The following is a 124,461-nucleotide window of genomic DNA, read 5'->3' on the forward strand; positions in this document are numbered from 1 at the left end:
AACAAACTGAGATGGCAGCTTGTCCACATTTGGAGTAGTTGACTAGAGGCTCCCAGGGAGATGTCTCCTACAGGAATAAAGTAACTATTTGATTACTTCATGTGTTTAAATGGAGTAAAACGAGTTTTACAGCTTTAGTGAAATATATGGGAATGAATTATTGATAGATACATAGAAAACTAAGCAAATGATACAGGAAGTCAATTAACAATTCCAAGGAAAAGTTGCAAAAGAAAAAAAATGAAGTTGTAGAACACTATGTCTCAGCTGCAAATAATATTGACAAAGTCAAGATGAACAAAAATAGTGGCTTAGCTATATTGAGAGACAGAAGGAGAGACATTAAGACATTAAGGAAGTGTATAAAAGGAGTTATTTCAGAGAACAAAATCATCATCCTTTTATTTTACATAGTTAGCTAAACAGCAAAGAAAAGCAGCTAAGAGTTGAAAGTGGTTCCCTGCCAGAGACAGAATCAGGATGAGCAGGCATGAGACAAGGGACTACTGATTTGTGTAAACTAAGTTAATTAAGATACCAGTAGCAGGAAACTGGACTAACGGTGGCTTACTACGTGAGGATACTTATTGTGTACTTTTTTAAAAAATGTACAGAAATAGATGGACTTGGAAGCTCAGTGACATCACTGAGGACTCATTGCTTTCCAGCTTTGTGCTCCACCATCCTCAGTGTGTTGCTTTTCGACCTTGTTCACTCAGGGCTGCAAGGTGGCTGCCACAGCTGCAAACATTGTGTTCACAGGCAGATCATGGGAGAAAGATTGCCCATGACTGAGCAAGAAAGTTGTCTTCATGTAACTCTTCCCTCTCATTAGTGTATCAGTTAGGATTAATTTTGGCAATGAGTGATAGGGACCCAAAATTAGAATATCTAGAGCAAGGCAAAATCTTGTTCTCACCACTCTAGAGGAGGTAGGTAGTCCAGGGTTGGTATGAGGTTTACTTACTTTGTGATCCCTTCCAAAAACAATGCTCCTTCTCTCTTGTCATTCTACTAGTCACAGCTTCCTTTCTCAAGGTGACTTCATGGTTCCAGAAGGTTACAGCAGCTCCAGCCATCACGTCAACATTACAGCCAGCAGGATGGAGGAAGGAGGAATAAAAAGGACACATGAGAGCTTTCTTTTGATGAAATTTCCTGAAAGCTGCCACGAAACACTTTTGCTTATATCCTACTGGCCAGGATTTAGTGACAAAGCCACAACTAGCTAGAAAAGACACTGGAGAATGCAGTATTTATTCCTAGTAGCCATATGCACAGCTAAAACTTAAAAGTTCTAAAAAAAAAAAAAAAAGGGAAAAACAAAATAACAGATACCCGGCAGTCTTCACCACAATTAGAAAGGAAAATATCTTTCCTGGAAGACCCTGAGTAGAGTCCCCCTTACATCTCATTAGCCAGAACTGGGTCACATGGCCACCCCTGCTTGTGAGAGAGGCTGGTGAAGGGAGAATCTGGATTTCCATCCTCTACAGTAGAAAGCAAGCAACAGAGAAAGGGGTTGAGAACGGCTGCAAATAGCCAAACAAGTGCCTGCCTCACAAATCTTGTAGCACAATTTGACCTTAAAGCTATATACACATATTACTTTTATGTTTTAATGTCTATAAATTTTAAAATGTATATAAATAACAAATAAGTAAATTTGTTTTTATGGGAAAACTTGTCAAGATCTGCTGCCACACTCCCTCCATCTCTTAGTGAATAAATAAAACAAAAAAGTTATAAAGTCAAAATACATACACACAAATAATAGCAATGGCTATTCATATAGTCTGTTTATGTCATGCTTTGCCACATTGATTCTGTCATTTATTTAACAAACATTTATTGAATGCTTGCTATGTACAAAGGTATATGGACATGACTGATCCTCAGTTCATGCCTTCAAAAAGGTCACAGGTTTGAAGGAGAGAGACACGAAGCCCATTTTTTACAAAATGGCATGATAAGCACTAGGTTGGAGGATTGCAGGGGATGACAATTGCAACAACCCAGAGAAGGGCCATTGAAGTTGGCCCAGCAGACAGGGAAGGCTTCCCTGAGGAGGTAATTTTTGAGCTGTTTTGAAAGATAGGCAGAAATGTGCCAGGAGATGAAAAGGGCATGGAAAGGACATCAAGCCACAGAAGAATGAACACAAAGGCATGCATCACATTATAGCTAGGAAGAATGAGCTACATTCTTACTCTGTCTATCATAGATATGAACAGGTAGGCATGCAATTTACATTTAATAAACATTTGGTAGACTGAATCAAGAGGAATAGCAACTCTCTTAATCTACTTCAGCTTAACTACTACTGTAGATCAGGAGTTGGCAAACTATGGCCCTGAGGCCAAATCCCATCTGCTGCCTGTTTTTGGAAACAAAGTTTTATTGGGATATAACTACACTCATTCACTTACACATTGTCTATGGCTGCTTTTGTGCTGTGATGGAAGAGTGGAGTAGTTGGCCATAGAAACTGTAGAGTCTTGCAAAGCCTAAAACATGTACTATGTGGTCCTTTATGGAAAAAGTTTGCTAACCCCTATTCTAGATGAGCTGACATCCTTCATCCCCTTTAAAACATACAGCACTCTGAGCTCAAAGCTAACAAGTAATAAATAATAATAAATCCTTGCATCCCACCAATTTAGTTATATTCTTTCCAAGAGTAAATTGTTTGTTCCCAAATGTGTTTTGTCAGTTTCATGTATGGATGTAAATATCTAATTCAATAAAATATTGTGTATATTAATAAAATGAGTGTGAAAAGGGAGAATGTTTCTATTTTAAAAATTAAGCAGAATACATTGAAAAATATCCATCACACCACGCTAATAAAAACTATCAGTGAGTCAGATGTGAATGAGACAACTATAATCATAAAATATTAAGATTTTACCTTGCAAGTGTCTATAACTTTCACTCCATTTTTTAAAAACCTAAAATTAGAAATCACAGATGATGCATTTAGGGGAGATGTTTATACAAGAAGACAACACAAAATTATAATTAGCAATACATCCTTAAAAAGGAGTCTTGGCTCTACATAAACAGACAGGAGTTCCCCTAAAAAATCCAATTAAAATTAAACTAAATATTTTAAGTAAGTAAGTGAGTGAGTAAGCAAATAGTATGTAGATAAATATTAATGTATATTTGTTGGATTCTCTTTAAAATAATTCCATGACTTAACCAACTCTTTACTATAAGGAGAGGAAAAGACAAAGTAACTGTGTTTGTGTGAACAGACACATAAGATTTCAGCTCCCTAAATTTTCGGGGGCCCATCTTGTTCTGCAAGACTCATCTCTCAACCAACCACTGCCTTGACCCCAAAAGCGGTCCAGCCTATGGGCACCCATTTCTGCCCAGTGCCAGCTCCTGAGAAAGTCAGACAAACAGGACTCTGACCTCACACTCCTGGCTCCAGATCAGAAAGAAAGAATGAGTTGACAGTGGCCCCAATCTGAGCAGAAATTAATTACCAGGTTAGCCTGTGAAAATGTCAACTCATTAAATCCCCAAAGTGCGACATCTAAGCTCTGACAAGCAATCTAGGAAATAAAATGAAATAAAATAAAACAGCCCCTCTTCCTTACAAGTCACACAAATTCAAAGTTCAGAAAACTTTTTATTTGGTGTCTTTGCCCATCACCTCATAGAACCTTGGATCCACCTTTAATCTGGAGCTTCAAGCAAATCCCTGCTTCCTTAGGATTCAAAAATAATTGTGTTCCTTGTGGTACATTAACTCTTTCCAAAAGAATAGCCAATTAGCTCATAAAACAGCTGGTTATTTCCTCAAGATCCTTGATTAAACATTGTTTTTTCAGAGGAGCCTATTTGGTTTTTTTCTAGCTAATTTCCCCTCTGCCCCCAAAGGCTATCCCTTCCAGAGAAAGAAAAATGCTTCTTATTCAGTTTTCCATCCTGGAATCACAGTGGCGAGCAAAGTGACATCTGATATGGCATTAAGGAATCTTGAGCCCCCCAGGAAGCTCCCTAAAGAAGGGCCATGTTGTCCAGAGTTACCCTGGGCTCTCGGCCTCTCCACCGCCAAGGACAGAGCTACGCAGGCAGGAGATGCCCCAAAAACACACACTGAAGATGAGGAACAAACAATGATGAAAAATCCAGGACCCAGACTCCACATAAACCTGCCCTCCAACTAAGTCAGTTTCCAAATACATCATTCTTCCTCTTTCTAAGCCTCTGCCCACATTGTTTGCCCCCATCTCCACCCCCACAATTTCCAACGCAGGTTGCATTTCACCTTTTCTTCAAAATCTTTCCTCAGTACTAGGTGCGGCCCTCTGACATTCTCCCTGACTCACCCATTTATCACTATTTGGTATGAACATTTATTGTGATCATTGGCTTAAATTCAATCTAGCACTATTTTCTATTCTGTCTTCTAGATTCCAACTTACCCATGTCACATCTGAGAGCAAAGCCATGCCTTATTCCTCCTTTTTCTCTTCCATTGTATTCAGCAAAACAAAGTATTTTGTAAAACATGTTTTCTTTTCCTTCTCACTTACCTACAGTCTTTTCACAGCCCCCAAATAGCAACCAGTGTCCCTCGAGTGGAAGCCCTACTTGGGTTCCTTAAGTATAGGAACCATATGAATACAAAGCTTCCAAAATGCTTTGTACTAGGAGTCCATGAATTAACAACCCCAGAATCACATACTCTATGCCATAACATAATTATGTTTGCTTATGAATAGAAAGAACAAAATTGCCCTCTCAAACTCAGGTGTAGTGGGCAGTCTGTATGGTGGTGTTCACCTTACAGACTGGTATTCATGCCCTTGTACAATTTCCTCACTTTGTATATGACCTGTACCTACCAACTTACTTCTAATTAATAGAGTGTGGCAGAGCCATGGAATGTCACTTTCGAGATTAGGTTACAAAAAGACTATGCCTCTGTATTAGTCTCTCTTTCTGTCTCCCCACACCTTGCCTTTTCTTTTCCCCAATCTATCCCCCTCTCTTCTCTCTCTGTCTCTGTCTCTGTCTGTCTGTCTGTCTGTCTGTCTCTCTGTCTCTCTCTGTCTCTGTCCCTCTCTCAGCCTTTTCTCTAAGGGAATCAAGTTGCTATGTTGTGAGTAATAGCTCTGTGGAGAGGTCCACAGAGCAAGGAAATGAGGTCTCCAGTCAATATCCAGAGAAGACTTGAGGCCTGACACACAAGTGAGCTTGGAAACAGATCCTCCCCCAGTCAAACTTTGAGATGACTTCAGTCCCAGCTGACACATTGATTGCAATCTTATGAGAAACCGTGAGCCAGTGGCATCTAACTAAACATTCAGTTTTGTTTTGTTTTGTGACAGGATTTTTGGGGGTTTTTTGTGACAGGATTTTACTCTGTCACCCAGGTTGGAATGCAGTGGGGCAATATCAGCTCACTGCAATCTCTGCCTTCCAGGCTCAAGTGATCCTCCCACCTCAGCCTCCCTAGTAGCTGGGACTACAGGCACATGTCACCACCCCTGGCTGATTTTTTTTTTTTTTTTTTTTTGGTGGATATGAGGTTTCACCATGTAGCCCAGGCTGGTCTCGAACTCCTGAGCTCGAACGATCCACCCACCTCAGCCTCCCAAAGTCCTACGATTACAGGGTTTGGTATTTCAGACACCAGATTTTGGGGTACATAGCAATAAATAACCTATACACCAAGTTTTCCACCAACATTAGATTTTTTTTCTGCCAAATTAAATCTAATGTAGGCCTCCTCCTCTCTATGCCAGATTGGCAAGAAATTATCTTATTCAATCCTGTAACTCTATATGCACATCTATATCTCCCAGAATACTATCAAAGTCTCAGGGTATTTGGGACAGGGTATTTGAGGAAGGGCCTTCAGTCCTTGGTTTGTACTGGTTACCACTACTAGGCTCATTGCCCAGCTGTGCATGGCCCTTGGAGTTAGCGGGTGAGGAAGCTCCATACATTCCCTGCCAAGCCTCTGCTCTACCACTGGGACTTTTGCTGAGGCTAGAGCCCAGCACCCAAGGCCAGCCTACACTCTGCAGTTCTCAGTTGCCAATCAGGGATAGGGGCACCGGCCCCTCATAGCCCTGCATCCCTTCCCAGGCTTCTCAGAATCTCCTTTCTGTCAGTTCCAACTCTTTTCTTCACATCTCTCCACCCCTGCATGTACATACACATGCCCTTAGCACAATTTCAAAGAGTTTAGAGTTTTGAGAAAAGACTGAAGGATAGATTATCTTCAAGCTGCTACTGTAACAAGAACACAATGGCCTTCTCAGAATTCAGGAAAATTAAAAAAAAAATCGTTCTCATTCTTTCTGATGCTTCCATGCCCTCAACACAAAATACAAATTAAGGTTTCAATAAATAATCGCACTGCACTTATTTTCCCCACATATTCAAGAAGAGATTTATGCTCCAAGAAGTGTTGCCATGTTTACCCTAAGGTTTGGAATACCTTCTAGCACTCTGCAGTGAACCACCACCTACCACCTCCCAACACACACCACCACACACACAGCACTGTAAGAAGCTCAATAATGGTGGAATGAGAGACTTCCTAGTAGGAACCTACTTCTTCCAAATCTCCCCTCACTCTATTAAAGAATAGCCCAAGCAACCAGCCACAAGGCAGGCATCACGCAGGCATAACTGGAATAAGCTTCTACTTATTGTGTGTGATTTAAGTTGAACCAGGGAAGTCTCTCAGACCCAAAATATCTTCCTAGTGGCCTGTAACAATCACTAAACTTCATTTTTAGAGCCTGGCTCATTTGGGTTTAAAGAATTGTTACTCCAAAGTTAAATTATCTATTATGCTGCTTTTAGCCAGGAGCACCTTCTTGGAATTTAGCTTACCAGTTCTTTTCTAAGAGTCAGCTTATTGAAAAAAGAGTGGGTTCTGCTATAAGTGGAGGAAGAGGAATAAAGAGGTTTTGAACAGAGCAGTGAAGGCATCTTGACTGCTCAAGGCAGTCATTGGGAGTGGGATGAGTAGAAAAACGCTCCTCATTACTGTAAATGTGACATAACTATTGGGGTTATAATACATTATATTCTGTTATGGTTACTCCATGAAGACTGATTTTTCTATGAAGGCCACCCCTGGAACTAGATATGGCCTCATGAAGGATCATTGTTAATGTTCAGTAATAAAGGTATAGGCTAATCTATGAGAAGAAACCAGAAATGAAAGATCTAGACATCAGAGTCTAGATGTCTGGGTGGATATCCACAGGTGGTATGTACAAAGATAATGTCCTCCCCATAAAGACAGACCAGGAACTTGAAATGGAAGGGGCCAAGCTGGGTCTCTTCCCAAAGATACCTGAAGAATATGGTAGGAACTGTCAAAAAAGATCTATTTATAAAGAAAATTTCATAGTGTTCTTCGTATGTTAGTTACTTGACGCTCAGCTTGTGAGAGACCAAATCAGTTGAGCAACTGCCTGAAATGTCCCTCCTGAAGGGGCTACAACACTTCCAGAAATTCAGCAAGGAGTAAATTGTATTTACTGAAGCTCCTCTAAAAGAAAAAGCATACTGATTGAAAATAATTTGGGAGGGAAAGATTGAGAGAGACCCTGAGGGTAAGGTCTTCCAAAAATGGTAAAACTGGTTAATCACTGGACTTTCGATTTTCTGAATTGGGTATGAAGATGTGGGTTAGTGGTTAAATTACTCAGGGATCATCAAGGAAAGGCTAAGTGCTACTATCATGAGTATTTCTCTCTGCTCCCCAAATACATCACTCGCAAAGACGTATCAGATGGAAGAGCATCGCACTACTATCCTGCTTGTGGGGTTAGGTCTACCTGTCTTACTCATGAGAAAATCTAGTCTTTGTTCAGCTGGACTGCTGAGAATCAAGGGAAAGGAAACTTGTATCTCGCTTGGATCAGTGTACTCGTGAGGTCACTTGTGTTGGTCTCATCCAAGAAACAAACCGCAAAAACAAGATGAATCTATGAGCAGTCCAATCCCTGAAGCCCTACCCCACAAGAGATTCTCCTCCATATAGGGCCAACTTCAGAAAAGATAGAGTTTGCTGCTATTAACTAGGAAGCTATCATTTCCTTCCAGGGTGGCACTGAGAATGCATGATGAAAGAGATCACAAGAAGAGGTAAGAGAATTCTGAAGATGGATAAAGACTACCTTGTTCACAGTTCAGAGGACCATCCCTGCACATAAACTTATTGGTTAGAACATGCTGTCATAATAAACATTCATAAAATAATAAAGGACAAATATTCCAGATATTCTTTTCTTTACAGGTGAGGTTTTCTATGCAGCAGAAATAGAATGAGGAGGAAAGCTGAAGAATGGCTCATATTGTCCATTTCTCCTCACCAATTGCATTCACTCCCACTTTCTACTTTCTCCACTGGTCCCACCATCAAAAAGCACTGGATTTCAGATTCATGGATAGCTCTTCTCCTTTTGTCCCAAAGTAGAGAGTATGTACATAAAATGTCCAGGGCATAAACACTATATTTGGGCTTCCAAAGTAGCCTGCCTCGTGTAAATTTTTTATTCTATGATGGCTATCTCTCTTGTTCCTAAGCTCATCCCCGGACTAAAAATCATGACACTGTTAGAGCTTAAAGGGTCTTTAAAGAACATCTGACTTGCCAAAGAAAACCAAGTCTAGAAAGGAACAGTGATTTGTCCAAGATTCCACAGTTGTTTGTGGAAAAGACACAGGCCTTTCTGTGTATTTACACAGGAGGACTGCTGCCTCTAAGGCTGGCTTCCACTGTTTTTAGCTTGATTTCACTCAATTTCAATTTATTTAGCTGTGGCCTCGAGCCACCTTCTCTGAAAGGCTTACTCAAGGTCACGCTCCCCAGAATCACCTCAAAATTCTGCTGCTGAGAGCCAACATGATTCACGAATCACTTACAAATTTCCTATGTTATTCTCTCTAAAGTATTACCAAAATTAATTTTTCTTTTCCAGGCCAGCTCAAGGAAGAATAATAGCCCCTTCTGTAGCCTGAGGTCCCCACTGAAACACGGTATTAGGATGAGTGAGGTGTGGAAGTCAGCCTGGGCAGGAGACTTCCACAGAGCAGTTCTCAGGCCTCTGAATCTATAGTTTCACAGCAAATGAGATTGGAAATTTCACCTTCCATGCTTGATCTTTAGGTTTAAGACTTTTGTCCTCGTGAAAATGCAAATATCGGCTGGGTGCAGTGGCTCATGCCTGTAATCCTAGCACTTTGGGAGGCCGAGGCGGGAAGATCACCCTAGATCAGGAGTTAAAGACCGGCCTGGCCAACACGGCAAAAACTTGTCTCTACTAAAAATACAAAAAAAAAAAAAAAAAGCCGGCCGTGGTGGTGGGTCCCTGTAACCCCAGCTACTCAAGAGGCTGAGGCAAGAGAATCGTTTGAAACCAGCAGTCGGAGGTTGCAGTGAGCCGAGATCATACCACTGCACTCCAGCCAGGGCGACAGAGTGGGACTCCGTCTCAAAAAAAAAAAAAAGGAAAAGAAAAGAAAAGGAAAAGAAAATGCAAATATCCCTGTCAATGGGTGGATCATTATAGAGCATCAACAAATGATCAGAATGCATAGGTGATAGGAAGGGAAGAGAGAGCAAATAGCAAAAGGCCAATGTGGGGGAAGGCAAAGATGAGAAGAAGAAAAATAAGGAAAGAGGTCCTCCAAGGGCTGAGAGGTTAGAAGACAAAGCAGAGAACCCTAGGGAAGCATTTTGGCCCACCCCATCCCTCACCACTGCACTTAGCTTTTAAATAGTAGCTTTCCCTGTTTTCTTGGCTATTTACAGTTACCTTATTAACGAGGTGGATCCTGTGATTCCCATTGCATCTCCATTTGCAAAAAAAAGAGATGCCCAATTAGCTCCACCTTGAGAAGAGATTTGGAATTATTTCACCATCACCACCACGTTCAGCCATTCAGGATTCCAACATTTTTTATCCTAAATACCTAGAGGTTGTGGGCTATGTCCCCTGCCTAGAAAAATAAGGGCGCTTTCTCAAAAGTTTTATGCCTTAAGTTCAACAGAGGAAACACAGACAAAAAAAAACAAAAACAAAAACAAACAAACAAAAAAACCCTCCAGTCTTTTCCCAGCTTTGTTGTAGGAGAAATAGGGTTAAAAAATTACCTTGAGTTATCTGGGTTTTATGATTTGACAAAAATATTTTTTGTCTTCTTATTATTTCTATTTCCTGTTTCTTGATAGACTACTACAACGAGTTAGAGAAAAGGCAGTCTTTGGATACAGTCCCCACAAGACTGCTGTCACTTCAGACATCGGTTGCAAGTTCAGAGGTCCCCAGGGCCACCCACACTTCAGACTAGATGGCTACAAAATTGGGGATTCCCACAATCACCCTTAGGTTCAACAATTTCCTAGAATGGCTCACAGAATTCAGGAAAATATCACACTTTGGATTACAGTTTTATTATAGCAAAAGGATACAAGTTGGAGCTAGCCAAAGAAACAGTGAAGCACAGAGTGAGATCTGGGAGACTTCCAAACACAAAGCTTCCACTATCCTCAGGGACTTGTTACCCTCCTAGCACTGATGTGTGACAATTCACCCAGAGTATTCCCAACCAGGGTAGTGCATCCAAGCTTCAGTGTCCTGAGTATTTGGGTTTTTTGCTTGTTTGTTTCATGATACAAGCACAATTGATTAAATCAGCGCCCTCCCGAATGAACTCAATCTCCAGCCTCCCTCTCCTCCCAAAAGGAAAGGCTGATACCACGTGGCTGAAAGCCCAAACCCTCTAATCACATGCCTGGCATTTCTAGCATGGACAGCCTCCCCCCGAGTCATCTCACTGGCATACACTATCAGGTCAGGTGCAGTCTGAGGAATCCGCTATGAATAGCAAAGACACTCCTATCACTCTGGAAAGTCCAAGCGTTAGAGATTATCTTCCAGGGGCAGGGACAAAGGTCAGACCTCTCATTGTGTAAATTTAATTCTTCACTATATAAAAAAAGCCCTAAAATATATATATAAAACATATTTAAAAGCTATAAATCACTCATAGTGGATAGTAGGCTCTATTATAATACACAGCACAATATACGATTTTAATAAATGTCAAACATCTAATGAAGTAAGTGATTGACTCCATTGCTTAAGTAGGACTCTATGAGGTAAAAATGACCTGCTTAGGCTAACTATAAACTGGGCTTTTTAAACAGAGTCAAACCTAATCCTTCCGCATTGACCTCCCAGATTAGTTAGAATGAATGAGGGTGGTAGAAGAAACAAGCATGTATTGTTACCTTGAAACCAAATGGTTGGAGGTGATAAAACTCTCCAAAAATATCCAAGGACTCTCCTTTTTTCTGGCAAAAAAAAAAGTACAAAACATAAAAAATCAAATTATGTGTCCCTTGTGTTAACAGGAGAAATTCCAAATGTTCCCTGCTGGTTCTTGAAAAGTGCAGTTTCATAGCCTTGCCCTGTGCCAAGGCTAGGGTGAGGCTCCCTGGACCATCCATCACAGCCTCTCCTTCATGGCCCTTTCCCATGAGCCCACAGAAGGGATGTAAAATTCTTGTGATAGCAGATGTTCAAATTAGACTTAGAATGCTTTTGTGAAAAATTGCAGCACTCGGAGACATGTTCCTCTAAAGATTTCAAAGAGCATATTCTTTCCATGTGCTTGTTTTTAAAGAAAAGTAATGAGCCTTCAGGCTTGCTTTCCTAGATGCATTTCCTCTCCTCAAGTTTTCCAAAATTTCAATCCAATTAGATTAATATAATGTGCCTAAAACTCTGCAAAGAATAGTAGGGAGTCATAGAAAAAGGAGAAGTGATCTCCACCCTCAGTTTATAATCCATCTCAGGAAATAATACTAGCATATTTAGATCCTTTAAATAAGAAAACAATGTGACATTTAAGTCAGTATCTCAAACTCTTGGGATCAGGCAATCCTCCTGCCTCAGCCTCCCAAAATGCTGGGATTAGAGGTGCAGGCACAGTGCCCAGCCATTCAAGTCAGTTTCAAGAAAAAATAATTAACATAATGAATATCTTAAGAATTCAAGGTGAAGAAAAATTGAGGCTTGACTAAATATGAAGAAAGGCTTCTCAAAGGATGTGAAAGTTAAGTTAGGCTTTGAGAAAGAATAGGAATTTTAGCCCACAGCAAATGGGGAAGAGAGAGACATTCCAGAAAGAAAAGCTAGCATATGAGAAGGTACAGACATAGGAGAGAGAAAAATATTTACTTATCTAGGGAAGTTTTTTTTTTGGGGGGGCGGGGGTGGGGCAGGTAAGGGATAACCTCATAGAGAAGTAAAAAGCATCCATGCCCCTGCCCCTGAGAACTTTGAAGTCTATAGTTTTTTAGAAATATTCAGATTAGAGATAGAGGATTTATAACTAGTTGTCTTATTACTAAAATGGACCTGCAAATGCTTACATGACAGAAGAACTATGAACAAATATTGGAATGGGCATTTGAATAGGACTACAGCCTCCATTCTATTACAGAGGAAAATTATTTCTTAGAGAACTATATTCCTTAATTATGTGTTAGCTCAAAAGATACTTTTCTAACCCCAAGTTCCTACTGTGAAATATAATACTGGGTGAAATTCAAGCACATAAACAGGTATTCACAAGCCAAACAGCATCAGAGGAAAACAACTTAGAAGGAGAATTCTATTTTAACAAATGTCCTTCGAAGTTCCAGCCACACTGGGCACAGGCCAATAACTCAAACTAACATTATTTTATTGTCACAAGTCTGAGAAGGCAGGATAATGCACTGAGTAGTAGAATTGGGATCCAGTGTAAAACGTGACATTACATGATGGTTCAAGCCCAACCAGATGCATTTCAACAGGAATAAACTCAATGCTCAAGTGTCCAATGTAGAAAATATGTCCTGATATCATAGATTAAAAAAGAAAAACCTAAAAGTCATAAATATAATACGGTTGTACCTAGAGAGCAAAAAGCAAACTTGGGCTGTGTTAAAAGCAGGTAAGTGTCCAGAGGCACGGAGGACATTGTCTGATCTGTTCTGCACAGGTAGCATCATCTGGGCTCACCACACACTTTAAATAGGGGCACAGAGATCCAGAGGTAAGTAAAGAGCAATCTATGAGCTTTCACCTGGAAAAAAAAAAAAAATCAACCTAGGGAAAAAGGAACAAAATTGTTGACTTCAATATCTGTGCTAAGCAGGCGAGATTAGATTGGTTCTCTACTGTGCAGTTCCCAAACTTTCCAAACCAAAAATCAAGACACAAATAGTTTTTGTGCCACTTCTAAGTGTAAGAGTTAATCTAGGATATATGGTTTGATTATGGAGAGCGGGAAGTTCCAGGACGACCCTGTGATAGCTTATTAAATAGTAAGTATTTGAAATCAGATATTATGTTCTAGAAAATCTGGGGCTTACAGTCACAGAATACAATTAAAATGAATTAGAAGAAATTCTAAGATAATAAATTCCAGCTCAGTATAAGGGAAAATATTCTAACAGAAAGAGTAATCCAAAAATCAAATGCTCTACCTCAGGGGGTAGAGATTTTTGCAATAAATATTTATTGTGAGCTTGCTAACAACGATTATCCTGCCCTAAAGTCATTCAGGGTCTAGGGTAGAAGCTAAGCAAGGGAATAGACAACTACAATGCTCAAGATTAAAAAACAAAAAAAGAAAAGTGTAATAGAGGAAGAAAAAATGTAGAACAGGAGCCTGCATAGTGAAGGGTGGGGAAAATGATCCTTGAATTTAATCTCAAGGTTTGGTTGCAATATAAAAATGTATTATATTGGAGTCACCCAGGAATCAGAGATATAAGTGGAGAGGGCATTGTCATAATGCAGGAATGATACAGCAATGGCCTGAGCTAGGGCAGAGCTAGGGTTGTTAAAGAGCAATTAATATTAAAGAACCATTAAAGAAGCAGAATAAACAGGACTTCAATTAGGCTATGAGTATGAATGGTGTCAATGATAGCTGGGTTTCCTTGAAAGATGGTAGTTCCATTCAGCCGGATAATAGACAACAAGGACTTTCGCCAAATATGAATTTAGTCCTGGACAGGTTGAATTAGAAAAGTCTGGAAAAACGACCTCGTGCAGATGTGCAAACAGTTGAATATGTGGGTCTAGCATTCAAATAAAGCAAAAGAAAGAATTAAAAGACAAAGTTGAGGATATCTCATCGGAGGTAAATCAAAAAGACATATCGATAAAAACTAGGAGATCTAAGCAGTCAAACATTCAAAACGAGGAATTCTTAATAAGTAGAGAAAATACAGGATGGTTGAGGGAATTGTCAAAGAAAAATATATAAGAGTATTTCTGAAGGAAACAAATTTCCAGATTAAGAAGTCCAAAGGCCCAACATAATGATGAAAAAGAAATTCACAGCACGACATGACTATGAATTTTAAGAATCCTGAGTATAAAGTAAAGATTCTAAGAAGAAAAAACAAATGACATACAAAGAACTAGAAATAAGAATGGCATCAGACTTCTCAACAGCAACACTGAAAATTAGAAGACAGTGAGGTATGTCTTCAAAGTAATCTGAGAAAAAAATGCCTAACTTACAATTCTATACCCAGCCAAACTGTGAATCAAGAGTGAAAATAGAGTTATTTCCTTATATGCAAGGTCTCAAAAAATATACTTCTTATGCATTCTTTCTCAGGAAACTTCTAGAGGATAAGTTCCTATAAAACAAAATATTTACTGCCAAAAAGAAAGAGGAAGATATGGGAGCCACACAACAGTGGGCACAGGATAAAGGAGGTCAATAGAATTCCCACTATAATAAGAAAGCAAATCCCATGACTACAGCTGGGCAGCCATTTTATAGAGCAGCCAGTCCAGATTAAAGCAGAAAAGAAAAAGGCTCTGAGAGACAGGTTTCCAGAAGAAGATAAAAGTGATAGATTTTATGATAGGCTTATAGTGTGGAAGATTGGATTGAGAATAATTTTATAGTTATTGAAGGATATAGGAAGACTTAGCAAGAGCCTGGAAGAAAGGTAAGTAAATTTAATAACAAAACAAAAAGAACCAAAAGTTGAGTCATTCATAACATAGCTCTGGGCTCAGCATTGAGCAATGTTAACACAGTGGTTATGTTGACAATTATTAATTATGAAAATAATGAATATAGATGTGATCAAATGCATTATAAAATTATATTAGGAATATACAAGGTGATGAAATATGCATGAGCAATGAATAATATCAGAAATCTATTTCTGGGTAATAAATCATCCCAAAACTTAGTTAAAACAACTGAAGTCTGCTTATGAATCTGTAGCTTAGCAATTTGGACTGGGCTCGGACAGTTCCTCACTCCCATGGCTGTTATCTGGGGGACTCCAGATGACCTCACACTCATGTTTTGGGACTGGTGCTGGCTGTCTACTGGTAGGCCTAAGAGCCTCAGCTAGGACACCTTGTCTGTGTTTCAAGTATCTTATCACCCTTCAGTCAGATCGGGTTTGTTTACATGACAGCCTCAGAGCACTGTTCCAAGAGCAGAGGTGAAAGGGCTCTTGAAGTATAGGTTTAGAGGTCCCACAGGGTCATTGCCAGAACATTCTTTTGGTCAAAGGAAATCATATGGCCAGTCTAAGATTGTATGGGTAGAAAAACAGATCCTACCTCTTGATAGGAGGAGCTACAAAGGCACTTTGGAAAGGGGTATGCATATAGGGATGGGAGAATTTGTTGTAGCCACTTTTTCAAAGACTCCACCATAATGATACGTAAGAAGTAAGTCTTTATCTTCTATAATGGGAAATGAGTATAATGGCCAATGTAGGAAAATCAACAAATCCATATGAAATTTGTAAATATGGTAAACAGAACAAACAGCTGAAGAGTTTAAAGTGGGTGACTTTGAAGAAGCGGTCTGGGTGAAGAGAGGCAAGACAGGTGACTGCTGTTCTTTGTTATAAGCCCTCTGTAACTTTTTGACTTTCAAAACTATGAAATTTGATTACTTTGAAACGCAAAACAAAAGTAAAATGTTTGGCTGTACTAGCAATTCCATTTCTGAATATATACCCCAAAGAACTAAAAGCAGAGACTCAAACAGATATAGCAATGTTCATAGCAGCATTATGCATACCAGCCAAAGGAGGAAACAACCTAAATGTCCATCAACAGATGAACAGATGAACAAAATGTGATATGTACATATAATGGAATATTACTAAACCTTAAAAAAGAAGGAAATTCTGACACATGCTCTAACATGGGTGAACCCTGAAGATGTTATGCTAAGTGAAATAAGCCAGACACACAAAAAAATAACTATTATATTATACCACTTGCATCAGGAACCTAGAGTAGCGAGAGTTAGTCAGAGGCATAGAGATAGAAAGTAGAATGGTGGTTGCCAGGGACTGGTGGGGAAGGGAGAACGGTGAGTTATTATTTTTTTATTTTATTTTTTATTTTTTGAAACAGAATCTCATTCTGTGGCCCAGGCTGTAGTGCAGTGGCACGATCTAGGCTCACTGCAACCTCTGCCTCCTGGATTCAAGCAATTCTTCTGCCTCAGCCTCCTGAGTAGCTGGGATTACAGACGCGCACCACGCCCTGCTAATTTTTTTTTTTTTTTTTTTTTTAGTAGAGATGGGGTTTTACCATATTGGCCAGGCTGGTCTCGAACTCCCGACCTCGTGATCCACCCATCTCAGCCTCCCAAAGTGCTGGGATTACAGGTGTGAGCCATGGCACCCAGCCAGAGTTTCATGAAAGAGTTCTGAAAATAGTGGTGATGATTGCACAACAATGTAAATATACACAACAACACTGAACTATCCACTTAAAAATGATTAAATGGTAAATTTATTTTATGTATATTTTACCTCAATAAAAAATAAACAAGTGCTGCAGGAAAAAACAAACAAACAAAAAAAAAACTTTGGCTACCAAGGGAAAGAAAGGTAGTAAGTGGTTAATAAGAGAGGCATGATGTTAAGGACTGGATTTTGTTTGCTTTTCCCTCTTTCTTTTTTTCTTTTCTTCTTTTTTTAAGAATACAGAAGTCTTGAGTGTTTTATGCGCTAAGTGAAAAGAACCAATATAAAGCTGAGGTTTGACACAGCTGATGGGGGGATAACTGGTAGAGAGAAGCATCTGCTAAAGGAGTATCTGGGCAATTGAGGCTTGCCTACACTGGCGTGTGCTAAAGATTGTTTGAGTAAGCCCTTGGTGAGCTGTCACAGACTGGAGCAATGACTCCCTTCCACTCCTGAGAGCTTTGCAAAATCATACATGCCTCACAAAATCCTATGGAGTAAAATATGTCACCTGACAGGAGCATTCACCAATCTCTTACCATGTATGCATTTATCACTCAGTCTGCTTGCTGAACTAGTTGGAAGAAAGAGTATTTTTTATAGATTGTATGGTCAAAATATTGGTCATCTGTTTTAATAGGAAACTTAACTACATTCATTGTTACTGTTTTTCTAAAGAGTGGATTGTAACTACTTCCCTTATTTTCTAGGGTGATTTAAGGAGCAAACTCTCTGGCCATCATGGGAAAAGGATGGATTTTGAACGGTTTTGAGCTTTTGGCTTCTGGGGTCATCAGAGTCCATTGCAAATAATAACAGGAGAATCAGTATGGGGGCTGAGGAGGTGAAACAAGAAAAGAGGAGTGTCTCTGAGATAAACCAAAAGAAAGATGAGATTTTTTCCAAACTAAAAAGAGGTCACAGGTCTTAGTGAATCTTGCTCAGTCCTCACCTAACTAGCCCATTGCCTTCACCTCTATCCATAACAGTACCTAATCTCTAAGAGTGATATGACCTTTGGTACCATATGGAGCTGTGAAGAGAAAGGAAAACTGAGTGTTCTAGAGACCTGGTCTGAGACAGAAGTGACACCATATTACCTAGCTTGAAATACTGGGCTTATATGAAACAATCTCGATAAAATTTGATATACTTTGCAAAGTGTGATGTTACTGATTTAGGAGAAGAAAGTTGATGATGGCATACATAAAATCATCAAACATTTTTATTCTATTGAAAAAGCAATTCTTTGCACCAGGTTTGATATGAGAGGGTTGGCAAAATATTTTCAAACTGCGACCCTTCCTCAGAGACATAAACCATATCACTTTACAAATAAAGAATAATAAGAAAATACTGCAATTATGCTTATTTTTCAGTCACACTGACAGCCACATTCATCTATATTCTTAACAGCAAATGTAATTATGAAGAGTGCGAAACAAAGAAACAACTATTTAGATGCCACTTTTCCTAGCTTTTATCTGTGGGCACCAACTTATACTTCAAATGACCTTATATTTCCTGGTTTCCCTTATCCAGAAATTCTAGGGACAGCCTTGGCCTCTGACTCAATGAGGGTCTGATCCTAGATCAGAGTGGCAGGACTCAAGGTCTTGCAATCTGTGTGTTTCCATGACAACCAGGCACCATTATAGAGTCTGCCTCTTCAAGAGACATTTTACAGCCTTTTTTCTGGAGAAAAAGGAAAGAGGAAAAGAAAAGAAAGGAGAAGGAGAAAGATAGGCAGGTGGGGAAAATAAAAGGGAAAAGAAGTAAGAAAAGAGAGAACATGATACTAGAGAGAAGATGAAAAGCCATTAAATATGGAGATAGCACATCAAACAGCCCAAAACGTACATACACTTTATTCGCAGTCAGAAAGACTTCAGGGAACTTTCAACAATATTTTTTTTCTTTCTCTATTTCTCACTTTTTTCATCCTGAAGTTCCAAGCACCCTGGCTTTTCTCAATGTTTTATCTGCATGAAAGTTCCTCTTGGAATTTCAATCAACCAGTACTGTCGAGTTTTTCCCTTTCCTTTTTACATTTACTATATAAAAATGAGCAGGGGCTCAACTGCAACTGAAGGAAATCACTAATCATTACAATACTCAAATTGCAGCCCCCTGGTGTATGAAAAATTGCTTTTTACTGCAGCCAAACGTGCGCTGGGTTCATCCAGAACTTTACCATGAAAGGGAGCACAGATAGTCGTCCTACTACAATCTTGCCAGCAATTGTAGAAAACTCATGAGACTAGAATGGATCTTCAAGATGCTTCAGAAACAACAACAATAACCACACACACACACACACAGAGAGAGAGAGAGAGACAGAGAGAGTTTGTTCTCTGAGCAGTTTCCCTTCTGTCACCTAACAATACCCACTCTCCCTCCCTTTTGATTTATTAAAAGTGGCACTGAATTGCTCCTAAGTTCTTTAGTTCTTCCTTTCCACTTACAAGCAATTACTTTGAAAACTGTACAAAAATTGCAATAAAATATTACTCAATTCTTGAAAATATTTTACATCCCTTCTAGGAGAAGGACAGAGAACAGGAGAGTGAAAAGTCATACCAGTATTTTTTTTCCAGAAAATCTGTGAGCAGAAAAATACATTTCATAACAGTTAATATTCTCTTCAACTGCATCCCTTTAAATTTCCAAAGGAACAGTGATACAGTTTTCAGCCTACTTATGTTTGGATTTCACAAAGAAATCTGAGGACATCTAATTTAATGATAAAAGAAAACAATTTAGGACCAAATTAACTGGTTATTTTATGCTCTACCCCTCTGCTTCTCTCAGTCATACAAAAATGCTACAAGAAATGTGAGAAAGACAAAGAAGAGTGTTGAGTGAATTCGCCCCCACACACAGCTTGCACACAGCAGGCTGGAGAAAGTGCTGCATCCTACAGGGAAAATATGCGAGGCAGTAGAAAATGAGGGTGAAGAAGAGAGGAAAGCAGGTCCAAGGAGAGTCTGACGAGGGTGGGAAATTGAAATATGTGGAGAGAAGGTGAGAGAGAGATGGTGAAGGCAGAGGAAGGTGGAGAAGAAAAAGAACAGGATTTTTTTTTAAGAGAGAAAGTGGAGAAGCAGAGAGGAGAAAGAAAAGGACCAAAGTATAAATGACGCAAGACAACAAGTAATACTGCCGTATAGAAACAGAAAGAATTGGTCAAAGGAGAAACGGTAGTATTGAGAGGATGACACATCCATGCCTGCCAGGAAGACCTTGCTCATCTAAAATGGCGGCCATCGAAGTCTTCCTGCTCTGGGTTCCTTTGAATTCTTGAGTCGGTGCCCCTGAGGATGATCTGATTAATGAATTGTGGCAGGACCTCACTGCATCTTAACGATTTAGGATTTTCCTTTCACTTCCTGCCTGTGGTTATGGATCTTTTATCTGCTTTATCTGTGAAGCCTAATGAATTCCTGTTAAGTCTTTATAGCACTTGTCCTTTCCACTTAAATCTTCCCCCATCCTATTTACCAAGTTTACAGTTCAGAGTGTTGTGTGCTAAATTGCTTGTGTTTTTACAACCATCACTAAATACTGACTCTAGAAAGCGGTTACGTTGCCAAGAGGAGAATCCTTGGGCAAGGAATAAGTACAGCCTTATAGGTAGTGCTTCCTTCCTTCTTCCGTCTGCTGTGTCTGCTGTCGTGGGTGCAGAGATTCAGTATGCACTGAGGGATCCTCCTAGGACCTCTGCTTTCCTAAGGTCTGAAAGGAGGGAGGTTAAGTGAAATGGATTAGCAGTCAGTAGGCCGAAATTCTGTCCCAGACTTGCCATGACAAACCAGGTGAGCTAGTCCAAGTTGCTTAAGCTCTCTAAGCTGCAGTCTTCTCATCTGTAAATTGGGATCAGTATACCTCCCTCTTCTACAGCAAAGCTGGGAGAGAAACATGGTACAATTAAGGAATAACAAAAAAGGTGGTGTGATGGCTACAGTCGGTGATACTAAGGGACTGAAGATAAAAAGGAACAGGTATGGTGGAGCCAGATAAAAGATGCCTTGAATCTCTCTATGCTTCTCAGTTCCCCACCTGTAAAGTGAGTAGAAATTATGCCATAATTTTTTTATAAAGACATTGGGAGAATGTTTTAGCCCTTTGGACATATAAAAAGTGCTAAGGAATCCAAAAGGGCTGTGTCCCTGCTCTAATCACCAACACCGTCCTGCAACCCCAGTCCTTCGATGTCTTGTCTCCTGAATTCCCCTAGCTCTGCATATAGGCCTATCTCTGTTATGGCTAAAGCAGTACCAAGAAAATCACTGGCTGCTCACAGTGCCTCTCAGCACAGGATACTCAGAATCATTTTATCATGAGGTCCAGGATCCTTAGAGAAGTATGCCAAATGTACCTCCGTCAAATAGTTTCACTACAAAAACAGAGGCCTGTTAAGACAAAACAGCAACATTTGGAAAGACTATGATGTTTAGTGTGCTGCCACTTATTTCCAACCCAGTGCCAAGTCTTACTCATTGTCTCTCTTGCATTACTTTCTTCTCCTTCTGTCCTTGCCTTCAGAGATAATAAAGTTCTCAAGTTAGGAATTCTGTCAATAGTGAAATTTTCAAACAGGAAAGATACCCTAATACTGTGAGGTATAATGTACTACTAAAACAACTCAAATATCCTTCTAGGTCTGTGTGCTTGGATTCAAACTACTAGGTAAAATTTAAGTAACATCTGACCCCAAATATTTTGTTATTTAATTTTTAATTGTTAAAGCTAACACAGTCTCTGAAATACACAGAGGCCCACAAAAAAATCCATTAATATGGAATAAAGAAATTAATGATTGAGCTAATTAACTAAACTAAAATGCAAATACCCCAAAGAATGGTAACTCATTAAGCATCTTTATTAGTCTTTAAACCTTTTTCTGAATGCTACTTTTTTAGGGGAAAAAATTGAGAGGAAATAAACAACAATCACTGAGTGTGGAATACATGCTTAGTGCTTTCTAGACACGTTACATAACTACTTATGTAGGATTCATATGTTTAATCCTCACACCAACCCAGGAGATACTGACATCATGCTTATTTTACATCTGGGGAGATGAGGCTGAGAGAGTTTATGTGACTTGCCTTGGGTCAGAAAGTTGGTAGAAATGGGGAGAGTAGGAGGGTCCTAGGTGCTTAAAGTAAAGAATGGCAAGGAAACATTGTGAAAAAGGATAACGGGCCCAGCAAGGAGCACCTAGATATCCAAAGATAAATTTTGTTGACTTAATAAATTTGGAAGACTGCCCTAGAACTCAATCTCCTACTTAGTTCATGCCATTTCCTCATTCATTGATTCATACTACAAATATTTACTGAATTCCTACTACATGCAAGGCAGCGTGCCCACTATTGCAGGATGATATCAAGATGGAAAATATGGGACTCTGTTCTCTATGGGCTTACAGCCTAGCAGGGGAGAATATATATGCATAGAATCATGGTATTTTTAATGCAAGTAGATAATTATGTCTGCTAAGAAGAGCAGAGATAAAGCCCTATGACCATTTGGAAGAAAAAGAGACAGCTTTTAAATAGTGAGGGTTAAGGAACGCTTCCTAAAATAGATTGCCCAGAAGGATGGCCAGATTTTATATATGTAGAGAAAGGAAGGAAGGGCATTCTAAGTGGGGAAACAGAACCAACAAAAGCACAAAGCAGGAGAACATAGAACATGTGTGAAGAGAGAGTGGTTTCATTTCACATCTTTATTTATAGTCCAGAATTCTTTCACAAGCACTAGATTGATTTTCTAACTGCATACAAGATATCTCTTCTTAAAGTTTCCAGGACAATCTCAGATTTGGTACAACCAACACAGAAGTCACGTGTTCTCTATGTTTGCTAATGATGCTATCTTCTTGCCAGTCACCAACCTTGAAACCTTATTGTCACCTTTGACCGCTTCTCCTTTGTCCTTATTTCCAACCCAGTGCCAAGTCTTACTCATTGTGTCTCTTGCATTACTTTCTTTACCCAGGCCCCTCACCACAGTCTCCTGTAGCATCTAGTCTTACTGCCTCCTGCCTCCACTGCCATCAATTAAGTACTTTAGAGGCATAGTCCTGATCACGAGTGTCCTCGTTAACACACTCTATTCAGAGTGTACCACAAACGTTCATTTAACACTTTTCATGTGCCAGACACCATGCTAGCTGCTTTGTGTGTATTACCTCATCTAATGTTTGTATCAGCAGGAGAGGTGGGATTTTATCAGCACCATTTTATGTAGGAACCCGGGAAGTAGCTTAATCTGCTCTTTCCACTGTGGTACAGGTATACCTGGGCATATCTGGAGGATCTGGGCCCAATCTACATTTTCAACCTCATATTCTGCTTTTTTCCTTTGTAGAGGAGGAAAATGATTTTCTTCTTCTGCCCATTGTAGGTTCATTGCCTAGAGCCCTTGTAACAAAAGACAGATTAACAAAAGAAAAACATACTAATTTATTTAACATACATCTATGTGACACAGGAGCTTTTATTAGAAAATGAAGACCTGAAGAAGTGGTTAAAACTGAGTGTTTTTATAGTAGGTTTGATGAAGAGTGGAAAGCTGTGAAGAAATGAAATAGGACAAAGGGAGTATGAGCTAAGTGTAATAAACTGGAGGAAACAGAGAGGTTTGTTTTATCAGATTTCTCTTAGCATCCGTGTGTTGTCTTCAGGGATAAGTGTGCTTCTTTCCTCCATGTATAGGGAGGGCACCTCTCACATGAGGATCACAGGAGAGGGCAGTATTCAGTCCAAAAGAACAAAGTATTTCAAGAAGGAAGCGGGTAGTGAGCAGGACAAAATGATCAAGGAGAAGTGGCTTGAGCAGAGGACTTCATTGATCTCTTCAAGAGCACATCTGGTGAGGAGTTAAAGAATGAAGAGTAAATGAAGTGTATATGTGCCACATTTTCTTAATCCAGTCTATCATTGATGGACATTTGAGTTGGTTCCAAGTCTTTGCTATGAAGTAAGATGGAATGAAAACAGCAGGAACAAGCTACTCTTTTGAGAGGTCTGGCAGTAAGAGGGAAGGAAAAAAAGAGAAACCCTTTGTCAAGGGAGGGATGTTAGGATGCTGGAATCACCTGAGCACCTTCCCAGGCAGAAAGGGAAGAGGCAGGAAAAGGAACACTGACGGCATAAGAAATAGGAACCCCTCGCAGCTCTTTCCAAAAGATTCACCAGACAATGAAGTTAAGGGAAGAACTACCCTACACCATTTAAAGTAAGATTTAACTTGAAAACATTTCCTTTTTTGGAAAATATATATTTCTTAGAACAGCGTATGCCATCACTAAGAGGTTTGATGTCTTAGCAGGTGACTGAATGGCAATATGGCAAAAAATTAGACAATATACTTCTTCCAAGAGCCCTCATGACCTGCCAGGATCTGCCATGTCATGTATAAGTTGATATTAAGTGCTTAATTTCAGTATAACTATAAGCTAACAAAGAATGACTCATGATAAGCTGCTTCAAAGGAGTCTTCATTTGAAACATTTCTATAAGGTCTTGCTAGAATGTGTAAAAATCCATGGGACCATCAGAGAAGGGACAAGAGTTGTTGAATGAAACTACTAATATCTGAGTAAGAAAACTGAAAAGTGTTTATTGAGGAATCAGACTTGGAAATCCCTACTCCCCATTCTTATTTAGAGAGACAAAGACAAAACATACACATGTTCCTGTTTAAATATTGCCAATAACTTAATCACTTTAATCTTATTTTGGTACCACAAATGATTATCTTAAATATTTGGGGCTCCGGCTTTCATTAATTTAAATCCAGTATTTTTTTGTGTGGACATTTACTTTTAATCAGCCTCTACAAATGAGCCTGATTACTGTAAGTACTAATAATAATAATAAACTTCTTAATGACGTCTTTTCCCTCTTAAGTTACAGGATTAAGCACCACCATTTATTCATACTCATTAGCATTTTCTTGACTGGAGAAACTAAATCAAATGCAAATGCAAGCTTATTTTCTATGCACAGCACACAAACTTGTCAACAAATTTTTCCATTCTTTTCTTGTTTTCCCACTTTTATGTGCATGCCAGAAAGCCATTCACTTTCATTTATGTCAGATAATCATCAGGGGAGAGTGAGGGGCCAGATCACTTGTACCACCATCATCATTAGTTACAGCAACAGCTGCTATTGAACACTCATAGGCCAGGCACTGTTTTTGAACCCCATGTACATCTTGAATAAAACCTGTGAGGTAGATACTCATAGGATGTCCATTTTGCAGATAAGGAAACTGAGATGTAGAGGAGGTTAAATAGAAAATGGCAGGGTTCCTGTCTCTTGGTTTCCAAAGTTGGTAGTCTCAGTCACTGGACTGCCAACTCACCCATAAAATACTCACATTACTTTGCAAGACCCCTAGCTGTACATCCTTCAGAAAGTAAATGACCCAGGCCAAGACGAGTCTGAGATGAAATTAAGCTAAGAAAGTGGATGCCATTTTAAATCCACCCATAGTCATGCTGGGCGTGAGGTAAAAGGACCAATTCCTGGGACCTAGAGGGGTCTGATAATCAATAGTCTGGGGCCTCGGAGGAAGGAGCCTCTAACTTCCCAGTCATTGACTGAGCCACAAACCAACCCAGTAGCCAAAGACAGATGTAGGGAATATGCATGGACTGATAAAGCCACAGTTGCTGCGAGCAGATATTGAGACAAGTCCAGTGTTACCCTAGAGAAGAGACTGGGGTGACAATATATTAAAAGCCTGACAGAGACAATCAATCCCAGGTGAGTGGTATAAAAGCTCTAAAACAATATGGTTCCAGATTTTCTTTTTCAGACTTTATCAAGTGTCTCCTGTTCCATTCTGCCCATTCTTCCCTCCACTCTGGCCCCTGCCCAAGGCATAGCTTTACACACCTGTGACTCCTAGTCATATTCAGACCATTTATAATTTCCCAGCTCCAACACCTTTCACTATATACCAGATCTAGCTCTGCTACCTCTACTCCTGATCCCTTAGACAAGATGACCATTCATTTTGTTGCCCCTAAAGAATACATAGTTGTCAGATCCCAGTTTCTCCTTGGAGTAAATCCCAGGATTAAGTTTGGCAAGATATTTATACATTCTTACCTTTAGGCTAAGTCTAATTCAAAATCAAAACCTCAAAAAGCAACAGAAGACAGCAACCAGGCTTTTTCAACTTTTCATGGGCTTAGCAAATCCCAAAGGCTTGAAAGCAAGAAAGGAGTCCCAAAGTTGGTTTAACATACCAAAGTCAATCGATGTAATACACCATATTAATATGATAAAGTATAAAACCAAATGATCATCTCAATAGATGCAAAAAAAGTATTTGACAATATCCAACACCATTAATGGTAAAATAATTTTAAAATGAAGTAATCAAGACAGTGTAGTACTTACATAAGGACAGGCATATGGGTCAATGGAATAAAACTGAGAGTCTAGAAATAAACAAACACATTTATGAGCAAATGATTTTAGAAATGCATGCCAAGACAATTCACTGGAGGGAAAGATGGTCTTTCAAGAAATGGTGCTAAGACAACTGGATAAAAAACTGGACTCCTACCTCATACCATCCACAAAAGCTAACTCAAAATAAACCTAAATATAGGAACTACAATTGTAAAGCTACCAGAAGAAAACGCAGGAGTAAATCTCTGTAACTTTCAGAGCTGGGCACGGTAGCATGCACTTGTGGTCCTAGCTACCCAGGAGGCTGTGACCAGAGGATCACTCGAGTCTAGGAGCTGGAGGCTGCAGTCAGTTATGACCATGCCACTGCACTCCAGCCTGGGTGACAGAGCAAGACCCTGTCTCTAGAAAAAAAATAAGAAATTTTTGTAACTTTGGGTTAGGCAATGGTTTCTCAAATATGACACCAAAAGTACAAGCAACAAAAGAAAATATAGATAAATTGGACTTCAGCAAAATTAAAAACTTTTGTGCACCAAATGGTATAATCAAGAAAGTGGAAAGACAACTTATAGCATGGGAAAAAAATATTTGCAGATTATGTATCTGACAAGATACTTGTACCTAGAATACATAAAGAACACTTACAACTCCCCAATAAACAGAAAAACAATTCAATTAAAAATGGACAAAGGGGGGCCGGGCGCAGTGGCTCACGCCTGTAATCCCAGCACTTTGGGAGGCTGAGGCGGGTGGATCACGAAGTCAGGAGATCGAGACTATCCTGGCTAACACGGAGAAACCCCGTCTCCACTAAAAATACAAAAAAAAAAAAAAAATTAGCTGGGCATGGTGGCAGGCGCCTGTAGTCCCAGCTACTCGGGGAGGCTGAGGCAGGAGAATGGCATGAACCCGGGAGGCACAGCTTGCAGTGAGCTGAGACTGCACCACTGCACCGCAGCCTGGGCGACAGAGTGAGACTCCGTCTCAAAAAAAAAAAAAAAAAATGGGCAAAGGGGGCCAGGCACCGGGGTTCTCACCTATAATTCCAGACTTTGGGAAGCTGAGGTGGATGGCTTGAACTTAGGAGTTTGAGGAGGCCAGCCTGGGCAACATAGTGAAACCCCATGTCTACAAAAATAATTTAAAACATCAACTGGGCATGGTGGCGTAAGCCTGTGTTCCCGGCTACTTGGTAGGCTGAGGTGGGGAGGACCACTTGAGCCTGAAAGGTTGAGGCTGCAGTGAGCCATGATTACACCATTGCACTCCAGCCTGGGTGGCAGAGTGAGACCCTGTCTCAAAGAAAAGAAAAAAATGGGCAAAGGATTTCAATAGAAATTTCTCCAAAGAAGACATATAAATGGCCAATAAGCACATAAAAAGATGTTCAACATTATTAATCATTAGTGAAAGGCAAATCAAAACCACAATGAGATGCCACTTCACACCCAATAGGATGGTTATAATCAAAAGGAGAGCCAACAAGAAGTGTTGCTGAAGATGTGGAGAAATTGGAACCTTCATAAATGACTGGTGGACTGTAAAATGGTACAACCATATTGGAAAACAGTTGGACAGTTCCTCAAACAGTTAAGACTAGAGTTACCGTAGCAATTCCACTCCTAGATATACACTCAAGAGAAATAAAAACTTACATTCACTTAAAAATTTGTATACAAATGTTCATAGCAGCGTTACTTCTAATAGTCAAAAAGTGGAAACAACCCAAATGTCAACTGAATGATGAATGGATAAACAAAATAAGGTATATCCATTAAACATAATATAATCTGGCAATACAAAAGATTAAGTACTGCCACTTGCTATGACATGGAGGAAACTTGAAAATAGTATGCTATTGAAGAAAAGCCAGACACACACAAAAATACACATACTGTATGATTCCATTTATATGAATGTCCAGAATAAGCAAATCCATAAAAACAGAAAGTAGTATAGTGCCTGGGGATGGATCAGGAGAGTGAAAGAAAGGAGCAAGAAGAAAGAGTAAGTGCTAACGTACACAGTTTCTTCTAGAGCTTCTTAAAATTGTTCTAAAATTAGATTGTGATGATAGTTTTTCCTTGAGTTTTTAATTTAGAACAAAAAAAACACAAAGAAAAGTAGTTGATGGCATGCCCAAGTTCAGGTCTCTCCACCTCATTGAAGAGCAGGAACCTGGTAGAAGATGTAAAAATAAGTCCACTCTTTTCATTTATGTTCCGTATAAACTTATATGGATCTACTCTACACAGTCATATGCTTTCAAAAATTTACAGGATAACAAACAAATGGTGTCCATCAGAAATCTGGAATGTAATCCCCATCTCTATCAGTAGCTTGCTGTAGGACTGGTTTACATCAAAACCTGTACATTATTTCCTCATTAATAACGTATCCCTGTTCTGTGTGCCTGCACAAGTGTCAAATAAGCAACAAAAAAAAAAATGGAAACCTTTCACATGTTCAGAATACCCATGGATAAATCCATTTGAATGTATCTGAAGAGCTGGTAAAAGAGCCGCCAGGCTGTGCCGAGAGCAGTAATGTGCTGGAGAAGGCTCATTCCACTTCTCAAGAGCCAACCATGCTCCTTTCATCCACACTCTATGTTCAATGACATCACATGAGTAGCTTGAGATCAGCCATAGTTTTAGAATGACATCCACTTTCTCTGCTTAATTTAGTCCAAGGTGTCTCACGGCTTGAGCAATTTCATTTCTGAAGACCTTTCAGTAAGGGAACTTATGAACTAATGTGTCTTATGAGCAGTCCAGTGATTAAAAGCATCTGCTTTGGAGTCCAAAAGACAGAGGCTCTAGTCCTGTCTGGCTCTGCCATTTCCTAGTTACTTAACCTCTTTTCCAGAGAGCTGGTTTACCAGCACAGCACTGGCAGCTTCCAAGGAAGCCTCTCATTTTAATAGCATCATGGCTCACAGCTTGACTTAAAGACCACGGGTTAGGACCTAAGAGAAAGACCATTTTGAAGACAAAACAGTGTCTGTCACTCAAAATTGTCCTCCAGCAGAGAGTGAGTCCTAGATAACAAGGGGCTATAATGAGGAGCAGATGCTTCTTAAGGATTCCTGCACCATAGGGAACAAGAGCCCAGGGTATCCCTGAGGTTTCTTTACCGGCAGGCAGCTAGCAGAAGCTAGGGCAAGTTGTGGAGCACTCTGCAGAATCAAGTGGACCCTGCCCAAGCTGGATTTCGACTAGCTCACATTTGGAATAAATGGAAAGGAAAATGAGACAGTCACTTGTGGACTTGTGAATTAGTTTGCACACACACACACACATTATTTACTAACATGAACAACCTGCTTCAAGGGTCTGATGGCTCATTCTTATTCTTTGTGATCCCTGCTGACTCTTCTCCAAAGCCCAAGAGACTTAAACTCTTAGGTCAGATGGATGGCTCTTTTATTTATTTACTTATTTTTTTAGATACCCAGTTCTCTTTTATTGAGGCCTCTCTGGGGTAGGTCAAAGGTCCTCACTGGAAGGCTTATTTATTGGTGCTGCTTCCTGAGTCCTGGGGATTCATCACATCAGGCAGCATTGGCGGGCTGAAGAAGGGCTTGATGTGCCGGGCCTCAAAGGTGTCTCTGACCCGACCCAGAAAGCCAGCCCCACTGCAGCTGTGGCCTGTGGCTGGGGAAGCCAAACTCATTCATCGTCTTGCCATCACCAGGAGCTGGTCACCCTTGTACAGCCGTTGCTAATCAGGCAGCCATTTCAGGATGCCTTCAGTAACATGGTGCTGGACTCCTTGATGTCAGTGAAGATGGTGGTCATGGCCCCAGCCCAGCCCTACTCTTTTTTAATAACAGCTTTATTGAGACCTAATTCACACATCATACAATTCACCCTTTTAAAATGTATAATTTGGTGTGTTTTAGTGTATTCACAGAGTTCTACGACCATTACCAATATGTAATTTTAGAACATTTTCATCACCCTAAAAAGAAACCCCACACACATAGGCAGTCACTACCCATTTCTCCCTCCCCCAGCCCCTGACAACTACTAACCTACTTTTTGTCTCTATGGATTTGCCTATTCTGAACATTTCACAAAAATATAAAAATTCAACATATGTCCTTTTGCAACTAGCTTTTCTCATTTAGCATAATGTTTTAAAGGTTCATCTATGCCGGAGCATGTATCAGTACTTCATTCCTTTTTATTGAAAAATGATGTTCCATTACATGAATATACTACATACTGTTCATCCATTTGTCAGCTGATAGACATTTGGGTTGTTTCTGCTTTTGGCTATTACAAATAATGCTCCTGTGAACATTCATGTACAAGTTGGTGCCCAACTCTTTAGACATTTGAATCTTTCCTGGCTGTGCTCCTGGGCAATTAAATGGACCTGCAATAACACGTCTCTTTTAGGCTCCCCTAGCACTTTTCTTCTCCATTCTGTACTTTTTCAAGGAAACAGGTTCATGCTCTTTGCTGGTCTCCCTGCCTCTAAGCTCTCTCCAAGTCTAGTTCTCCACACATTTTGACATCAGGTATATTTTTATTGGAATTGATCTTTATGGCATCAATTCCATGCTCAAGAGCTTTGGCTAACACTCAAAGCCTAGAAGCCCCTGTCTCTTCACACCACTAATCCCTATCTTCATTCAATCTCTGTTTATCAGAAGTCACCTTGCAAATCTCTTTGCTGTCTTATGCCCACCTCATCATTTATCCAGCAAACACTACTGAATTCCTAGGCATGGTGCTGGGCACTGGAGGCATCAAGAGATGACTAGAAAAGATCCCTAGCCTTGAATTCATTTTCTGGATCTGAGTGGAGTAGGGAGGGTGGGTGGTATTGGAAAGGGTGAGTAGACATGTTAACGGAGAACAAATAAGGAATATGCAGAAATGGACTATTGGTCTGGTCCTGTTGGTGACTCATCCAACCCTCTTAGAATCTTTTTCTAACTCCAGATGAAGTTTTTGATAAAACTTTCTTGGCACAGGATTTTTATAACTGAAATTTTGTGAACCCTTTTTTATTTTATTTGCACAAGAATACAAAAAAAAAAAAAAAAATAAAAAAATAGAGTAAGCAAGTAAGCAAGCCCCATTTGCCCCAAGCAATGCTGAGGCTAGAAAGTGGGAGGCATTCTCAGATTGCCCTGAACAGTCACATCTGCATGTTGTCAGGATTATCAAAATTGCCATGACAATGACCCAAAGGTTCTTCCTCAGATAAACCCTGCAAATACTCAGCAGATTTCAGCCAGACTCAACTGCATGCCCTTGAGGTTTGCAGTTTGCATGCTGTAAAAAAGCTGGAAGTGGGGGTGGGAGGGTGGAAGGAGGAGGTAGGATGTGAAGCAAAGGGGAAGAGGCCAGCTGAGGCTGCACAACCTTGGAATAATGTTTAGCTCAAATATGAAGAGAGCTCACTTGACATCCTGACTTTGTCTTTCTTTAGAAATGCTGAGGTAGAGCTGTAAGCAGCTTCAGGTCAAACTGTTAAGTGTCTAAAAGTCTCAGAACACTTCCCCATCTATTGACCAGAGGAGGATGGATCTGTGAAGAGGGAAGGTATGTATAGTGTTTTGTTCCCCAGAGAGTCTTCCTCAGACCCTATACCTAGGGCTTGGCCCCTTGACAAACTGTGATATCATTACATTTAGTCTTCAGAGTCCTGGCCTCCAGTTTCTTGACTCTCCTAGCCTCATTTTCAGACCTGATTCAAATGGAGACCAGTTCCTCTCACTGGATGAACACACTTAGGCCCAGAACATGAAGAGAATAGATACTCTTCAGTTGGGGATGCTGTAGATGAAATACTTTCATCAAAAGAAGGTTGGATAAAATGATCCCTAATTTTACTCCAATCAAAGGTTCTACAATTCTAAGATTTACCCAAAGGGACCCAGCTATTTTGAGGCAAAGTTTGGACCAGATCCCAGGTCTCTCCCCTCCCAACCCAGAAGCCACTGGAGAATGAGCCCCAGTACATCTTTGATGATGACCTTATCACCAATTTGGATTTTTAGCTCAGATCTTAAACATCTGTTAAGTACCACATAGACATTATCTTCACAATTTTCATGAAAAGGAAGGGTGCATGGAGGGGTAAAAGGGGAACAGAGCAAGAAGACATGGAGAACTCCCTTTTTACAACTGATATTTGCCTTAAAAGCTGAAAACACAATCACATTCTGCAAACCAAATTCCATTTTCAAATGAAAGTTCAACTGCCCTATAAATGGATATTACTGTGAATTTTTATAAAGGGGGCAATCCCATCATTGTAAAGCAAATGACCACTCCTTAATGTATTAATGTAGGATATTTAGATGTTTGTGTTTGGTTTTGATTAAAGCTCTGCCCATATTCTTGTAGTCATTTTACTTAAAACTAAGACAGTAAAACCAAACTCCAAAAAGACGTCATGTCTTGTCCAATAACGACCTAAGACTAACTCCACACTATCATGACTCAAATCCCTTCCCTAGTCACCCAGTTTCACAGCCTAGATCTCTAAGGAACTAAGGGACTTGATCTGATCTCTTCACTTTGCCTACATCAGATCCGAGAGCTCCAAGTTGGGCATACCTCGAGATTTTTTTTAAGCAAGGCTTTCAAACAACCTTGTGCTGGAAACTGGCGTGGAAGCAGAGGCTCATGTCCCTGACACACAAAGTCACTCTGAGTTCCCCTAATTCCACAGCAATTCTCTGCCTGCTGGGTCTTATTGCTTAACAGGAACATAAGCTCCTCTGACATTGACCTGGACAAGTGCTGTATATTTGGGAAAACAGGGGAAAAGGCGAGCACAAAACATATTTGAGCACATTACCCACCTGCTTGATTTCTGCAAGCTGTTCCAATGGCCTGACTCCCTACTCTGGATGGGGGACTCTTGAGACCACAGGCTCACAAAGCATGGGCTCCCTGGGAAGTGGTGAGCTGCAGAAACAAACTGCTCCTTTCCTTGAAACAATCAGCCGGTGGCTCAGCCTGTAATCCCAGCACTTTGGGAGGCCGAGGCGGGCGGATCACGCGGTCAGGAGATTGAGACCATTCTGGCTAACACGGTGAAACCTCGTCTCTATTAAAACACACAAAAATTATCCGGGCGTGGTGGCGGGCGCCTGTAGTCCCAACTACTCGGGAGGCTGAGGCAGGAGAATGGCGTGAACCCGGGAGGCGGAGCTTGCAGTGAGTCGAGATCGTGCCACTGCACTACAGCCTGGGCGACAGAGCGAGACTCCATCTCAAAAATAAAAAATAAAAAAATAAAAAAATTAAAAAAATTCAGCCCTGCAAACTCACTCTTAGTAAAACAAAAGACATTAAATTCTTATTGTTTTTCTTTTTTTCTCTCAATTCCCTTTAATATGATAGCAGCTGAACTCACGGCTCATTGACCAGGCCATTCATTTACCAATTAGGTACAGGTAGTAGCTCGCTTTTTTTGTTTGTTTGTTTTTCTTTTTTTCTTTCGTTTTTTTTTGTTTGTTTGTTTGTTTTTTGTTTTTTGTTTTTTGTTTTTTTTTGAGACAGAGTCTCGCTTTGTCCCTCAGGCTGAAGTGCAGTGGCACGATCTCAGCTCACTGCAACCTCCGCCTCCCGAGTTCACGCCATTCTCCTGCCTCAGCCTCCCGAGTAGCTGGGACTATAGGCGCCCGCAGGTGGCAGCTCTTAAGTTGTTATCAGACCCTGATGGATTAACCCTTGTAAGAAATTAACCTCCTCCTACCTATTTGAATATTCTGTCTCCAAGTAGGCTACGTGTTCTCAGAAGACTGAGGCAGGGCCATTTAAGTCTTTGCTTTACCCACAGAAAGTCTTGCTAATGTTCGGAGTAGAGCTGGCACTTAGTAAACTCATTAATCTACAGATGATAATTTTTAAGTGCCTACAACCATTATGAATCTCAGTCTACAAACTGGGATATGCCAAAACAATTCTCCTTCTTTATTTTTATTAAATCAAATTAATTTCCATTTTGAGTTCACATGCTCCTAGACTTGCAGGAATTTCAATGTCAGGCATTTACAGGAGACTTCTTTCTCCTCAAGGTCTCCCTAGAATCCAGGGGGCTTCCATGGTGCTCAGAAAATTAGGGTTAGGGCCTCTATCTTCTTGTCCATCATAGTCATTGCTGCCCATGATGAACCCTGGTATCTCTCTGCTGATTAAAAAAATATATATATACCATTGGGAACACAGGGACCTAAGGTCAGGCCTCCCTAGGTTCACAATTCGCCTCCTCTCTGAAATCTTGCTAGGTTAACTAAACACATTAAAGAGGGGACATAGCATCCTCCCACACCAAAAAAGAACACAGTACTATTACCAAATAAAGAGGATACTGGGTAGGCAAAACAACCAATGCCTATCACAACCAGAAGAGAGCATTCCAGGTAACAAGTTGCCAGGAGGAGAGCAAAACATCCTCAGCAATATTAATTATACTTGATGCTTAAAATGAACTTGGAGCATTTGCAGACACAAATGCCAATAACTGACTGAAGAAAAGTGATATAAGCATTAATATAAAGAAATGACCAACCCCACAGAAGACTGTGTGGGAAGAGAAAAGAATGAGCCATATCCCATATAACGAAGATAAATGGGAAAGAAAACTGTGGAACAGATGAGAAAGAGGACTGTTTTCTTAGGAATCAAGATTTTCTCAGTTATCTTGAAAGGAGAAACTTGAGATTTATTCAAGAATTCCACTTCAAAACCATATGTCATTGCTGTATAGAAGTATGTCTAGGCTAACAATGTAGTAAAATCTACATACTTCTCATAATAATGTGTGGGTTTAATTATCGTTGACTATTTTTTATGGTCTTCAAAGTCCCTGGTTAAAGAATTCTTCCTATTATTAAATATGGATACCTTAACTAGATATAATTCCAGGAAAGATTCTTAGCACAAAAGTAGGCAAAAACCAGGTAAGCTGTGCTGATTAGAGATGATGTCTCAAGATTTATTTCTCTATGTGTGTGTGTATACTGCACATGGATTAAGTCTGAAATGCAGAGTTTTAAAAACAAAATAGCTATGTCAGGGCACCATTTCCCAAACTGGTATCCCACAAATTAGCTCTTTAATATTCTGTTTGAGGGAAAAGAAAAGTGGAATGAAGTTTTATAAGTTAAGGGGGGTAGAAATTAGAGACAGAAGTCTCCTATTAGAAGACCACTGAGGTAGTTCACTGGCCAGTTATTAAGGACTGTGATAAGGAAAATTGATTGTGGGGGCAGGGGAAGGAACAGCTAAGTGAGGCATCCATCCAAGAAGTAAAATCATCAAAAGAGTGTCTAGCAATGACCCAAAAACCTAGGAGTCATAACCCTTTGTTCTTAACCATCAGCTTATCTTTCCTCAAGAATAAGTAGTTCAGCAATGACATAGATAAATCTTAAAATAATTATGCTGAGTGAAAGAAGCCAGAAAAAAAAGTGCATAATGTATGATTCAAATTATATGAAATTCTAGACTGTGCAAACTAATCTCAAGTGAGAGAAAGCAAATCAGTGGTTGATTGGGGCTGGGAAGCTGAGATGGGCGGCCCAAGGAAGGCAGAATTACAAAAGGGCAGGAGGAATCTTTTGGGAGTGATGGAAAGATTCATTTTTCTTGATTATAGTGATGGTTTTACATGTAGAGATGTCAAAAATCATCAAACTGTACACTTTAAGTATGTACAGGTCATTGTATATCAATTACACCTTTATATCTGATACAGCTGTTGAAAGAAAGAAAAAAGGAAAGGAAAGGAAAGAAGGGAAAGGAAAGGAAAGGAAAGGAAAGAAGGGAAAGGAAAGGAAAGGAAAGGAAGAAGGAAGAGGGAAGAGGGAAAGAAGGAAAGAAGGAAAGAAGGAAGGAAGGAAGGAAGGAAGGAAGGAAGGAAGGGAGAAGAATATGTACTTCATTGAATTTTATCTATAGCAGAACTTCTCAACCACAGCACTACTGACATTTTAGACCAGATAATTCTTTGTTGTGGGAAGTGAGCTGTCCTATGCATCTTAGGATGTTTGGCAGCATCCCTGACTCTACCCACTACATGCCAGTAGCACTATGCACCAGCAGTGATGACCAAAGATGACTCCAGACACTGCCAAATATCCCCTTGTCAGTAGAAAAGGAGAGAGAAATGCCCCCAATTGAGAACAATGTGTCTGCAGGGATTTAGCAGGTTACTAGGAGGTTAAGGAAGAGAGTAACCTGAGTACATGTAAGCCAGGATATCCATTCAAACCTAAAAATTAATGCTGAGGATGGAACAGAGCCGCAAGCTAGATGCAGAGGGAGGGTGCTGGAGGACTGTGTGGCTTCTGACAGAATGCCATGCCATTCCTCTTCTCCAGCAAAGCCAGTGCTGTAGAAAAGGAGGATGAAACTGCGGCAAAGCAAAACTCAAAGGAAAAGAGAAGTATTTAAATAATAACTTGAATTTGTTTATATTTCCCAGAGTACTGTTAGTCATATTATCTTACGGGGTTTTTACACAGTCCATGTGAGGAGGAGGGGGTAGATATTGCTCTCCTCATTTTTCAGATGTGGAAACTAAAACCTACAAGGCGTATCCATCAGCCTCTGAGTTACTAGGTGTCTGAGCACACTGTTAGACTTCTGAGTCTCACCAGTAAAGGAAGGTCAGATAATCCCTCACCATGTTAGATCTTCCAGATAAAAGTTCTGAAGGGATGTGATTAAGAATTCTTAATCTCTGATGGCAATCCAACAAGAAACAAGCTTTAACATTGCAAGTGAGGAATTTAGGAAGTTTGGCTTAAAGAAGTATTTCTGGGGTGAGTTTTGTCAGAAAAAAGAATGTATGATTGAGGGATATTGAAGAACATCCTCTTCTAGTGCTTAAACATAGGAGACACTTACTTCATTGGAATGATTTAAAGTCACTGATGGAGGGCAGGAGGGTCAACAGAAGACCATGCCCAGCCCGGTAATTCCTTGCACCAATAAAAGGAAGGGAGATAATTCAGAAGTGAGGGATGGAAGATCATTTGAATTGGGAATCTAGATTCAACTTTGGCATGAGTAAGAAGGGGCTACATTTCAAGTGTACCCAGCCTCTCCTTCCTGCACCCTTTGTCCTTCACAGACATTAAAACTCTCCATTTAGAAAGACATAATCATTTACATGTAGTGAGAAGATCACGATGCCTCTCCTCAAACAAAGAAAAGCATTGCTCCCCGAAAAAAGAATCTCAGGCCTGTGAAGGAGGTAGAGAAAGATTTGGCAAAGGGGCCTTCATGAACCACACCAATATTCCAGTTGGAAGCTAGTTAGTTATCAGAATGTAGTGACTATCTGTGTGTGCGTGTATGTGTGTGTGTGTGTGTGTACAATGCAATGATATTTTGATGGCCATGCTTGCATTTAGGAGTGTCTTTCTTCTAGATGAGCTCAAAGAAAGTTCCATATGGGCTTTTAAATTTTGTAATTATATATTTTAACAACTTTATAGTGAACTATAAACAGAATAAATGAAAAAGAAAAAAATCCAGCCCTCCTTAACAAAAACCTAAATGAGAATCAAGATACAATGGTCCTCCTTGCCTTAATATTGTAAGATATAAATTTTTCATAATTGCAATAAAATGCCCCTATTATTTTAAGGTTCTATTTCACTCAATATCACATAATCTATATTTTTTCATGTCCCTACTTCATTCACATATTTTTAAAAAGCAATGTGATCTTCAAATTGTTAACACCCAGATTATTTAACCAACTTGCTACAGTTTGATCATTCACATTGATTTTCACTGAAAGAAAAAAAGTCTCAATGGAAGTATGATAGTTCTCTTCCATTATTTTGCTCATTCATTCATTCCTTCATGGAACATGATAGAATGAAAAGATGGAAGCATCTTGAATCCTTGGCGGTATCTTATTGCCATTATATCACTGCTAGACTGCCAACCTCCTAGACCTCTACTTATTTAAGCCACAATAGTCAATTTCCTGCTTCATGCAGCTAAGAGATATCCTGATACACCACGGAGGCATCTTTAGGTCTGCATCTCATTTCTCCTATGTTTGAAGGAGAGATGGCCCTCCTGCTTTTTGAACTAGCTCTCCGCATGCATTCGTGATCCCATTTCCTCTTCTGCCTCCTCTTAGGCCATGTTCTTACAATCGTGTCCTTTCTTGTTTGCATATTCAATCTTTCCCTCCATTCTGGCTCTTTTTTATGTCCACTAACAAAACTGTTAGGAACTTCTTAGCCTAAAAAAAAAAAAAAGACCCTTTCCTTTGAAATATGTTTCAAAGTACCAAGCACACCCCTAAGTTAATGCTGTCTTCCTTGTTTTCCCTTTACTACCAGACTTCTTGGCAGACTGGTCTATACCTACTTACTCTTTTATATCTACTCAGTCTCTTTCAAGCTGGCTTTCACCCCATAACAGTGGAATCAGCAACAAGTTCACCAATAACCAACCTCCTAATTAGCAAGTCACATAAGCTTTCTCAGCCTCCATCTTCCCCCCACTTTCTGCCTGACACTTCTGATCACCTTCTCCTCTTTTAAACTTTTTTAAAAAGTATAAACATATTACAGAAATGTTGGAGGAAAATTATTTTAAATAAAATAATTTATTTAAGTAGTTATTAAACATTTAATTTATCTAGTAAATGAATTAATTAATTTAAATATTTATTAAATATTTTAATTTATTTTGAAAACTAATGAACGTTGAAATGTAACCATTTATTTCCTTTCCTTTCCTAAACACCACTAAAATATTTTTCTTTAAAGATATACCCTCCCCCACAAAAAAGGAACACACCCAAAAGATAAAGGGAGAAAAAAACAATCTTTGGTTGCCATGAGACTACTATCTATGGGATATGGATATGGATACTATCTATGGGATATTGATAGGGATATGCGCCTATCTATGGGAGTGGAATTGACCAAGGATCACCACTGCTGGGCTCTGAAATCCTGCTACATCCACAGCTGATCGTGACCCAAGCCATGCTTCCCCAGGGCAGCTCCCAGCTAATCATTACTCAATGAGTATGCTAGGGAAATTGAGGCAGGTCCATTCCCAGGGTCCAACAGCCAGCTTTGACTCAAATACTCTTGTCAGCCTTGTTGAACTTTCCTTAGACTGCACTGTGGTCTAGGACATTTCCACTCAGCATTCCTTTCTTCTCTCCTTCATTCTCATTTCAATCCGATGCTTTCCAAGTCTTTTCTGGCTCCCCCCACACCAACATTTTCTCTCACACAGGCAGTTCCCTAACAAAATCCTTGTACATTTAATATCATCTTGGTATCTGCCTCTTGAAGGACATGAATTAATGCACAGCTGTAGGTGAAAGATCTTAACAAATATTTCGAAGGCACGCAGATGAAGGAGCAGTAGTCAACGTAGCAGGATGCCCTGAAAGCCCTACAGAAAGAATTTGTAGGATCTGATAAGCATTGAACTGGATTAGCAGAAAGTCTCAGGTCTTGGAGACTCAAGTTATTGCAATAAGGTAGGGGTATAGTGTGGATCTAAAAACAGATCTATTAATTGAAAGTCTGTATACAGAGAGGTTAAACCACCAGATCCTTGCCCAACCTCCACCAGCTAAGCTTCACCAAACTTCTGATCTACAGAAACTGTGCAGGCAAGTATTATATTTTTCACAATTAGCTTTTTTTTTTTAAGACAGGGTCTCACTCTGTCACCCAGGCTGGAATGCAGTGGCATGATCATGGTTCACTACAGCTTTGATCTCCCCAGCTCAGATGACCCTCCCACCTCAGTCTCCCAGGTAGTTGGGACCACAAGCTTATGCCACCAGGCCCAGCTAATTTTTTAATGTTTTATAGAGATGTGGTGTCCCTGTGTTGCCCAGGCTGGTCTCAAACTCCTGGGCTCAAGCAATCCTCCTGCCTCAGCCTCTCAAAGTGCTGGGATTACAGGTGTGAGCCACCACACCTGACAATATTAGCTTTTAAAAGCCATTTGGCTAGTTTTAGCATGAACGTTGCTTTGATGTAATTTTTCATAAGTAAAAACTTAAACACAAGTACTTTTATTACAGGGTTGTTAGAGTGGGCTTCAACAGCTGAGATTGTCTGAAACGGGGAGAGCTGGTCCAAGCAATCTGAGAAGGAGGTAAAAGGAGTGTGAAAGAACAGATGCTAGTATAAAGTACAGAGTCATAGGCAGCATCCTAAACCAGACAAAGAGAGAAGAGTTGGAAAGAAGAGTTGGAAACCAAATCAATAAGGAGAGGATGGGATTTAGGATATTTACACAGCTATTTGGCCATCTGAGCACCTTATAACCACCAAGAATACCAGTTGGTATCCATGGCTTGCTTTATAGGCTACCAGGTAAATGGTACATATACTTAACTGACTTAAAGGTACAAAATTGGGACAGAAAATTACTTTCCTTTTTTTCTCAAAAAACATACTTACATTATCGTATTTACAATATAAGTTTTACTTTGTATTATAAGTTTTTCAATATACAACTTTTTCTATATCTCTAAATTAGCCAAATTGTCATTTTACATTATTGCATACTTCATTAAGTGAATCATAATGTCTTTATATCACCGTAATGTTGCTGAGTATTCAGGGTATCTCAAATTTGTCATATAGATACTGCTATAATGAACATTTTCATTCTTATGGCTTATTTACTGTGTTCAGTTATTTTCTTTGGAAAGTTCTCAGTGCTAGAATCACTGGATTGTGGGATATACACATATGCCTGGCTCTAGATGGGAATTACCATATTGCTTTCCAAAAGGCTTAAATCATTTTAAATGCATGAGTGTACGTTTTATAATTATTTCTCTGCCATTTGGTGCTTCCTTTAAGTGACTTTTCTCTTGGCTAATTTAGGAGTAAAGTCATACACAAGGTTTTCTTTAATTTTCATGTCTTTAATTCCAAGGAGGAATAAACTTCTACTTTGTTTTCGCCTGTCCTTTGTATGGTTTCTTAGGTGGATGGTCGATTTCACTGCATATTCCACTCTCCTCACATCTCTCTGATGGCCCCTACTCCAGCTTCTTCCCTGGCTCCTCCGATTCCTCCTTTTCCCCAGTGTGGGCACAGGCATTCCCATGGTGCCATCCTTAGCCCGTTTTTCTTCTCCATGGGTTTCCTTATCAATCTGAAGAAGTGTTTTCCAGAAGGCCTTTGGGGCCCCTTCTCCCTGCATAAAAGTCACCTCGGACACTTTTTAAATTCACATTTCCTGTCCTGACATCAAGTATATGGAAGCAGAATCTCCCAGTGCACCCTCCCAATCCATCTCTTAAGGAACTTCTCAAAAGTGATTCTTAAACTTTGACAACCACAAATGTAGGATTCCCACATTTGTCTCTCCCATTTTAGTGTTTCTCTTGCTTTACGTGAGCGTAGTTCAGCTGCCTCCTGAACCTCTCCAAGCAGATGTCACCTCAACTCTGCACATCCAAATGGCACTCCTGGTCTTGATCACTCCCATCTCTCTCAGGCATGCTCAGCACTTCTGCAAATCAGCTTCTCCTTTTGCTGAAAGAATTCTCGTTTCCTGAAAACAGGAGCAGTATTCTTACAGACTGTCAGCCCCACATGCACAATTCAGTACCGCCTGCTATTTCTAAACCATTCTTTGAAGGAGATTCCCCTTTTGATAAGGGCCTTACTAGCCCTAGGGTAATGACTGCCCTCTCTGTCTGCATGCCACATGATGCCCAGAAGGCATAATTCAATGTGACAGATATTATCAGCAGCAGGCCTTCAGGTAGTGCATCTCTAACAGAGCTGGCATCCAAGCAAGCAGCGTCTCAGCATGCCTGAAAGAAAACCCTATACAGGCTGAGAAGGAGGATGAGAAAAGAGGGCCATTGCATCCACACAAAGCAAGCCAAGAGTTAAACATGGGTTTCCTTCACTCCCCCTAATCTCTGGGTTCTGAATGCATCTGAGAGCAAGCCGTATGTAGGGTCTACTTCCTGGCATAGCTTTGATGGGGGGAAGCTTCCTATGGGGATTCCTCCCCTCCCTTTAGAGGGCCCACCTCCTATGCTCTACATATCCAGTGTCCTCACACCACCCTGGGGTCTTCCAAACTTATTCTAAAAATAAATAATCCAGATGAAGATACAATTGACTCAAAGTGCTCCCACCCTGTGTTGTATTTTCATTTCAAAAAGGAGCCTGGAAAGGGCAATACCCTCAAGGAATATATTGATAACACTGGAATTTCTAGACCTTGAATATCTGGATTGAGGTATGGAGGGGAGAAGAATAGGGGTCCAGATGATCTTTCCTGTCCTCACCAGGCCCACACATTAGTCTGCTAAATAGATAGTAAGGTCAGCTCTGGCTTCCAGGTCAGTGAAGGGGTTCTTTGCCATAAAATCCAAGTGCCTGAAAATTTGTGAATAAGTTCATTTTCTCAAAGTGTATTCCCAAGTCAGTACTCTTGAAGTTTCTTAAAGAAACACCAGGTTGGTAGCTGGCAAGATGGCTGAATAGGAAAAACTCTGGTCTGCCATTCGCAACAAGATCAACGCAGAAGGCGGGTGATTCCCGCATTTCCAACTGAGGTACATGGTTCATCTCACTGGGACTGGTTGGACAGCGGGTACAGCCCACAGAGGGCAGGCAGAAGCAGGGTGGGGCATTGCCTCACCTGGGAAGCTCAAGGGGTGAGGAGATTTCCCTTTCCTAGCCAAGCGAAGTCGTGAAAGTCTGTATGGGGAGGAATGGTGCATTCTGGCCCAGATACTGTGCTTTTCCCATGGTCTTCGCAACTGGCAGACCAGGAGATTCTCTCCAGTGCCTGGCTCGGTGGGTCCCACCCCCACGGAGCCCAGCAAGCTAAGATCCACTGGCTTGAAATTCTCGCTGCTAGCATAGCAGTCTGAGGTTGACCTGGGACGCTCAAACTTGGTGGGGGGAGGGGCAACCACTATTGCTGAGGCTTGAGTAGGTAGTTTTACCATCACAGTGTAAACAAAGCCACAGGGAAGTTCAAACTGGGCGGAGCCCACTGCAGCTCACTGGGACAGAGCACCTGGGGGAGGGGTGGCTGTGTGCGCTGCCTCAGCAGTCTTAAATGTCCCTGCCTGACAGATCTGAAGAGAGCAGGGTTCTCCCAGCACAGCATTCGAGTTCTGATAAGGGACAGACTGCCTCCTCAAGTGGGTCACTGATCCCCTGACTCCCAGTGTATCCAGACTGGGAGACACCTCCCAGTAGGGGTTGACAGATACCTCCTACAGGAGAGCTCTGGCTGGCAACTGGCAGGTGCCCCTCTGGGACGAAGCTTCCAGAGGTAGGAACAGGCAGCAATCTTTGTTGTTCAGCAGCCTCCACTGGTGATACTCAGGCAAACAGGGTCTGGAGTGGACCTCCAGCAAACTCCAGCAGACCTGCAGCAGAGGGGCCTGACTGTTAGAAGGAAAGCTAACAAACAGAAAGGAATAGGATCAATATCACCAACAAAGACCAAAGACAGATAAATCCATGAAGATGGGGAGAAACCAGCACAAAAAAGCTGAAAGTTCCAAAAACCAGAATGCCTCTTCTATTCCAAAGAACCACAAATCCTCGCCAGCAAGGGAACAAAACTGGATGGAGAATGAGTTTGATGAATTGACAGAAGTAGGCTTCAGAAGGTGGGTAATAACAAACTCCTCCAAGCTAAAGGAGAATGTTCTAACCCAATGCAAGGAAGCTAAGAACCTGGAAAAAAGGTTAGACAAATTGCTAACTAGAATAACCAGCTTAGAGAAGAAAATAAATGAACTGATGGAGCTGAAAAACAGCACAAGAACTTTGTGAAGCACACACAAGTTTCAATAGCTGAACTGATCAAGCGGAAGAAAGGATATCAGAGATTGAAGATCAACTCAATGAAATAAAGCGAGAAGACAATATTAGAGAAAAAGACTGAAAAGAAATGAACAAAGTCTCTAAGAAATATGGGACTATGTGAAAAGACCAAATCTAGTTTTGATTGGTGTACCTGAAACTGATGGGGAGAATGGAACCAAGTTGGAAATCGCTCTTCAAGATATTATCCAGAAGAACTTCCCCAACCTAGCAAGGCAGGCCAACATTCAAATTCACGAAATACAGAGAACACCACAAAGATGTTTCTCGAGAAGAGCAACCCCAAGACACATAATCATCAGACTCACCAAGGTTGAAACGAAGGAAAAAATGTTAAGGGCAGCCAGAGAGAAAGTTCAGGTTACCCACAAAGAGAAGCCCATCAGACTGACAGTGGATCTCTCAGCAGAAACCATACAAGCCAGAAGACAGTGGGGGCCAATATTCAACATTCTTAAAGAAAAGAAGTTTTTGTTTTGTTTTGTTTGAGACAGAGTCTCGCTCTGTAGCCCAGGCTGAAGTGCAGTGGTGTGATCTTCACTCACTGCAACCTCTGCCTCCCAGGTCCAAGCAATTCTCTTGCCTCAGCCTCCCTAGTACCTGGGACTACAGGTGTGTGCCACAATGCCCGGCTAATTTTGTGTGCGTGTGTGTGTGTATTTTTAGTAGAGACATGGTTTCACCATGTTGCCCGGGATGGTCTCAATCTCCTGACCTTGTGATCTGCCTGCCTTGGCCTCCCAAAGTGCTGGGATTACAGGCATGAGCCACTATGCCCAGCCAGAAATGATTTTTCAACCCAGCATTTCATATCCAGCCAAACTATGCTTCATAAGTGGAGAAATAAAATCCTTTACAGACAAGCAAATGCTGAGAGATTTTGTCACCACCAGGCCTGCCTTACAAGAGCTCCTGAAGGAAGCACTAAACATGGAAAGGAACAACCAGTACCAGCCACTGCAAAAACATACCAAATTTTACAGACCATCGATGCTATGAAGAAACTGCATCAACGAGCTAGCTGGGCATAATAACCAGCTAGCATCATAATGCCAGAATCAAATTCACACATAACAATATTAACCTTAAATGTAAATAGGCTAAATGCCCCAATTAAAAGACACAGACTGGCAAACTGGATAAAGAATCAAGACCCATTGGTGTGCTGTATTCAGGAGACTCATCTCACGTGCAAAGAGACACATAGGCTCAAAATAAAGGGATGGAGGAAGATTTACCAAGCAAGTGGAAAGCAAAAAAAAAAAGCAGGGGTTGCAATCCTAGTCTCTGATAAAACAGACTTTAAACTAACAAAGATCAAAAGAGACAAAGAAGGGCATCACATAATGGTAAAGGGATCAATGCAACAAGAACAGCTAACTATCCTAAACACATATGCACCCAATACAGGAGCACCCAGATTCATAAAGCAAGTTCTTAGAGACCTACAAAGAGACTTAGACTCCCACACAGTAACAGTGGGAGACTTTAACACCTCACTGTCAATATTAGACACATCAACGAGACAGAAAATGACCAAGGATAGCCAGGACTTGAATTCAGCTATGGACCAAGCAGATCTAATAGACATCTACAGAACTCTCCACCCCAAATCAACAGAATACACATTCTTCTCAGCACCACATCGCACCTATTCTAAAATTGATCACATAATTGGAAGTAAAACACTCCTCGGCAAATGTAAAAGAACAGAAATCACAACAAACTGTCTCTCAGACCACAGTGTAATCAAATTAGAACTCAGGATTAAGAAACTCACTCAAAACCGCACAACTGCATGGAAACTGAACAACCTGCTCCTGAATGACTACTGGGCAAATAACAAAATGAAGGCAGAAATAAAGATGTTCTTTGAAACCAATGAGAACAAAGATACAATGTACCAGAATCTCTGGGACACATTTAAAGCAGTGTGTAGAAGGAAATTCATAGCACTAAATGCCCACAAGAGAAAGCAGGAAGGATCTAAAATCAACACCCTACCATCACAATTGAAAGAACTAGAGAAGCAAGAGCAAACACATTCAAAAGCTAGCAGAAGACAAGAAAAAAAATTAAGATCACAGTGGAACTGAAGGAGATAGAGACACAAATACCCTTCAAAAAATCAATGAATCCAGGAGCTTGTTTTTTGAAAAGATCAACAAAATAGATACACTGCTAGCAAGACTAATAAAGAAGAAAAGAGAGAAGAATCAAATAGATGCAATAAAAAATGATAAAAGAGATATCACCACCTATCCCACAGAAATACAAACTACCATCAGAGAATACTATAAACACCTCTATGCAAATAAACTAGAAAATCTAGAAGAAATGGATAAATTCCTGGACACATACACCATGCCAAGACTAGACCAGGAAGAAGCCAAATCTCTGAAGAGACCAATAACAAGTTCTGAAATTGAGGCAGTAATTAACAGCCTATCAACCAAAAAAACCTCAGGACCAGATGGATTCATAGCCAAATTTTAAGAGGAGCTGGTACAATTCCTTCTGAAACTATTCCAAACAAAAGAAAAAGAGGGAATCCTCCCTAACTCATTTTATGGGGCTAGCATCATCCTGATACCAAAATCTGGCAGAGACACAACAAAAAAATAAAATTTTAGGCCAATATCCCTGAAGAACATCAATGCAAAAATCCTCAATAAAATACTGGTAAGCCAAATCCAGCAGCACATCAAAAAGCTTGTGCATCATGATCAAGTCAGCTTCATCCCTGGGATGCAAGGCTGGTTCAACATATACAAATCAATAAATGTAATCCATCACATAAACAGAACCAATGACAAAAACCACATGATTATCTCAATAGATGCAGAAAAGGCCTTCAACAAAATTGCCTTTCATGATAAAAACTCTCAATAACTAGGTATTTATGGAATGTATCTCAAAATAATAAGAGCTATTTATGACAAACTCACAGCCAATATCATACTGAATGGGCAAAAACCAGAAGCATTCCCTTTGAAAACTGGCACAAGAAAAGGATGCCCTCTCACACCACTCCTATTCAACATAGTATTGGAAATTCTGGCCAGGGCAATCAGGCAAGAGAAAGAAATAAAGGGTATTCAGTTAGGAAAAGAGGAAGTCAAATTGTCTCTGTTTGCAGATGACATCATTGTATATTTAGAAAACCCCATCATCTCAGCCCAAAATCCCTTTAAGCTGATAAGCAACTTCAGCAAAGTCTCAGGATACAAAATCAATGTGCAAAAATCACAAGCATTCCTATACACCAATAACAACCAAAGAGCCAAATCATGAGTGAACTCCCACTCACAATTGCTTCAAAGAGAATAAAATACCTAGGAATCCAACTTACAAGGGATGTGAAGGACCTCTTCAAGGAGAACTACAAACCACTGCTCAAGGAAATAAAAGAGGTCACAAACAAATGGAAAAACATTCCATGCTTATGGATAGGAAGAATCAATATCATGAAAATGGCCATACTGCCCAAAGTAATTTATACATTCAATGTTATTCCCATCAAACTACCATTGACTTTCTTCACAGAATTGGAAAAAACTACTTTACATTTTATATGGAACCAAAAAAGAGCCCGCATAGCCAAGACAATCCTAAGTAAAAAGAACAAAGCTGGAGGCATCATGCTACCTGACTTCAAACTATATTACAAGGCTACAGTAACCAAAACAGCATGGTACTGGTACCAAAACAGAGATATAGACCAATGGAACAGAACAGAGGCCTCAGAAATAACACCACACATCTCCAACCATCTGATCTTTGACAAACCTGACAAAAACAAGCAATGGGGAAAGGATCTCCTATTTAATAAATGGTGTTGGGAAAACTGGCTAGCCGTATCTGGAAAGCTGAAACTGGATCCCTTCCTTACAAAACTGGATCCCTTCCTTATAAAAAATTAACTCAAGATGGATTAAAGACTTAAATGTAAGACCTAAAAACATAAAAACCTAGAAGAAAACCTAGGCAATACCATCCAGGACATAGGCATGGGCAAAGACTTCATGACTAAAACACTAAAAGCAATGGCAACAAAAGCCAAAATTGACAAATGGGATCTAATTAAACTAAAGAGCTTCTGCACAGCAAAAGAAACTATCATCACAGTGAACAGGCAACCTACAGAATGGGAGAAAATTTTTGCAATCTATCCATCTGAAAAAGGGCTAATGTCCAGAATCTACAAAGAACTGAAACAAATTTACAAGAAAAAAACAATGCCATCAAAAAGTGGGCAAAGGATATGAACAGACACTTCTCAAAAGAAGACATGTACGCAGCCAACAAACATATGAAAAAATGCTGGTCATCAGAGAAATGCAAATCAAAACCACAATGAGATACTATCTTATGCCAGTTAGAATGGCAATCATTAAAAAGTCAAGAAACAACAGATGCTAGAGAAGATGTGGAGAAATAGGAACACTTTTACTTTGTTGGTGGGAGTGTAAATTAGTTCACCCATTGTGGAAGACAGTGTGGAGATTCCTCAAAGTTCTAGAACTAGAAATATCATTTGACCCAGCAATCCCATTACTGGGTATATACCCAAAGGATTATAAATCATGCTACTATAAAGACACATGCACACATATGTTTATTGTGGCACTGTTCACAATAGCAAAGACTCAGAACCAACCCAAATGCCCATCAATGATAGACTGGATAAAGAAAATGTGGCACATATACACCATGGAATACTATGCAGCCATAAAAAAGGATGAGTTCATGTCCTTTGCAGGGACATCAATGAAGCTGGAAACCATCATTGTTAGCAAACTATCACAAGAACAGAAAACCAAACACTGCATGTTCTCACTCATTAGTGGGAGTTGAAAAATGAGAACACATGGACACAGGGAGGGGAACATCACACACCCAGGCCTTTTGGGGGGGTGGAGGGCATGGGGAGGGATAGCATTAGGAGAAATACCTAATGTAGATGATGGGTTGATGGGTGCAACAAACCACCATGGCACATGTATACCTATGTAACAAACCTGCACGTTCTGCACATGTACCCCAGAACTTAAAGTATAAAAAAAAAAAGAAAAAGAAAAAGAAAAGAAACACCAGTCTCCTGCATATACTGTGGCCCTCTTGGAGATCCAGAATGCATGTTAAAAGTTCTTAGAGGCCGGGCACAGTGGCTCACACCTGTAATACCAACACTTTCAGAGGTCCAGGCAAGAGGGTCGCTTGAGATCAGGAGTTCAAGACCCACCAGGGCAACAAGCAAAACCCTCATCTCTACAAAAAAATTTAAAAACTAAGAAAGTTAGCCAGGTGTGGTCCCAGCTACTTAGAAGGCTGAGGCTTCAATGAGCTATGATCATGCCACTGCACTCTAGCCTGGGTGACAGAGTGAGACCCCATCTCTAAAGTAAAAATGAAAATAAAAAATGTTCTGGAAAACTCTTTAGTAAAGAACCTTGTTTAACTTTTTTAACCCAATTTTCCTCAAATTTCTTGAGTTTTGGTCCCTTTCCCCTAAATACTGCTAATTAGCCTGGCAGAAAAACAGTATCCTGTGGTACAGGGATTCCCTAACCCCCAGGGCCTGGCCTGTTAGGACCAGGCCGCACAGCAGGAGGTGAGCAATGGCCAAACAAGCATTACTGCCTGAGCTCTACCTCCTGTCAGATCAGCGGCGGCATTAGATTCTCATAGGAGCATGAACCCATCATGAACTGCACATGCGAGGGATCTAAGTTGCATGCTCCTTATGAGAATATAATGCCTGATGATCCGAGATGAAACAGTTTCAACATGAAACCAGCCACCCACCCCATCCGTGGAAAAACTGTCTTCCACAAAACCAGTCCCTGGTGCCAAAAAGGTTGGGGACGGCTGCTGTAGCACACACTTTAATTAATTCGACACTGATTTTAAACAATCAAATCTTGTTTGTTTGTTGATTTATATCATCATTTCAGAAAACTTTCTCGCTTTCCTTGTGTTGCCTCTGTCTAATATGTTAGCTTGAAGTTTAATTGCTAAACCAAGGTTTCAGTAAGAGGCCTTCCCTAAAAGAAAAATGATGTTAGGTAAATTATGTAACAAAAGGCAGTTTCTCTACAAAGAGGAATAACGTGATTCTACCACACTACTTCTTTGTGCACTCATTCATTCGTTCATTCACTCATTTGACTTGTTTACTCCCAGAAGTACGGTGATAAAGGCTGTCAATGCAAAGGGGAAAAATTCACTATGCCTATAATGAGTCCTATGACAGAGATAAGAATAGAAAAGCCCTATTTCTCTCCTAACTGGGAAGGGATGAGGGAAGTTGGCAGGTTAAATAAAGTTCACAGCAAGGCTGATAGTAGAGATGAAGAATTTTGTTTGCAAGTGAGAGAGACTCAACTCCAACTAGACTAAGCAGGAGGGGAGTGTGTCACCTCATTACTTAGGAAGTCCAAGGGTAGAGCTGGCCTCAGGCATGACCAGTTCCATGAAATCAAAGAACATTAACAAGACTGCTTGTCCCCATCTATTTCTCATCTCTACTTTCCTCTAGTTGTTGCCAGCACAAATAGGCTTTTTCCATGAGACCAGAAGGACAGCAGCCCCTAATTCATTCACATCCTTTCAGCAACATGACCAAAAAGGCAAGGCCCCTTCTCCAACTCTCTCTCTCCATCAGCCTTAGAGTAGGATTCTCTTGCCCCAGACCAATCATCACATTCCAATTACCGGCCCAGCTGCCTATCATCCTACAGCTTCAAACTCCTCCTGAGGCCCACAAGAACCCCAGGGCTGTGTGGGAGGTGGCACAGATGATCACAGCTCTGATTTTACATTATGTAGACAGTGAAATGGAGATGAAATTTCTAAACAAGCAATAAAGAACTTGCATGAAATTTTGGAGTGTAACTTTCATGGACTGTCTTTTTTGTTCTCCTTATTTTGTTTTGTTTAGTTTTTTTACCCCAGGAAAAAAGGTGAACAGCTCAGAGATGTAACTGTATTTTTCTCTTCTTAAGCAATTTTTTCTTCCTCTGCCTACATTCAGCTTTTCTTCCAAGGGAAAGGTAAAACCACTGCTTTTAAGTGAGAAGAAATACCAGTTACTATACTAACAAGGTATGTGTTCAATAATCAAAAAACCTTGCCTATTCTACTTAAGGTTTTAAAAATTACTTTGCTAATCCCATTACTGGGAATATACCCAAAGGATTATGAATCATTCTACTGTAAAGACACACACACATGTATGTTTATTGCAGCACTATTTACAAGAGCAAAGACTTGGAACCAACCCAAATGCCCATCAATGATAGACTGGATAAAGAAAATGTGGCTCATATACACCATGGAATACTATGCAGCCATAAAAAAGAATGAGTTCATGTCCTCTGCAGGGACATGGATGAAGCTGGAAGCCATCATTCTCAGCAAACTAACACAGGAACAGAAAACCAAACACCACACCACATGTTCTCACTCATAAGTGGGAGTTGAAAAATGAAAACACATGGACTCAGGGAGGGGAACATCACACACCGGGGCCTGTTGAGGGATAGGGGGAAAGGGGAGGGAGAGCATTAGGACAAATACCTAATGCATGCGGGGTTTAAAACCTAGATGGTGGGTTGATAGGTGCAGCAAACCACCATGGCCCATGTATGTCCATGTAACAAACCTGCACGTTCTGCACATGTATCCCAGAATTAAAGTAAAATTTTTTTAAAAAATTACTTTGCTAATGACTTTCAACTCCAATGTGTTAATGTAACTTCAGGTGCTATTGAGTTTTGACCTAGGGTGGCATAAAGAAAATAGATTCCATGATTTTGCAACATGGCTCATTCCATAAATAAATAAATAAATTTCAGCAATATAACCAATTAAATAATTTTAGACATTTAAACGCATGTACACAGAATATACTATTTCTATGCTTATACACATCAAGGTTTCTTTTAAGATGCATCAAAATTATTAGGCTTCACTCAAAGTCCTTAATAAAGATTCTTGAGCTTTGTCTTCTTCAGGCAAATTTAATTCTAGAATTTCCATTTTTGTATTCCTCAAATTGTGCTCTAGGACTACATGCATCAAAATTACGTGAGAACGCTTGTTAAAATGCAGATTATTGGGCCCCACTCTATATCTATTGAATCAGAATCTCATGGGGAAAGTTCTAGGAATCTTCGTATTTAAAGCTTTGCAAATGATATTTCTGCACCCTAAAATATGAGAAGCTCCATTCTAAAACTTTGGAGAGTTTTAGTTGCAATTTCTGAGTTACGGTGTCAGATAGTATGTTTTTCTATCTCTAAAGTAGGATAAAATATTTGTGAATTCTGTGAACTTTATTTTGTCATTAAAATGTAATTAGCAATCTTTGTGGGTCATGCTGGTTTGAAGTTCTCTGACAAAGTAGCTATAAGCATAGTTAATGAAACAAAGTCCTTTGGATTTAAAAATACTCACTCATAATGAGTATTAATGAATAAGATAGGTAAATTCCATTGTAACAAACTTTTGTGATTATAACAAATGAATCAATATGATTTTATTATAATAGTTACATTGCAAGAACTGATGTGATAATTAAGATCCAACCGAAAGTAATCTAGACAGTAAAATTTTATGAAAACTCATTACAGTTGTTAGCTTTCCTCCAAACGAACAACCTCAACTCCTCATAAACAGGATTTTATTTCCAATCCAAGACAAGTTATAAGAAGTCAATATATACAATCCAATTCCTCCCACTAGCAATTCTATAGGAGCTGCTTAGAAAGTCCTTGCGTCTTTAGAGCCAGAAGAGCCTTAGGGATAGTGAACTTCAACCCTTCTTCTTACAGATGAAGAGACTGAAGGGCAAATCTCATGATCGACAGCAGAAACAGAAGGAAAATCCTAGTGTTCTGATTGCCTAGTCCTCCTACTGGAGTACAGAATTAAATGATTCTTCTGGAATATCCATTGTTTTCAAAGATTCAGGGGTGGGTGGGAGCAAACTTTTTTTATATATAACAGGTATGCTACAGGGTTAAAAAAAGAAAAAAGTCACATAAAACGTGAGACTTAAAAGAAATGCCATTCAGTCACCTTGAGTTATTCATTCTTACTCTCCTTCCATTCAAGATACATGGTGAAAACGTTTAAAATTCCCAGTGCCTACCCCAACTTCCCTACCAAAATGTGACAAAACTAAAAGAGAACAGAGAACATGACACCCAAAGTCATCATGTATAATTACTTTATACATATCCAGATAGATCTAGCGTAGTTGAGAATAAAGCAAGTGAGGGTATTAAGCTCTTCTCAGATAGTTTACTGAGCATATACTACAAATCTGGGCCTCACTTATTCACTCTATTATTCAACAGACACATATGGAACACCTACTAGGAGCTAGAAGCTATGACATGCTCTGTTGATATTAAGATGAATAGAGAGGGGAAAGCAAAATTAAACCCACAATTACAGTGTGTTAGATTACAGGCTGTAGAACCAGGTGTTATGGCCACAACTACTCAACTAGGATGACTCAGACAAGAATCAAAGTGGAAATGACATTGGGCTGAGTCTGGAAGGACAACTGGGAGTTTATCTAATGGAATAATGGAAAAAGAAGAGAAAATAGTAGGGACAGCCCATGCAGAGGTATTAAAGGGTGAGGAGTCATCTATAAGCAGTTGAAGAGAGGATCCAGAGAAGACAATATTATAGACATGAGCATTGTTTTTGTGCCATCTAGCACAAGGTGGGCAAAGCCAAACAAGTTTTTAAAATAATAATAATCTACCCTCCTTGAGCAACAGACTGTAGAATGGTGAATGAGGGAGCCCATCCTTGAGAACTGGCTTCAGAATGAAAGAAATCTATTCTTATATTTCCTCTCTTTAAAGCCTTAGATGCCTTCCCAGCTTTCAAAGTCCACCTCTTCCAGCAAAACTGCTAGGATTTCCAGAATCCAAACAGAATCCTTGGAAGGAAGAAATGATCAAATCAAAGAGGGGATATTACGCATCCCCATGATTACCATAAAATTTTGTCTCCTTTCTAAGTTCCTTGGTATGTAGATCATAGTAGCTTTTTGCATTGGTGAGAGATGGTAGGTGATACACATGAGTTCCAGGTTTCACTACTTTAAAACCGTGTGACTTCAGGGAAGCCACATACCTCTTGGGACATTTTTCTCATCGCAAACACCCTGCTAGTTCAATGTGGAGCTTAAACATGATGTGAGGCAGAGCACCTGTTACAAGGTCTAGCCTATCCTGGGCCTTCTATGGGGCAGCTGCTACCAGTATTAGGCAGTTTCATTCATTCATTCAACAAATCTTTACTGAGGACTTACCATGTAGAAGCCAGAAGGAATACAAAAAATAAATCTGAATTGGATTTTGCTCTCAAGAACCTCCCAATCTATAGAAGACATATAGGACCAAGCCAAATAGCTATACCATAAAGAAGAAAGCATTTACCACCAAGAGAAATTACTGGGGTAGTTGCGAGGATGGGCAGAGATTACTTGTAGAGTGGGGGGATTTGGTAAAAGAGAAGGGGAAAGGATTAGGGGTTGAGGATAAAAGAGAGGAGAAATGTCAGAGCTAGGCACTCTTATGCCTTCTGATGTGGGTATAGCGAGTATCCATCGGACCCTTTCACAAGTGAAATAAAAGGGGTTCCGGGAAGTGTCACAACTCACTCAACTCAGAACTCCCCACCTCTAATCCAAAACATTTGCCATTAAATCTCTTTACCTCCTATAGCTAGGGCCATTTGCAGATGGTAGGGGACAAGACAGGGGAAAGTAGCAGGAAGGAGGTGATGGGGTCACTGGGCACTGTCGCAGGTCAAGGCAGAGCAGACTCAGCGGGGTGCGCGGTAAGAGGGGGAGGGCAGGGGCGGGCCGGCAGGGAAGGGTGTGTGGAAGGGCAGCCAAGGGGCGGGGAGAGGGGTGCGGGCCGCACTCAGAGGCCGTCCAAGACACTGGCAAGCCGCAGAAGCCCAGTTCGCCGGCCATGAAGCAGCGGTTCTCGGCGCTGCAGCTGCTGAAGCTGCTGCTGCTGCTGCTGCTGCTGCAGCCGCCGCTGCCACGAGCGCTGCGCCAGGCGCTCTGCCCTGAGCCCTGCAACTGCGTGCCCGACGGCGCCCTGCGCTGCCCCGGCCCCACGGCCGGTCTCACTCGACTGTGAGTACACAGCGCTCCCGTCGCGGCCCCCTTGATGCAGGACCGTCCATCGCTCTATGCCACCTTCCCTCCCTATTCCTTTGGCCCCCTTTCCCTGGAAGCTTGGAGAAAGACGCTTTGCCCTATCAAATTTCCCCTACGTTTTAGGGTGATGAGAACCCAAAACTTGGTGGTTGTTTTTACCACCCCATGCCTCTGAGAGCCCCAGCCCCATTCTTTCCCCGTGGTTGGGGCTGTGGCCGGGGGTGTAGAACAATTCAGGAGCCTCAGGGGAAGGCCTGCTCTCTGCCGCTGCTTGAACGGAATATGGGTGTGACGCTCCTCAACTCCTCTGGCAGGGGTCTCTGCCAGAGAAGTCTTACAGGCCTTTGAGCCTTGGGCCAGCCACGTCAGGGAAGGTGAATGTGGGCTCTGGCACCCTGTGGTCCTCTAGGAATGGAGTGCTCAGGCCCTATGGCCAAGGGTGACCTAATCTGTCAACTGACTGCTGGCAGTCACACGGGCATCTTAGTGAGCATACAAGCTGCTGCTCCGCCGTGCCCAGATGTGCTTGAACGTCAGTCTTATGGTCTAATGGACCAAAAGCCCTGTGCCCTGCCGCTGGCACCCGCGCACCACCTCCACACTCACAGGCCTGATTGAGGGATTGTATACATCAGCAAGCAGGGGGAGGGCGTTGTTTCTGGAGTAATGGGGTAAAGAGGAGAAGGGGAGCCTTTAGTACTAGTCTATCAGGGTGTCATCAGGTCTCCTTTCTCCCATTTAGAAAAAAAAGTACCACATATTTTATAATCCTATTTACATGAAATGTCCAGATAAACTGAAAATAGATTAGTAGTTACCAGGGCTGGGGAGGCGGATGGGAGGGAGAGTATGTGACTACTAATCAGTGGGTGTGGGCTTGCGGGGCTGATGAAATGTTTGTAAAATTAGATTGTAGTGGCAGTTGCATGTGAACATATTAAAAACCATTGCATTGTCCACTTTAAATTCTATAGTGTAGGATTTACATCTCAATACAGCTGTGAAAAGAGAAAAGGAAAGAAAAGAAAGGAAAAAAACACAAAAGACAAGAGTATCTAAAAGGCTGGTAGAAGTCTTGATCATGTCCTAACAATTAGAGATGATGGAATTCTGTGCTGGGGAAGGAAGGAGACCACCCCCTCTGCCATTTCCTTTGAGCCGTCAACAGTCTGTCATGGGCCCGTTTCATAGAGGAGACTCACCCTCCCTGCCAGGCCAGGCTTCTTCGTGTTGAAAAGTTAAAGGCCTTCTGGGAATAATTGTGGTTGAGAGATACAGTTAAAGGGTTGAGGGGTTTATATTAATTAGTTTCCATTAATTATCTTGTCAGCTCCATTCCCTGAAGGAATGGACCGTGCTGATAGAATTTGTTTCAATCAATCCACAAATCCATGCAACAGGCCTTCCAAGTTCCAGCCCTGGTCCGTCCCCGACAAGCATGCCGTGTTGCTCTTAAGAATGACTGTACTACTAACAGACTTTCTCACTTGCCTGCTACTTATCATACAGATTAGAAGAAACTGAGATCCAAGGAGAAGGAATAACTTGCCCAAGGTCCCACAGCTATTGAGTAGCAATTCAGGATTTTATCTATTAATTATCTTTTAAATTTGCTCATCTTTGTAAGAAAAACTACCGCTTTCTTAATAACACACACACACACACACACACACACACACACACACACACACACACACAGTTTCTCCAAAATCAGTACTGAGCAAAGAACTCCCATTGGGGGCATGAATGGGTGGGCCAAGTCCCAGTTTCTTCTCAATTCGGCTTTTCAGTAAGATCTCTCAAGGGCTCCTGCTGCCACGTGCTGTTCTCAGGAGGGGACCCCCTTCCCTGGAAAAGGCTGAAGTTAATTTTTTTAAAAATTCCACTTTCTCCTGCTGCCTCTCAGCAGGGTTTCAAGAATCCTAGAATCCCTCAAAAATATTTGATAGGGCTGACTAGGTTTGGGGGTAGAGACCCTGAGCATCCACCACCAGGAACATCCTCTGCCAGTCATTTAGCCTCCTTAGCCAAGCGTGGTGACCCTCACAAGGTTTCATTTCCTGAGCACCAGATGGTTGAGAGATGCCCTCATCTTTCAAGAGATGCCCTTGTCACTCTGTGGAGGTTGAGCCTATGCAGGCCAAAACAGGGTAACTTTTGGCACAACATAGTGACACCAACATCCATATGACAAGAGAGGTGCATGTTAAGCAAAGGGAGGGTTGTTACTTCAAGGCAATATTTCTCAAAGTATGATCTTAGCCCAGCAGTTTGAACATCACCTAGGAAATATTAGACTGCATATTCTCAGGCCTCAGCCCCAACCTACTGAATCAGAAACTCCAGGGGTGGGGTCCAGCAGGCTACATGTTAACAAGCTCCTCAGATGATTCTGATGCATACTAAAGTTTCAGAACCAAGGCACAGTTCTCCAGGGAGGTATCATCTTAGAGAGGAAAAAGTGTGCTTTAAAAGTCCTTGTGCCATACGCTTCCCTTCTCCACCACCCCCCAAAACACGCATAACACCTATTTATTGCAAAAAGGCATAAAATCAAAATCCTAAACCCGGAGGCAGATGGAAAATAAGCAGAATTGAGGAAAGTTTTTTTTTCCCCCTCAAAGACGACTGCAGGAAGGAATCCATGGAGGACAGACTGAAGATACAGGGAATGAGGGAGGAATGTTAATTGTCAGATCTCAGTGAGGGTAGGAGGAGAGCATCAGGCTAACAACATAGGGGAAAGATTAATCTTAGAAAGAATAAGAATAGTTTTGAGTCCTGAGGGAAGAAGACCTATGGGTAAAGGAATAACTCAATATTAAGACAAAGGACAGGAAAAGTGGACAGGTTCATACTGAAATCCTCTTTTCTTGATGATGAATGCATGAAATGATAAACAGTAATTATGAGACAGAAAACTGCTATGATGGCAAGTTATCAGTTCATAAAAAAAAAAAAAAGAAAGCTTACATTATGAGGTAAGGCTTCCAGGAGGAGAGGATGTGGTCTTGCACTACATTATCATAGACTTTGCCTCTGCAGAGAGAAGGGGAGCACTCCAAGTTCTCAGGGTTGGAGGAGGCAAGTACCGCAGAGAACCTTAGGATTCAGCATTAGTCCCTCAATAGATGTTAGTTTATGCTTTAGTCATTTGGGGTCCTAGTAACCTTACCTTCTAAGACCTCCATCTGAAGTTCACTACTTGGTTTAAGAAGAAGAAAAAAAAACAAGGTACATGGATTATAGCTGCTTATCACTGACAAGCCTGCTGCTTACAAATTTTGAAAATGGCATCGTTCAAATTTTTCCTCCCCTTTCACATTTTATGAAAAACATAAGTATTTAAAATCTAAAATGTGATACAAAAAATAACATCCCACATTTCACTCATTTTAATTGGGGAAAAAAATGAAAGAAAAAACTGATTTAAAAATGTCCTTTCCTTTCTTATTAGTTCTAGGCAACTGGAAAGAGGAGAAGAAAAAAATCTCACCTTGCCCATGGCTATATAAAGATCTTTGTCTCTATGACAACAGAAAGGTTGATCTGCTTGATATGGAAACAGCTTTTGAAAAATCTGTTAGTAAGAAAATGCTAATAATAATTATGGCAATTTATTTTTTGCATGTTGTACCTACTAAGCAGAAATTAAACTTTTAGACTTTGTAATAAGACATAACCCAGAGGCCTTGGCAAGATATTGGCTTGGTACAAAAGTAATTGCCATTACTTTCAATGGCAAAAACCATGATTACTTTTGCACCAACCTAATGCAATGTTCATATCAATCCAGCATTACTCTTTCCTGACACCTTTCTTGAGTGTCTTCCTCTTCCTCTCACTTGCAGTGTAAATCAGGGTCCAAAACAGTGTTCAATGCCGTAGAGGGATGTACATGTGAAGTGTGTGGTTCCTGTCCTTGAGAAGCCCACAATCTAAGTGGAAACACACCCCCAAGAGACTGGTATAGGTGTAGAGAGAAAGACAACAAGGCTCTAAGGAATTCACAGAATGAATTAATCACTATGAACTGAAGTCTCCAAGGGAAAGCTTCATGGGCCAAGTGTTAAGAAGCTGAACTGTGAAGAAGGAAAGAGGGGTCGTGGTGGAAGAACCACAGGTGAAAATCGACTAGATTCCTTGCTGAGAAGCAAGGAAGAAGGTTGAATAAATTCTTCCCAGGCTTTGGGGGGGGAAATATTTCTTAAGAGAAGACATAAAGTTATTAGAGAGCTTTGATTACTCAGAGGTTGTGCAAAAAGAAAAAAAAATCCCAATATGTAGTTCTTGACTAATAAGCTTTCAATTAAAGCCATTAGATGATTGGTTGCAAAGGCATTAAGTAAAAACCATGATTAGGAGTCGCTTCCCCATGAAGCCTTCCCTGATGCCCACTGCCCCACCCCCACTCCACCTCCAGCTTCCCCATCCACATACTCACTTCAATATCATGGGCTTACATATATTTTTGTACATATCTTACCACAATGCAACCATTTGTTCAACATGTGCCTCTTCTGCCAGAGCAGGTTTCTAAATCTTAGCAATATTGACAATTGACAATTGGGGCCAGATAATTCTTTGTTATGGGAGCTGTTTTGTACCTTGTAGAATGTTTTCCAGAATCCCTGGCCAGGAGCACTGCCTTCCCAAATGGTGACAACCCAAAGTATCTCTAGACATTTGGCAAATGACCCCTGGAGGGGACAGGGGGAAATTCCTCCCCACTCCTTGGTTTTGAATCACTGGGCTAGAGTAAGAACCACCTGAAGAAGTGTCATTCAACTCAGGGTACCCAGAATTTCACATGTAGTATAATTAAAGTGTTACTGAGTTTCATGATTAAACTGAGATAGCTGAATAGGAACAATTAACTCATGCAAAAAAGAAGCATGTCTACATTAGCTAGCATGTATTACAACTAAATGTCATTTTTTAAATCTCCGTTTTAGAAAATGGGGAAGTGAGAAAATGCTATAGGTTCTGAAGGGAGTTATTTGTGTTATGTCAGCATCCAGGTCCTATAACAGAATTTGTAGGCTTCCAGTCCATCGTTTGAATGGGAAATAGCAGACATATCAACTTCAGGGAAGCAAGACCTGAAGCTTACCTATATTAGTATATTCCATCTAGATTGTTTTCATTTTATTTTTTTAGACTCAGTAGGGAAGAATCAATCCCCAGCCCAAGATTCCTTAATAAAAACAAACTGAAAACAAACAAAAACCACCAAGGCAGCCTGAATTGAGACAGATGGGCTCCCGGTGTAGAACACAAGGTAACAGCCCCCAGGAAAGAATCCACAGACAGAAAGAAGACTACCACACTCTTGGAAGAAAGACAGCTTGGCCCTACCCTCAGCTTTCCTAAATCTGGGCCAGCCAAAAAATCTCAGAATTAAGAAAGTTTATCTCCTACCTCCCTAGCCTACCCCCACCACCACCACAACCACCCCTAAAGAAACAAAGGACCAAGGTTGAGGTTAATCTTGAACCTTAGTTCTGACTCAGCTCTCCCAGCCATGCCTTCAAGGCAACTCTTAAACCTGACCTTGCTGATACACAGACTCCTGGGGAGAAGCTCAGGAAGGACTAGATTTTATTTGTTTAAAAATCACCCTGCTGGGGAAAGTGAATGATAGCCTCTAGCAAGACACTAAAAAACAAGCAACAGAGTTCCCAAAATCTCATCGCAAGTGTAGAGCCAAAAGGTTCACACACAGATCTCTTTGGCATTGGACCCAGCTCCCTCCTTGGAGAGCAGTAATTCCTTGGGTTTTTCTTTTTTTTTTTTTTATTTCAAAAGCAGTAAATCAGATTAATTCAGGGCTCCAGTTCTGCTCTTTTGCCCATCTCTATCTTCTTCCTAAGCCCCTCAGTTGGCTTCTTTTCATGTCTTGAAATGAGGCAACAAAGGTCTCTTTCCAAAATATAATCTCCCAGAGTGGCTACACCAAATGGTGTCTTGGCCATGTGTAACTCTGATCTTATACTTGAGGTTTTAAAGCCAGTTGAGTCACAGTAGTGAAGAGAAGCCCTGCTGCTCACTTCCACAGCTGAGAGGGCTGGCTCCATGGGAGCATATGTGCTTTGTTCCGGCAGCTCCCCTTGGCTGCAGAAAAATCATATTTAATGCAGATTTTAGCAAATTCCCACCCAGGTTTTTTTCTTATGAAAGGAATTAAAATAATCCTTCCCACCAGGCAGGTGGGCTTTCTGACTTGGTGGGCAGCTTCTAGCTGCTTCTCCACAGGGTCCTCATTTACTCCCAGCTTCTGCCTCACTGGGAGATGACACCACCTCCTGGCAAACCACTCACAGCTGCTCTCTATGTGGCCCTGAACCTCAGCTCCTTAATGCCACCTTAGCCAAATTCAGAAAAGTACAATTTATAAATAAAACTCAACTTTCAGAATGAAGATTTAATCCCTTGCTGCTGTTACATTTGTCCTTGATTCTGACGTAATGAGGTTACGCTACTCCTGGGTTCCTAATTGCACCTCATGAGTAACAGCAGACAGCATTTCTGAGCCCACAGAGGTGGGGATGCTCTGGTGTGACAGGGTAGGGTCGAATGCAGTCCCCAAATTATTCAAACTGATCAACAGGACAGACTGGGCAGAACTGGGTTCTAGCACCAGGTCCCCTTTCCCTAATTTGCACTGTAGGTATTGGCTCAATGATAAAATCTCTTTGCTGTCTGTAAAAGGGACATGATGATTTCTGTCCCTGAGTGGGACCGGATATAGTGAAGATAAATGAGACAAAAAAAAAAACCAAAAGTATGGAAATAAAGTTTTCACATAGCTACAAGGTATTATTGTAATAATCTGATGATGCAGAGAAGACTAAAAAACCCACAGCCCATATGTGAGGTTGAACAGTAAATATCTATCATCCAAGGGGCAAGACTGATGGAACAGTTTTGTTCCTGGGAGGTGTTAGAGAAAATTACCCACTAGGTCTTCTCAACCTGGAAAGTGAATAAGTTAGAATACCAAAATAGCAGAGCTTATTATTGCCTTGAGTCTAATTTCTGGCCTTTTCAGCCCAGACTGAGCTGCCTCTGACACATACCTCCTAATACCTGATTATTGGCTGTTTTTGGTCCTGTCTGCCCAGCTACAGCATCCAAGCGCATTCTGGATCTTTTCCTCCCCCTTTTGCCATCCCTAAGCCTCAGACTGGACACACAGAAAGCCTTCAGGTGAGGCTTGTTGGCCACTCAGGAACTATGTACTGAAATGTACAAGATAGGATGCAGGATCCAAAGACACCGTCTCTGCCCTCCAGGAGCTTATAGTCTTCCAGATGTAGAAGAGATATCTACTTCTCAAATGACTACAGGGAAATGGAGAATGTGATAAATGCTAGATAAAAGTTATAAACAAGATAGGAGTTCAGAGAAGGGAATCATCTCTTCTAGCCAGAGTAACAAAGAGGCCTCAGAGGAAGTGTCATTTGAACTGTGTAGTGTTTTAAGGCTCATTCTGTATAAAGGCAGCTGGGCTAACATGGTTATTCCCTAAGCTCAGTTCCTGCCAGCTTAGAGAGACCACTGAGGAATCACTATTCAAAGCCTTCGGTCCTCTCACTGAGCACCAGCATATGCCCTGTGTTATGGACTATCCATAGAATAGTGGATTACTTCAACCTGGAAACATTGGGTGGGGCTCTGGGTAAGTCTTTTTTCATTTGCAAGCACCAGAAATCAATTCTGACCATTTTAATCATAAGAGATTAACTTAATAGAAGGATAAGGAGGTAGAAGTATGCTGTGAAGATGTAAGGAGAATATCTGGCATCTTAGCAAAAGGAGCTCAGGGAGCTTCTTTTACAAGGAGCTCAGGGAGCTAGATTTACAAGGAGTCAGTTCCAAAACGACTCCTCTCTGTCCCTCTTTTATAAATTTCAAATTCCCAAAAGGAGAATCTGACTGACCCAGGCACACCCAGCATAGAATCAATCTGCTCAGTCAGCAAGATTCTTCCACCATAATGTGGCGAGCTCTGAGGTACTTCCAGAGAAGGGGGCATTTTTGATACAGGCAACCTCATAATGGTCACTACCAGAGGGGATAAGTTAGTAAAAAGTGAAGGCAAACATGCCAGTAATTTCAGGCACTTCAAACCCATTCTCAGGCACAGTGGCTCACGCCTGTAATCCCAACACTTCGGGAGGCTGAGGCAGGTGGGTCACTTGAGGTCAGGAGTTTCAGACCAGCCTGGCCAAAATGGTGAAACCTTGTCTCTACTAAAAAATACCAAAAAATTAGCCAGGCATGGTGGTGCTTGCCTGTAGTCCCAGCTACTTGGGAGGCTGAGGCAGGAGAATCCCTTGAACCAGGAGACAGAGGTTGCAGTGAGCCGAGATCGTACCACTGCCCTCCAGCCTCAGCAACAGAGTGAGACTCTGCCTCATAAAAAGAAAAAAAAAGGTAAAAGAAAAAATAATAATAAATAAAAGTATGTAGTATATCAGTTGCAACCAGCTTTTACACATTTACTTTAAAAAAAAGTTTTTAAGTGTTGGGAAAGAGCCGCTTTTAATGACAGAGCTTCCTGAAGCATATCTGCAATGTCACTGCCTTGGCAACATAATAGTCTCAGCTTCTGAAAAATATTTTCAAGAAATCATTACAGGTGATGCAGACATTCCCCAGGGAGAACCCAACATGTAGTTTTATTTACCAGAGTTATTCTTGTCATGTTATATTATTGCTAGACAAATTCTAGTTTAAGGAGATACAGATTGGGTTATTTTGCTTTGTTTCTTTAGAAAACATTAAATGGGTTTTGAGTAAGGGCTTAGATATACTTACCATTTTCCTCTGAGGCTGTATATTTTTAATTCACTTGTTGCACAAATGACTTGAAAAATCCATCATCCAGGAATCTTCTTAACATCTTGGTTCACATGATAAGACATAAACTCCTCACACCTTATTGGGTGCTCTGGAATGGCTGTCTTAGAGGAGAGTCACTCAAATTGCACTTTCCAACGGGAAAGTTTCAACTGACTGATCATTAAAACAATCAATGCTCAAATGCAAAATCTGCAGAGTGGCTCTCTAGAGTTGAAATATTTAATTGAAGGTTGTTCTTTATCACTTCTTAAAAAGGCTCTCCGACAAGGCCTAACAGAGATATCTGAGCCCAAAAGAAAGATACCAATTGAGAGTATTTATTCTCCCTCTCAGTTGTCCTAATCAGAGGAAAGTCAAGATTTTGGAACAAGCCATAGGCATGCTATAGACTTAAAGGTGACTGACCCATGACAAACAGAAGAATCAATTCCAAAGTATGGAACCTATCCACCCCTACCCCCTGCTAAGGAAATAGAGATGTCATTAAATGTAGCCTAGGTGGCCTAAATCTTTCACAGTAAGCAGCTGTGAATTATTAATAAAAATACTTATTGAGTCTTTATCTTGTACTGCATGCTATATTAGTATTATGTAAACAGAGATTTTTTAGATTATACACATTTTATAGAAATTTTGATTTGAACCCAGGCTGGCTCCAGAGTGTGCACTCTTAACTACCACACTATGTGGCTTCAAGAGAGAAAGCAAATGCCACTGGTGATGAAAACCCATTCCATAGAGTGTGTAGTACCTGAGATCGACCTTTTCTTTTGTTTCATTTTTTAATTATACTTTAAGTTTTAGGGTTCATGTGCACAACGTGCAGGTTTGTTACATAGGTATACATGTGTCATGTTGGTGTGCTGCACCCATTAACTCATCACTTAACATTAAGTATATCTCCTAATGCTATCCCTCCCCCCTCCCCCAACCCCAAACAGGCCCCAGTATGTGATGTTCCCCTTCCTGTGTCCATGTGTTCTCATTGTTCAATTCCCATCTGTGAGTGAGAACATGCGGTGTTTGGTTTTTTTGTCCTTGCGATAGTTTGCTAACAATGATGGTTTCCAGCTTCATCCAGGTCCCTGTAAAGGACATGAACTCATCATTTTTTATGGCTGCATAGTATTCCATGGTGTATATGTGCCACATTTTCTTAATCCGGTCTATCATTGTTGGACATTTGGGTTGGTTCCAAGTCTTTGCTATTGTGAATAGTGCCGCAATAAACATATGAGTGCATGTGTCTTTATAGCAGCATGTTTTATAATCCTTTGGGTATATACCCAGTAATGGGACAGCTGGGTCAAATGGTATTTCTAGTTCTAGATCCCTGAGGAATTGCCACACTGACTTCCACAATGGTTGAACTAGTTTATAGTCCCACCAATAGTGTAAAAATGTTCCTATTTCTCCACATCCTCTCCAGCATCTGTTGTTTCCTGACTTTTTAATGACTGCCATTCTAACTGGTGTGAGATGGCATCTCATTGTGGTTTTGATTTGCATTCTGAGATGCACCTTTAATCCAGGGTAGAATGTGACCAGCAGAGAAGGGAGATGTGTGAAACAGTAGGAACCATGAATGACATCAGGAAAGTGTGAGTCAAGTTCAGGAAGTACAAATAGTTTGATTTGCCTAGGGAGGTGTTTTTCAGTAGAAACATAATGTGAGTCACACAAGTAATTTTCAATTTTCTAGTGCCCACATTTAAAAAGTTTTCAAAATGTGAAATTAACTTGAATAAAACATTTCATTTAGTCTAGTATGTATAAAATATTCTCATTTCAATATGTTATCAATACAAAAACTACTGAGATATTTTACATTCTTTTTTCTTACCAAGTCTTCAAAACCTGGTATGCATTTTATACTTACAGCTCATCTCAATTCAGACTGGCCTACATTTCAACTGCCCAGTGGCCACATATGGCTAATGGCTGCCATATGAGATGGTGCAAGTCTAGTGTATTGGTTACACGAGGGCAAGAGTGGGTGACACAACTGGTGAATAAAGATTGAGCTTTGAATGCAAGGCTGAGACATTTGTAGATAGGTTGGCCGAGGGGGTGGCACAGAAGCTGTTTGACATGAGAATGACATAGCCGGAGTTGTCAGGAAGAGTAATCTAGATTGGTCAGGGGAAAGCAACGATGGAGTGAGAGGAAACCAATTAGGGGACTCTAGAATAGTCCAGGTGGAGAAAAGAATGGCCAAGAGTAGCAGTGGGTAAGGAATAAAGGGGCTGGAAGCAAGAGACAATGTGGAAAGCAGAATCTACCAGAGACTGGGTGTTCAATGGGAGAACAGAGGAAATGTTCACTCATGGCATCTGGTAAATTCTCAAATAATACCGAAGGGAAAAAAATAGTGTAGTAATTAAGTGTAGAGGAGGATAGAGGAAGAGAAAAACATTCTGGTAGGCTCCAAAGCTTCATGGAGAAGCAGGGATTTGAGCTGCATCTTGAAACTGAGCTATGTCCTCAAGAAGCTGATGGCTCTTTTCAGGAGGCTAAGTTTTCACACAAAAAAACAGAGGATCATGTAGTAGAGTGTATCAACAAACATCCAGATGAACAGTACTGATGTGACTTGATTGTTGGAGGACAACAGCACCAAACCAGGAAGGAAGAAACCAATGCTTTAGTCTAGATCGGCCTCTGAATTGCCATGTGGTTTCAAAAGAGTCATTTCCCTTTTCCTAAGTTAAGATTCTTTCTCTGTAAGGTGAGGGGTTGGACCAAATGACTTGTAAGCAACCCTTATACAATAACTGCAGGGAGCAGTCAACAATAATCAAAACCACCTGGATGTATTTTTAAAGACTGTTCCAAAGTTTTCTGGTGTAAAGCTTAATATATTGGATGTTCATCTATACTGACTTCATATTTCAGTTAACATTGAAGCCTCAGCTCCCTCTAGGTAAATGCTGAAGACAATAGGCCAATAAGTGAAGACATTCCCTGTAATGAAGCCACCAAATAGACGGATGCCTCTGAAAGCTCGAAGATTTTAAATCATTTGGAAAGAGGAAAGCTATTTTTATTTTATTCTAAGATGAAAGCAAGTTTATTATAATTGTGAGCAGCTTTGAAAAGAACACAGAACTTCTTAAGACACTGTTGAGTGTAGAACAAGATCTTAATAAATACAAAAACACCAAATTCTTTTGAATTTAAATAATTAAATAAACCTCCTCCCATTTCAACAAGTTCATTAGGCAAAAAAGCTTTAACTGTCTCTGATTTCTCTCTTTTTTCCCTTCATCTGATGTTGTAGTGCTTTGGAATTCACGATGTAGCTCTAGCAATAAACTCATTATCTGTGGAAAATGAATGGATGTTTGTAGCTTTCTTAAATCAATAATATAGATGGCAATTTTAACAAAAATTAGAAGGTAGTGAATAAAAACACTTCACTTCTGCCAGGTGTTGGGCAGAAGGAAAAGTAAAAGCTCTGGCAAGCGACCAAAGACCCTATACAGTCTTTGGAGACTCCAGATTGGTGCTGTATTTCTTCCCTGGCTCTTCTCTCCCTCTGCACTTCCTCAGCCTGAGGGCATCAGAAGGATTCCCTGCCCTGGGAAACATCTTGTACTCAAGCTCTGAAAAACCAAGGGGAGGTGAGAAACCTACAGTTATAATTTGCTTTATGCAATACCTGTCTTTAAAAAGAGAGAGTGTGTCAATTGAACTCTATTTTCCATTCACCTAGGGAGTTTGCTATTTAAAGCAACCCTGCAGTAAATCCGTCTATAGAACAAAGAAATATTTGATAGTGCATATGTCTCCCAATTGATAGGTTTTTATAAGCAAGGATTTCCAGACTTTTTTAAAATTTTTAATACATATAACACACAAAACAAATCTTCTGTTTTCTTAAAGGGGGACACTAGAGCCCACCTGACTGAAGCTCTCCAGGTAACATTACTTTGAGGATTAGTTAACAAAAATTAAACTGGACAAATTGGCTCCTTCCAAGGCCATCTGTGTTATTAAATTCAAAAGAAAAAAGAAGAGGGGCCCAAGCCCCAATCCTGGGTACCCAGGAGACATTAGAAACCACTAGGGAGGAGATGATAAGGTGGCATTATCTTCTTTACGGTAATTAGATTTATCTGGATGCTGTAAATTTTCCTGTCACTGGACTCTGACACAGCTGCACTGAGTGCTTGGCAATTGGATTTGGCTGGGAAAGGGATCAAGTCAGGGCCCAGGTAAGAATTGATAGGAAGAAGCTCTAAAGATAGGACGGTCCTTCTGAGTAGTCCCACCTGGAGGCAAGGGGGCTGGGCCTTTATTCTATACATTGTCCAGTCATTGGATGAGGGCTGCCCAAAAGAGAAGACATAATCCTGGGTAAGGTAGCAATCTTGGTCTGTGTATTGGTCCATTCTCACACTGCTATAAAGAAACACCCAAGACTGGGTAATTTACAAAGAAAAGAGGTTTAGTTGGCTCACAGTTCTGCAGGCTGTACAGGAAGCATGGCTAGGGAGGCCTCAGGAAACTTACAAACATGGCAGAAGGCAAAAGGGAAGCAAGCACATTTTCACGTAGCCAGAGCAGGAGGAAGAGAGAGAGGAGAGGTGCTACACACGTTTAAACAACCAGATCTCATGATAACTCACTCACTGTCATAAGAGCAGCAGCAAAGGGGAAATCTGCCCCCTTGATCCAATCACCTCCAATCAGGCCCCACCTCCAACATTGGGAATTACAATTTGACATAACATTTGGGTGGACACAGACCCAAACCACATCAGTCTGTAAGCATAATTCTAGGAGAGCAACTCAGCTGAGAGCTTCAGCCACCCACTCTTTCCTAGCAGTTGGTGAAATTGGTGCGTCAGTACTAAAGAGTGATTTGGGTAGCCCACCACAGTATCCACTACAGAAAGTAACCCAACTCCACTGGGTAGTCCCAACACAGGGTCACCATCTGTGCCAAGGGGCCCAGTTTGAAAGTCAGAACTAAGCAGTAAGAGATACTAGCTTGATCCTAACCAGACAGCAACGAGGAACTGTTCTAGGGCAGCAGTGTTCCCTAAGGGGTAGAGACACAGGGATCAGGATCTGGTGATTGAGAAAAAGAGAAGGCAGGAACTAAGAGAAGCCCTACTCCTAGATGGATTCTGGGGAGACTAAGCAAGCTACAGAATAAGAAATCGAGACAAAAACAAACACCAGCATAGCATGTGGGAAGGCACTGGCAGGTGCACTCCTGCCCTCCAAATATTAATATTATTGGGTCCAGTTTAGATGATGCACAAGCCTCACCAGAGTCATGACCAATCATGAGATCCCAGCACTAGGGAGAATGACTTAGTTCCAGCCCTAAGGAGTACAGACTGTTTCGATTTCAACTTTAACACACAACTAGAAGGGTTGGGGACCTGCAGATGAGATTAATGAGTAGATGGAGGTTCCAAGCTGATGAAACTAATGCATCCTTTGTAATCCAATTGAAGCATTTGTTTCAATATCTGTGGCAAAGGCACTTGGGCAAGGTGCCACCTGCGTTGCCTCATCAATTTATTTAAAAACAAAAGTTCAAAACTGCAAAAAAGACTGTGAAAATATAATAAATGTAAGTAGCTGCATAGTTCTACAGCCATATTTTTCCACAGCTGTCTCACCTTTCGACAGAGAACTCTCCACCCTGCAAGTTTAACCTCATATTTGCCCAGTAACCCTAATTCTTTACCACCCATCTGAGGTGCATAGTTGTGGTGTATCACCCTCTTTTGCTGAGACAGAAAGGGCTCTGTCCTTCCTTTATTTTCTTTGCTTTATGCATAGCTTTCATTCCTTTTTTGACCCTGGACAGCAGAGCTGCTGAACTGTCCTTGCCTTAGGCATTTTTGCCCTCAGTTCTCCTTGGCTTCTGCTCTATATCAAATGATACCGACTAGACCTTTCCACAATAGTTCACAAAACTATTGGAATACAAGTATGCCTAACTCCAAAACAAAAAATGAAGGAAAGGAAAGGAAGGAGAGAAGAAGGGAGAGAGGAAGGAGGAGGAAGAAATGTAAGCAAGCAGGCAGCCAATACATCAAAATAAACCTTTTTTATTTTCCATTTGTCTCTCTAGTACAGAGGGTTAAGTTGGTCATATTTCTTCATTCATGTAACATTATCACTAGTCCATTCAAAGTCCCTCTCTGTTTTTAGTTATTTATTTTATCTCCTTCTCCCACTTCTGTTCCTCTCAACTCACCTTAGATAACAATCCTAGTGTATGTTCATGTGCAGGAGGAGGTTAATGTCTAGTGTTTCGTTTACATATATTTTAATTCTGCAAACAGTATATTATATCTCAGTAATTTCTTGTTTCTCTCAGTCCCATGATTTGAAGATCCACCCATGCTACCCTGTGTGCCTTTAGACTCTCACTTCTACAGGCTCTCCTATTCAGTTAGGTGTGCATGGTCCAAATTTTACATACTCCCTCACCTAGTAATGGACACCCAGGTTGCCTCGAGGCCCCTGATGCCACAATGCTGTGAAGAAAATGTTTGTACAAGATTCCTTTAAGTATCAGTTTGAGAATTTTTCTCAATGTATACAGAAGTGGAATCGCAGGGTTATTAAGATCATTGTTCACATTGCTAAAAGTTTCTGGCATCATGGAAAGAATCATAGATGCATCCAATAGAGAGTGGGGCACCTTCAAAGGGAGTACATTCAAACAGTTATCAACAAATCATAAACTTTATTAATAAATTCTGGAAACAGATACTTGAATGCTTAGGAACTGCTACCAATCAAAGACGAATCAGAAATGAAGATGTGACATTTCTGGAAAAAAAACATATAAGTCAGTAGGGAAAATGGTTTTGGATTCACAGGACCACATTCTCTGTATTGCCTCATGGGAACACATCTGTTGTGAAAAGCACAGTGCACCTGTCTAACCCCACCTCTGTCCCCATTCTCTGGCCCCCAGGACTCTTTCTTGACCCAGCCATATCCACAAAGTCACCTGCTGTTCACTTGGTGTCTCTTTTATAGAGGAGGCTCTAGTTTCACTCTCCCCACTGCTGCCTTTCCTGCTCTGCAGCATCAACATCAACTCTGCAAAATTTCAGCTTGCACCAGGGCTGCTTCTGTAGCCACTGGAGACTGCCATTGCATGATCTACAGCTTCTTGCACTTCTGTCCGACCTTTGCTCCTCATCCCTCCTCCCTACATCAATCAAAAGCTCAGGCAACCTCCCTGGTCAAATCTGAACCGAACTGCTCCTCTGGGAGTCACACCATGCTCCCATTTGGAGAAGGAGGCTGCCTGCTGAGAGACTTCAGCTTCTGGGCTCCATTTGCATGAATAAACAGCTCTGAAGGGTTCTGCTGAAGCTTTTATGTAAACACTCTCCAAAATATGTTCTGCACTGCATTATTCCCAGCAATAAAGATTCTGGAATCAGAATTTGGCTGTCAGTTTTATTGATGCTGCAAGGGGTACAGTGGAATACAGCTTTCTCTTCTGGAAATTTATTGGTTTGGCAGTGCAGAGAGCAATAAAACCATGTTTTTAATCAGGAAGCCAAGAGAACATGATTCCAGAAGAAATATAGGAAGCAAACATGCCATCACAAGATTTCTCCCCACACTGTCCCTGTTCTTCTCGGATCCTTTGTTAAATGAGTTTAGGTGTTAAAAAATGTCCTTGGTGGGAATGTCTTCAGGAATAGAATCAGAGACCAAAGTTGGATTACTTTCTCTAGGTTATATCATTTCTAAGAGATTATTGAGTGAAAACATTTTTCTGAAATGAAATTTCCTCCCCATTAGCACCTAGGGAGAAACGACTGGTAAACTGCTTTGCAGAAGAAATAGAGCGAATGTGACATACTTCCTCTCAGGAGAAGCAAGGCTGCAATGTCTGTCCCTCCACCTTGCTCACCAAGACATTGGATTAAGAATGACATGCTTTGGCCAGTATTGCACAGGGAAGGATGTCTGGAGTCATTCTGCCTGGTTGTAACCTTGTTCAGGTTACTTAGTTTCTTTGTGACCCAATTTCTTCTGCTATGTAAGAGAAATTCCCACCTCACACCATTGTTGAGTGAGTAAAAGAAGGTCACAAATGGGTGTGTATAACTCACACAGTAGCTTACAGCTGTAGCAGGTCCCTTCTGGGACTGTAAGAAATCTTACTTTCATCTGCCCATCATGGAGGTGTTCTTTCCTAGCAGCTTAAAGCAGTCTCTGCTGCATAGACATGTTAAAAACAAGACAGCATCTCTCACCTTTGTTCTCATATTCCTGATACTCACATACTCACTTCCCACCTGAAATATCCTTGCCCACTCCCTTCCTCTCTGCCAGTCCTTGGGCCAAAACATTAAACCATTGTAGATACTCAATAAACGTTGGCTGCATGTTCATCCCTGCCTTGCAGTTGCTTCCTCTTGAGTTATCTTAACCTCCAGTTCCTTTAGCATTCACACATCATCCTATACTGGTTTTGCATTTCTGAGTGTCACTCTTTTCTCAAATCTTAAGTACAGCATAGCTTTTATTTCAATTTCAAGAATATTTAGATTGTTCCTGTGGGCATAAGTGAATGCCTGAAGGAAATGATCTCATAGACATTCCCCCCAAATGACATGAAATGCCCATGTGAGTTAACCATAGGATCAAAGTTGTCTCTTTGGAATAATATTGAAATAGGCTACCTGGGAAAGACAGTAGAGATCAAGATGGGGGCATGTTCTTAATAAATCTTCTGTTTTCCTGCCTGCATAATTTCCAATTGTATTTTCATCATTAATTTCTCCACTCCACTCAACATAGTTTTTGTCCATCTTCCCAACCAAGTCTATAGGATCACTCTACAACTATTTAACTATATACTTGGTGCCAAGCTCTGTTCCTTACATGGATTATCCTGATTAATCATCACAATGACCCTGTGAAGTAGGAATTATTATTGCAATTTTACGACAAAGAAACTGAGCTGGAGGGCTTAAATAACATGCTTAGAATCACATAGCCAAGTAGTGGGACAGCAAAGATTTGAGTTCAGGTATGTCTGATCTCAACGTTCACAATCTTCACCACAAAATTATACACTCTTTGATAAAGACCAAGAATAAGTCATGGCACATCTCTTCATTGATTTAAGTTAGAATCCTCAGCCTGAATCCAGTTCTTGGGAACTCTGAAGTCTCTGTCTCTCACACACATACGCATACACATTTTATTCATGAACTTAAAAGGCACCCTATCATAAATCTTAAACTCTTGGATTTCCTTTTTTCTTTTCTAGATCTCTTGCCTACCTCCCTGTCAAAGTGATCCCATCTCAAGCTTTCAGAGGACTTAATGAGGTCATAAAAATGTAAGTAAGTTACTGCATATCAAAAAACATTTGTAATTGGAATAATGAATTTTTTCTAAGAGAAAACACATTTGAAAGGGGATAATTCTTCTAGGAAAGAAATTGTGTTTAGGATACTCGCATATTTTTATCTTTGTAATACAAAGAATAACTAGAGACCTTTGAAGAAAAGGTATGATTTTTAAGAGTCATTAAAATCCAGATAATTAACCTTGCTTCAAAGAACTGAATGCATTTTATAAGTGATGATATACCTTTTAAGGAGAAAAAAAGATAGATTCCAATCATAAAAATTCTCCTTCTGCTAGAGCAGCTATTCCCTTGTGTCACATTTTTAGATAACACCCACATAGGAAAAAAAATGTGTTGGAAGTTTATTGTGCATCAGAAGATCATCTTTATATCTAAAATATAAGTATATGACAAAAACACAGTATTTATAACTGTATTGATGAAAGGCATTTATCAAAAGTGTAAAGCACCTGGATAATGCAGTATGATCTCATGTTTGTCAGACGTAACTTCGATCATTTGTCTCTGGGTTTCCGCTTCTAGGACCAAAGTTCCCATACTTGGAGAGAGAATGTTCTCAAGGGCCCAGTATTCCAGCATCTTTCTTAATATTAGCCTGAGTCAAAGGACCTCATGGCCATTGAGTTCTCACAGTGCGTCTGTAATCTTAACAATCCACTGGACTTTGGAAGCAGATTTGCATCTCTAAAGAAGATGCTACAGCATCAATCTTAGCTCCTTTGGGAACCTCTATTGCCCTTTAGGGTATTAGTAAGCAATCAGAATATTTAAAATAGTTCCTCAAGAATTACTGCGTATTATAGGAAATTCCCTGAAGGTTACAGACTTGTCAGTTTACTTGAGCTTAACTCACACTCTTCTGCTCTCAAGTTGGAATGTTGAGTTTTGATAACCTTTAATGCATTAAGACCTCCTACTGAGAAAAGGAGCTACAGTTAAATAAGCAAACCAATAGGTAGGAATAAGATGAATCAGCCAAGAACAATCCATTGCCGTGTTGTTCAGAAAAGACGTTAGCTACCTTAGGCTCTGCCTTTCTGTGGGCTAATGCTCTCATCAGTCTGAAGCCTTCAGTGAGCCTTAACCTTAGAAATAAGCAAATGTACAGTTTGTGAATTTGAGACTTTTTTCCAACTGGCAGGAAATGGTAGCTTATGTTGGGATTTTAGGGTAACACTAGCATTACCTACATGCTTGCGAATCATATATGACAAAACTTGTTCCTTTATTTTTGTATTGTTTTCAAAAAATTCAATTATTCATTACTCCATTCACTTATTCATTCATTTGTACTCTTAACTCTGTGCCAAGCAACATGAAGGCATCAGGGGTTCAGAAGTGAATAGAATATACTCCTTGTCCTCAGTTTGCTCACAAGTGAGAAAAACAGTCAAGGAAATCGGTAATTGTAATTCAGGACGGATACCATGTGCAGGAGTTGACCACCTTGCAACAGCCTCAGCACGAGATTTTGGGAAACTAACGGTTAAGAGTTATGAAACAATTCAACCCATATTAAAGCCTCACTAGAGTGACAGAATTGGGACCCAGAGATCCATATCCTAGTCTTGAACCTTAATATAAATACTATTTGCCTCTCCTCTCAGGGCCTTAATTTCCAGAGCTGTAAAACAAGGGAATCGGACTAGATTTTCTCAAAGGGCCTATGCCATTCTAACAATCTGTGGCTCTGAGTCAGAGATACATAAGAGAAAAACTTGTCACATAAACAGGGGCTACTAAAACTTGCATTTCAACTGCACCTGGGTTGTAGGTGCCCATCAGTGCTTCTAAAGGGAGATGTTAGCACTGTATGATTTGGGGACAACTTGCACATCCTTGTTCTTTTCAGGGGGACACAGTGGTGTCCCGTTGTTGGGTCACACACGTAGCTCATTATCATGCAGACACGGTCATTTCTTTCATGTTTCTTTCTCTTTTTCCCCCCCGTCTCTTCCCTAGTGAAATCTCTCAGATTGATTCCCTGGAAAGGATAGAAGCTAATGCCTTTGACAACCTCCTCAATTTGTCTGAAATGTAAGCATCAGCTAACAGACAGTTTACTGCTGTACACTATTACCCTCACTGGCTGGAGCCCACTTGGTATTTGTATTCAAGCATCCACTGCTAGGAATCCAAGAGGAAAAGACTACAGCAATTACTAGGTCTGGGCAGGCACTAATTTTTCTCACTGCAGTGGCCTGTAGGTTGCTATGGTGACAACTGCTTCTCCCTGGGAGCTGTATAAACTCTGAAACATCACAACACAAAGATAGAAATTAAAATTGACATTGTGAACTCCTGCCAAGTAGCTCTTGCCTATGGAGGGTATGGAGCACTTCGGATAGTGGGAAAATTTGGAAAAGAGCTTAGAGATCATAAATTGGTTCATTGGGGGCTGTTTTGGCACATTCACTCATTCAGTGAATGTTTCTTGAATACCTACAGTGTAAAAGCTGTGTAATAGGCATGTGTGTGTTGGATTTGTTGGGTTTTGTTGTTATTGTGATGTTTTGGAATTAACTCTTAGAAACAACCCTTGCCAAAGTATCATTTCCCCAAAAAATCACAAAAGGGATAGGAAAAGACTGGTTTAATTCAGTTTTCAAGTGATGAATCTGTGGCCTGAAGAGGTTAACTTACTTGCCTGACATCACACAGAAAGTTAGTGTCAGAGCTGAAATTAGAAATCAATGCATGTGACTTCTACACCAGGCCCCCTACTGCTGCTTTGTGTGGTCCAAACCTGAGTTTCCAGAAGAGCACTCAAACTTTACCTACTTTGGAGTTTCAAAAGTTAGGGAAGGGGAAAAGTATTAGCATCAAACATTTTTTGAGCTCTTGTGCTTGGCGTTTCTTCTATGTTGTGTCATTTAATCCTCACAGCTACCATGCAGAGTGGGGGTAATTATCCCTTTTGTCCATGGGAAGGAATGGAGGCTTGGAAAGGCACAGAAACTTGACCAATGTGACACTTTAGACCGGTGGTATCCAATCTTTTGGCTTCCCTGGGCCACAGTGGAAAAAGAATTGTCTTGGGTCACACATAAAATACACTTACACTAACGATAGCTGATGAGTTAAAAAAAAAAAAAAAAAACTCATAATGTTTTAAGAAAGTTTACAAACTTCTGTTGGGTCGCATTCAAAGCCATCCTGGGCCACATGTGGCATGCAGACTGTGGGTTGGACAAGCTTGCTTTAGACCATGGGAGGACTGGGATTCAATCCCAGACTGTCTTTCTTCAAAGCTCCTGATTTTCCACTATACCACAAGGTCCCCTATAAATGATCCAGTGAAAAATTACCTGAGGAGAATAATTAATTGGTAAGTATGTGAACAACTACCATGTGTCCAATACAGGGCCAAATGCTGTTGGAATACAGAAGAGATAAAATATAAATGTCCACCATGAGATGACAGTGTAGCCAGGGAAGTGAGACTACTCACCAATTACAGAGAAATCCAAAATAATGAGTAAGTGCAAAAGACATAGTCTGGACTTAGCTGAGAAGCAGAATCACACGTTGGACTCATTACAATTACAGATGACAGTCCTATCCCAGACCTGGAAAGCTGCAGTTTTAACAGACTTCCCAGGTAATGCTAAAACATAGCTTATATTGAGAACCACCAGGGCAGCTAATGATAAATAAAGCTTCCCGTGATGCAAAGCAACATTCATCAACAGAAAGCAACATAAAGTACTCTCAGGGAAAGTTTATGGATTCCCAAAGAAGGTCCTAAGACTAGCATGCTAGCTCCATGAAGGCTCTTTTTGCTTTGCTCACAACTGTATTCCCAGCACATAGAACAATGCTTGCCACATGTAGATGCCCAATAAATGTCTGTTAAATGAATGAATGACTGGGCTAAGGTCAGGCCCCAAAATTCTTTTATTAAATTTCTTTTAATCTTTTTTTTTTATGCAGGGTCTCACTGTGTTGCCCAGACTGACCTCAAATTCCTGGGCTCAAGTGATCCTCCCACCTCCTTGCCAAGTAGATGGGACTACAGATGCACGCCACCACACCCAGCCCAAAAGACCTTTAAAGATAAAAGTCCCTTCCATCCCACCCACATAAGGCTCTATATGGCCTATGATTGCTTGACTCAGTTGTTGTAGAAATAATTACGACAAAATATCATTCACATCTGAAGAATCAAAAGGGCTGAGAAGATGGAAACAGGCGCAAGTGGTGGGTAACTGTAGTGTGGTGGGTTAACTGTAGTGTGGTGGAACAAGCACTAAACTGAGAGTCAGAAAAACTGGGTCACATCCAAGTTCTGCTACTTCTCAGCTATGTGACTGAAGACAAATCATTCAACTTCTTAATTTCAGCCACTATTATAACTATCGTTAACACTGGTTGAGGCATTACTGTGAACCAGACACATGTATTTATTCCTCAAAAACAACACTATAAGGAAACCAAGACAGAGAGAGCTTAAAGTGATATATCTAAGGTCATATGATTAGGAAAATCAGAATGAAAAACCAAGTTGACTCCAGAGCCCATGCTCCTAACAAATACACTACATTCTCTCTATAGAACAAGGTAATTATTATTTCCTCAGGTGGCTGTCACCTGGATTAAGAAAGCCAAAGGCATTTACTGGCCTTTTATTGAATATAAAGTAGACAGGACTTAGCAATGGTGACTACTTTTTGTAGAGTCACAGTAATTAGGGGAATGAGGGAGTTGGGCGGGGAGGGCAATAACGTCACAGTGGTGTGTGGCTGTACTTTTGTACTTTGCAAAGCCCTGCCTCATATTATCTCTACCTATTCTATTACTTCAAACTTACTAACCTGTGAGGCAGGAAGACTATGTAATATTATTATACCAATTTTACAGAAGAGACACTAGCTCAGGGAAGTTAGAAGGCTGGACATCATGACACAGCAAATTATCTTCAGCATGAGTATAAAATCCCCCAAATTCAAGCCTCTGGCTTTTGCCCTGTGCCATTCCACAGACTGGTGCCCCTCGGTATAACTGCTCATGTGATTGCCGGCCAATATGAAGAGGACGAGTTTGCTTACAAGGGAGAGTAGGTAATTTGCTCATCTCTCCTGAGAGGAATCTCCATCACCCTCAGTGTACAGGGTCCACAGTGGGGCAGAATCTACTTGGCCAGGAGCCCTGGATGTCGGTGCTGTCTGTGGTGGGGGAGAGGGGTGGGAGGGTGCAGACACAGACTCCCTGCTCTGATCCTTATACCCGCCTCTTTAGAAGAGCAGTGCTTCCTGGAAATAGGGAACTGGCTCTCACCAAGCCATTTCCATCCCCAGAGTCGCTAGGGGTCCTCCCAAGCATATGAAGGTCACCTGCTTTTGCTGATGCCATTTTCAGCCAGCAACTTCTGGTGACCATGATCTCACATATTTCAAACAATACACATCTATTAAACAGCAGCTTTTTTTCCCTCTCTCTTTACAGACTGATCCAGAACACCAAAAATCTGAGATACATTGAGCCCGGAGCATTTGTAAATCTTCCCCGATTAAAATACTTGTGAGAAATTTTCCTTTTTAAGCAACTGGGGAGGGGAAGATGGGCATCTGATGAAAATCAAAACAAGGAAAAAGTTGGAAAGATTTTGTTTAACCATATACGTGGCACTATTGGCATGTTCCTCTTCAGCCTTCTGATTTAAATTTAATTGTCATTTCTTGTCAGCCACCGAGCTGGGTGCTTTTGCATACATGTAAGTGGTTCCCAATATTTTATCAGTCCTAAACACCTGGGAAGAACATCACCCCTTTGTAGTGATTTTCAAGGTTGACAGTGGGTATGGGAGATGGAGGTCATAACACTTTAAAAAGGGTAAATCAGCATCTCTAAGGTGAATAGAGAGTAGGTGAAAGTGAGAGCGGCAATTCTGATTTGACTCTCATCACTGGTTAAGAATTTCTGATCTCCTTTATCTCATTTTTTTCATGTGTTTATTAAATGAAAACTTTTTAAGTATTGCCCTAAGGTAGACACTGTGCCATATAAACTAAATCATTATTTTCCACTTCCCATTAATTCTAACTAAGTCTATCAGTTAGCATTAGAAATTGAGTACCACTGTAGCCTGCCACAATCATTGCCTTGTCAGCAATACAAAAATTCCTGAAAGCTATGAATTTATCACTATGGATCTTCTCACATATCAAGTCATCCCTATTCACAAAGAAAAATTTAAGTCTCCCTAAAACAGACATCCCTCTTTTTTCTTTAAATTTCCTAAACTCCTCAGAGAAGGTAAAGTCCACCTCCCATCACTGCCCAAAAAAAGGAAAACAGAGAGAAGGGACATCTCTCTGGTACTTCAGGTCATCAGTCTTGCTCTGGGGCCTTCTACAAGAGCTGCTACTGGAACTGTCATAGCTCCTTTGTTAACTCTAACACTGAACAATTCCAAACTCAGGTGTTCTGTTTTTCCAAACCTCCAGAGTGTCTATAGGGCACATAAGCATACGGTAGCATCAACTACTTTGAAAAAACATAAGAAAATCCCAGAACCAAATTTGACCACTGCAGCCTCTCATTATCTAAGAATCATTGTCTTTATTAAATAGTATTTTCATCCAAAACTGTGATATTCACCCAACCCAAGTACATATTGCAGTCTAATCCCACACTGCTATCCCCAGCTGTAGATAGAGCAGAGATCGAGTGTGACCTGGGCTTTTGGATAAGAAGGAGAACCAGAGAGAGCCAGAAGAGAGCCCTGGCTTTGTTTCATTGTCACGAGGGTGACAGACAGTTCACATTAGTTGTCCAGAGCCCATGACTGGTGAATCTAAAACTCCAGTGTGGAAATCCAGATGCCTAGACTCTGAGGGAGCACCATTCTTGTAATAAAATATTTTTCAATTTCACCTATCACTTAAGCCTCTCTCCTCTTCAGAGGCTAAATAAAAGGTGGGAGGAAAAGAAGAGCCTTGAATAGCTCCAAACACCAAAACAATGTTTAGTGATTTCAATGAGAAGCAAAGAAGAACTTCCTGAATTGTAAGGTAACTAAATAAGAGAAGATTTTTAATAATGAGCAATATGGATTTATCATAAAAGATTAATTTTCTTGAAGTATTTGAATAAAAACCTGCTCCAAAATTTAAGGATGCTTTCTAGAACTATCAAGAGCATGTAATAAACTAATTACCAAAAGAAAGTGGAATGCAATACAGGAAAATGTGATTGATTTAATAAGAAAAGACAGGTTAGAAATATAAATGAAAAAGACATTTAAATTTGGACCCAGTCCCCAGATCTCTAAATAAAAGTCATTAGAGCATCTTCTCCCATTGCATGAGGGACTTCTGAATTGCAACAATCTTTCCCAGCTAAAAGTAGTCCTGATAACACCAAACTCAATATTTTTAAATTTAATGTGAAAGTTGTATTTGCAAAATACCTTTGTACTCTCTTTTTATCTTTATATCTTAATGACAATCACTTTTACCCACTCTCTGCCCACACCACTACCCTTTCCCTAATCACAGGAGCATCTGTAACACAGGCATCAGAAAGTTTCCAGATGTTACGAAGATCTTCTCCTCTGAATCAAATTTCATTCTGTAAGTACCAGGCTGATTGCTATGCATAACAGTTTCCTATTTGCAGCTAAAATTTAGAAAGTAAATATTTCTCATTTCTTTCCTCAAGGGAAATTTGTGATAACTTACACATAACCACCATACCAGGAAATGCTTTTCAAGGGATGAATAATGAATCTGTAACACTGTGAGTAAACTCCCAGATTTGTGTTCTGCCATACAGCCTCCTGCTAGTCTCACTACTAGGTTGGGGTGAGCTTTTTCTCATGTTTTACCACATTCTTCACTCACTGGTGACATTCTTCTTAACCTAAAATGCTAAGGGTGAAGGGAGTTGTGTAAGATCACAGCTGGGTCATATGTTCACATGACAACCAACCAACCAATTCAGTTTAACCAAACAGGCCCTGAGGATTTTTCATGACTGAGTCTCAAACTTATGAAATTGTTCACTGCATTAATGAAGAATGCTCTAAGGCTGGGAAGACACAGTCTAGAGAGGAATGGCTTTCCTGGCTAAAAAAGAGCACAGAAATTTCAAGATTTCAACAGAGAAGAGTTTGGAAGGATATCCTCCAAGTAGGAAAAGTAGTTGATCAATGGTCCTTGCTCTGTCTCTCTCATTTTCGCCTTCCTCTTGGGTCCCTCTCATTTTGCTTCTGAAGCAACACTATCTATGCTCATTCTTTCTATTCCTTAATGCCTAAAAATAATGTGTTTTTATTTGACAGTTACTCATCAGGTTACCAGGCTATCCCTTTCATGGTGTTTCCTAAGGCCTCACTATTCAAAGTATGAGCCATCATCTTCAGCATCTTCTGAGAGCTGGTGTATAAGTCCATTCTCACATTGCTATAAAGAACTACCTGAGACTGGATAATTTATAAAGAAAAGAGGTTTTAATTGGCTCACAATTCTGCAGGCTTTGCAGGAAGCATGATTCTGGCATCTGCTCAGCTTCTGGGGAGGTCTTAGGAAACTTACAATACTGATGGAAGGTGAAGGGTGAGCCAGCACCTCACATGGCCAGGAGCAGTAGGAAGAGAGAGAGCAGGGAGGTGTCATGCACTTTTAAACAATCAGATCTCATGAGAACTCTATCACAAGAACAGCACTAGGGGGATGGTGCTAAACCATTCATGAGAAACCACCCCCATGATCCAGTCACCTCCCACCAGGCCCCACCTCCAACATTGGGGATTATAATTTGTAATGCAATTTTGTGGAAACACAGATCTAAACCATATCTTCTAGTTAGAAATAGCTCACCGCAGACCTACTAACTCAGAATATGCTTTTTACAAGATCCCAAGTGATTCACATGTACATTAAAGTTTGAGGAGCACTCCACTAAGATAACTCAACCCATGTTCTTCACAGGACACTTGCCAGACTTCCTTCCCTCTGGAATCCCTGCCATACATCTTCACATGGGAGCCCTCCACTGCCGTACCATTCAGAAGCAGCATCCTGGGCAGCATGTTTTATTTTATTGAAACTGAGTCTTGCTCTGTCACCAGGCTGGAGTGCAGTGGTGCAATTTTGGCTCACTGCAACCTCTGCCTCCTGGGTTCAAGTGATTCTCCTGCCTCAGCCTCCCGAGTAGCTGGGACTACAGGTGTGTGCCACCACACCCAGCTAATTTTTGTATTTTTAGTAGAGACAGGGTTTCACCATGTTGGACAGGATTGTCTCGATCTCTTGACCTCATGACCTGCCCTCCTTGGCCTCCCAAAGTGCTGGGAATACAGGCATGAGCCACCACCCCCCGGCCTCATTTCTTTATACCTAAAGCCCAGTGACCCTGATTTAATTCTGCTCCTAAAATCCATATCCCTCTCACTCTTTCTGCTTTGGTTACAGCCCATGGCAAAATTGTGATGAGGCAATAAAGGAGCTCACCCTTAAAGAAAAAAGAGAAAACATGGATTGGAATGACTCTGAAATGAAGAGATAGATGTGAAGCAAAAGAAGAGATCATCTCAGAGGACTCTCTTTTATATCACTGGATTCTAAAAATTGGTATCCTTGGTGCACTGCCTTTGTATAGTACTTTTACTTTGTGTAGGTGTAATTTTACATGTATAATTGTCATGTTACAAAGCTGTGACCATGTAGCTTCATCTCAGATTACTGCAATCAAAAGAATACAGAGCAGCAACCAAAAATAATTTCAAAAATAACCCATACTCTTTACTTGCAACTCTTGAACACTGGGAAAGAGATTCTGTTGATCCTAGAAATATTTCTCAACAGTCTCTCCACTCCTGCCACTTCCCTCACACACCACAGCTCTACCGGCTGCTTATAAAGTGTTTTCAACTCACCACTGCATAATGGATCTGGAACTACTCATTCATCATGTCCCCCACCAAAAACAAGGTATTCAACAAACAAACTCCGAATGAGGTGATATCACATGCCTTAGGATTTGGGGTCTCCCCACTTGTCTATATCAAGAACACAAAAGACATAGGATTAGATTCATGTCCTCGAGAAGTTCATAGTCTCAATGAGGGGGAAAACATAAAATAATAAAATAATAATACAAGCTAGTAGATATTCACTATGAGAGTGTGTGGTACCTAGAAATAAGATCTTAGAGAAGTCCTTTTGGGCTGGGGAATCAGAGAGGCTTTATGGTAGAGCCAATAGATTTGAATTAGACCTCATGGAATCAGTAACATTTGTATGGGTAAATGTGAAAATAGCAGCTAATACGTATGTAGCCCTTATTAAATACCTGCACTGTTTTTAAGTACTTTTTAAGTCTCATAGCAACCTTATGAGATAGGAACTATCAACCCTACTTTTAGATGAGGAGACCAAGGCATCAAGAGGTTAAGTATCTCTATCTCAGGTCAAGATTTGGTCCCAGACAGTCTGGCTCCAGAGTCATGTTCTTAACCATTATGTGGTAACACAACATACAGAGACAGGCAGAGTAAGGAATCCAAGTGAAGAGATGGCAGGAGTAAAAGCATGGCAGAAGGACAACAGGGTGAGGCTACTACTTGAGAGTAAACATGCTGTTTAAGGAATGGAAAGTGAGTTTAGATAACTGGCTGAGATGGAGAGGACACTGAACTACAGAGACCCTTAAATGCCAGGATAAGGAGACAGGCTTCGAGGTAACTCTGGACAAAGTAATAAAATAATCTATTCAATAGAGTAGGCTTTATTCAAAGATCACAAATATCCACGACTCCCTTCAACTTTGATCTAAATCTAAAAATAATCAGACACCAATAGGTACTCCTCCCAGGTAAATGTACAATGATGGGAGTGGAGTGAAGTAGGAATGAAAAGGCAGAAGACATGGAGGAGGGTGAAGAAGAAAATCAATGTTGGGATAATCCATAGGTAACTTTGAGCTCACAAGACTGGGCCACCCCACCACACTAAAAGAGTAACCAAAGATTCCTTCTCACACATCATACTTCAGTATGTGCACAGAGAGCTTCATGGTTTTCTTATGACAGGGACATTAACTTATGTTGCTCGTGATTTTAAGAAAAAGAGTGCATGCCAGTAGGATGTTATTTCCCCACTCTAAAGTTAATAAAGATTGAGGCTCTGTCTCTCCCAGAGAGCCTGTGGGACATTGTAGTTCCATCCCCCTTCTCATTCTTGGCCCTTCATCTGGAAGGGGAGTGATTAGTCATTTGCCTGGCACTTGTTCTCTGCTGAATGGGCCCCTCTGTAAGCAAAGGATCGTGTGGAGCACCCTGCTGGAAAAAGGGTATTATGCTTCAAGAGGAAAGCCGTATTTTCTCAGCTATAAAGTTCAACTCTCTAATTAGAAAATAATGAAAGCAAGCCTTCTCTTTTCATTATTAGTGGTATTTGAGATTTTGCTTTTTGTAGAACCTGTCTTGCCCTCCCCCTACCCAAATCTTTACCAACTGTGAGCTCATTTAATGAAAACAAAACACTTCACTTGATGCTGGAGAAACTCAGTGGGGCTAATGCTAAAACTATGCATTATGCTTTTATGTCCCTTTATAGCCACTTTTGTTGTTCATTAAATCTCCTCAAGAGGCCACCTTGAAATGCCCCTCCTTCCCAAATAAGCAGAATTTAGCTGCGCTACCTTCAAAATATTCTAGGTGATTGGTCATACCAGTCTCAAAAAAAGAGACAATCTTGATTCACATCTTAACTCCACAAAGAAATGGAAAGGTCATAGCAATTAATTTTCTAAGACCCTACAGAGAAGTGATGTCTGGAAAGGCATGACGATTCCAGGCTGCACCCGTGACAAGCCACAGTAGAGAGACTGCTGGGTCTGTCTACTGTGTTGAAATAAGGAGTCTGGGCTTCAGTCCTGGCTCTGTGTCTAACCAGCCAAGCAGCCTTAGTCAGGTCATCCCACTTTGACATACCTCTGTCTCTGTCTATTCAAAGGGATTACTACCTCCTTGTGTGAATCAAATCACTTTGTGTCAACTACACAATCACCACAATTACAATTAATCACAGTTAAAAGCTCATACTTAGCAACCTGGAGCAGGCCAGTTGTTTTAGACCATCTTGAAAACATCACATCTCATCATCTCCTTTTAAATTTTTTTTTTTGAAATTTTTAACTGACAAATTGAGGCACTTTCCATTTGTCTTTTAATTGACAGATGGAAAGAACAGTATGATGAATGCCCCTATACACCTTATGTAGATTCATCAACTATTAGCAGCTTGCCACACCCACTCCATCTCTATGTATGTGAGTATATACCACACACTGCCCTTTTGCCAAGCCATCCAAAAGAAGTTTATAGACATGATATTTCATCCCTAAATACTTGAGCATGTATCTCCCTAAAACATGGACATTCTACATAACTACAATGCCATCACACCTAAGAAAATCAACATGAATGATATATCTAACCTACAATCCATATTCAAATGAAAATATCTTTTATAGATTTTTTAGAACTAAGAATCCAATCAAAGTTTATGCATTGCATTTTTGCTGTTATTTCCCTTTGTCCTCCCATCCTCACTACCCACATCTTCCCCCATCTCCCAAACTGTCCAGCTTCCTTCCTCTGTTCTGTGTGACATAGGATCCTTTGAGGAGCCCAAGACAGTTGTCTGGATTCAGCTGACTATATTGCCATGACTAGATTCAGGTCAAATATTCCTACAAGAACACTGCAAAGGGGGTGCTGTGTCTCTCACACTACATCAAACCAGGAAGTACATTATGTCACACTGTCCCACTACTTGGCTGCTTGCTTAAGGCAGTGACTGCCAGATCTCTATTGTAAGAGCACATTTTCCTCTGTCATTAATAAGTAAACTATGGTGGTACACTTTGAGTTTGTGTGACTATTCAGTTGGCCAACAACTTTTCATCCAATGGTTTCAGCCTCCATTGATTATTCAGTTGTTACAAAGGGAGTTACAAAATGGTAGTTTTTACATGCTATCATTCTTCTACATGTATTAGCCAACAACTTTCTATAAAGAAGATGCTTACTTTTTCCCCCTTTCCCTATTCTCTCTTGGTCTGTCTCTTTTTGAGTATCACAATAGAATGTGAATTTTTCAAGAAACTTATACAACATCTTAGAATCCTTTTTTTTTTTTTTTTTTTTTGAGACAGAGTCTCACTCTTTCACCCAGGCTGGACTGCAGTGGCGCTATCTCAGCTCACTGCATGCTCCGCCTCCTGGGTTCACGCCATTCTCCCGCCTCAGCTTCCGGAGTAGCTGGGACCACAGGCACCCACAACCACGCCTGGCTAATTTTTTGTATTTTTAATAGAGACGGAATTTCACTGTGTTAGCCAGGATGGTCTTGATCTCCTGACCTCGTGATCCGCCCGCCTCGGCCTCCCAAAGTGCTGGGATTACAGGCATGAGCCACCGTGCCCAGCCTAGAATCCTTTATTGTTATCATTCTTTCTGATGCCTGTCACCCTTTTTATTATTACATATAGTAAAGACATATAAGTTGACATGAACATGGCTGAGGTAGAAGGAAACATGAAAACTCAGAGCTGCTGAGAGGCAGGAGGCACAGCAATACAGGGAGAGGGATCCATTTTTATAGAGACTATGAACCCCCAGAAATGGGGGGACCCTGATTCATAACTAGGGTTACAGCAGCACATAGTAGTAACCAGGTCACAGTCACCCATCTAACCACTGCCAGCACATCCACTAGAGAAGTGTCTTCATACATAAGGAATTATTCAGCTATCAAAGGACTTCAGCAAAGTTCCACATAGGGAAGAAAGTGGTGAATTTAGGACTTCCTTTCTTTAGAATGCTGTTTGTATAGTCATTTGAGAAAAAAAAATTTGCTTACAAATGTACCACCATATTTTCTAAAAGATATCTTCTAAAACGGTATGCTTTGCCTTTTAGCAATGGGTCCACTTTTTTGAGACCCTGAATATCTGTAAACATAAATTAAGCTTTCTTCTTCGAAATCATCCAGAAACCAGGTGATCCAAAAGGAAAATACAGAAGAATGTCTAATACTGTTAATATTAGAATCCCAGAAATGCTTTTAAAGCCCCAGGATATTTGGGGTTCATTATAAAGCAGCATTCAGAATTAGAGTATCATCTGTGATTAATATCTAAAGCCCAAATCTTATTTTGAACAAAAAGGTGCCATTCTGTCTGATTCACAATTACTGACATTTGAGTAGAGAACCTAGACAATGCTTTAAAGTTAGGTACAGCTATTGTAATAGAGGAGAAGTTGGGGGAGGTGAAAAATCTTCATTTTTGTGCCTGTGACAAAATCCTCAAAGTAAAGCAAAGGAAGCCTTCCTCATTTAATTCTGACACCATGACGTTTTGGAAAAAAGTTATCTGAAGTGACTCTCCAGATGTTTTTTTAAGGGCATTAAAAGCATTGTGCAAGACTGACAGCATGAGGTCTCCCACTCACATTTGTAATTTCTCCAAAGTAAAGAAGCTTCTCTTTTAATCACAACAAGGTAGCACATTCTATTGTGTGTGACCGGTAAGAAAAGAGACAAGAGCAACTGAAACAGTGGGCCACATTGTTTGGAAAGTTGAGACAAGCAGGACTGAGGCTATTCAGAAAAAAAAAAAAAAAAGACATGGAAAATGTCTAAAGACAAAAAAGTCCATGACGCTAGTACAGACCAAAGATGTTTGAGAGCCTTCAGCATGTGAGTACATTTGGGGCAGTCTAGCCCACTGACCTGACTTGCTCTGCCCAGGAAGAGAAAGACCCCCTACTTCATTGGAGAAGGATGATAGTTCAATTAAACAAGATGCCTGTATTTCACAGAAATCCTGTCCAGAGCACGGAAAGGGAGATCCTTTACCTCTGTTCTGGTCAGAAGGCTGGAGGCTACTGAAAAATATAATAATAATAATAAGACCAATACATTAAGCATTTATTGTATTCCAGAACCTACTTATAAATGTTTAACATGTATTTATATTTTTAGTCCTTACAATAGCTTTATGAGGTTGATACTATTATCATATTTTCAGATTAGGAAACTAATGTACAGAGAGGGTAAGTAACTTGCCCAAAGTAATTCAGATTGTAAGCAGCAGAGCTGGGATTCAAGCAGTTGGGTTCAGTGCCTGCAGATTTAACCACAAGGGTACACTTGCAACACTGTGAGTCTAACAGAAAAGCATAAAATCCTAACATGTATCAAACAAGGATCAGGGAAGCATGCAGCTGTGATGAGTAATGGGCATCTAGACAACTGTTAGCAGCTTTGGTGAAAACAAAGCAAGGGCTATCTTTTCTTCATCTACTACACGTGTAGTGCGATCATCACTTAGAAGGTAGAGAAAGCAATTCAGGGACTAGACTCTGGACACTATTCTAAGCCAACGACCATCTGATTTGCCCCATGGGAATGATGAGAACAGTATCATCCTATGATATACCCTAGGGCAAGGGTTCTCAAACTGACATACTGAAGGCTCACTGGGAGAGTTTGTTATAAAAGTGCATATTTTTGGATACCACTATTAGTTTCTGATTTAGTAGGTCTGAGTCTGCATTTTTGACAAGCAACTCCAGGTGATTCTAATTCAGTGGATGGAGAAGAAAGTTTTGACAAATACTGGTCAAGAGTCTAAGAAATCAAACTTAAGGAAGTTCAGAAAAAAGGGTGTGATTCCTTTATCTAAAAGAGACTGCTATAAAGGAATTCAACCCCTAAAATGGCAGGAAACTGCCAAAGACTAACATCCTTGGTGTAAAATTTAAAAAAATTCTGGTGAAATTGAGCTTCTAAGGAGGCAACAAGGTTGTGTATAATTATGCAAGACAACAGGCATCAACCCTGTACCTATGTTCTCAGATTCCACAACATAGAAGGGGAAGAAAACTACTGAGAGCGGCATCCAGTAATCCAATACGGGAGAGCTAGTATGTGAAGCTGATTGGCTTTGCCTCCCTTGCTTTATCATCATCTGACCCATGATTATATTTTATGTTTTTATTGTTTGCCTCCTCCAGAGAAACATATCCTCCTGTATCTAGAACAGTGCCTGGCACCTGGGAGTATTACAGTAAATATACATTAAATGAATGGGATGACCAAATGAGAATATGTAAGATGAATTTCTTACCATAAATCATAACCAAACAAGTTTGAAGGCTACTGACTTAGATGGAAATATAAGTTATTTGAGAAAGGCCTGTGGTGTGATGTAAAGTTAAGCTCCTTGTATCTGCCAAGACCCTAGCTTCTCTTTGCAGGGTTGCTGGAAGCTGGCCAGGGACAGGCTGTGGGGTGTAACTTGAGAAATGGTTTGGAAACATGCTTCAGATTCTACAATATAGAAGGGGATGAAAACTATTGAAAGTGGCATCCAGTAATCCAATATGGGAGAGCTAGTATGTGAAGCTGTTAACTCTGAAGAATCTCAGAAGAAAGCATATGACATCCTGGGAAACCACGGAAGCCTCCCCTTCCCGGGGAAGGGCAAAGCCACTGCTTTACCCAGGCTATTGACTGAGCTAGGCATCAGGCATTCTGTGAGGCCCCAGGAGTTTAAGAAATGAATTAAATACGCTCCCCTGCCCTCTTTGAACTGAATCTAACGAGGAGACTTAAGAACTATTTTGTAATCTCTAGTTATATTTTCTGAATTTCAGAGCTTAAATATTATACTTCAACATGAGTCACACCTTTATTTATATGTTGGTTTGTCTCAGCTGTGTTGTGGGTTGGTAGAAGGAGACCATACATACATACACACAGAGTACATACATGCTGTTGATGTTACACACATAAACACACCCCACAAAGTGAAGCTCCATGCTCATTTTGTTTAACAAAGACTAGAGAGGCCTTGCAGACAACAGCTACCTGGAACAGGAACAAGTGAAGCATGTTTCTGAACCATTTCTCAAGTCACACCCCACAGCCTGTCCCTGGCCAGCTTCCATCAACCCTGCAAAGGGAAGTTAGGGTCTTGGCAGATATAAGGAGCTTAACTTTACATTACACCACAGCCCTTTCTCACGTTGGTTTTACATCATCATTCACAAAGAATTTATACAAATATTTCCATCTAAGTCAGTAGCTTTCAAGCTTGTTTGGCTATGATTTATGGTAAGAAATTCCCATTTGGTCATCTAATTTATTTAATATATATTTACTGTAATACTCCCAGGTGCCACGCACTGTTCTAGATACAGGAGGATATGTTCTCATGGAGGAGGTAAACAATAAAAACGTAAAATATAATCATGGGTCAGATGATGATAAAGCAATGGAAGCAAAGCAAATCACGGAAGGAGTATAGGGAAAGTAGGGGGAAACAGGAAATTGGTGTTTTATATAGGGCAGCCAGTAAAGGCCCCACTGAGAACATGACACGAAATACAATCCTGCAGGAAGAGGATGGGTAGGCCATGAGGATATCAGCGGAGGAAAAGTAAAAAGAATCAGCAAAATTGATGTGCTGGATGTAGCCCCAGACAAAGCATATCCTAGTCCCATTTATGCCAGTTGTAGGCTTTAGACAAGTCACTTTCCCTCACTGAGCCTATTTCCTTCTTTACAAATGACAATGTGCTGCTTGATTCCCTCTAGACTCCTTTGTGGCTCAAACATTTCCCTGTATCTGTGTTCTAAGGATCCTCTTATGTCTTATTCTGGGTAGAAGTATATATGTATGTGTGTGTGTGTGTGTGTGTGTGTGTGTGTGTGTGTGTGTGTATTTATAGGTATATACCATAAAAAATGATGGGATAAAATTTCATAAACATGAATACCCTAATTACTTGCAAAATGCTCTAATACTTTTTATTTTTTCTATGTAGTTTTTTAAAATGCTGGTTATGCCCAAGTAAATTGATTCACTATCCACTAATGGTCTTAAAGAACTGTTTACAGACATTGAAATCTTCTTGGTTGTGGAGCCAAATCTGACATCAGCAAAACCACATACTCTTCCAAGAAAAAAAAAAAAGTGGGCTCAGTGCTGGAGGCTTCCTCTGCCCTCAGCTTTCAACACCCAGAAAACCCATATGCCCACACAGGCCTGCAAAACCAAAGGAAAGGCTTAAGTGTTAAACAGCTCTGGCCTTGGATCCCAGCTATGCCACTGTTTTCCTTTGACATTAAGCAAGCTAAATAACCACACTGAGGGTTAGGCTTCTTGTCGGTATAATGGAAATGATGATGAGGATTAAATCATAAAATAAACATAGAGTGGCTGATGAAGTATCTAGCACTTAATAGACACTTAATAAATTGATGGTGGTGGTGATGATGGAGAACTAGATATTATGAATGCCTGTAATAATCTTAGTAATATATGTTACAGGAGGAAAAATGTGTTTCCAAACTGTTTCTTTCAGTTTCTTCCCATTCCTAAACCCTCTCCTCCCTCCTTCAGCAAACTATATGGAAATGGATTTGAAGAAGTACAAAGTCATGCGTTCAATGGGACGACACTGACTTCACTGTAAGTATTTGCTTATTTCCCCAGCTCACGAATAAAAATGAAATATTACTCTGGCTACAAGATCACATTCAATCTTCAACAACTAACTCAGGGCAAAAATAAACTTTCAAGTGGCTAGCCCTCAGTGTTTCATGCATGTTACTAGGCAACTGGCTGGCTAGAAACCCCAGAGCACCCTGATTTCAAAGACAGATGCAGCCTGGATACATTGAAGTTGACAGTTTACTGCAATATTCAACACCCTACTTTATGCCTCCTGCAACTCAGTGCCTCCCTCTCTAGCCCCCTCACTCAGGTTGATGGTGTGTTAGAGGAAGCAGAATTTCAGAAAGAAATTCTTCCCCTGGCCCCACTGCAGAGAAATCAGATAACACCACCATTTACCAGTCTAATCAGCCACAATAGACCCACTCAGAGAGTCCCATCTCTGTACTGCTAGTGTGGGAGGAAGCTCATTTTCCACAAGGTAGGGAGCTTTGTGTTTTCACCACACCCTACCCAGTTCTTGATGTTAACAACCTTTAACTCAAGAAGAGCATCGCTACTGTTTCCCTCACTGTTCTCAACCTTTCTTTCCTTCTATGGATCCTCTTCTAAAAGAGTGGCATATTCACAAAGTTTGTGGGGCTGGGAACATTTGAACCATAGCAAGTACAGGGTGAGGTCGTAGTCACCCTACAATTTGTGCATAATAAAAACTAAGAGCACATGAAAAGTTCAATTAAAGCCAAAATTAAGGAAAATAAACAAAAAAGGCTTTTAAAATAAATAAGTTGTATAAACCATGATCTATACTAATGCTTCTCAAATTTTTACACACCTATGAAGAACCTGCAGATTGTTAAAACACAGATTCCTGGGCCCTACCCCCAGAAACTTGGATTCAGTGGATCTAGGTAGGGCCTGAGAATTTGCAATTTTAACAAGCTTCAGGAGATGCTGATGCTGTCAGTCTGAAGTTGGGTAGCACAGTCTAAAGTTGGGTAGCAATATTCTGTACAATATGCTATTTATTTTTAATTATAGATATGTAACCAAAGCCTCTATTATATTGATATGTGCTATATAGTTTGGTGGCTAAAAGAATAGACTTCAGAGTGAGTGGGACTCAAACTCCAGTCCCACTATTTAACAGCTGGTATGACCTTAAGCAAGTTACTTAACCGATCTAAGCCACAGTGTCTTCATTCATAAAATGGATCCACTAATAGGTTTGTTTTGAAAATTTCATATCCTCAGTACTTAACGTTGTGCCTGGCATATAGTAGGTGCTTATTTATTATATACTATATAATATAATTAATTATAAGTAAACAATTAAACAAGATTATACTTTTGTGTGCTTAGCACAGCACAGTAGCACATACTAAGTGTTCAAGAAATTGTAGAATTTTTAAAGTTGTTCTCCTATCATGGGGTGAATTTGCTCTCATGTTCTTTTTGACTTGATGGCTTAATGAAAGGTTCATTAACAAAAACTCTTAAGTTAATGAAGTGTTCACTCTGGCCAATTAAATCGATTTCTGACAAACTTAAATCAGAGGCATTTATATCATCTCCTGGCACAGTTCTCTCAGATGCCTCATTCCATTATTCACTCTACAAATGTTTACCAAGCATCAGCTGTGTTTGAAGAAACATGCTATATTTTGAGGGGAAATGAAGATGATTAAGTCCTAGTGTCGCCCTACAGGAGCTTACAGCATAGGAAGAAGCATCTCCAAATGGTGTATAAACTGCACATTGAGTACTAACTAAAACAGAAGGCAAAGCATGAAGCCTCCCCAGAAAGAGGTAAAGTCCTCTGGGATTTCAAAGGCAGGAGGAAAGGAAAGTATAGAAAGCCTCTGAGAAAGATGGGCTTTGAGCTGGGCATAACTTAGGCAAAAAGAGAGGAAAAATGCCTTCCAAGCAGAGGACAGCCAGAAGAATGGTCCAGAGGAGGAAGTATAGGATGTGTTCATAGACCAGCAAACAGTACCTTCTAGATACGAGTCAGGGACAAAACAGGAAGGGCCTTAGACGCCATAGTAAAGAGTTTAGGCTCTCTTCTCTAGAAAATGAGAAGCCATTGAAAGTTCTGAGATGGAAGTATGAGATGAGTGCTTAAAGAAGGTTCATCTGTTAGCAGGAAGGACAGAAGGCTGGAAGGGGTAGGGCAGGGCTACAGACACAAATGCCAGGGTCATCTGAATAGAGGGGATAGCTGAAGTCCTGTGTGGCTAAGATCACCTGAACAGGGGGAAAAATAAAAGAACTGAATATTAAATTAAAGGGAAACAAGATGAGCAAGAGAAGCAAGAGCAAAATAAAACAGATGGGAGGAAAACCAACACAGTATGTCTGTGTGAGGTCAGGAAAAACAGAAATTTAGGAGGTAAGATTTCAGGTGGTCAGTAGCATTTCAGCTGTTACAGAGATGCCAAAATGGACATGAACTATGAAAAGTTCAATTAGTCAACATTCTGTATATCCTGTATCTCACTGTTGCAAGAAAGAGGAAATCAAGAACATGAGTCAGTTTGCCAAGAACAAACTTAATTTCATTCAACAAACATTTATTAAGCACCACTGATATACTAAGCACCATGTTAGGTACTGAGTCTGCAATGGTAGAAAGGTCACAGTCCCTGCCCTCATGAAGTTTCTGTTCTATCAGAAGAGACAGACCAAAAAAATCAAATAATAGATAAAATTATTACAAGGGTAATCTATACTGTGAAGGAAATAACCTGTTACTGAGATCTGAGAGAGTATGAGGGGTGACCAATTTAGGCAAGGTACCCAGGATGGCCTCACTGAGGACGTGATATTTAGGCTGAGCCTGAAGGATGACAAGGATTCCACTGTGTCAACAGTGAGGGAAGCACGTTACAGAAAGAGGGAGCAGATGTGCAAAGGTCCTGAGTTGGAAAAGGAACTAAGTTGGTGAGTCCCAGGAATTGAGAGGAGGCCAGTGTGGCTGGAGGGTCTTTAGCAAGGGGGAGACTGTAGATGAAGGAGACGGAGCAGGATTGAGCAGCCATGGGAAAGAAGTCTGAATTCTCTTCTAAGGGCAAGGTCACCCATTAAAGAGTTTAAGTAGCAGGGGAGGAGCAGTTTTCAAAACTGTCAAGCAAAATTTTCAAACGATACATTCAGCCCTTCTTCATAAACAGACCTGTCCAAAGTTGTTCAGAACACAATGATACCGAAGTCCTGCAAAGTTCGCAAACACCTGACTTACTAAGGCAGCACAGGAAAGACAGGGGCAGCCGCAGAAGGTGGCCCTGAGGCATCTGAGGGGTCTAGGAGTCAGTCCCTACTGTTCCCAGAGCACCCTAGCTGGGAATACTTTGGCGGAGCTTGTGGGATCTTCCACTGTGCTTCAAAAGGTCATCCTGCCTGTGCTTCTCACACCTGCAAGGTCACGTCATTGGGAGAATTCTCAAAAGTGACCCCCAGGAAAATGTGGGAAATTGATTTATTTTTTGACTAAGCTGCATAATACAGAGTTATCAGTATACAGAAAGATCTGAGTTTTAATAAAACATGTGAAATGTTCTGTCATGAAATTTGAACAATTAATCTGACTGGGCTGACACAAGAATAATTTGCTCACAGAGCCCAGTTTCAATGATTTATAACTATAACTGAACATAATTAAAACAAACCAAATCAGGAAGAAGAGCCATGGAGGTTTAGGAAGAAAAATTTATTTTGATTTAGATTTTAAACAGCAATTGATGACAAGAGATGACAATCTCATCTCTTTGAAAGTAGAAATACACCCAGGGGATGGGACGATGTGAGATTGACAGGTGGATTCTGATGAAAGAGCTGAGGGTTTCCAAAGAAAATGCTTAGTAGAAATATGGAAAACAGCCACCCAGAGAGTGAGATGCAGGGGTTTTTGCAGTTCTTAAACGGCAATGAAGGTGGGAAATGGGTGTTAGTATGTTTGTTTTGCTGTGTACACGGTAATGTGGTAAGAGAATCATGTTCGCATGCTTGAAATCATCACATCAGTGATAGATGCACACTGTTCCCACCATCCAGGGTTTTCCAGAGCTCTGTGAATCACAACCATTCTCTTATAGAGAGGAAGTGCTCAAAAGAAGGCTGGCAGACTTGAGCCCAGGGATTCCTCTTCTAGCTCCCTTGACTACTCAAAGAAGGGCCTGTGCTTAGAGATACCAGTGTCAGGGCCCAGAAAGGAAGCTGCCTAGGAGGACCAGATTGTGCTGCTCCTAAGGAGTTTAGCCTAAATGACTTTGAGCTCAAGGCAGCAGAGCCCTCAGGGAGCTACTTTATAACAGATTTGGCTTCTTCCACAGCCTTGAGAGTAGTGGCCCTCAACACTTTTTCCATGACACACACATACACCTGGCGATGATCATTTACACTGCACAGCCCCATGGGGCAATTTTCTACAGAGGCTGTAAGTCCTCCTCTTTCTCACCCACTGAGAAATGCATATCTGAAAGAAAAAGAATGCAAATTACACTATAAAAGGGATAACTTTGAATGGACCCTACTTTTTCAAATATTTGCAAACTTCATTATATTACTATTAGCACACTCTGAGACCTCCAAGGTCACAATGACTGAGAGGCTAACAAAGAGTAGGCTGCACTTCAGCCCTTCAGTCTTGGCCTCTTGGAGCAGCATTTTCATCCTTATCCAGCTGTCTGGTGGTAAACTTTCATAACTCCAAGACAGGGGGGGTGAGTACTTTAAGCTGTAGGACAGAGTTCTACCAAGTGAGGGGGGGAATGGAAGAAAAAAGGTGTGGCCAACACACATGCCAGTAATTTCATAATTTCACTAAGAACTAGCATGTCTTTTTCCCACTCTCCCTCCACTTACCCTTTTACCCCTTTCTAACCCTATACATCATGTACATAGGTTGGTCTAAACATGTGTATATGCAGCTATGAATGCTTACACATGAGGTACAAACTCCACTAAGGAAAATATCCTTCCCCACAGGGAGCTAAAGGAAAATGTACATCTGGAGAAGATGCACAATGGAGCCTTCCGTGGGGCCACAGGGCCGAAAATCTTGTGAGTAGAATGGTGCTGCCTCCCCTCCCTGCCCAGTGTACCCCAACAGGACTGCTTAGGGTGTCCCTCCACATCATACCCAAGCTGATATGTGAGACATCAGCCTCTACACCTGAAAAGGCTGCTGTTGGAAAGACAAAGTGTATCACAGCTGCCATAATAAAGTACCCCAAACCGAGAGGCTTAGACAACAGAAATTTTGTCTTATGGTTCTGGAAGCTAGATGTCCAAAATCAAGGTGTCAGCAGGGGTCGGCTCCCTCTGAGGGCTGTGAAGAAAGCATCTATTCCAGGACTCTCCTAGCTTGTGCTAGTTCTTTCTGGTTGTGGCAGCATAACTCCAATCTTCACATGGTACACTGTGTATGTGTGTGCGTGTGTGTGTGTGTGTGTATCTCCAAATTGCCCGTTTTAATAAGAATAGCAGTCATATTGGATTAGAGCCCACCTGAATAACCTCATTTTAACTTCATTACCTCTGTAAAGACCTTATCTCCAAATAAGGTCTGAGGTACTGGGAACATCAAGATATGAATTTTAGCTGGAGGATACAATTCAACCCATAACTCCAAATATGGGGGGGTGGCCTCATGTGCTGGCAAAGAGGCTGGCTACCCACCTGGAATCCACTCATGGGAATCTAAGGCCAAAGATCTGGCATGCCCCTGGCACTTGGCTGGACAGGGCTGAGCTGCTGCCAGACTCTCTGAGGGTGCAAGGATTAGGGCCAGCCTCTCTCAGTTAAAGGGGGTTTAAAGGATACATAGGAAATTGTTTCCAAGACGGCTGAATAGGAACAGCTCCAGTCTGCAGCTCCCAGCAAGATCCATGCCGAAAACGGGTGATTTCTGCATTTCCAACTGAAGTACCTGGTTCATCTCATTGGGACTGGCTGGACAGTGGGTGCAGCCCACAGAGGGCCAGCTGAAGCAGGGCAGGGCGCCGCCTCACCCAGGGAGCACAAGGGATCCAGGGATTTCCCTTTCCTAGGCAAGGGAAGCTGTGAGAGACTGTACCTGGAGGAACGGTACACTCCTGACCAAATACTGTGCTTTTCCCATGGTCTTCACAACCAGCAGACCAGGAGATTCCCTCCTGTGCCTAGCTCACTGGGTCCCATGCTCACAGAGCCCAGCAAGCTAAGATCCATTGGCTTGAAGTTCTTGCTGCTAGCACAGCAGTCTAAGATAGACCTGAGACGCTGGAGCTTGGTGGGCGGAGGGACATCCGCCATTGCTGAGGCTTGAGTAGGTGGTTTTATGCACACAGTGTAAACAAAGCTGCCAGGAAGCTCAAACTGGGCGGAGCCCAGTGCAGCTCAGCAAGGCTGACTGCCTCTCTAGATTCCACCTCTGTGGGCAGGACATATCTGAACAAAGGCAGCAGCCACAGTCAGGGAATTACAGAGAAAACCCTCATCTCTCTGGGACAGAGCACCTAGGGGAAGGGGCAGCTGTGGGCACAGCTTCTGCAGACTTAAACGTCCCTGCCTGACAGCTCTGAAGAGAACAGTGGTTCTCCCAGCACAGCGTTCAAGCTCTGATAACAGACAGACTGCCTCCTCAAGGGGTCCCTGACCCCCATGTAGCTTGACTGGGAGACACATCCCAGTAGGGGCTGACAAACACCTCACACAGGAGAGCTCTGGCCAGCATCTGACAGGTGCCCCTCTGGGACAAAGCTTCCAGAGGAAGGATCAGTCAGCAATACTTGCTGTTCTGCAGCCTCTGCTGGTGACATCCAAGCAAACAGGGTCTGGAGTGGATCTCCAGCAAACTCCAACAGACCTGCAGCTGACGGGCCTGACTGTTAGAAGGAAAACTCACAAACAGAAAGGAATAGCATCAACATCAACAAAAAGGGCATCCATACCAAAACCCCATCTGTAGCTCACCAACATCAATGACCGAAGGTAGATAAAACCACAAAGATGGGGAGAAACCAGAGCAGAAAGGCTGAAAATTCCAAAAACCAGAACATCGCTTCTCCTCCAAAGGATCACCACTCCTCACCAGCAAGGGAACAAAACTGGTCGGAGAATGAGTTTGACAAGTTGACAGAAGTAGGCTTCAGAAGGTGGGTAATAACAAACTTCTCCAAGCCAAAGGAGCATGTTCTAACCCATCACAAGGAAGCTAAAAACCATGAAAAAAGGTTAGGCGAATGGCTAACTAGAATAATCAGTGTAGAAAAGAACATAAATGACCTGACGGAGCTGAAAAACACAGCATAAGAACTTTGTGAAGCATACCTAAGCTTCAATAACCAACTAGATCAAGTGGAAGAAACTATATCAGTCATTGAAGATCAAATTAATGAAATAAAGCAAGAAGACAAGATTAGAGAAAAAAAGTGAAAACAAACGAACAAAGTCCCAAGAAATATGGGACTATGTTAAAAGACCATATCTACGTTTGATTGGTGTACCTGAAAGTGATGGGGAGAATGGAACCAAGTTAGAAAACACTCCTGGATATTATCCAGAACTTCTCCAAGCTACCAAAGCAGGCCAACATTCAAATTCAGGAAATACAGAGAACACCACAAAGATACTCCTCCAGAAGAGCCATCTCAAGACACATAATTGTCAGATTCACCAAGGTTGAAATGAAGGAAAAAATGTTAAGGGCAGCCAGAGAGAAAGGTTGGGTTACCCACAAAGGGAAGCCCATCAGACTAATAGCTGATCTCTCAGCAGAAACCCTACAAGCCAGAAAAGAGTGGGAGCCAATATTCAACATTCTTAAAGAAAAGAATTTGCAACCCAGAATTTCATATCCAGCCAAATTAAGCTTCTTAAGTGAAGGAGAAATAAAATCCTTTACAGACAAGCAAATGCTGAGAGATTTTGTCACCACCAGGCCTGCCATACAAGACCTCCTAAAGGAAGCACTAAACATGGAAAGGAAGAACCAGTACCAGCCACTGCAAAAACATACCAAATTGTAAAGGCCATCAATGCTATGAAGAAACTGCATCAACTAACAGGCAAAATAACCAGCTAGCATCATAATGACAGAATTAAATTCACACATAACAATTTTTTTTAATTATTATTATACTTTAAGTTTTAGGGTACATGTGCACAATGTGCAGGTTAGTTACATATGTATACATGTGCCATGCTGGTGTGCTGCACCCATTAACTCGTCATTTAGCATTAGGTATATCTCCTAATGCTATCCCTCCCCCCTCTCCCCACCCCACAACAGTCCCCAGAGTGTGATGTTCCCCCTCCTGTGTCCATGTGTTCTCATTGTTCAATTCCCATCTGTGAGTGAGAACATGTGGTGTTTGGTTTTTTGTCCTTGCGATAGTTTACTGAGAATGATGATTTCCAATTTCATCCATGTCCCTACAAAGGACATGAACTCATCATTTTTTATGGCTGCATAGTATTCCATGGTCACACATAACAATATTAATCTTAAATGTAAATGGGCTAAATGCCCCAAATAAAAGACACAAACTGGCAAATTGGATAATGAGTCAAGACCCATCAGTGTGCTGTATTCAGGAGACCCATCTCACATGCAAAGACACACATAGGCTCAAACTAAAGGGCTGGAGGAAGATCTACCAAGCAAAGGGAAAGTAAAAAAAAAAGCAGGGGTTGCAGTCCTAGTCTCTGATAAAATAGACTTTAAACCAACAAAGATCAAAAGAGACAAAGAAGGCCATTACATAATGGTATAGAGATGAATTCAATAAGAAGAGCTAACTCTCCTAAATATATATGCACCCAACACAGGAGCATCCAGATTCATAAAGCAAGTTCTTAGAGACCTACGAAGAGACTTAGACTCCCACACAATAATAATGGGAGACTTTAACATCCAACTGTCAATACTAGGCAGATCAAAGAGACACAAAATTAACAAGGATATCCAGGACTTGAACTCAGCTATGGACCAAGCAGACCTAATAGACATCTACAGAACTCTCCACCCCAAATCAGCAGAATATACATTCTTCTCAGCACCATATAGCATTTATCTAAAACTGACCACATAATTGGAAGTAAAACACTCCTCACCAAATGTAAAAGAACAGAAATCACAACAAACTGTCTCTCAGACCACAGTGCCATCAAATTAAAACTCAGGATTAAGAAACTCACTCAAAACCGCACAACTACATAGAAACTGAACAACCTGCTCCTGAATGACTACTGGGTACATAACGAAATGAAGGCAGAAATAAAGATGTTCTTTGAAACCAATAAGAACAAAGACACAATATACCAGAATCTCTGGGACACATTTAAAGCAGTGTGTAGAGGGAAATTTATAGCACTAAATGCCCACAAGGAAACGCAGGAAAGATCTAAAATTGACACCCTAACATCACAATTAAAAGAACTAGAGAAGCAAGAGCAAACACATTCAAAAGCTAGCAGAGGGCAAGAAATAACTAAGATCAGAGCAGAACTGAAGGAGACAGAGACACAAAAAACCCTTCAAAAAATCAATGAATCCAGGAGCTGGTTTTTTGAAAAGATCAACAAAATTGATAGACTGCTAGCAAGACTAATAAAGAAGGAAAGAGAGAAGAATCAAATAGACGCAATAAAAAATGATAAAGGGGATATCACCACCGATCCCACAGAAATACAAACTACCATCAGAGAATACTATAAACACCTCTATGCAAATAAACTAGAAAATCTAGAAGAAATGGATAAATTCCTGGACACATATACCCTCCCAAGACTAAACCAGGAAGAGGTTGAATCTCTGAATAGACCAATAACAGGTCCTGAAATTGAGGCAATAGTTAACAGCCTACCAACCAAAAAGAGTCCAGGACCAGGCAGATTCACAGCCGAATTCTACCAGAGGTACAAAGAGGAGCTGGTACCATTCGTTCTGAAACTATTCCAATCAATAGAAAGAGAGGGAATCCTCCCTAACTCATTTTATGAGGCCAACATCATCCTGATACCAAAACCTGGCAGAGTACACCACAAAAAAAGGGAATTTTAAGCCAATATCCCTGATGAACATCAATGCGAAAATCCTCAATAAAATACCGGCAAACCAAATCCAGCAGCACATGAAAAAGCTTATCCACCACGATCAAGTCGGCTTCATCCCTGGGATGCAAGGCTGGTTCAACATATGCAAACCAATAAATGTAATCCATCACATAAACAGAACCAATGACAAAAAACACATGATTATCTCAATAGATGCAGAAAAGGCCTTCGACAAAATTCAACAGCCCTTCATGCTAAAAACACTCAATAAACTAGGTATTTATGGAATGTATCTCAAAATAATAAGAGCTATCTATGACAAACCCACAGCCAATATCATACTGAATGGGCAAAAACCAGAAGCATTCCCTTTGAAAACTGGCACAAGACAGGGATGCCCTCTCTCACCACTCCTATTCAACATAGTATTGGAAGTTCTGGCCAGGGCAATCAGGCAAGAGAAAGAAATAAAGGGTATTCAATTAGGAAAAGAGGAAGTCAAATTGTCTCTGTTTGCAGATGACATCATTGTATATTTAGAAAACCCCATCGTCTCCGCCCAAAATCTCCTTAAGCTGATAAGCAACTTCAGCGAAGTCTTAGGATACAAGATCAATGTGCAAAAATCACAAGCGTTCCTATTCACCAATAAGAAATGAACAGACAGCCAAATCATGAGTGAACTCACATTCACAATTACTACAAAGAGAATAAAATACCTGGGAATCCAACTTACAAGGGAGGTGAAGGACCTCTTCAAGGAGAACTACAAACCACTGCTCAACAAAATAAAAGAGGACACAAACAAATGGCATTCCCCATTTAATAAATGATGTTGGGAAAACTCACTAGCTATATGCAGAAAGCTGAAACTGGATCCCTTCCTTAAACCTTATACAAAAATTAACTCAAGATGGATTAAAGACTTAAATGTAAGACCTAAAAACATAAAAATCTAGAAGAAAACCTAGGCAATACCATTAAGACCACAGGCATGGGCAAAGACTTCATGAGTAAAACACCAAAAGCAATGGCAACAAAAGCCAAAATTGACAAATGAGATCTAATTAAACTAAAGAGCTTCTGCACAGCAAAAGAAACTATCAGCAGAGTAAACAGGCAACCTAGAGAATTGGAGAAAATTTTTGCAATCTATCCATCTGACAAAGGGCTAATATCCAGAATCTACAAAGAAGTTAAACAAATTTACAAGAAAAAAACAAACAAACCCATCAAAAAATGGGCGAAGGATATGAACAGACACTTCTCAAAAGAAGACATTTGTTCAGCCAACAGACCTGTGAAAAAATGCTCATCATCACTGGTCATGAGAGAAATGCAAATCAAAACCACAATGAGATACCATCTCATGCCAGTTAGAATGGCCATCATTAAAAAGTCAGGACACAACAGATGCTGGAGAGGATGTGGAGAAATAGGAACACTTTTACACTGTTGGTGGGAGTGTAAATTAGTTCAATCATTGTGAAAGACAGTGTGGTGATTCCTCAAGGATCTAGAACTAGAAATACCATTTGACCAAGCAATCCCATTACTGGGTATATACCCAAAGGATTGTACTACTAAAGGATCATGCTACTATAAAGACACATGCACACATATGTTTATTGTGGCACCATTCACAATAGCAAAGACTTGGAACCAACCCAAATGTCCATCAATAATAGACTGGATAAAGAAAATGTGGCACATATATACCATGAAATACTATGCAGCCATAAAAAAGATAAGTTCACGTCCTTTGCAGGGACATGGATGAAGCTGGAAAGCATCATTCTCAGCAAACTATCACAAGGACAGAAAACTAAACACCACATGTTCTCACTCATAAGTGGGAGTTGATCAATGAGAACACATCGACACAGGGAGGGAAACATCACACACCAGGGCCTGTTGGGGGGTGGGCAGCTGGGGGAGGGACAGCATTAGAAGAAATACCCAATGTAAATGACAAGTTGATGGGTGCAGCAAACCAACATGGCATATGTATACCTATGTAACAAACCTGCACGTTTTGCACATGTACCCTAGAACTTAAAATATTTAAAAAAAAAAAAAAGATACATGAGAAAGTTAGGAGGAATAGAACATTGAATCTGACAAAGGCTGAAACATCCAACATGAAACATCCAACATCCTGCAGAGAGCTGAAGCTGCAGTCAGGCTTCAGGGAGAAATGCAACAGAGTTCCAGATACTGTGCTGCTCTCACACAGGGCAACCAGTTGTCCCATCATAGAGGCGGCAGTCCACGACGCCCTACTCTAGCAGATGTTATTTATCCAACAAACATTGATTGAACCTATCCTGTGTACCAGGCACCATGGTGAACAGACAGTAGTAAGTAAAATAGCCCTGGTCCTTGCCCTAAACGAGATGACCGTCACATAAGGAAGACAACAACAAACGCAAAGGAATAAACAGGCATGTCATTTTACAATGAGAAAAGTTCTAGAAAAATGGTGAGCAGGGTAACCCAGTTCATTTGTTTGTTTATTCATCCATTTATTCACTAACTCTTATGAACCCATACTATGTGGTAAGTCACTGGATTAGGCATCAGGGAAATGGCAGAGAATAAGAAGAGACAAACACTTCTGCCTTCATAGGATGGGGAGGACAGACAAGGATCGAATAAGTAAATAAAATATGTAGTCGTCCAAATGCTATTGGTTGTAGAGGAGAAAACTCATTTGGTTGAGGGGAAAGGAGTTCTGGAGAGGGGGAATTACTATTTTAAAGGGGATGGTGAGGGAAGACTATCCTGAAAAAGTGTCGTTTGAACGAACACCTAAAGGAACTAAGAGAGCAAGTTACGTGATTATCTGCAGGAAAAGTGTTCCAGGAGGGGGAACAGCAAAAGCAAAGGCCTGAGACAGAATCTTGCCTTGTGTATTTGAAGAACAGCAAGGAGGCCAACATGGCAGAGTGAGCAAAGAAGGGAATCACAGAATATGAGGACAGAGACGTGGCAGAGAGCTGGATCATGGGGGGGCCTGTGGTCACTTATATGGACTTTGTCTTTTTTTAAGTGAGATGGGGAGGCTTTGGGGTTTTGAGCAAGGGAAGGAAATGAGCTGTCCTTGTTATTCTTCATACTGTAGATCCCGCCAGGATCAACTCATGGCTCTGTCTAATTTCTGTCTCCACCATTATAAAACCCAAAGTCTGTCTACTTCCTAGCTCCTGCCCCTATCAGCCCCTCACTCTCTATTTCCTAACTCCTTCCTGCTATCCACTTTTGACTCTCGACTTCCCATTCCTGCCACTGTTGAGCCCTGACTGTGCTAGTTCCTAGCTCCCACTGTCAACTCCTGACTTCACCTATTTCCTAGCTCCTGCCACTGTCCAGTTCTCACTCTGTCTACTTCGTAAGTCCTGCCACTATCGACCTCTGACTCTATTTCCTAACTCCCTCCACTAAAATTCCTACATCTTTCTGCTTCCTAACTTCTGTCATTGTCAATCCTAACTCCCTCTAATATCCACTCAACCCCATAACTCTGTTTACTTATGACTTCCACTACCTTGTGGCTCCTGCCCACTGCTTTCTCTGCTCTCAACTTCTGGCAGCCTTATCCTAGGGGTCTTTTTCTGCATGTCTCATATGCAAAGCATACCAGACTCCAAATCTTGTAGGTTGGCTGAATACTCTCCTGTTTAGCACATCCTGTAGGCAGAGCTGTTACAGCAAGCTGGCCATCTACTTGGTCACTAGGCAAACAAAGAGAGCTGCCTCTGGCTCAGGTGCAAAACACAACCAACCCACTGTGTTCCTAAGACCCCTGCATGACAGTATTTGCTTGAAGAGCTGCTTGGTTAGCTCCTTAGAAGTGACTGTGGGCACTACAGACCCCTACACTCTCATGTCCAAAACACTAGCATCAGACCTAGGTCTCTTCCTTCCCAAGGGGTTGTTCTCGTTATACCCCTAGGATCTGAATCATATCTAAAAGCATCCACTCCACCCTTACTCAAAAAGTATTTCTCCCACTAGTCTGTTACTGAGACTGAAAACCCACTATCAGAGGTTCACTCCCTTGTAATGAGGCCTTACTGTTTCTAAGAACCTAATTTTAAATGTACCCACTCAACAGACAAACAAAAAAGCCACCAGATCTTCAAAGAGCTCAATCCCTAACATGTCTGAGATAAAAACCTATAAAGCAGAATGAGAACCCTGGTTACCTAAATCAACAGGGACACAAAAGCAGGAAAGTCTGAAGCCCCTGAGACAAATTTTGCTGCCTTAATTTTTCCACTGAGGGCCTACACCATCATCATTCCATGTCGTCAAGTTCATCTTCCATCAATCACCTGTTGGTCCCCTCCCATGTGCTGAACACCAAGTCTTGGGAACGATTGCTGAGGGGAGTTGCGCTGCTGGAAAAGTTTTGTGAGGCATCAGCAGCAGCCACTTAGAAGATGAGCAGAATTGTTTAATTCCCACTGACTCTTTTCTCCTAACACTTAACATGTTTGGAATTTTCTTGGACCTTGCCTCAAGTCTAGTAAAACCAAAGAGTTCAGGACCTTGTTGACAAATCCTGAGCTTTTCACACAGTTTGGCTTGCAAGGCTGAGTGCTTGCTTGCTTTGAACAGATGAATCAAGTTTGCATTAGAGAACATGCATTCTACTTCCTAGGTAGATGATGGCTAATGCCACACAGCAGCTCTTAATAAGTAACCAGGCTATGCTTCATGGAAACCTCTCCTGCAGGGCTTAATCAATCAAAGACTGAGGCATCTGAAGCCCCGAATAATTTCCCCTGGGGTAGAGCACAAAAGCTGATGTAACTGCATGTGCTGGCTGTCGCATAAAGCAAGTGGTTACTTCACTTCCGCTAAGTGGAGAGAAGTGGAGGAAGAGAGAGGGCGGGGAGGAAGAGAGAGGGTGGGGAAAAGGAGTTGGAAGAGGGGAGAGAGAGAGAAATGCTAATAAATGTATGGTAGGTGCAAGGAGTTATACTTAACCTTGAAAAGAATAATGAGGCACACATGAGAAAAAATACAGACTCGCTTTTCTGAATTCAGATCTTAGTGAGAGTAATTGAAATGGAGAATTAAGGGGAAAGCAAGATGGAGAAAAGATTCCTCAGAGCCTATAATGATAATATTGTTGAGGGGAGGTTTAATTCTCTGAATGAAATGTATAAAATGTGGCCGGGCGCGGTGGCTCATGCATGTAATCCCAGCACTTCGAGGGGCCGAGGCGGGCGGATCACGAGGTCAGATCGAGACCATCCTGGCTAACACGGTGAAACACCCGTCTCTTAGCCGGGCGTGGTGGCGGGTGCCTGTAGTCCCAGCTACTCGGGAGGCTGAGGCAGGAGAATGGCGTGAACCCGGGAGGAGGAGCTTGCAGTGAGCCAAGATCGTGCCACTGCACTCCAGCCTGGGCGACGGAGCGACACTCCGTCTCAAAAAAAAAATGTATAAAATAAATAAATAAAAAGCATTTCTCCCCTTTATTGTTCAGGGATATTTCTTCCACCAAATTGCACGCCCTGCCGAGCTATGGCCTAGAGTCCATTCAGAGGCTAATTGCCACGTCATCCTATTCTCTAAAAAAATTGCCATCAAGAGAAACATTTGCCAATCTCCTGGAGGCCACGTTGACTTACCCCAGCCACTGCTGTGCTTTTAGAAACTTGCCAACAAAAGAGTAAGTAAAAACCAAAAGGTAAAGCCTACCCAACCTGTGGCAGAAATTCAAATTTCAAAATAGTCAATGAGTAGACAGCTCCACTCCCCTTCACTCCCTGCCTTCTTGGCCAGCTCCATAGACATGGGGTCACTTTCAAATAGATAAGAAGAAAACAAAGTGTTCTGTTTCCTTGTGGAAACTGCTACCAAATAGTTGATTCACCCTGCAGCTAGAAGACCTTCGTAGCCAATTCTTGGTAAACTGATTAGAGGCCATTTTAGCATTTGCAGAATGGAGTACAAAACTGGCATCTCAAAGGATTTGTTCTAATCCTTATCAGAGAGCATCATTTTTTTAAGTGGAGGAAGAAGCCTCAGGAGGGCAAAATTTACCTAATGTTTTAATCTTTAATTTAAAAATGGACACAAAATATTACAGAAAGTTTTCAAAACTATTTCTCTCCTAGTAGACGAGCATCTTCCATTTCAGAACAGAATTACAGCTAAAGATAAGCTTAGTATGGGAACAGAAAGGGAATGAGCTCCTGCATGGTTTGCATCCAGTAGTGGGTATCTGATTCCGTTCAGTCCAGGGTGGGGGACACGGTGGCAGAATGTCGTTCTTTCCTCAGAGCACTGTTTTCCAGACTTTTTTGACTGAGATGCATAGTAACAAATACTTTTGTATTGCAACCCAGTACATGTCACATACATAACAGAAATAAAGCAGAGTGATACTTAACTTTTTAATATGTAATATGCTGATATTTTCTTATTTTACTCTATTTTATGCTTTTTTTATTTTTAATGCCAGTCTTGATGCACTCTATTGCTTTCATGACCCACCAATGGGTCACACTACTCACAGTTGGAACAACACTGCCCTAAAGGGTTATTATTGCAGCCTAAGGAGATAGGCTCCATTCAATTAATTAGATAAGGCACTGAGAGAGTGACACCAGATGCTGCTGTCGTTGTTTGGAATCAACCAAAATGAATTATTTATAATTAATCAACCAGTATGCATTATTTGTACCTTGCATATAGGAGGTTCAGCTCCACCTGAGGCTTTTGGGGTAGCTGAGAAGACAAAACACTTGCTGTATTCACAGAGTCGTGCACCATTAACTGATCTTCCAAAACATTAACTGAGCACTTACTATGTTTCAAATACTGTGTGAAAGCCTCAGGTTACAAAGATAAGTCACAGACAGCTGTATGGGAGCAACACACAAGAGAGCCAATATTTAAGTCCAACACAGCAAATGTTATGACAGATCTGAGAACAGAACAGAGTGTTCTGGGAGCACTGAAGAAGAGTTTGTTAATGGCAGCAGGGATTATGGAAGGCTTCCTGAGGGAAGTGATTTATGCTGAGTCTTGAAGAACAGGCAGGAGTTGTCTAGACAGAGTGAGAAAAAGCAGGCAAAGAAGATAGAATAGCTCATGTGAAGACCCAAAGGCAAGAGAGAGTAGATGAAACCCCCTCAGAAAAATTGAAACATGGACACATGGAAGAAGATGAGTCAGAAGAGGAAGCCAAGGAGATGTGGGCCATGATGGTCTGAGTGCCAGGCCCAGTCGTTTAGAAGATTGGGAGCCAGGAAGACTTTTAAGCAAGATGACTCAAATTTGCTTTTATAAAATACCACTTTGCAGCAAGGTAGAGGATGGTTTGGAGGTGAGCAAAGCTGGTGAGAGACCAATTAGGAAAATGACAGAGATACTGGTTTATGATAAAGTTGATCCTGGATACTCACATTTTTTTGGCAAAGAAATCACATCCCTTCTGAAATTACTGGCATGTGAAAATTTTAGTTCAGGGATTTTTATTCCAGTAGGTGAAACAGACAAAGTATTCCTGCAAGGAATTGTCTCATAAGTATTGTAGAAGAATAATACATAGAAATGTCCAATTTGAATTGCCTCATTTATCCTTCCTCATCAGTAAAGGTTGAGGCCCTCACAGCCTGCTCTCTTTCCCATTTTTCTTTTTTCTTGGCAGGGGCGGGGAGGAGGTGTGGCTTATTTTCATTTATTGACCTGACTAATGGGTAGGTAGGTGATCATTCTGTGAGAAATCATTGAGCTATACATTCATGTTTTACCTGCTTTGTGTGTGTTACAATTCAATTTTCTGATGTTTTACAAATTGCTATTACAATATAAGTCTATTTGAAACTTATGAAAAGGAAAATAGGCAAATGTCATATATCTTTTCTGGTTGCAGCCTTGCACCCCACTGCCCTCAGGGAAACTTGATCTGACTTCACCAAGTAGCCTTTTGGAATTAGTCCCTTCTGAGCCTGTCCTTTTCCATAATGTCCAAATTCTTAATGAATGCAGTTGATAAACCTTGTAATAATGTGTCAACAGCATGATACTTCTTTCATAGAATATGCATGAATTGTGTAGAAACAATGCATTGTCCCATCAGAGAAGATGCAAATTTCATTCTCTATGAAAACAAAGATGGATTGTCATGAGAATGCCATCAGGGCAGTAAATATGAGGAGAGAAGAAATAAGAGACAATCAGGGGCATTTGTAATTAGGAAGAAACCACTGTTTTTTTTTTCTGTAGACCTCCTCTGTGGACAACCACTATTTTTTTAATTCAACTTTTATTTTAGATACAGGGGGTACATGTACCAGTTTGTTACATGAGTATATTGCATCCAGGAAGTGAGCATAATACTCGATAGGTAGTTTTCAACCCATACCTCCCTCCTTCCCTGCCCCTCTAGTATTCTGCAGTGCCTGTTGTTCCCATGTTTATGTTCATATGTTCCCAGTGTTTAGCTCCCTCTTATAAGTGAGAAGATGCAGTATTTGGTTTTTTAATCTTGAATTAATTCACTTAAGATTATGGCTTCCAGCTCCATCCATGTTGCTCCAAAAGACATGACTTTTTATGGCTGCATAGAATTATATTGTATATATGTACCACATTTTCTTTATCCAATCCAGGCACCCAGGTTGATTCTATGTCTTTGTTATTGTGAATAGCATAGCAATGACCATACAAGCACACGTGTCTTTTTGGTATAATGATCTATTTCATTGGGTATATACCGAGTAATGAGATTGCTGAGTTGAATAGTAGCTCTGCTTTAAGTTCTTTTAGAAATCTCCAAACTGATTTCCACAGTGGATGAACTAATTTACCCCCCCACCAACAGTGTATGAGCATTCCCTTTTCTCAAACTGTAAAAGTCCTAAAAGAAAACCTAGGAAATACCCTTCGTGACATCAGCCTTGGCAAAGAATTTTTAGCTAAGTCCTCAAAAGCAATTGCAACAAAAACAAAAATTGACAAGTGGGACCTAATTAAACTACAGAGCTTCCGCACAGCAAAAGAAACTATTAACAGAGTAAACAGACAGCCTACAGGATGGGAAACAATATTCACAAACTATGCATTTGACAAAAGTCTAATATCCAGAATCTATAATGAAATTAAACACACCAACAAGCAAAAAAATAAATAACCCCATTAAATATGGGCAAAGGGCATGAATAGAACAGCATTTTTTCATACATTTGTTGGCTGCTTGTATGTCTTCTAAAGAAAAAATGCTCATCATCACTAATCATCAGAGAAATGCAAATCAAAACCACAATGAGAAAAACAACAGATGCTGGCAAGGCTGTGGAAGAAAAGGGAATGTTTATACCCTATTTCTTTATTCATTTGCATCTCCCTTAAATTTCATGTCTAGGTAAGTGCTCCCCCAGGTGAAAACAGGCCTCATTTTATTTTATTGGTATTTCTCCCCTTTCCATAGGCTAAACTTCTTAGAGGGAAAGATGGAGGAGTAGGGAGCACCCACGTATGTTTCTGCACATAAGAAAAAATAACCTGAAATTCACATCATAATGTCAGGTCCAGCATCTTCAAATCCTTACAAAAAAGATGCCCAGTTACAATTCAAAACCATGAACACAGAATAACTATTTGTTAAGGCCAATGTGGAAAGCAGAGTGGTAAGGAGCAAACCTTAATATATCATAAAAGTAGCTTTTAGTAATCATTGAAAAATCCTTGATTCAATATGACAAATTTAAGTTTTTTCATCTCTAGTGCCCACACATAATGCTTAGTATTCAGAAGCATTTTATCTAAGCTGGAAGCACTCTAATGACAATTCAGAAGCCTTTACTCTCTCCTCAGGAAGCATTTCAGTTAGGACAATGGTGCAGAACAAGATGCTGGTGTAATAGGTAAAGAATTTGCATGAACAAAGCATAAATAGACGCACAATCAGGTTTAGCTTGAAGATCAAAAGCTCAAATGCTTTTTTTAACCTCTTCTCTTTCAGACAGAATTTTTCACATTCCATTTCTGAAAACTTTTCCAAACAATGTGAAAGCACAGTAAGGAAACTGAATAATAAAACACTGTAAGTATTTGCATGCAAGGAAACTCAGAAGTCATATCTTGTTCTGTGTGCACCTTATTATCAGCATCAATTATTTTCTTTTGATACAAGTCTTGGTTGGGGAGCTGTTGCAAAGCATCTTTTAATAGTTTTAAAATGGGAATTTTTTCTTTGCAATTGGCATCAAGTTGATTAGGTATGTCTTTCAACTGTTTAAAAAAACTATTTTAAAATGTTCCTTAATATTTATTCTACGATTATATTAAAGTCTCCTCAAAAATTAAAACTTTGCAGGTATATTGATGTCACCAAAGGCTGATATAACTGATAGCTTCATTTGTAAGAATTTTCCCTAGTCACATGGTCAACATTCCACAAAGATTAACTAATTGCAAACGTAGCTTAAAAGTAGCCACTTCCCTTAAAGGAGACTTAGGCTACCTCAACAACTATGCTCCTGAGCTTAAAATTAGTCTTAATGCTATCGCTACCACATACACTGGATGGAAGCTACATTTCTGTTTTACTGACTAACTTTTAACACTTTTCTGCTATAAATGCTGGCTGCCTTGGCATTCCACTTATCTTCAACTGTAAAAGAGCATGCCTCAAAAGATAATCCCAGTGTCCCTATGGCACATTTACTAAGATTTAGAAGTTTTATTATGCCCCATGAGTCCTCCAGACTACAAAACTAGACGTCCCTCTAAGATACTTTGCCAATCTCTTTCTGAAATTTTCTCTTCTTTTCTTTTCCTATCAATCTCCAAGTTAGACAGATGCTTCCGGGTGGTACGGTGGAATGACCCTGGACTTTGGGGTTCCATTCCAAGTATATGAATCTTTGGAAGTAACCTTCTTGTAACACAGTATCACTGGCAAAATTTGTCCCTTTTGAGACTTTTCTCATCATCTGTAAGGAACAGCAGAAATACTAATTGGCTTTCAGAACCATGAGAATGAAGGAAGTTGCTAAGCAATGCGACAACACCAAGGGTAAATAAGTATTACTGTTGCTTTCTTTTCCTTTTCTCGCAGTAGGTCTGGCACCCATATCATCCAGTGGTCTTTTCCTCACCCTTCCCACTCTTCTTGCTCAGTATTCTATCAGCAACCTTTATGTAACTCTTTTGCAACCACATGACTTTATTCTTATCATCAAGAAAACATTTATGGATATAGTTAATAATAGCACCAAGGAGTGGTTTGAGGGGAAGGAAGACTTTAAACCATCCTCAATATAATCCTCACCAGTCCTCACCATAAACCTTCTCAAATGAGCATATACAACCTTAAGTTTGCTATGCTATCACTGCTTTAAGACAAGTCCCTAATCTCTAGCATCTCCAAAACTAACTGAAATTAACATAAAATCTAAGTAAAAAGAGCATTCTCCTTGTGAAAACATTTTATGATAAATCTCCTACCTCCTACTTCCCACCAGATAGCCATTCCTCAGTCTCTAGAGTTTAGAAATTCTAGAGCCAGCCACTAAGGCTTACCTATTCTCCCCAAGATAATGTGTCCTTACCTCTATGGCTGGACCTATTGTCCTCCTAAAATTCCCATCTTTTCTCCTTTCTTTCTTGTGACTGGAGCAGCGGTGCTACAGCTCTCCTTCCTCTGATTCAATACTACTAAGCCCATGTGAGTCCATTCATACTCCCTGCATAGCCTCTAATACTAAAGACAGCTCTGTGCTGGGCTTTGTCAATAAGCATGATGCTGCCCTCAGGAGCCATCCCAGGACACAAATATAAGTAACAGCAGGTAGGCATTTAGTCTGAAGACAAATCACCAGGGAGAAAAATTGCTAGACATATGCCCAGTAGGGCAAAAAAAGAAAGGACAAAGGACCAGACAGCGAGAGGAAGTGAGAAAACATGTTTGACCTCTTGTTGATATAAATTTAATCAGAAATCATGGCAGAATTTTTAGAAGTTTTACAATAGTGCTTCTAACAGCTGAAATAGTTTCGATAAGGGGAAAGGAGTAAAGGAAATCAGGAATAGCTTGACAGTTTTCATCTAATTTAACAAAGGCTATTATTTTGTATGAATCATCCAGAGAACTTACTTAAAATGCAAATTCCTGGGCGGTGTCTCTAGAGATTTTTTATTCAGGGTTTGGGGTAAAGCCAGGAGTCTGCATTTTAACAAACACCCTGGTGATTCTGATGGAGCTGATCCAAGGACCATGCTTTGAAAAACAATGAGAGAGAGTGAAGTTAGGGGAAAGGTCTCTGAACTGTGATTATGAAGACCTCATGCTGCCACTGTCACTATCCCCAAGAGACCTTGGACAAGTCACTTACCTCCTTTAATCTTGGTTTCGTTACCAATAAAATGAAAGGATTCAATGAGATGGTTTTTAAAAACCTTTTTTTTTTTTTTTGAGACAGAATCTCGGTCTGTCACCTAGGTTGGAGTGTACTGGCACGATCTCAGCTCACTGCAACCTCCACCTGCCGGGTTCAAGCGATTCTCCTGCCTCAACCTCCCAAGTAGCTGGGATTACAGGCACATACCACCATGCCTGGCTAATTTTTGTATTTTTAGTAGAGACAGCGTTTTGCCATGTTGGCCAGGCTGGTCTCAAACTCCTGACCTCGGGTGATCTGCCAGCCTCAGCCTCCCAAAGTGCTGGGATTACAGGCATGAGCCACCGCGCCCAGGCTTAAAACCTTTCTAATGCTAAGAAATTTATGATCTATTTTCTTTGATAGTTCTTTATAACCATCTCCTCCCTTTAAAGATTTAAAAATGATAATTATATTGATGTCTGTGAGAAGAGGACAAACAAATGTGCTGGTTATAACAATATTTAATAATAAAACATGAGAGGTTCCTATGCGGTCTTCTGTACATAGCAGCAGCCCTTCTCTAGTTCCAAATTGGGCTCCACAATACTCTAACATATTTTCGGAGTCCCAGGTCACAGATTTTTTTTCTTTTTAAAAATCTGTGTTCTTTCCCTTCAGTATTGTATTCTTCCAATTTATTATCTCCTCCACTCACTGAACCAGGTATGCACTTAAAATACAAAACATGGGAAGTTAGCTTTTGAAAGTAGAGAAAAATATCCTTTTAATATGTAGGAACCATAAGGTTCCTCATGTATTATACAAAAATGTATTAGAAATACATATATGTAATGGCCTTGACAGAAAAATTATGCCCATTTCTCCAGTTCCTAAGATTGTATTAGCAGAAGATGGGTAAAAACAAAAATGTTTGTTGAGCCTACATGCATCATGCTGTGTGCTCATTGTCCCTGAATCCTCTCAGTTCCTTTCAGAGCTAGAATCATCCTGGTTTAGAATTATTCACTCTACAAACATGTATTGAATGAACACTCTGAGCCAAAACTGTGCTAGGCACTGGGATTTCAGAGATAAGTAAAACCTAGTCCTCTGTTTTCAAGAAGTGAATAGACAATTAAAGAAGATAGGCATGCATCATCACTTAATTGCAATATGTTTTGATAATTGCAATTGTACTAAGTGCAGCTCTGGCAGGAGGATAAATAATACTTGGGTAGTATAATTAAGAAAGCTTTCATAGAAGAGCTTATCTTTACAGATGAGGAGGAATTCACCAGAGAGATGAGGAAAGGAAGAAAATTCTAGGCAGAAGTACGTACAAAGACAGAGGAGTGTAACAGTAGAACTTATTCAGAGAGCTACAAGTCATTTTATGTGACCAAAGGGAAGGTTGCCCAAGGGATCTGCAAGAGCTAATTTTAAGAATCCCTAATATTGATTGCTTCAATAATTATTCTAAACATTCTACATGTATGAATGCATTCAATTCTTAGCACAACTCTAACATAGAAGGTAGGATTCTTATCCCTACTTGGCAAATAAAGAACTTGAGGCACACAGATGTTAATTAACTCTCCTGGGATTACACAGCCTGTAAGAGCCGTGCTAGGAATGGATCCTGGCAGTCTTGCTCCAGAGCCCATTCTCTGAATTCTGCAGCAGTACTGCTTCTTAGAGATGAGGTTGGAGAGATAGGCAGAACCCAGACCAAGGAGGGCCTTGGAAGTCATCACAATGAGTTTGGATTTTATCTCATAGCCAATGAGAGCCTGGGGCAGGTTTGAGTTCAGTAAGTGAAATTAGTAACTCTGTATTTGGGAAAGGCCATTCTAGAACGAACATACAGAATGGACTAGGGAGAGGGCTAAAATTGGAGAAAGGATATCAGGAAGAAAACTAATTGCTCCATAAGAGAGTTCAAAAACCTGGGCGGGGCGCAGTGGCTCATGCCTGTAATGCCAGCACTTTGGAGGCCGAGGCGAGCAGATCATGAGGTCAGGAGATGGAGACAATCCTGGCCAACATGGTGAAACCCCGTTTCTACTAAAAATGCAAAAAATTAGTTGGGTGTGGTGGCACGCGCCTGTAGTCCCAGCTACTCAGGAGGCTGAGGCAGGGGAATCGTTTGAACCTGGGAGGCAGACGTTGCAGTGAGCCAAGATTGTGCCACTGCACTCCAGCCTGGTGACAGAGTGAGACTCCATCTCAAAAAAAAAAAAAAGAGAGAGAGAGGAAAAGACCCTAAACTCAGGAAGTATCAGTGGGATTAGAAAGGAGTGGCAAAGGAAGGACTGTTCTTTCACTAGGGACAAAGTACCTCTTAAGCATCCCTCTGTCTTTGACCCATACCCCTAAAGAGCAATGTTTTCACCATCTCTTCCTATTGTCCACAACTATATTCTTCCTCTGCTCCTAAATTTCTAATAATCTATCCTTGGTTTCTATTTCTCGATTGGACTATTTGATTAGCTAGGGACTTAAGTGCAAACAAGTCCACCAGTAGCTAATGACTTTCAACAACATGAGCCTTCCAATTCCATTTGTGTTCTACTACATACGAACAGCTTGGTAGCAGTTTGGTTGGCAACTAAATGAGAGATAAATAGTTAAGAAAATGCCAAGAGAGGATTATTTTAGATTTACCAAGCCTAGATTGTCTTTCTAAACTTGTTTTCCAAAGAAAGTCATCCTTCGTAAACAGCTTCATTAAGTTTTTGTATCAATGTTATATATATATGTATGTATATATAGTATACATATATGTGTATATATGTATATATGTGTATATATGTATATATGTGTATGTATGTATATATGTGTATATATGTGTATATATGTATATATGTATATATATGTGTATATATATGTGTGTGTATATATGTGTATATATAGTCTAAATGGCTTTTCATTCCCTTCTTAAGGCACTCCTACATCAAATCAGAGTTCTCAAATAACTTAACAAATAAATGTAAGGCTGAGGCTATTATGGCTTTGTTTCCTTTTGTTTCTTTGGCTTTAAAGAAACATAATTCTTGAATTTTTTAATACTCAGAGAAAATCTCTTACCTCAAGTCAATAATTCTTCTTACAGTTATTCTGCCATGCTTGCTGAGAGTGAACTGAGTGGCTGGGACTATGAATATGGTTTCTGCTTACCCAAGACACCCCGATGTGCTCCTGAACCAGACGCTTTTAATCCCTGTGAAGATATTATGGGCTATGACTTCCTTAGGGTCCTGATTTGGCTGATTAATATTTTAGCCATCATGGGAAACATGACTGTTCTTTTTGTTCTCCTGACAAGTCGTTACAAACTTACAGTGCCTCGTTTTCTCATGTGCAATCTCTCCTTTGCAGACTTTTGCATGGGGCTCTATCTGCTGCTCATAGCCTCAGTTGATTCCCAAACCAAGGGCCAGTACTATAACCATGCCATAGACTGGCAGACAGGGAGTGGGTGCAGCACTGCTGGCTTTTTCACTGTATTCGCAAGTGAACTTTCTGTCTACACCCTCACCATCATCACTCTAGAAAGATGGCACACCATCACCTATGCTATTCACCTGGACCAAAAGCTGCGATTAAGACATGCCATTCTGATTATGCTTGGAGGATGGCTCTTTTCTTCTCTAATTGCGATGTTGCCCCTTGTCGGTGTCAGCAATTACATGAAGGTCAGTATTTGCTTCCCCATGGATGTGGAAACCACTCTCTCACAAGTCTATATATTAACCATCCTGATTCTCAATGTGGTGGCCTTCTTCATAATTTGTGCTTGCTACATTAAAATTTATTTTGCAGTTCGAAACCCAGAATTAATGGCTACCAACAAAGATACAAAGATTGCTAAGAAAATGGCAATCCTCATCTTCACCGATTTCACCTGCATGGCACCTATCTCTTTTTTTGCCATCTCAGCTGCCTTCAAAGTGCCTCTTATCACAGTAACCAACTCTAAAGTTTTACTGGTTCTTTTTTATCCCATCAATTCTTGTGCCAATCCATTTCTGTATGCAATATTCACTAAGACATTCCAAAGAGATTTCTTTCTGTTGCTGAGCAAATTTGGCTGCTGTAAACGTCGGGCTGAACTTTATAGAAGGAGAGATTTTTCAGCTTATACCTCCAACTGCAAAAATGGCTTCACTGGATCAAATAAGCCTTCTCAGTCCACCTTGAAGTTGTCCACACTGCACTGTCAAGGTGCAGCTCTCCTAGACAAGACTTGCTACACAGAGTGTTAACTGTTACATCAGTAACTGCATTATTGAATTGTTCTTAAACCTGTAAAAAAAAATTACCTGTACCAGTAATTTTAACACAAAGGGTTGGATTTAGGAAATTATTTATTTTTAGGTACATTGGGCAAGAGACCTCTACCTAGTAGAAAGTGTAGTCTATGACCACTGCCATAATAAAAACTATTTGTCATTGTTACATGGCATAAATACCGAAGTTGAGAGTGTTTAGAAATTTTTATAGAAATTTTGACACAGTAATTTTGTTTGATGAATCTTTTAAAAAACTTAGGAGGTATTTTGCATATCTTTTTTTCATTTTTGTAATTTGTATTGCATTCTATAAAAATGTTAGTTCATAACAGATCAGAACTGGACTTTTTCCTCAGGTAGTTTGAAAAACACACTCTAGAGATGCACTGTCCAATCCAGTAGCCACTAGCCACATGTGGCTAAATTAAAATTAAATAAAATGAAAAATGTAGTTTCTCAGTTGCACTAGCCACGTTCAAGTTCTCGATAGCTACATGTGACTAGTGCTTACCATACTGGATGGTACAGACACAGAATATTTTCCTCACCACAGAAAGTTCTATCTGTTCTATTAGAGAGACTTTTATCTATCCCCTATCTGGATGCTACTTATTTATAATTTAAGGTAAACATCTAAAAGCACATTTCAGCCTATTTGCTTAGTGAAACATTAGCTGTAGACTGTAAACTCCTCATGAGTAGGAATCCTGTCTCAGTGCGTTTTGTTTTCCTGCTTCCTACCTCAAGATCTTGGCAATGGTACACTACAAATGTACTGAATTAGAATTACTCTGAAGTTATGAAACATATAATGAAAACAATTTTTTCTAGAGCTTATATTTTTATTTGAACGAAATAAAATGTTTAAATATTTAAAAATAATTAAGTTTCATCGTTTCTATCCTTTGGAGAGTATAGGAAAATACATTCAATATTTGCTGGAAGGTATTTTTACTTATTAGAATTGTCTCGTACAGGACAACAAAACTATGGTTTTAACTACAGTGTTTTTTATATGCTCCTTTGACTTTTTTAAAGAACTCTTATTGAAAGCTAATTCTATACCAAACATCTTGAAAAACATTATATAATTTAACCCATTTAATCTTCATAAAACTCTATGATGTAGATATTATTCACATTTTATAGGAGAGCAAAACCTACAACTTGTCAAAGTTCTCAAAACAAATAAAAGATCCAACTAATAGAATTTAAACTCAAAGCTCTGATTCAGGACCCCAGCCTCTTAATCACTGTATTTTACTGATTCCCATATTGGTAAAACAGTCATCTAAGGGTTTAATATGCATTCAAAGTTCCTTAAATTTTCCCCAACATTTTATTATGTTTTCAAATGTGCAGAAAAATTGAAAGAATTGTACAGTGAACACCCATACAGCACCACTTAGGTTCAACAATATTTTACCATATTAGCTTCATTACATATGTATATAATTATCCATTATTTATCAATTCATCTTATTTTTGATGCATTTCAGAGTAATTTGTAGACATCAGTACTTAGCCCTAAACATTTTAGCACTCTTTTTACTAACCAAGATATTTACACTTCTAGATAAAATTTACATATAATGAAATGGACAAATCTTAAGCATACCATTTAATGAGTTTTGAGAAATGCATACACCATGTGACCCAAACTTCTGACCCAAACTTCTATCAAGGCATAGTAATATAATATCATTACCCTCAGAAAGTTCCCTCATGCCCCTTCCCAGTTAATTCCTGACCCCCAGCCCCAGAGGGAAGGATGGTTTGTCATTTTTCTCCCATCAATTAGTTTGTCTGTTCTAGAACTTCATATAAACAGAATCATACAGTATATACTCTTTTGTATAAGACTTCTTTGACTCAACCCAATGTGTTTGCTACTTATCCATGTTATTGCTTGAATATTGCTGATTAGTATTACATTGTATGAATAGAACATTGTTTCTATTCTTCTATTAATGAATATCTGTATTATTTCCCATTTTTAGCTTTGAGATTTTATTATATAAATGTATAGACATAACTAGACACTCTACACATCCAATCTGTTTTCAATCCTTATGCCACTGTGCAAAGTGATTCAAGAGATCATAACATTATAAATTTCATAAAATCTCTTCTCTGTACTGTGTTTTTCACATTTCTGACTTTTCTGCTGCATAACAAGTTACTTGTCTTTATTCAGATGCAGGCCTCTCTCATAAGCTAGTGTTCTAAAATTTGTCTCAGCAATATAACAGAATACTAATTAGTCACGTTGCTGTATACCTAACACAAACTTTCTGTTTCATATATAAATCCCAGAACCAAAACAGCTAAGTAAGCAAAAAAAGCACAAAGAAAAAAAGGGAAATAAAATCTATTCTTGTGGAGAAACTTTAAATTACACACTCAAATGTAGTTTGAGACCAAGCTACTTGTACACATACTCTGACAATAACTTTCATGACCTTTGCACAAAAACTGATGTTTATTTTCTACATTATAAGTTTTAACACATGGAGTTACAGTTTATTGTCTCCCTCATTCTCATTCCCATATTCTTCAGTTGCTAAGATCTACCAGTTATTCTTTTGAATTGTCTTCTACACCAGTTTACTTTCCAGGGCCAGGCATGGTGGCTCATGCCTGTAATCCCAGCACTTTGAGAGGACAAGGCAGGAGGATTACTTGGGGCCAAAAGTTCAAGATCAGCCTGGACAACATAGTGAGACCCCATCTCTACAAAAATTAAAATTAAAAAATTAGCCAGGTGTGGTGGCAACCTGCCTGCAGCACCAGCTACTCGGGAGGCTGAGGCAGGAGAATCACATAAGCCCAGGAATTCGAGGTTGCAGTGAGCTATGATCATATCATTGTACTCTAGCCTGGGCAACAAAGTGAGACCCTGTCTCAAAAAAGAAAAAAAAAACTTCCCATGTAAATGTAAACTGAAAAAAAAATTGTATTCCTATTGCCACACCTACATCTCAGATCATTTTCCCCTTACTCCTGGAGTATCTCCCTAATTTTTATTCCTATCCAATCTTACCCATGTCCATACTCTCATACCCACTACCACTGATTAATCGTCATAAAATCCTATTTCACCTTATTATATACCTGCAAAAAAAATTCCTGAGCAATTCATCAGACCTATAAATTTAAATTTTAGAGCTTAGCCTAACATTCAGAGAGCTCTAACTTTATTTCTACTGATCTACTTTAAATCTACTAACTTTAATTCCTGCTGATTTTCTACATGAAACAAACTGTTCTAATCACTTTTCCCTAGCCATGCCCTATGAATATCCATGCTGGAGCCCATGCCATTCTCACTGTCTGAATACCTTACCCCTTACCTGTCTTTCCCTGCATCCTTTAAGGCCCTAAAACAACCATAGGTTCATCTTTTTTATCTTTTTTCTTAAAAAAAAAACAAAAAACAAAACAAAACAACCAGAGTGTCACTCTGTAAGCCAGGCTGGAGTACAGTGGTGCGATTAAGGCTCACTGCAGCCTCTACCTCCTGGGCTCAAGTGATCCTCCCTCCTTAGCCTTCTAAGTAGCTGGAACTACAGGCGTGCACCACCATGCCTGGCTTTTTTTTTTTTTTTTTTCTTGTAGAGATGGGGTTTAGCCATGTTGCCCAGGCTGGTCTTGAACTCCAGTCTTCAAGAAATCCTCCTACCTTGGCTTCCCAAAGTGCTGAGATTACAGGCATGAGCCACCGTGCCCGGCCTTTTTTATTTTTTAAAATTAAACTCTCTTTACTTTCTCCTTAATCTACTATAGTCAAGACTCTTCCTTTATCCAAAATAAAGTAGGGCATAAATAATGTATAACCCACAATGGTCTCTCTCTTTGGACTTATTTAGCGTTTGTCCTCTGCATCACTCATTTGTCTCTTACCCTACACTGCTGGGTATTATTAATTATCTTTACAAGCACACCTCTTATTCACTTATGATAGGAGTTTTTTTTAGTGATACACTCATCTCTGTTTCCGACTATATCTAGAGTCTTACACATCATAGATGATTAATAATTTTTTAGCTGATTCACTTTTATAACTGAAAATAAAATTGTCCTAGTTAAGAAGCATTTCCTATATGAGATGGTCTCATAGAAAACATGTGTATCCTTATTCTGTATAATCTCTCATACCTAAATCATAAAAATGCAATACTTGATAAATTTATATTTCTCTGTTGTATTTTTTAACCAACATTTGATATTATCACTGGTAGGTTGCAAAATGGCTAAGAGAGGTTAATTCATCTGGAATAACTCATCTAAATTTACAAAATGATTTTTAAAGGCAATGGTATTTTTTCCTCCATTTATAACATTTGCTGTAAAAGGCATGATTTTGGTTTCCTCAAATTGTAGTAAGTCCACATGTAAATTAAGAATCTCTGTCATGAATATTTCAATAAATGTCTTTATAATTAGAAATAATGTTTTCCTCAAAAAGAGCAATATTTTTATCTTTTTCCCCCTAAGAGTTATTACCTAGGGCTTTCTACTTATAATTTAGCTTTCTAGTTATAAATCACAGCATTCTCACCTGGCTTAGTGTGTATTTACATGAAAACCAGGATAATATTAACCTACTAATATGAGTCAAAATAAAATCTCCCACTAAATCCCCTCCCTTTTTACCCACCACAATTAACTGATGCTATTCACTCTAAAACTTATTCTTTTTCCTACACAACCTAAGTGACTGAAACTGACCGTGTCAATTAGATTTCTTGCTGCTCTATGGAGACTGAGCTACAGAGGTGATTATTTACATATATCATAGCCATGACTGAGGTGTTCTGCACATCGAATAAAATAGGTAAATGTACCAGACAAGGTCAGTTGGTCAGTCCCTAAGAGACTAACTGTACGAACTCAGCAAGATCTTCTTAGTCTACAGAGAGAAAAGAAAGTATGTAAGAAAGAGCTACAGCATAGGCCAGGCGTGGTAGCTCACACCTGTAATCCTGGTACTTTGGGAGGCCAAGGCAGGCAAATCACTTGAGCTCCCAAGTTCAAGACAGGCCTGGGCAACATGGCAAAACCCTGTCTCTACAAAAAATACAAAAATTAGCCGGGCATGGTAGTACATGCCTGTAATCCCAACTACTTGGGAGGCTGAGGCATGAGGATCTCTTGAACCTGGGAAGTGGAGGTTGCAGTAAGCCAAGATAGTACCACTGCACTCCAGCCTGGGTGATAGAGCCAGACCTTGTCTCAAAAAAAAAGAGAAGGGGAGGAGAAAGGGAGGGGAGGAAAAAGGGAAGGGAGGAGAGAGGAGAGGAGAGGAGAGGAGGAAAAGAAGGAGGGAGAGAGGGAGGGAAGAAAGAACTACAGCATGCTAACAAAAATACCTGAGAAATTCTCAAAGTATACTGACTTAGAAATTTCTCTACCTACAAAAGAGCTTAGAAATGACATTTGCCAAGAGACTGTCTTTATAAGAACTTAAGAAACTTAGAGTATTTTGTTATAAAAATGCAATAGGAAATGTTTACCTTGGACATAATAAAGAGGTTCCTGAAAGTAAAAGTAGTATGATATCAAAGCCAAGTCTCAGGTAAACTCTCCTGACTTACAGGGCTTAAAGAATAATTTTCTTTTTTAAAATGAACTAGTGTCTCACCCTATCTTTACTACACAGGTTAAAAATGTAGGTAGTGAAATCAATTTAGTGGGTCAACACCATCAATTTTTTTAATGAAACAAAACAGAATCAAATAGAT

General features: G+C 40.4%; 1 protein-coding gene across 1 annotated transcript; it reads left to right on the forward strand.

Moving 5' to 3' along the window:
• The first annotated feature begins 55,063 nt into the window (after positions 1 to 55,063).
• Positions 55,064 to 119,599, forward strand: LHCGR (luteinizing hormone/choriogonadotropin receptor). Its single transcript, XM_002812041.3, has 11 exons — positions 55,064 to 55,286; positions 73,456 to 73,527; positions 75,523 to 75,597; positions 79,006 to 79,080; positions 81,060 to 81,134; positions 81,223 to 81,300; positions 91,984 to 92,052; positions 97,024 to 97,098; positions 107,576 to 107,761; positions 112,064 to 112,144; positions 117,538 to 119,599. Exons 1-11 carry the CDS (start codon positions 55,117 to 55,119, stop codon positions 118,688 to 118,690), a joined length of 2,109 nt encoding a protein of 702 aa, XP_002812087.1. The 5' UTR covers positions 55,064 to 55,116; the 3' UTR covers positions 118,691 to 119,599.
• Positions 119,600 to 124,461: the final 4,862 nt, after the last annotated feature.

This window comes from Pongo abelii, chromosome 12 (genome assembly GCF_028885655.2).
Source record: "Pongo abelii isolate AG06213 chromosome 12, NHGRI_mPonAbe1-v2.0_pri, whole genome shotgun sequence".
Lineage (NCBI taxonomy): Eukaryota > Metazoa > Chordata > Mammalia > Primates > Hominidae > Pongo > Pongo abelii.

Bases quoted from the DNA above. Each gene is read 5' to 3' on its own strand.
- LHCGR (XM_002812041.3), top strand. From the start codon at position 55,117: ATGAAGCAGCGGTTCTCGGCGCTGCAGCTGCTGAAGCTGCTGCTGCTG. The intron at 79,081-81,059 runs GTGAGAAATTTT...CCCTAATCACAG, and splicing joins CTTCCCCGATTAAAATACTT to GAGCATCTGTAACACAGGCA. The intron at 97,099-107,575 runs GTGAGTAGAATG...TTTATTGTTCAG, and splicing joins GCCACAGGGCCGAAAATCTT to GGATATTTCTTCCACCAAAT.